General features: G+C 34.3%; 1 long non-coding RNA gene across 1 annotated transcript; it reads right to left on the bottom strand.

Annotated features, from left to right (window-relative positions):
* Window positions 1-57,733: 57,733 nt before the first annotated feature.
* On the bottom strand, window positions 57,734-132,845 carry LOC149564280 (uncharacterized). The gene is made up of 4 exons (XR_016363593.1): window positions 132,537-132,845; window positions 132,310-132,389; window positions 58,279-58,427; window positions 57,734-57,943 (listed from the first exon to the last, which is right to left on the bottom strand). It is a non-coding gene; the product is annotated as an uncharacterized LOC149564280 (long non-coding RNA).
* Between the last annotated feature and the right edge of the window lie 11,334 nt (window positions 132,846-144,179).

Below are 144,179 nucleotides of genomic sequence, written 5' to 3'. Positions count from 1 at the left end.
CAATGTGGCAATGAAAACACAGCAACAAGAGTGGAGTTCACTCAAAAACATGTATAGAGGATATACGGTGATAACATTCTAAGAGTAATGGGTTTGTTTATTTTGCACCTTGCCATCATCCTCCTCCGAATGTTGCCCTTGGCCCTTTCGCCGTAGAGATTGCCATAGAATAGTAGGGCACGCAAGTAATTAGCAGATGCGGGTCTCTGCCCCTCTCAATGCCTTGAGTTCAGGGAGATAGATGCAGGCTAGAATGAGAAGTCTGGATGTAGATGGCGATCAAGCTTTTGTGTTGAGTCAACTCATTGCTGAAATCTCCCACCTTTTCTTTCCGAAGAACCAAGATACAATGAACGTCAGTCCCAGTGTCAATTTCAAATGACCATTTTTGGTTTTTTTTTTCCCACTTCTCTAATATCCTTGCTACAGAATAGCAAAGTTTAGAGCGCCATTGGGCATTTACTCATAAATAGCCAGCCTTCGAAAACCCTCTGCATAGAATCCTCGAAGAGTAACCAAATTTTCAAATGAGCATTTTGTTTTTTTTTTTTCCTCTTATATCCCGTTAGCGTAGCAATTGTGATGTTTTCAGGTTATAGTTGAATTGGAGATAGTGTCGCAATTGCGACGGCATCGGGCTAAAATTGAAAAAAAAGCGAAAAACACATTACATTTGCTTGTCGTCCCAAATTGATGTCGCAAATTGACCCCTAATGTATTAGTGCCAGCTCTAAGGAGTTTGCGAGCTAGCGTTAAGCCATTTGGGTGAGATCTGCAAATTCCCTCATGAATGTCAATTAATGCACATTTAGACTCTTTGGGTTCTAAACACCTAAGGAGTGTTTTGTCGAGACCTCTCCTATATAAGTCATCAGCAATAATGACATACCATGAAGATTACAGATAAGGTAACATTTCTCATTCTAGTTCAAACCTTCTAGAATGGTTTGATTACGGAGATAAGAATAGATGTGATGGTAGTGGGATGAGTCATGTCTTACAATAGAATAGATCATCCTAGAATCAGGGGTGTTGTTGGTTGGGTAGTGTAATGCTTCCACAAAGAACTCATGTTGAAGATCATTTTCAGGCATCTATAGCAAGGAGGCCAAAGTTTCCATAGCATCAGCTGCTTTATTATCTGCTAGAGGAATTGTTTAGAGGTGATGTGTGTGAAATACTTCTTCAAGTCATCAACCATGCATTTGTAAGGAACTAATTTCTCATCCTTTATTTGATACACATCATTAACCTAGTTGATTACAAGTTGAGAGTCGCCAAAGATGTCTAATTGATCCACTCTCCATTCAGCTGCAATTTTCATGCCATTGATCAAAGCCTCATATTCAGCAATGTTATTTGTACAATGGAACAAAATCTTGTATGCTTTGGGCAATGAATATATCTGTGGTGTTATGAAGAGTAATCCAGCACTAGATCCCTATTGTGTGAAGGACCCATCAAAGAACATGACCCACATTTGATGTGTGAGTGTGAGAATTGACTCATCAGGGAAATTAATTTTCATTGGCAAGAGACTTTGCATAGGTGTATCTACTAGCTGACCTGCAATTTCTTGTCCCTTGATTGCTTTTCGTTCAACATATTGGATGTCAAATTCACTAAGTATCATAACCCACTTAGCCAATCTTCCCCGTGAGAGCTACCTTGCTGAGCAAGTACTTTAGTGGGTCTAGTTTAGCCATGAGCCACGTAGTGTAGGCAAGCATCTAGTGTCTCAACTTCTGGGAAGAAAAGATGACTGCCAAGCAAGCTTTCTCAATGATGATGTAGTTCCTCTCATACGAGGTTAGTGTGCAACTCAACTAGTAAATAGCTCTCTCTTTGTTATCAATGTCTTCTTGAGCTAATAGGATTCCCAGTGATGTTTTAGTTACTAAAATGTACAAAATGAAAAGATTCCCATAGATAGGAGGCATCAAGATTGGTGGATTTGCAAGATATTGTTTAATCTATTTTAACCTTTTCTCACAATCCTAACTCTAGTTAAATTTCACAACCTTATGTAAAGTCTTTGTGAATGGTTATGATCTATCTACCAACTATGAAATGAACCTGTGAATAGATTGGAGTCTTCCTTGTAGACCTCTCATCTGACTGATATTTCAAGGCAAAGGCATATCCATAACTGCTTGAACTTTCTTTGGATCCACCTCAATTCCTTTTGCAAACACAATATATCCCAGCAACTTTCCTAATGTGACACCAAATGTGCATTTCTTAGGATTGAGCCAAAGACTAAATTTTTCCATGCGATCTAGGGTGGGTCCCAAATCTTGCAGATGAGTATTGTGTTTTGCACTTTTGATCAAGGTATCATCCACGTAGTCCTCCATGGTCTTATGCATCATGTCATGGAAGATTGTAGTTACTGCTCTCTAATAGCTCACACCAACATTTTTCAAGCTAAATGGCATTACATTCCAGCAGAAGGTTCCCCATGCACATGTAAAAGTAGTATTCTCTTGATCTTCTGGCACAATTTTTATCTGATTGTAACCAGAAAACTCATCCATCAATGACTACATCTCATATCATGTTGCCATGTCCACTATCATATCAATTTTGGGAAGTGGAAAATCATCCTTTGGATATGCCAAGTTGAGATCACAAAAGTCAGTACAAACTCTGATCGATTTATCATGCTTAGAGACTGGAACAATATTAGATATCCATTTGGCATAATCAATTATGCGGATGAAACCAGCTTTTAGAAGCTTCTCTAGTTCTGCTTTGACGAGCAATGCAATGTGAGGATGCATTTTCTGAAGTTTCTATTTAACTAGTTTGATGCCTGCTGCGATGGACAAGTGATGCATGATAAGATTAGGATCTAGTCCTAGTATGTCATAATATGTCCAAGAAAAATTTATCTTCTTCTCTCAGAAAAAGGCAATGAACTCTTCCTTTTCTTTAGGAAACAGTAACTATGCCAAATGTATCATATTAGGATGTTCTTCTATACCCAGGTCAATTGGCTATGTCATCTCTATCAAAACTAATGATCTCTCCTGAAAATGACTTGGAAGTGCATCAAATATCTCATCCGTGGGTGTCTTAGAGAGGTTTTCATCCTTGGATATGTCTTTTTTTTTTACTTTTTTGGGTTCTGATACTATGACAATGTGGTTTTCACCATCAAACCTTTTGCATTTTTTCTTTTTAATTGTATGACTAAGATATTTGACATCATCTTTAGTCATGTTGATGCTTTATTCATCAGTGGAAGATATTATGGGTTCAATAGCATTTAGGTAGTAGGCAAGAGCATAGTCATTCTGAAATGTGGAGACTTCACTAGATGCATTAGGCTTCTAGTCTATAAGCTCAAGAATGTGTGAGTGAAAGAGTAGTGACTAGTTCGATTGCATTTATGGTGTAGTCATTAAGTGCTTGGACCATTAATTCAAGACCTATGGTGACTTTTTCCACAAGTATGTTCGAATGCCTCTGAGTATTAATGTCAACAATTGATGACTCTAGGAAACTAGTTGGATCAAACCCATCTGACCTAACCCTAGAAATTTCACCCACTTTGATTTGGTTTTCATAGACATGAACTTGGTCAATGTCTTTATCAGTAGTCACCTGTGAAAGAGAGTCAAACTCATATTCCTTAGAATCAGTGCTACATGGTGAGAGACTTTAGAACTCCCCAACAATGATAGGGACATAGTCACCTTCATAATCTGGGTTCTTACATAGGTACTCAATATGTAATGACTGACTAGACTCTCCCTTTTCTAAATGAGCTTTGGGTTGATCAATATTGTCCTTAGAAGAATCACTAGTATCATCCATAGTGCTAATACATGGCACAAAGTTATCTAGCTTAGCAAATAATTTAGCAAGATCATGAGGGATAGGATAAGGATAGGGATGCTCAGCATTAGATTGTTTCTCTTAAGTATTTCATTTAGCTCGTGACTCATTTCTAGATGAATTCTCAGGTTTTGGTATGAATTTGTTAGCTCCCAAATGAAAGGGATCCTTCTTAAAGCCTAAACTAGTTGTAACATTGTTTCTTTGAGCTATTGCCTTAATAGGATCAATTATGTTGTTGTTATTGAACCTAATAGGGCTAGTTCCCTTATAGCCAAAACACTTCATAACCCTGAGACTAGGCCCATATTTCTCAGGAATGATCTCTCGGGCTTGCTCTGCTAAGTCTACTGGAGTCTCTTCTCTGTAAAGCCATGCAGCAATGGCTCTATTTTAATTTTCATCCTCTAGGGGAACTGTAGCCTTCACAAAAGTGTCATTATACCTGGTTTGAGTTGTTATCACAAAAGGCTTCTTTGTCTCTGAGGTTCTCCCATAATGATGAGGAGACTTTGGAAGAGATGTTAATGATAGCACTAGTTCAATATGGTACTCTCCCATGCTAGTTTCTTTCAATTTGAATGATTGCTTGATTTGTTTCAGCTTTTTATCATGATAATCAGTGGATTCCCAGTTAGCAAGGACAAAAATTTTAGTAGCTTTGAGCATATTATAGGTACAGCTAGTAGTGGCAGGAATAGTGACTTCGGAGCCATGAAATGGGAATTTAATGCATCGGTGGTATGTGGAAGGCATGACGCACATCTCATGTATCCATGGCAATCCTAGCATAATGTTATAAGCCAAGGGAATGTCGAGCACTTGACAGGTGACATCCCTTTCTATAGGACCGACATGAATAGGTAAGACCACAAGACCTAGAGACTTTCGTTCAACATTATCATAGGTTTTGATAGTGATCTTGCATCGAGGATCAATAGAGCCCTCAAAATAATTCAATTGTCTAAGCAAAGAAATAGAGATAATGCTTAGGCCAGTGTCATTATCGATGAGTACCCAACGAACACGTGTATGATGTATCATAACCTCAATATGTAGAGGTTAATTTATATGTGACTTAGTGAGTTATCATCCTCCTCAGAGAAGGACATAAAATAAGGTGAGGTTAGGTGACCTACCATAGATTGAAATCACTTAAGATCAAAATCTTGAGGAACATTTGCCTCAATGAGGGCTTTATCCAAAATCTGCCTATGAGTAGGTGAGATTTTAAGTAGCTCAAAGATGGAGATTTGAGCATTAGTTCATTTCAATTGATTCAGAACACTATAACTAGTTGTTGTTGAATTTCTTGTGACTTTTGCACCTTTGCCGGATGGACCAGCAAGGGCTTTGTCTTTATGCTATTCAAGATCAAGAGTAGAAGATGCAAGGCCTTTAAGCACCAATTCGGTGTGAGAGTGGGTAACAGCATTAGCACAGATTTGTGAGGATGTGTTATCTATTGTGTTGGGAGTAGGGCCTCTCAAGATAAATGATGTCTTGGTTTTATCGTTATTTTATTTGCCCTTAATGGTCATGACATCACAGTACTCAGAATCCATAGGTTCAACCATATTGATCACATTGTAATCATTGAAGTACCCATAGCTGACCTTGTTGTTGGGTTTTGGTTTTGAACTCTCTCCTTTTTCATAGGCCAAGAAAGGCTCTTTGAAGTCCTTGTGATCCAAGTTCTTGTTATGTCCATCTACCACAACTTCACCATCATCAATCATGTCCTGGACTTTATGGTGCAAGTTTATGCAGTTACTAGTTTTGTGCCCCTTATTTTGGTGATACTCATAGAATGAGGTTTCATTCCACCATGGTGGGCATGGTTGCGGATCATAGGGATGAGGGTTGTCCAGTGGTGAAATAAGCTTGTGTTGTAACAATGTTTTGTAAACCACATCCAAAGGTTCACCCAGGGGTGTATACTCTCGCTTAGGGCATGTGGCCGATGAGTTTTTTAGTTTGTTCCTAGATGTCTTATTGTCAAGAGGAGGCTTCTCAACATTTTTTTCCGCATTGAGACCATCTATGAGATTAAATGCCGCCTTAGCAAGTTTGGGAGTGACATTGTCAACAATGCCATCATGTACAATTTCTCGGTTCTTGTTGACATATTTTGTTTTATCCTTGTTGGAGGTGGAACCTTGTTTTGTGTCCTTCTGAAGAATAAGTTCACCCTTTTTTACCATAAATTCCTTGATGTGGATAGCCTGTGTGATCATGTCTTTCAAAGGTACAGAGACCTTGAAGTTGGACTCTATACCCAAAATCAAGTAGGAGATTATCAGTGAAGATGTTAAGCTTTTCTATTTCTGGAATCTTGCATGAATATTTAGTGTATAGTTGTCTCCACCTCTGGAGGAATGTGAGGAAGGGCTCCCCAACTTTTTTCTTAAGGTTACATAGATCTCAAATATTGATAGGGTTTTGAATGTTATGAGAATACTGTTGGACAAATAAGTTGGCAATTTTGTCAAATGTCTTGATACTAGGAGGCAAGTGTGAGAACCACTCCAAAGCCTTACCACCTAGATTTTTGGTGAATAAACACATAAGATATGTCTAGTCATGCATAAACTCCATACATAAGGCACAAAATTCCCACAAGTGATCTTGGGGATTAGTGGTGCCAAAGTACTTGTTGTACTTAGGTAGTTCTACACCTCATGGGAAGGGAGGCATGTTTATGCTCTTGTCAAATGGAAATTGACAAAGAGCATCTAATGTGTATGTTTTTGCGAGTTTTTCTTTCTCATGCATCATCTAAGCCAGTTGGTCTTGCATGATTTTTAGTTTTTTTTGAAGTTTGGAGGTCTCGATTTCCTCTTCAGGCATGACGATGGTTTCCACATTGAAATGAGAAGGTAACTTAGCTCCCTCTTGGGCAAGTTTGAGAAAGTACTTTTCTTTATCTTCGTTGAGTAAGATTTCCATGACCTTTGAAAGTTTTTGTCTCTTCGACATTTTGGTATGTGTTCAGGAATTATTTCCACCTCTTCCTATTCATCATCCAGGTCATGGTCTTTCTCTTTGTCATTCCTAAGTGGTTCTTGATGTTTTTTGTGACTATCATGTTTAGGTTCACGATTAGCCATTGTAGGAATGTGTTCTGTTTCAGTATGTTATGACTCAAAAGGTCCTTTGAAAAGGAAGTCAACCATGTTGTTTGGGGGTATGGGACCTTTGTTAGTCTCAAGATCCTCTTGATGCAAAGGGTTCTTGGTTTGTTGCAAGTTTATGGAGAATCTTCGTTGGACTTGAGGTTCCCTGACGGGTGAGGGAGATCATGAAGATGCCTTAGTGGATGAACTAGATGCAAATCATGTATCAAAAGGAAGGTGACCTCTGCCATGATTATGACCCCAAGCATGACCTCACTTAAATCTAAGAGGATAAAACACATTGCCACTCCTTGTCGCAATAGTCATAGACAAGGACAAGAAGCAAGAACCTAGACAAGGACTGCACTAAAACTTAGTCTCAATAGGACAAGGTAAGAGTATTGTATACTAAGGCACAAATAATCTAATTTGAAGGCTAGAACAACCAAAGGTTATGACTATCATAACGTGGAGTATGACAAGCACTAAAGAAGAAGAATAAAGACAACTAAAAGGTGAGACTAGTCGCGACAGTCATAGACAAGGACAAGAAGCTTGTCATGACAGTCATAGACAAGGACAAGAAGCAAGAACTTGGACAAGGATTGCACTAAAACTTAGTCTCAGTAGGACAAGGTAAGAGTATTGTATACTAAGGCATGAATAATCTAATTTGAAGGCTAGAACAGCCAAAGCTTATGACTATGATAATGCAGAGTATGGCAAGCAATAAAGAACAAGAATCAAGACAACTAAAAGGTGAGACTAGTCAAAGTACGGAACACCGATCTTTAGCTAAGCTAAATGTCATTGTCTAAGGACTGTTCACAAATAGGGAAGGGACAACTCAATGTAGGAAACAGGCTGAAAATAGATCGTAGATTGGTCGAATAAGTTGATTTGACAGTTTTAAAACAAGGTCTCGCATGAAGATTCTCTGTGAGGCACGTGAGAAAGTACGTTGGGTGACACAACATTATAGAACAACAATTTAAATTCACAAGAGGATGTGCTCCAGTTTGCATGAAGAAGTGATAGGTTCAACAAAGACACTTGACAAGATCTCGCACTAGCACACACAAGTTCTTGCGTGAAAACCTAAACTAGCTCGCACGAAAAAGTGAGTTCTCACATGAAGAAATGCAAGACTGTGTGTGAAATTCAGGACCAGACTAATAATAGATTAGAATTCAAAGAGATTTTGAACAATTTTGGATAGTTTCAAATAGATTGCAGGTTTGTTTGACTGATAATAGATAGAATGCAGGTTTACTTTCAGACTTGTGAAATTGATGTTGGATTTTAAAGTGAAACAAAGTGTTTTCAGTAGAATACAGGAAACAAGCAGTAGCCAAATACAATCCAACTAAGGGCAAAGCAACTTAGAGGGACAAGGGAGTCTTGACCTTTGTTTGTTTTAGATAGGTTCAGATTGTTTATGACTCAATAACAAACACGCTTTATCCCTAGAAATAGAAAATGGTAGAGAAGGAAAAACCTTTATCTCACACCCTATGTGCATGTGTGTACCTCACATAGCTATGTAACACCCTAGAGGGTGCCCATGTTTTTGGTATATTCAAAGGACTCAATGGTATACACTAAATGAGTGCCCTTGTGGTAGGGGACAAGCACGTATACCACCTTCCAATGTCTAGTAGCATGCCTATGGTGAGTTCTACAAGAGAGATTCTTCCCCCTCCTTGCATAAAGATTATGCCTCATTTCAGAGGTGAACCGGGTAGCTTCTAAGTAAGAGGTTTTTACTTGGCTTCTATTCGAACTAATCCCTAGTGGCTCTACAAGCGAAGTTGAGACCAGCAACCCACACTAGTATCTAAGAGTGCACACACTTGCTTAGCAAGACTGGGGCCGACGTCAGCCAATGCAATAGATAGAGCTTCCTCTTGATAAGCAATATCAAGAATCAAGGGAAAGAAATTAATCCATCTTTGGAGTCTTTCACTCTACAAAGCATCTTGATTATAGTGAGTTGGAATCTCTGAGTAAAGGAGTGTGCTCACTTGGGTCATTCCTAAAGGTTGGATCACTCTAGTAGGCCCTCTAAAGGATTGACTCAGACTGGTGGTTTGAACACAAGGGTCAAAGTTTCTGATTTCCCTCAAAGGGAAAGAGCATACTCCTCTACCTTACATTCTCACCCAAACACATAAAATAGGTTAATTATCGACTTATCTTAATCAATCTAGACTTATTCTTCCTAAAGGTTTTGATTCCCTTGAAAGGAAACCATCATCTCATCATCAAAAAGAATTAACACAAGAGAACCGCTAAGCTGCTTGCCTTCTTTGGAATGCCATCTTTCAAAAGCATCTAGGTTTTTTATTCACCCTTGGTCATGACCTCCAAGTGGTGAAGAGCATAATCCCCAATTCTTTTGTCTTGCACCCTAGGAAGTTCACAAGCCTTAATTAGACTATGTTTTGAAAATAGGAAAGAAAACACATTGTTTTGTGGGTTTTAAGATGTGAGCTTTGACAAACATATCTTCAACAATCATCTGGCAAACAAACTGTTAGTTCATGTTTTGAATGGTTCATGTAAAGGAATCTTGGTCAAATTTCATGTAGACAACCATTAAGCTGCAGAAAACCAAAAAAATAGAACGATAATACTTCAGAGGAAAAACATTAGTGAAATGTAACAAATAGCATGCTAAAAATAAGAAAATGAACCTTGCTATTTCAGAATTTCACGTGAAATCTTTCATCGACCCGAGCGAGAAAATGAGGTGTCACGTGAAGACTTGCGTAATTAGGCAATTTTTCGTGCGAGAATTTTTTCAGACACGTGCAAAACCCTTCAAATCTTCATGTGAAAATGAAATTTCTCGCACAAAAATTCGAGAATCTATACGAAACAATATGGACAAAATAATAAAAAATGACAAAAAATGAAATAAATGAGGCCAGAAAACTATTTTTCTCAACCCCACAGTGGGTGCCAGAAATGTATATGCAGAATGTGGCCTCAGACTTCACACACACACTTCAACACGGTCCTTGTATGTAGATTCATCCTAGAATGAACATGAGATTGTTCACCCAAGAGGAGTCCTGCAAGATGACCTGTTGCCTTCTATCTAGAAGGGTTTTGCCTGTTTATGTTCTCAGATTTGAGATGTAGGCAACCAGACTATTCTAGAATGAAGAGTTTAAATGCAATTAAGTCTATATGAGTGTGCAAGTAATCTAAATGAGATATACAATTATCCTACGAACATATAAAATAAAATTAACTAGATGTATGCATATTAAATCTAAATGACATTTAATCTATGGAAAATGAAAGCTTATGAAAATGAGATTAAATGAGTACACAATTCAGCAGAGATTCGATAGAAATTCAATCCAACCTTTGTAATGAGGAATTAGGAGTCTCTTAAATAGAATTCCTAGAATGAATCAACAGTTGAGATTAACTCAGACCGACAGTCGGGATTGAAGCCAAGATTCAATTGAAATGGAAACTTCCTTGTGTAGGTGAAGTTAAGTGTTTCAAATCTGAGTGTGATGAGTAGTTAACTAAACTTTTCGTGAGTGTGAGAACAAGTTAACTAGATTGATTCCATTTTTTAGAAGTAGTTCACTCAGAATTTCTATTTAGAACTGAAGAGAAGATTTTAAAGATATTATTTAATTTAATAGGTGAGATATGACCTCAAAAATACCTTTTTCATTTAATTGAATAGTCTAATTCAATTAATTGAAGTGAGCATAATATTAAATTAAATATTTTAATTCCCTAGTACATTAGCCTTAGGATATAATTTAATTAAATTAAAGTATAAATACTTTAAATTAAATTAAATCTTAATCAATAGGTTTAATGTGACTAATATGAGTCGATACTTTAGGAATTAAATAGATAGTCTAATTAATGCAAATTCAGGTTTTTTGCATTTGACAATTAAGTCAAGTAGTGATAATCAGAACTAGAATTGCCTATTGACATAGGACTTAGTATTGATTAAAATAGACCAGAATTGGTGATCATGGCAATGAGCCAATTTTGGGGTATTACACCTAGCAATAGAACCATGAATTTTCTCCTGTCAAACAACCATCAGACATTTGTTTTCACAAATTTCAATATTGAGGGAAATCATCATAATGGTGATAGTTGACACTGTCATAACTTGGAAGAAGGGAGGGACAAGAGTTAATGTTCACAATGTCATAATTGTGACAGTTCTCTATTGTAATTACAAGGGTGTCAACTCCTAGTTGATCATCAAAATTGTTGTATATATCTGATAGTGGCACTATATAAGTGATGGTTATATGTCAAATCATTTTTTCATAGTTACGACATTGTTGCGACAGCTATGATGTGCAAGGAAAATTCGGTCATTGAAACTGTCATGACTTCATGAATTATTAATAATAAAAATATTTCTTTCAGATCATAGTTGCTACATGGGAAACCATGTGATTCCTTTAATGTTGTTTATGGTATATTTCCATTTTTTGGCCTACGTATGGAGCCTTTATATCTAACCATTCATTATAACTTGGGGAATGTGCTTCATGCCTGGCATGCAAGTGATGCATCTGCATATGTAATTTTATCACCTTGGAAAACTATATTTGATCTTGCTAGCTATGAACAACTAATTATTCATTTTATTGTACCTAATCTGATGATAGTTCTATAGGAATTTATAATCAACCTAGCTAATCAGCAACTAGACCAATTTAATTGGGTTATGGCTTCGGCATCTATTATTCCAATTTATCATATGATCGTACTGTTGGAGGCAACATTTTTTCCAAAATGGCAGCAAGTTTTGTATTATTGGCTTTATTCAAGTCCTAATTTAAATGAACATAGGGGTTTCTAGAGTGGAAAGTACTATTTTTTCCCAAACGTCTTGCTAATGGGAGGATAAGAAGTTAACTAAATGTAGTCCTTGAAATGGTGGACCAAGTTGTAGAGGGTATGACTGAGGGACAACCTCAGGCTAGAGATAATGTAACCTATCTAAGTGTGATGAAGCAATACCAATTTGAGGCACTTCAGTAGCAACAAGAAGTAACAACATATGTTCAATAGTAAGCCTCAGCTTCTATGGATACATAGTGGGATTCACCTGAATAATTCCATGGGCACACTTCAATTGTGTTTTAAGAAAGTAATTGAAACATATGCACAAGAACATGATATTGATTTTTTCCCTAAAGTAAGACACACACATGATGGTCTTCAGGTTTATGGCTTTGGAATTATCAATATCTATCTAGATTCTTTAAAACAACAAGTGCTTGCACAATTTGGAAATAGATGGATGATTGCATCATTGGAGCAACTAGTTGAGATGCATTGTAATAGAACTAGAGGAAATCGTTGATAAACCAAAAATATAATAAAGAGGAAACTTTAAAAAGTGAATGTTGAAATGTTGAAATCAAATCTATCCAGGATCAAACACCTTTTCTAGAGTTACAACACAATGTAAAGTTGATTTTAGATATGGTAGAGGGAGATATTCAAAAATTTGATTTGAATTTAAGGCATGAGAGAGAGTCTATGGAAATATACCAGAAAGAGGAGTGACTTCAAAAGGAGACTACATGGTAGAAACAACACCTAAAAAACATATAGGATGTTATGGGAGCACTAGATAGAATCCAAGAAAGTGTTCTAGTAGGTATTATGACATCGGAATCACTTACAAGTGTCTTTGAGAATTTATAGTCCAAATATCAGGAGGACTACAAGTTGTACAATTTTTCATGTACTGCATATGCATTTGCATTGCCATTTCTTATGAGAGTGCTTCAAGGTTGGAAACCACCTCAACATCCTTTGCATGGTTTAGAGGCAATTTCAATGTGGCAGAGGCTTATACAAAGGAATGAGCCTCATGATTATGGAATTTACATAAAAGAAAAACTTGATGCTTCATCTCCTTACACTCAACTCTTCACTGAAGTTATTCTTCCAGTAGTGAGAATATCTACTAAAAATTAATGAGAGCCAAGGGACCTTGGACCTATGCTACATTTCTTGAGACATGGGAGAAGTCACTACTAGATTCAGTACTTAATAACATTTTGGATCATATAGTGATGCCCAAATTAATAGTAGCAGTAGATACTTAGGATCCTCATAGGGAGACTGTGCCAATACATGCATGGTTACATCCTTGGCTTCCATTTTTATTCCAGTGTATGGAGCCTTTATATCCAACCATTCATTATAAGTTGGAGAATGCACTTCGTGCCTGGCATGCATCTGCATATGCAATTTTATCACCTTGTAACATTGTATTTGATCCTACTAGCTAGGATCAATTGATTGTTCATTTTTTTGTACCTAATCTAAATTCTCTGTTAACATCTAAAATCTTTAAGAAATGATCAAGTAACTAGAATTTGGGCTACTCTTAGGGGAAGCCCGTCTTCATTTCTCACAAGTAATTGATCATGATTCTTTAGTATTCTCGTACATCTAACATAGGTACATTCAAGAATGTCCTCATCACCTCCTGCATAACATGAATCCAATATTACAAAATGTCCCCTACGAATAAATAGTTCAAGAGAAATCAACACATAAAAAATGAGATAGAAAAGATGAATATACTTACCAATAGGTGTTCCCATCACATATGTGGCTATGCTACGTGTTGTTGATATCATAGTTGGCATTAGCTCTTCAGTCTTGTTCCTTGTAGTAAGTGGTGTAGTGAGCATAGGATTAATGCTAGGATTTGAAAAATAAGATTGTTAGAGCACAAAGAAACAAGATCATTAGAGTTTTAAAAAATATATTGTTCAATCAAAACACAAGTGTAGGATAGAACATGTGATGTACTTGAACCACCTGAAGTATCATCATCTAGGGCATGGCCCTTAAACCTATTCAACATCCTCTATAAAACTAACACATATGCATTGTATTTAATGACATAAATAAAAGAGTATACTAAAAAAACTATTATTGAATTTTTCTTATAATTAAAAGCTACATTTATACTTACTATACAAGTCTCAACTAGGTGCATCAATTCATACTCTATTGTATTTGAGGAGTCTAAGGTTGAATTGATGCCAATTGAACTAACACTCTTGATTATTCCTTTTCAACATCCCACCTTTGCATTTCATCCCTATTCATCACATTTCTCAACCAATGATTGACCCATCTCACCCCTATAAATATGCTCCATTTATATCTCCATCTATTGCATCAACACAACTCCCATTTCATATTGATTACTTATTTGGACTATCCTTCTTGCATTTATAATTTTTGATAGTGGAAAAGAACTAATTATCTTAGTTTTTGATGAGAACCAATAGATATTATTGTCTAGCTTAGGGACATAAAGAGAAGATACATGAGCAATGAAGGAAATATCATAATTTGTGTATCATTTATGCCTCCTCATTTTGATTTTTTTCAATGGAAGCCCATCAATGCTAATAGAAAATAACAACACACTTTCTAAGAGTTTACAATTGTTTAACAAAATTAATGTTTTATAAGAAAATTCACCGAAAGAACTGTTAGCTCATAAGCAAGAACATGTTGTTGAAATGGTATAGAAAGTGCTTGACATGAGAGGTCTGCAAGTGAGGGTGTTGACCAATCTTGAAAACTTGAATGTTGAAATAAAAGATATCAAGGATCAAAGACCTATGAAAGAGTTACAACACAATGTTAATTTGATTCTAGATATGGTAGAAGTAGATATTTAGAAGTTTGATCATAATTAAAGGCACAAGAGAGAGTTTGTGGCAACATACCAAAAGGAGAAGGAGCAAGTTTAGAAAGAGACTGCATGCAAGAAACAACAACTAGACAACATAGAGTATATTATGGAAGCACTACACAAAATCCAAGAAAGTGTTGTAGTAGGTACTATGACATTGGAATCACTTGCAAGTGTCTTTGAGAATTTATAGTCCAAATATTGGGAGGACTACAAGTTATGCAATTTGTCATGTATTGCATCTGAATTTTCTTTTCCATTTCTTATAAGAGTGTTTCAAGGTTGGCAACCACTTCAACATCCTTTACATGGTTTACAAGTAATTCCATTGTGGTAGAGGATTCTGCAAGGGAATGACCCTCGTGATTATGGCATTTACATAGAAGAAGAACTCACTTCTTCAACTCCTTAAACTCAACTCTTCACTAAATTTATTCTTCTAGCAATGAGAATAGTTGCTACAAATTCTTACAAGCCAAGGAACCCTCAACATATGTTATTTTTATAGATACATGAGAGAATTTACTACCAGCTTTAGTACTTCATAATATTTTGGATCATATAGTGATGCCTAAATTAACAACAATAGATACTTGGAATCCTTAGAGGGAGACTATGCCAATACATGCATGGTTACATCCTTGCTTCCATTCTTTGGACAACATATGAAGCCTTTATATCCAACCATTCGTTATAAGTTGGGAAATGTGCTTCATGTAGAGCATGCAAGTGATGCATCTTCATATGCAATTTTATCACCTTGGAAAACTATATTCAATCCTGCTAGCTAGGAATAGTTGATTGTTCTTTTTAGTGTACCTAATATGATGACAGTTCTATAGGAATTTGTAACCAACATAGCTAATCAGCCACTAGACCAATTTAACTAGATTAAAGCTTGTGTCTTTCTAAAAATATTTGCTATGAAATTTTTTTGTAAAACAAATTGCGAACTCTACCAATTTTCCTAGTCTGCATTATTTTTTGTGCAGGATCTTGAGGTAAGTCACTTCACATGGGTTGAGTGAGTTTTATTCTGTTATTATTTAGATTCTAGAATATGTATGCAACTGGATCAATTCTTCTATTGTGATAAGATGTAATAAGAACCTTAAAAAATATCTCTCTATATACATCTATACATAAATACATACATAGACACACACATATGTGTGTATGTATATATATACATACATATAAATATGTGTGTGTGTGTGTGTATTTACACACATATATAAATATATGTGTGTGTGGTGTGTGTACATACATACATACATACATATATAAACATGCATATATACATACATACATATCTCCATCTACTGCATCAACACAACTCCTATTTTATATTGATTACCTATTTGGACTATCTTTCTCCCATTGATAAGTTTTGATAGTGGAAGAGAACTAATTATCTTATTTGTTGATGAGAACCAATAGACATTATTATCTAGCTTAGGGACATAAAGAGAAGATATGGGTGCAATGAAGGAAATGTCATAATTTGTGTTTCATTTATGCCTCTTAATTTTGATTTTGTTCAAGGGAAGTATGTTAATGCTAATAGAAAACAACAATGCACTTTCTAAGAGTTTAAAATTGTTCAACAAAATTTAATGTTTTACAATAAAATGCACCTAAGGAATTGTTAGCTTAGAAGCAAGAACATGGTGTTCAAACAATACAAAAAGTGTTTGACATGAGAGGTCCACAAGTGAGGTTATTGACCAATCTTGAAAAATTGAATGCTAAAATGAAAGCTATTGAAGATCAAACTCCTATGCTAGAGTTACAACATAATGTGAAGTTGATTTTAGATATGTTAGAGATAGACATTCAAAATTTTGATCAAAAATTAAGGCACAAGAGAGAGTCTATGGCAATATTCTGTGGCAATATACTAGAAGGAGGAGTGGCTTTAGAAAGAGACACTAGTAAATTTGGACCTATTTTTTAATGCTTGGAAGTTGAAAGTTTGACACTTCCACATCAAAAAACACCATTGAAATAATTTCTTTAAAAGTTTGACGCACTCCACAACTATCAATTTATCGATAGAATACTCTGTCAAAAAACATCCCCATCAATGCAAAAAGTTTGAAATGTTAAAATATCGACGGAATCCATAGATGATTTGATGGGTTTGTCATTCCATCAATGGTAGGCCATGCCAAAATATCTACTCATAGTACAGAATATTTGATGGGTCTATCATACTATTGGCGATAGGTCGTGTTGAAATATCAACAACTCCTATAGATGATTTGATGGTCTTCTTTAACCCTCGATGGTAGGCTACGTCAAAATATCAACAAATGTCATATTTTTTTTATCAAAAATAAAACTGATGCAAGGAGGGGATGGAAATAACTAGGGCCAAAAGCACACCCAGCAATCCAAACCAACCTTGCAAAGTTAACACAACAAAAGCAAAAACACAAAGAGAATAACACCAAAGGGAGAGAGAGAGAGAGAGAGAATAATATTCTTTTATTAGGTCATCAAATGATTAGGATACATGCCCAACTGTAAGGCATTTTTGGTTAAAGCTAAATAAAAATATATTCAAGATCAAAGATCCAGCATCAAAACATGACTTCCAGAAATATATGTAACAAAATTTCTAACTTTTATGTTCTGTACTAAACTCCCCAAAATTTGCCCTAACTCTAAGCCTAAACTCTTTATTTATACTTGTCAAAATGACTTATAGATCATTCTATAACATTACATAACAGGAAGGCCAACCCAAAAATGGTCTAGATACATCCCAAGAAAAGATATTAACATAAATGTCATGATCAAAAATAATCCTGCAAGTCATCTTGCACCAAAAATGTAGAAATCATGTCCAAAATGTTGACACCTGGCATGCACAGGACAATTTGTCACATGAAGAGTCACTCGGCATACACTAGGTAACTTGGCACATGAAGAATAGCTTGGCACACATTGTGGAACTTGTTACACAGTGTAGGGTGAGATGTCATTACATGTGGACTTGAGTGTTAACATGAAGTGGAATAACCTAAACACGACTTAAATTGTAAAATTACTAGCACTCAGCAATTGTTGCAACTTGGAAATGATTGAAACTTGGCAACAAAGAGAAGAATGAAAATAAATGAGTAGGATAACACATCAACCCAGGATGCTCCTACATCAGACAACTAGGGTAGAAAGAAATGATTCTCCTAAATCATTGAGATGTCACAACCTAAGTTGAATCCAACACAGATTGAAAAATCCATGTAGCATCTTCAACTGGTCTATTTTTGCACTTCACCAAATATTCATAGTAGTCTTTTCCTCTTGTTCTTTTACCAACTCTCTGATCCAATATCTATTCAACCATTTCAATCTAAATTTTAGGATAAACATCAAGTACAACAACTTCATCATCTAACTCATGATACTTATACAGATCAACAATATTGAATATAGGAGATATATCCATGTCATCGGGTAACTCAACTTCATAAACATTTCCATTGTTAAACTTCTTCAAGATCTTACAAGGTCCAAACTTCTTCATCTTCATCTTATTATATGTTCCAATTAGAAATCTTCCTTTCTTCAAATGAACCATCGCCAACTTCAAAAATATGATATCTTCTAGATTTATTAGCATTCTCCTTGTACTTTTGATTACTTTTTTCCAACTTCAGCTTCACTTCCTTATGTAAAGACTCCATGAAATCAACAAATTCTTCTCTTGCAACACTTTTCTTCTCTTCACCAGCAACATCTCTTAAATTTGAAACTCCCCTAGGCTTCATTTTAGTAACAATCTTAGAAGGGGTCTTCCCTGTACTCCTATTCATAAAATTATTATATGCAAACTCGTTTTGTGCCAATACCATCTCCCAATTATGTGTCTCATCTCCAACTAAACATCTCAGCAAATTACCCAAGCTTCTATTCACAACCTCTATCTACCCATCAATCTACAGATGGAATGTTGAACTAAACTTCAACTCAGTACCCATCTTCCTCCACATAGTCTTTAAAAAACAACCAAAAAACTTATTATCTCTGTCAAAAATAATACTTCTTGATCATCTATGCAATCTAACAACCTCTTTGAACAAAAGTTTAGCAACATGCTAAGCCTCTGATGTCTTCTAACATGGTAGAAAATGAGCCATTTTATAAAATATATCCACAACAAAAAGCATAGAATCATACCCCTTTGTTGTTTTAGGCAATCTAAGAAAAAAATCCATACTGACGTCACTCCAAGGTTTCTCAGGAATAGTAATAGGTATATAAAAAAAAGTATTTTGACATGCTTCTTTTGCAACTTGAAAAACCTCTGCAACTCTTTACAAATTTCTAAACATCCTTATATAAATGTGGCCAATAAAACTTCTCCTTCAGCAAACTCAATGTCTTATCAATGCTAAAATGTCCAACCAATCCACCACTATGCTTTTCCTTAATCAGATTCAACCACATAGAACTTCTAGGAATACACAATTGAATACCTTTAAACAAGATACCTTCTTGAATGAAATACTCATCATACTTATTTATGTCATCTATCAGGTTTGGTGCTTTGCACTCTCTCCACACCTCAGAAAAATCAGGATCAAAATCATACAACTAATTCATTTGATCAAAACCAAGAACTTCAACCTTCATTTCATTCAATAAAGAATGTCTTGTATTCAATGCATCAGCAACTCTATTAGTAACTCCACTCTTATGCTTAATCACAAATATAAAATTTTGCAAATATTCCACCCACTTCATATGTCTTTGATTCAACTTATGTTGACTTCCCAAGTACTGTAAAGCTTTATGATCAGTATACAACACAAACTCCTTAGGAATCAAATAATGTCTCCACTTCTTCAAGGCTTGGACAATAGCATAACACTCTTGATCATACACAGAATACTTCCTTTTAGCATCATTCAACTTCTCACTAAAGAAAGCAATAGGCTTACCTTCTTGATTTAATACGGCTCCTATTGCACTACCACTTGCATGACACTCAACTTGAAATACCTTATTTAAATCAGGCAAGGCCAATATAGGCAACTCAAGAACCTTTTGTTTTAAAGTCTCAAAATTCTTATCAGCTCCATGTGTCCACTTGAATTCTTTTTTTATCTCCTCTCATTGTCTCAGTCATTGCATTACAAACACCACTAAAATTCTTTATAAATTTTTTGTAGAAGCTAGCCAAACTATGAAATGATCTTACCTCACCCACATTCTTAGGTATAGGCTATTCCAATATTGCTTTAACCTTCTTTGGATCTATCCTCAAACTATCAGCTGAAATAAAAAATCTCAAATACATAATCTCTTCTTGCATAAAAGAACACTTTTTTAGATTAATCATCAACTTTTCCTCTTTTAATCTCTATAATACTTGCCTAACATGGTAAAGATGTTCTTCTGTAGTCTTACTAAATATCAGAATGTCATCCAAATCAACAATCTCAAACTTAACCACAAATCCTTTTAGAACTTCATTCATTAACCTCAAGAAAGTACTAGGTACATTAGTCAAACCAAAAGGCATAACTAACCATTCATACAAACCATCTTTTGTCTTGAAAGCAATCTTCCATTCATCACCTTCTCTGATTCTGATCTGGTGATAGCCACTCTTCAAATCAAACTTGGTAAAATACTTTACTCCACTCAAACAGTCCATTATGTTATCCATCCTCAGCATAGGAAACCTATATTTCATTATGATCTTGTTAATAGCTCTAGAATCAATACACATTATCCATTCTCCATTCTTCTTCGGTGCTAATACAGTAGGTACAACACATAGAGTCAAACTTTCTCTAATTAATCCCTTTTACGGCAACTCATACACTTGTCTGTTAAGTTCTTTATTCTCTATAGGTGTCAATCTATATGGTTTTTTGTTTGACAAACTAGCTTTAGGAATCAAATCCATACAATGACTTATACTTCTTACTGGTGGTAAACCATTAGGAATATCCTTAGCAATGATATCCTTATACTCATGTAGAAATTCTGTAATTTCTACTGGTACTCAACTACTACTAGCTATTGTTACTCGGTCATTACCAACTTCTGTTGCTCTATCATTACTACCAACACTCAGTCCTCTAGGAACTATAGCAAAAAAAACTTGATTCTTCTTCACTTCTTTTTCAAATTATTTTCCATTAACGATGAAAATTTTTATTGCAGTACAACTAACCTCATCTGGACTTTCAATCAAAGGCAGCAATATTTGCTACTTCTCATTCACCCAAAGAGCATATTGATTCAATCTTTCATCATCTACAACATATCTATCATATTGCCAAAGTCTACCCAACAAAATATGACAACAATCCATAGGCATAATATCACACAACACTTCATCAAAGTAATGCACAATCTTGAACTTCATAATACATTTCTCACTTACCAATATCTTATGCTCATGTTTGATACAATATTTTAGCCTCTGCAACTGCAACTTTGTAACCAGCTCTTCAAATGCCGAATTTGAAGAAATTCCACTATTAATGATTACCTTGTAGCATTTTTCAGCCATCTTACATCTTGTCTTGAAAAGACTTCTTATGAGGAAAAGTTTCTCATCATTTCTCTTATTACATAGGGTTCTTCTCACCATCAGATTTTCTCCAGCCTTAGGTCCACTTGGTGAACTCTCAATGTCTCCTTGAATCATGACATTTCTATTACCTTTCCCACTTTCAGAGCATCTACATTCAAAGGATCTATGCCCTTCTTTACAACATCTAAAACAATTACCATGGAAACCACCTCTGGAATAAGAATTACATCTTCCTCAGTAAGAACCAATACCTCCTTAGTAAGCACTACCAACTTTCCACTCAGTCTTGTCTTTGTCATCTTTCTTCTTGATGGAGCCCAAGATTCTCAGCCTTGATTTGTGAAACAATATTAGAGAATTGATAAAAAAAAATTCATTGAAGCATGTGAGATTGGAAGTGTTTTGAAGGTCTAAATATATATGCTATAGCAATAGCAGGTGCTAACAAAAATAGTTGGGGATCATATTGTCCTAGAATGGAGCTTTCTCCGCTTTCAAGATATGATACATGTCTTAGAGATATGTCTTAGAGATATTTATAATTTTGTCTCGATAGAAGAAAATGAGATAATCAATATGGAGATGCCACCATCAGAAAAGAGCAGTTAAATTTATATAAGGGATATATGAGTTGGCAAACAATTGGACAAACTATTGGAACACATAAAATGGATTTGATCAATGAGAAGGATTGCAAATGGTATAATTACTGAAATTATAAATGGACCACTAGATTATGGTCTCTTTCTTGTGGAACCTATGATGGTATACTAGCATACCATGCTTATCTAGTCAATTGTGTTGAATACTCAAGTCTCTGTAGGGGATAATCACTAATTTAAAAAACCTGAAATGTGGAAATGATTTTTGAACATATTCATAATGGTGATTCTCTACAATATATATTGACAAAGGAATGGCAAGTATTTAAGATTAGAGATTTTATGAAGTGTTGCAAGATCACTGATATAATGAAACTACCTATCTAATAAATAAGTCATTTATTGAAATAGAGGAATAATAATAAGATAATGACTATACATATCCAACGATTTTGAAGAATATTTCAAACTTGAGCACAGTACGAACTCATATATGCATTTCCTTGTCATACACATTGGAAAATCATGACATAAAATCACAAATGTAATAAAATTCATAAATCCAGTTAAAGAATAGATAAGGTATTTTCTAGAATTATTGTTGGCAATCTTCCTTTTGATTGGCATATGGACAACATATTAAAAGCATATGTGAACCAATACTGGAGAAGACAAAGACATAGGGCACACATAAGCTCCTCCCAATAAATTGTTATGAGTATTTCACAATACATGGGCTTAGCCAACACAAAGGGCTCTCCAGAATTCCATTTAAAATAGGCACTATGCAACCATCAAGAATACCTAACAATATACATATAATGGTTGCTTCATACTCTTGGCATCATCATAGTCAACTAAGATATGTCGGCTATCCTCCTGTACCTCGCAGCAATAAAGGGATTATTTAGTTTTTATGTATGCAAGGCCGTTGGAGCATTGTTTCTCACCATTCAAGTCTAATGTTGTTTTGTGTTTGTTGCAGGAATTATCTAGTGTAGAGAGGACATCTTTTGAACCAAGCGGAGAACATCCTATTTGAGGATTATATGAGAACTCAAAGAAGAAAACTAGAACACGATGATTCTGTGATAGGAATCTACGCATAGAAAAAAGAATGGAAGGCCAGTTGTAGGAGATGAAGACAAATTTTTGGATGCCAATACACTGAGAATCATAAAGCCAAAGCATGATTAAACTTCCTACGATACTTGAAGATTTTGATTGCAGAAAGATCACCATGAAATGATGCATATTACTTATTTGTTTACTTCCAAAAAATCTATACTTGTAGTAAACCCCCATTATTAACAAGGATCGGTTATTCTTTATGAAGGGACATGATGCTTTGAAAAGGCACCCCCTATGTCCTATGCAAAATTATAAATAGGGAATGTTAGATACACAAGAGATGATATTCATTCTTATATATTAAAATTTTACCTATCCTATGCTCTATGATGTATTATAATTTTCAATTGGTGGAGAAATGAATTTTTGAACTAAGCCCATGGATTTGATTTATTGGGTGGATTTTGTGCGATCTAGATATATTCACAATAGATGGATCATCTGTAAGGAATGTCTTTATTATGATTTTATTTTTGACATTATTATTTATTTTAAACTTTGGAGTTCTAATTTATTATTAAGTTGTCTCCTTTATAAATGTTATTTGTTTATTTTCTATAAATGTTTTAATATTCGGATAAATGGACTGGGTCATTATTTCATTTTAAATTTGATAAACATAGATATTATGAAATATTTATTGTTTCCTTATTTATGTCTAGTTTGTCTCTGTAGGAGTTAAAGTGCATCCTAGACTAGTTTAAAATTGCATTTTATAATTGATCTATCACGTCTGAATTATTAAAATTATTTATAGTTCAAATATATTAGACTTTATAAAGTTGTACATTTCAACTTATCATATTGACTCTGATTGCCCATTTAATTAAGCACTGGTATTTTATTCTGATTCATAATCCATGTGTTGGCAACAGTTTCATTTCTTCCCTTTGAAGAATTAATATATTCATTTTTTGCAATCATCTATAATAATCATTTTTATTTTTTTTTAAACTTTCATACATTCATTCATTTTTCATGATTTTCTAGTTCTAAAGTTATTCTATAATTCTTGTCATTTTGAAAAGCTTTTGTTGCATTCACATTCTAATAAATCTGCTATAAGTGTCTTGGATCTAAGGTTTTTGTCCAGGATCAGGTTCACCCACCTCAGTTTTGCAGAGCCAGAAGTGAAGGGAACTCAGACTGCATTGTTTAGTTTCATTAAGTTGGTCTTAACCAATTAGGTATCCCAGCATCGAGTAGGAAAGGATCGTAGGATTCCAATCTACAATTTTTGGAACCAACAGATTGGTGACTCTACTAGGGATGCTACAAAATAAATTTTAAGAATTTCTGACTGTAGACTAGTAAGAGTTAGATTCTATTTAATTTGTTAAAACATTTTGATATGTTTGAAATTCTAAATTGATAAGTTTTTACAATGCATTTTGATTTCTTTAAAGATTGCAATCTCTCATAATTATTTTGTAAACCTTGAATTGCTTTATAAAGATTTGATCTTGTAGACACATTCTATATTTTTCTCTAAGCTTTTTTTGTAGATTCAATCTACGCATTATAATGAAGATAGTAGGCTTGATGACAATTTTGAAGTGGATAAAACTCATGATGTGCAAGTAGAAGATGAAATATGTATAGGTTGATCTTATGATCAGCAAGTAGAAGCATATGAGAGTGATTTTGAAAATTCTCCAACTATCATGTATGATTAGATTTTTTATAAAAGAGTAGTAATAGTTGCTTATTGTGAGCATTCTTCAGAGCCTTTTCATTATGAGTAACAACATCTAGTGTATGGAGATCAAGCAAGTTGTGCAGAAAAAATTAATTTGGATGTTTGTATGATTGATCAAAAGCATAACCATAGGGATCTTTTGTTCGGTAAAGAGCACATTGCACCTGATGATCTATCAAAGGCTGAAAAAGAGTCAAATGCCAAGGATTGCATTCATGAAGTAGAGATAATAAATATTGCTCATGATTGTGACACATTTGATATAGATATGGAGTATAAGCGACATACTGAGGTAAGTATTCCTAAATACTCTATGATAGTATTGGTTGAGAATATGCTTAATGAAATGTTTTTAAGTTCTCATCATATTTCTTTTGAAGATTTTTCTTCCATGTATATTGATCAAATGAGTGAAGCAAGAAATTATATGTTCGAATTAGATGATAATGAAATTTATTTCTTTTCTATTGATCTTGTTGATAATACTAACATAACTTTTAATCTGAAAAAAGCGATGAAGGATGATGATAGATTATGCAGTGGTCTAAATTTTGCTCGAACAGCTAATTAGGAAAAGCAAGGATACAATACCATGATCAAAAGCAATGGGTTATTATAGGATCAAAATCAGGTGTTTGATAGAGGGAAGAGTCAGTGTTCATTTTTGGGGGGGCTTGGGGGCACCCAATTTTATTGTACATCATGCTAAGCATGAATGCTCGATCTACTTCTCCAGAGGTAGCTAGAATCTCATTATACCCACAAGGGGCATATGTCCCCAATGAGAGCCACTGATGGAACCCAAGATTCTTAGCCTCAATTTGTGAAATAATATTAGAAAATTGATAAGATTTTTTCATTAAAGCATGTGAGATTGGAAGTATTTTGAAGGTTTAAATATATATGCTATAGCAACAGTAGGTGTTGACATGAATAGTTGGGGAACATATTGTCCTAGAATGGAGCTTTCTCCTCTTTCAATATATGATACATGTCTTAGAGATATGTCTTAGAGATATTTATAATGGTGTCTCGATGGAAGACAATGAGATAATCAATATGGAGATGCCACCATTAGCAAAGAGCTATTATATTTATATATGGGATATATGAGTTGGCAAACAATTGGACAAACTATTGGAACACACAAAATGGATTTGATCAATGAGAAGGATTGCAGATGGTATAATTACTAAAACTATAACTGGACCACCGGATTATGGTCTCTATCTTGTGGAACCTATGATGGTATACTAGCATACCATGCTAGTCCAGTCACTTGTGTTGAATACTCGAGTCTCTATAGGGGATAATCACTGATTTAACAAACCTGAAATCTGGAAATGATTTTTGAACATATTCATGATGGCGATTCTCTACAATATATATTGACAAAGGAATGGCAAGTATTTAAGATTAGAGATTTTATGAAGTGTTGCAAGATCACTGATATAATGAAACTACCTATCTAATAAATAAGTCATTTATTGAAATAGAGGAATAATAATAAGATAATGACTATACATATCCAGCGATTTTGAAGAATATTTCAAACTTGACCATAAGATACAAACTCATATATGCATTTCCTTGTCATACGCATTGGAAAACCATGACATAAAATCACAAAGTTACAGAGTTCATAAATGCAGTTGAAGAACAGATAAGGTCTTTTCCAGAATTATTGTTGGCAATATTCCTTTTGATTGGTGTATGGACAACATATTGAAAGCATGTGTGAGCCAATTCTCGATAAATTATTATGAGTATTTCACCATACATGGGCTTGGCCAACACAAAGGGCTCTCCAAAATTCTATTTAAGATAGGCGATATGCAACCATCAAGAATACCTAACAGTATACATGTAATGGTTTCTTCGAACTATTGGCATTGTCATAGTCAACCAAGATAAGTTGGCTATCCTCCAGTACCTCCCAGCAATAAAGGGATTATTTAGTTTCTATGTCTGCAGGGCCGTTGGAGCATTGTTTGTCACTATTTGAGTCTAATGATGTTGTGTATTTGTTGCAGGAATTATCTAGTGCAGAGAAGACCTCTTTTGAACCAAGCGGAGAACATCCTGTTTGAAGATTATATGAGAACTCAAGGACTGCCAATGTCTTTGTATGAAAATTGGAACATGATGATTCTGTGACAAGAATCTATGCATAGAAGAAAGAATAGAAGGCTAGTCACAAGAGATGAAGACAAATTTCTAGATGCCAATACACTTAGAATAGTAAAGCCAAAGCATGATTAAACTTCCTACTATTGTTGAAGATTTTGATTGCGAAAAGATCACCATGAAATGATGCGGCTTATTTATTTTTTTACTTCCAAAAAATATATAGTTACAGTAAACCCCCATTATTAACAAGGATCGGTTATTCTTTATGAAGGGACATGACGCTTTGAAAAGGCACCCCTACGTCCTATGCAAAATTATAAATAGGGAATGTTAGATACACAAGAGATGATATTCATTCTTATATTTTAAAATTTTACCTATCTTATGTTCTATGATGTATTATATTTTTCAATTGGCGAAGAAATGAATTTTTGGACTAAGCCCGAGGATTTGAGTTATTGGGTGGATTTTGTGCAATCCAAATATATTCGCAATAAATGGATCATCTATAAGGAATGTCTTTATTGTGATTTTATTTCTGGCATTATTATTTATTTTAAACTTTGGAGTTCTAATTTATTATTAAGTTGTGTCCTTTATAAATGTTATTTATTTATTTTCTATAAATATTATAATATTCGGATAAATGGACTGGGTCATTATTTCATTTTAAATTTGATAAACATAGATATTATGAAATATTTAATTGTTTCCTTATGTATGTCTAGTTTGTCTCTGTAGGAGTTAAAGTGCATCCTAGACTAGTTTAAAATTGCATTTTATAATTGATCTGTCACGTCTGAATTATTAAAATTGTTTATAGTTCAAATATATTAGACTTTATAAAGTTGTACGTTTCAACTTATGATATCGACTCTAATTGCTCATTTAATTAAGCACTGGTCTTTTTTTTTTAATTCATAATCCATATGCTGACAACTATTTCATTTCTTTCCTTTGAAGAACTAACATATTCATTTGTTGCAATCATCTGTAATAATTATTTTTATTTAAAAAAAAGACTTCCATATTTTCATTCAATATTCATGATTTGCCAATTCTAAAGTTTTTCTATAATTCTTGTCATTTTGAAAAGTTTTTGGTGCATTCGCATTCTAATAAATCTACTATAAGCATCTTCGATCTAAGGTTGTTGTCCAGGATTAGGTACACCCACTTCGATTTGCAGAGCCAAAAGCGTAGGGAACTCGGACCACTTTGTTTAGTTCCATTAAGTTGGCCTTAACTAGTTGGATATCCCAACATCGAGTAGGCAAGGCTAGGAGGATTCCAATCTGTAGTTTTGGGAACCAACACTTCTATTCATATTTGCCTTTATCCTACACAAAATTGTCAGATCTACCACCTTCACCATAAGATCTTCCTGTTCCTCTCTAGAATTTACCATCTCTACCTCTTTTTCTTTGTTCATGCTTCTTTTTTAGGATCTTCTCAGCTTTCAAGGCATATTAATATGCTTCTTCTACACTTTCCAATTTCACAAAACTTATTTCATCTTGAATTCTAGATCTCAATCCATTTATGTATCTTGCAATTTTCTCAACATTATCATCCACATGTCCAAATCTGATGTCCAATCTATAGAACTCCCCAGTATACTCTTTCATAGTCATGTCCCTTTGTCTTAGATTTTGCATCTTTCTCAACAAGCTAACTTGGTAATTAGCAGGAAGGAATTTATTCTCTACCTTGTTCACCATTTTTTGCCAAGTTCTAATCTTCTCCTTTCCTCTCCTTTTTCTATCAGTTTTCAAATTCTCCCACCATAGTGAAGCGTGACCTTTCAGCCTAGTAACTACAATCTTCATCTTTCTATTATCAAGAGTTTTTTAATACTCAAATAACTTCTCCATATCTAAGATCCAATCTAACATAGCATTGGTTTCCAACTTGTCATCATAAGAAACAACTTCTAAAATAGGCTTCAAATGTGCCCTAGACAATGCTCTCAGCAATCTTTACTCATCTTGATCTTCTTCTAGTTTCAGATTAGGGTTTGGTGCTACCACTTCATCATCACTCACATCCTTAAGATGTGCTCCTCTCCTCTAGGTTGTCTCCACAATATCTAACCTAGCTACAATTTGTCTCAATTGATCCAATATAAAATTATCGACATTTCCTCTACCATGAACCATCTTTACCAATTAGGTTCTTGCAAGATCGTAACCCTTTGCAAGTTATAGGTCAAATCCATAGATCTACAATGCTACAACCAAATCTGAATCGAGGTGCTACATGATCCAATCTCCATAAGGATGAACATCAAGATCTTATGTACCACCTTCTGCAAGAAGGGAATGGAAATAACTAGGGCCAAAGGCAAACCCAACAATCCAAACCAACTTTGCAAAGTTAACACAACGGAAGCAAACACACAAAGAGAACAACACCATAAAGAGAGAGGGAGAGAACAATATTCTTTTATTGATTCATCAAATGATCAACATACATACCTAGCTATAAGGCCTTTTGGGTTACGGACAAATACAAATACATTCAAGATCAAAGATCCAGCATCAAATCGTGACTTCCAGACATATATGCAACAAAGTTTTCAACTTTCACATTCTGCTCTAAACTCCCCAAAATCTGCCCTTACTCTAAGCCTAAACTCTTTATTTATGCTTGCCAAAATGGCTTACAAATCATTTTAGAACATTGTATAAGAGGAAGGCTGACCCAAAAACCATTTGGACACATCCCAAGAAAATATCTTAACATAAATGTCGTGATCAAAAACAATCCCGCAAGTCGACTTGCACCAAAAATGTAGAAATCACGTCCAAAATGATGACACTCAGCATAAACAAGACAACTCAATACATGAAGAGTCACTCAGCATATGAAGAATAGCTTGGCACACACTGTGGAGTTCGGCACACATTGCAGAGTGAGATGGGATAACAATTGAACCTGAGTGTTAACATGACTTGGGATAACCTGAACTCAACTTAAATTGCAAAATTACTGGCACTCAGAAATTGTTGCAACTTGACAATGACTGAAACTTGACAACTATTAGAATTAAAACAAATGAGTAGGATAACACGTCAACCCAGGATGCTCCTATATCAAAAACCTAATCTATCAATTTCCAACTTTCAATCCACTACTCCTTCCAAACAATAGTTTTACATAAAATACTACAAGAGCTTCAAATGATAATGTGTTCTGCAAGAAAGAACAGTCAATATCTAATGAAATACATCACACACACACATCATAGTCGAGAGACCCATAAATATTTGCACACCCTTATCAAATTCCAAATGCTAGAACCTCTACTTGATTGTTGGTGATATCGCAAAAGTAGAGAACCCTTAGAATCCCAAATAGCATAGTCGATACCTATAGTCCTTGGATTTCCACATGAAGTGCCATCATAACTCAATCTCCAAAATGTACTTCTCAAATTTATAGAAATGGTTGATTTCATGGATTCTTGATTATAGTTTTAACTTCATTATAAAAAGGAATCAAATAAGTACAAATCATTATAGATGTTTTACTATATTGTGCTTGAAATAATGTGGATTTAAAAGCTAAGGTTGACAATTAAACATGATTTATAAGAAAGAAATTCAAATTACGATATCCCAAATAAATGGAATACAATGGTATTCATATTAATTTTAATTCTAACAAGACATTTAAGCATCTCAAAAATAGAAAGTTAATAATTATTCTCACCTCATTACTTACAATATTGCAGTGGGACAATGAGTTAGATTGAGGTCATCTTCCAATAGTAAGCAAGGTGTTGAAAAAATTGGTTGATTAAAATAGTCTCTGGGTGAGTAGTGGCTTTGAGTGGTAATCAGCCGCCCAACAAAAAGAAGTGGTGAGTTAGTGAAAAAAGATGCAAATAATTTCCCCTAATAAAACAAAGTTACAAAGGTGTAAGTTGCATATAAATACAACTCGCCATCTCATTTCAAAGTCCTATCACTATTATGTTGACAATTGGCTAATAGTGATATGTAATTATTGTCATTTACGGAAAAACATGATGTACATCTTCATAGGAAACTTCATGAATAAAGATACTTAGTGTTTGGTAATTAGAAAATTGTCTAAGTATAGAATTTGATTTGTAGTAGTGTATTGTTTTGTTTATAACTTGTTGCTAACATCATATTATGAATAGAAAAGTTAGATGGAGAGTATACATGTTGATGATGACATGTATAACCTTGGAAGTCAGTACAGACTATATAGAACAAAGAAAATCATGTTTGAAGTGAAACAAGACAGTGGAATTGAAAGAAAGGATTATTTTGTTTACAAGATAATTACTTGTCCAATTAGGGATGACATGCTAGATGTTTACTCTAAGTTGAAAAAGTGGATTGTGGTCTTAACTGAACCAACAACAATTTGTGTAAAGGCATGGTATTTATGCAAAGGACATATTTCCATGAGAAATGGAATTGAAATTGTGATAGTGATTATGATAGGAAGTGCTATCTTGTGATTTTAATTATATGTGAACTTTTGTGAAAGAGATAAATGCAAATTTTTATATGAGCTATTTTGTGATTTGAGATCAAGCTAAAGATTAGAGATTAGTCAAAGAAGAATATACAGTACCTATACTCCATAAGTATGATTACTTTTTTGGGCAGTGAGCTCTTCTTGTAATTAGAAGTGCATGTTTGGGCAGTGGGCTCATCTTACATTTACTGTACTACAACTTATAACAGGGTTGGAATCTCCTCATAGTGATTCAAAGTCTCCTAACATGGACTCCTTATACTAAATTTTCTGATTGACTCCTAACAAGGTCCATCCTCTAACAAGGAACTTATATATTAGTATATTATCTAGTGGGTATCATCCCCACCGAGGTTTTCACTTGGTCAAGGTTTCCCTAGTTAACAAAATATGGTGTTATGAGTTATCTTTGTACAATGTTATTGTTACTATTATTGTTTAACATTACTTTATTTCTTCGTTATGCATGGTTTAAAGTAAGCAATAATATCCAGTTGGTGACTGAAGTTTGTAGATTACTGATTCACACCCCTCCCCCGCCATCTCAGTAGTCCCTATTTCTAACAATTGAAATCACAGTGCAATTACTTTGAAGAGGCTTAACAGCCTAAGTAAGATCCCTACGGATATGAAACAATTGATTAAGAACTTTGAAGAATCTCTTGAACAAATTGATCTCCCTAGTGAAGAAAGAGATAAGCTAAAGGATAGATATGAAGACTCCAAAGTATACATTGGTCAATTAAAAGAAAAGATTAAACATCTCAAATCCAAACCTGAATCTACTAAATCTGGAACTAGTGATGATGATTATTCAAAGTTGAAGATAGAATACAAGATCTTGAAGCATGAATTGAAAATTACAAATCTGAAGTTGACTATGAACAATGATCCTAGCAAAGTTGAATCTAATTTGAAGACTGAGAATGCAAATCTGGGAGAAAATCTGGCAAAGAAAACATCTGGGATTGAAACATTGAAAGAATATCATGAAGAACTTCATAAGTACAATACTATTGTAAAAGGTGAATTAACTTAGTGCAAGCAGCAACTTGAGAAGCTTTATTCTAGTAGAGAAAAGCTTGATAAGTCAATGTCAATATAGAGACCTACTTATGATAAGACTGGTCTTGGTTATCTAATTAACATGTCTATGAAGAAAACTAAGATTAGATCATATCTAAAAGAAAAAGATAAATCTAATGATAAGATTGAATCCAGTCGATCTTCTAATAAATCTAAAGAAATTGAGCAAAACAAGGAAGTTCAAATTTTGGATGCACCAAAGCAAGTGGAGTCTCCTAAAGAAACCAGGTATAAATTTAGAGGTAAGTGCTTTTTGTGTAATGAAATAGATCATATGAAAAGAGATTGTACAAATAAGTCATTTAATCATGTTAAGGACTTTTAGTGCCATAATTGTCATGGTATGAGTCATAATACAATTGATTGTAGGAAACCTAAGTATGATAATGATAGAAGGAATAGTAGAATGTCTAGAAATACTAACCCTACAAATAGAAGAAGATCTAATGAAAGAACATTGAGAGAAGGAAGATCTTATGAAGATAGCAAATAGATCATGTGTTATAAGTGTAACAACTTAGGACACATTCCTTGGAATTTTCATGCACCTGATGATTAGCAGAATCCTAAAAGTAGAGCACCAGTATGTCAGTTATGCAACAACTTAAGACATACAAAAAAGTATTGTGGAATGGACAAAAACTTTAGAGATAGAAGGAACAATGGATGAAACTTCGGGAAGAGAAGGAATGATGGAAGAAATGCCAGAAATGACAAAAGGAACCATGAAAGGAACTTTGGAACTAACATAGACAATGAGGAACACAGAAACATTGTTAGTGAACTTCTAGAAGAACTTAATGAGGCATTTGTAAAAGGAGTAGATATCTCAAAAGAAAAGCTAGATGATGATGAGACAGGAAGATCAAAGTCAATTGTTGCGTTTGATTCAAATATATTGAATTAAGCTTGTTCACAGCATCAGAATTTGAGAACTTCATCTAGAGATGGAACTAGAGGTAGCGTAGTTTGGAAAAGGTGTATCTAGTTAAGTTTATATGGTATTTAAGTTCGCCTATAATTTGGAGCTTATCTAAGAGAGTTATGAAGGAAGTCAGAGTTGTTGGTGTTACAGAAAAAGGATAAATCTATAACAAGAGATGAAAAATATGTTTTTGCAATGAATTTCATGATGCAAAGTTCAATAGAGTTTTTTCATGAGTGGGAACTAGCTATGGAAAACCTCAGGTGACATTTGAAGATCAGATAGATGATCTTGTGCAGTTATTTGTTTGCAGAATGTAGTTGACAACTTTTTCATGTTTGCAAAGTATGTAATTAATGCAAGTTCAAGTTGATGGAATAAATGGAGTACATAATTTATTTTCACTTCATTGCAAATTCATCAAAAGTGAAGAGCACTCATAAGAGACTTTTCAAAGTGATTTGGAAGCAAACCCAATTTCTAGAAAGAGGTATTTTATCATTTGTCCACAAATTTGTTCGATAAAAGTTCATAATTGATAAAATCATGGATATGTCAGTAGTGTACAATGTTGAGAATGAGGATAGACCTGAGTTGAAGGTTATTTTTGTAAAACCTACTAAAGGAAACCCTAACTCAATGTTGTCTATCACTCTGAACAATGTAGTATATCTTGAAGATGTAGGAAGTTATTTGAATTGTAAATTTGAGTCTATTGGTAGTGAATTCATCTACAAAGATATGGAATTAGTTTTCAATCACGATATGACTATGAAGCCTGGATTTGAACATTTAAGGGAACTAGACCTATTCAAATATCACTTCTACCATGAATTGGACATAGATGAGTGGACACAGATCATATTAAGTAGGATACATGATGGAAAATTATGGATGCGAGATAATGTATTTGATATTTCTACTGACCATAGTCATGAGGTAACTAGTCTTAGTAAACAAGGCAGTGTACCTATAGGTGACAAAATGGTCAAAAAGAAGGTTGAGAGTTATACTAAAGCAGTGTATAATGGAAAGGTTATGGTGATCAGTACCATCAAGAAAGATGATGTAAGATTTTTTAGTAGAATCATTGCCTATTATATTTGTGAATGCTCAAAGATTGATGAGCTTTTAGTGGGATTCATTTATGCATCTTATAAGATATGTGTAGAGAAGGAACAAGTGAATCTTAGTGAAATTTTGAGAATGCAACTCTTAGAAAACCTAGAAAAGATCAAGATGACAAAGAATGGTGTGTTTAGATTTCAGTCATTGATCAATCACATATTCTTTCATATACTTAAAAGATTTCCTTAGGACATAATAAGTAGTGATAGATGTACAATGGAGAAGATTACAGAAGTATGCAGAAGGCATCCTATAGATAAGATATTGGATACTGGCAACCTGATAATGAGAACATTTCACAATGAAATGAAACAGAGATTCAAAATTACACTTGCAATTGTTGACAAATTTAAGGAAGACATTTGTATTATGGTTGATATAGATTATACCTATATTCAAGTAGTAGAACCTTAGGAAACATTTCTTGATCCCTTGGGTTATGAATTAAATGATGATATAGTAGTTAGTTATATTGATTTAGTGTTTAATTTAGATCAAGACAAACTAGAATATAGATTTGGAACATATGATGAGATTACCTAGTCAACTCATGGGGCAACCTTAGAGAAGTTATCGCACAAGGAAATAGAATCTATTATGAAGAAAGCACTATCAGAGGCCGGAATGATAGAGAGTGAGTTTGAGGTTGTAAGACAAACTATGAAGCAAGGAATATTGAACATTCAACCTTTTTTAGTATCTATTGCAGAGACATCTTTAGAGTAGAGCATTTGGTATGAAGAAGTGTCAGAAGTTCAGCCTAGTGAACCAAAAAGAAAATCTGAAAGATTGGTGGAAACAATGACTAGTAAAACAAAGAGGGTAAAACAACATGGCACCAGACCAAGAAAAAGATAGAAGACATTGTTGACAATTGTTGAGTCCAATGATGAAGAGGAAGAGGAACAAGAGATCAAGCCAGCAATGAAAGTGACTCCATCAAAGCAATCAGTAGGAAAAGCTTGGCAACCTAGGAAGCCAAAGATAGAGAAGATCAATACATCTATTACTAATGAAGGTAACTTTGTTTAGATGAACAAATTTTATTATTTGTATAATATTTTTCAGAAGGATTAGATTGATATATCTACTATAACATATATCATAGCAAACAATCTGAAATTGAAGCATCTTGAGAGCATAATTAACCAGAAATTCTATGAAAGACTCATTCAGAAGAAAGCACCTACAAGGGAAGAAGATATATAACTTTGAAAGTCTATGCTTAGAACTATTTGCAAGACTGATGATGAAGAAGAGACTAAACGATTCATGAATAACTTCACACCATATTTAAGGAATAAATTGAGACCATTTCTATTTATGCTTGGAGAAAAAGATAAAATCAGGAGTGAGACTATGGCAGCAATCAGTCAGCTGTTGACAGAGTTAAAGGCAACAATTCCTTTAGTACCTAGAACATCAGAAGTGTTAGCGAGCAGTGACACTATGCAAATTGATCAAACCAATGTTACCATTAACATTGATGATACCAATCGATTTGAAGCTTTCGAACTTAATGAACCCAAGACCAAGGATATTGAGGACAAATTGAGACAGATTGAAGAAGAGAAGAGGCTACTTGAAGAAGAGAAAAGGAAAATAGAAGAAGCCAAGCAAAAAATACTTAAGAAAGAAAAAAAGAAAGGAAGAGGAGAATTGCAGAAGAAGAAATGAGAAAGAAAATAGAGGAAGATGAGAAGAAGAGATTGGAAGAGAAGAGAGGAAAGGAAAGAGAGGAAAGAGAAAAGAAAGAGGAAGAAGAGAGAAGAATAAAAGAAATAGCTAAGAAATAAAGGGAGGATGATACTAAATTGTATAGTTCATCTACTATGTTCTCTCTTGCCAATTTAGCTACTGATGATGATGATCAAACATATCTAATCTCATCCCTGACAAAGCTTATTGAGAAGAACAAGAAAGTGATAAGATTACATAAAACTTTAATGGAAGTTATTGACAGACTGCATAGTAATTTGGCAGTGTACACTGAATCATATCCTAAACAAAGGGCACAAGTAGTGCTGAAATTATTTGATGAAATAATTTACTAACTTATTAAATGTTGCAGAAGAAAAGGCACATATTTCCCATGATGCTAACTTTTTTAGCACCATTTGTCAAAACATGAAGAATGATTTGGTTAATCTTGATACTTGTATCAAGAAACATCAGAAATGCCAACAAGATGGGAAAAGTTTGTATATCAAGTGTACCTTATCACACAAGCTGACCAAGGAAATCAATAATCAAATAGAAGGAAAGATGAGTAAGTTAGAGTCTTTATCTAGCTAGATCCAGCATCCATCTTGCAAAGTAGATTATATTGAAGAACAAGTGGCTAGTATTCATAATAATATTAGGAAACTAGAACTTTGGAAGGAACAAATTTTGAAGAGGATATCAAATTTAAGATAATTTATTGCTCTGAAATTATCTTTTGTTGAGAAACAGTTGGAGGAATGTGTTAAGGCCAAGGATACATATTCTAACTTTTTATATTCAGATCTTAATGCAGTTGAGCTTGCATCATATGCTCTATGTGCAATACTCACCTCAGTTGAATCCACCAAGGAAACATGGACTAAAGGTATGAACAGTCTTAAGGAAAACTTTGATGATTGCATGAAGATCATATCAACATAAGGAAGGATAGCATTTTTTGACATTTTTTTGGATAGATTCCTGACATTTTGACCTTTGTCATTGATGCCAAAGGGGGAGTAGTTGCAAAAAATTATAAATTACATTGTAAGGGGGAGCTTATGTAATGTTCAACAAATTGTAATAGATGTAATGAAAGGTGTTATTTATTTTTGTTGTGTTAAGTTTTTGTCGCTTAGCAAGTTTTTCCTATTTTGTTGTCATCAATGCCAAAGGGGAAGATTTTTGACAATTGGCTAATAGTAATATGTAATTGTTGTCATTTATGGCAACACATGATGTGCATATTCACAGGAAACTAAAAATATAAAGATACTTAGTGTTTGGTAATCAGAGAATTGTCTAAGTATAGAATTTGGTTTCCAATGGTGATGACGTGTATAATCTCAAAAGTCAGTATGGATTGTATAGAATAGAGATAATCATGTATGAAGCAAAATAGAACAGTAAAATTGAAGGAAATGATTATTTTATTTACAAGATAATTACTTTTCCAATTAGGGCCGACATCCTAGATGATTACTCTAAGTTGGAAAAGTGGATTGTGGTCTTAGCCAACCCAGCAACAATTTGTGTAAAGTCATGGTATTTATGCAAAGGATATTTTGTGATGAGAAGTGGAATTGAAATTGTGATAGTGATTATGATTGCAAGTGTTATCTTGCAATTGTGATTATATGCGAAATTTTGTGAAAGCGGTACATGTGAAGTTTTATATGAGCTATTTTGTGATCTGAGATTGAGTTGAAGATTAGAAGTTAGTCAAGGAAAAAGAAATGATACCTATACTCCAGAAGTCTGATTACTTGTTTGGGCGGTGAGCTCTTCTCGTAATTAGAAGTGCATGTTTGGGAAATGGGCTCATCTTTCATTTACTATACTACAACTCCTAACAGGGTTGGAATCGCCTAACAAGGATTCAAAGTATCCTAACAGGGACTCCTTATACTGAATTTTCTCATTAACTCCTAACAAGGTCCATCCTTTAACAAGGAACTTATCTATCAATATATTATCTAGTGGGTATCATCCCCACTGAGGTTTTCCCTTAGCCAGGGTTTCCCTAGTTAACAAAATATGGTGTTATGAGTTATCTTTGTGCACTGTTACTATTAATATTCAGCATTACTTTATTGCTTTGTTATGCATGGTTTAAAGTAAGAAATAATATCTAGTTGGTGACTAAAGTTTTTAGATTAATGATTCACCCCACCCCACCCCCCTCTCAGTAATCCCTATTTCTAACATATTAGCTCCTACAAGAAAATCCAATTAAGCATATTCAAATCAATTGAGCACAAGAACAAAATTATTCGAATGGCAATTTTAAAAATAAACTATATCTTGAGCTTCGGACCTTTATTAGGAAAATTAATATTTTTTTCGTCAAGTCCTTTGATTACTTTATCAAGGTCCTATTTCAAAATAGATGGTACCCATTCAACAACGAACCATTCAAAAGAAAAGGCTTGGCAAAATATGGGAAATTTTTTGAACTTCATTACCTTTTCTAGAAGGACTTGAGTACCTGCATGTTTATCATCCCAGTTGAATATATTCACATTTTTCTCAGCACCCAGCATATGGCCATTTACTTGAATGTACTTCAAATAAGATTCATTTGCAGTGGCTCTCTACAACCATGTTGCTCCCCAAAGTAATTTGTCCTACATAAATTTAATGAATATATATCAGGCATATTCCAATTTTTTGTTATTAGTTAATTTAGAAGGTTTATGGAAGGATATACTTACATGATATCTAGAATAAGAGCAATAAAATGGGCAAACATCAGATTGTAATGAATCACTATATGTGCCTCTATCTTTGGTAGCAAACTCAAAAATATATAATACCATTCGGTTGGTGCCAATGACTACTTGGTATGACATGTGGAAGTTGATATTGCCTTTGTGGCAATGGGTGACAAGTATTAAGAATTGTGTGCTAACAATGTGAAATGATAGTGCATCAAGAATAAAGCTAATGAATGTGATCACATAAGAAAGACCAATCAAAAAAAAAAAATCCAAACAAGAAAAGGAAGATTTGTTAAGACATGCAAATGGGAGAGGATAGATCGTTAGCTAATGTAGTAGCAATATTATGGAAATCAACCAAATTAGGAGAAGCCTCATAATCATGTAGATCAATGTCATCAATAGCAATGTTAGCAAACACATATGCCAAAGTGTTACCCTCACGATAAACATGTGTTATTGTTGCATCTTGAAATTGTTGTAAATATGGCCATAATTGCTTAAGTATATACTTGATTCCAATCAAGATAATTTAAGATTATGATAGCATGGATGATGACTATCAAACCATCTTCAGTTAGAAGATGTGAAATACCTTGACAAATTGTTGCACAAAGGAAAAATAACAGTGACAAATTCCAAAACCTCTACTTGATTGTTACTATTATCCCAAAAGTAGATAACACTTAGAATCCCAATTAGCATAGCCTACACCTGTAGTCCTTGGATTTCCACATGAAGTGCCATCATACTTCAATCTAAAAAATCTACTCTTCAAATTTATAGCAATGGTTGATTTCATGGGTTCTTGATTATAGAATTAACTTCATTATAGAAAGGAATCAAATAAGTACAAATCATTATAGATGTTTTATTGTCTTGTATTTGAAATAATGTGGATTTAAAAAGTAAGGTTGACAATTAAATGAGATTCACAAGAAAGTAATTAAAATTATGATATCCCAAATAAATGCAATACAATGATATTCTTATCATTGTTAATTTTAATTCTAAGAAGACATTTAAAAATCCCAAAAATAGAACTAATAACTATTCTCACCTCATTACTTACAATAGTGTACTAGGACAATGAGTAACATTGAGGTCCTCTTCCAATAGTAAGCAAGGTGTTGAAAATTTTGGTTGATTAAAATAGTCTTTGGGTGAGTAGTGCCTTTGAGAAAGAAATCAAGCACCCAATGAATGGCATTCCTAGCATGTGGGAGATTTTCACCCATTCATCATCCAAACTCCGAAATACTCCATGATAGCATTGTGGTGGTGAATGCTATTGGCAGCCCAAATTTCACGTTGTCTCCTGCATCATAATATCCTCCTATCAAATCTACCTGTCAAAACAACAATGACAATCAACTATATAAAAACATCAAAACTACTTTATTTTTATTAGAATAGAGCATCTCGAGCTAAACAGACAAGGTACTGGACATAGTATTAGACAACTATCACTTAAAAGGCTTACCCACTTTATTATCATTGAACAAAAACTATCAAAACTTAGTATACTTAAGTTTTCAAAGAATATGAATGTACCTTTTCAATAGACCCATTAGAAAGGCCAAGATCTTCTTGCCATCTCATTCTCTGATTAGTTGGAACTTTCCCAGAACATTGGCCTTCGAAGAAAAGAAGAGATTTAGTGAGAGCATCTCTATAGTTATTAGACAAAGGAGAGTCTAGCCTGGCATTAACATAGCACATATTATTGTAATACTTGGCTTCTTCTATGATAGCAAAAACCAAGAACATTGTGACCACAATGCAACTCCCACTTTCCATTGCAATCCCCTTTTTTTTCTGACACAATGGATTGGTGGTGGAATCCCCAAGTCACAATGTGGCGATTTATAGAAAAATCAGTGAAGATAAAAGTTAACACAAAGAAAAAAGCATCTAGTTCACTTTCAACCCAGTCCACTATAGGATGCCACTTGTCTCCAAGTTGAAAGTCTTGTTTTCTCCCAACTTGATAGGTTTAGATTGAGCTTCAGTTGGTTTCGAGAATCTTTTTATATTCTCTACTTAACAAGGCCAACCACGTGAAGATGGAAGCCCATTTGCCCACCCCTTGCCCCTGCTCCCCTATAATCACTCAAAATTCCACATTAACAACTGACTAAATATTTCATTCATTCATTTTAGAAGCATATCATTGAATCATTATAATTATATAACATTCATTAACACAACATACAATTAATTAATATGTATAAACATTTATCAATAATTTGTGAACACATCAATCATTATATTCACATAAAATTCATTAACACAACATATAATTCATTAATACCTATAAAAATTCATCAATAATTCGTTAAAATGTCAATCATTATAATCACATAACAATATTCAATAACATTACATAAAATTCATTAATAAGCAACATCCATTAACATGACATACAATTAATCAATATTATAAACATTCATAGATAATTTATGAATGCATCAATCATTATATTCACATAACATCCAAAACATGACATATAATTCATTAATACCTATAAATATTCATCAATAATTCATGAACACATCAATCATTATAATCATATAATAATATTGAATAACATGACATTAAATTCATTAATAAGCAACATGCATAAAAATTCATCAACACATTCACCATCAAACAAAGTTTTTAATATTCATTTTTTCTTTTGTTTTTTCTTGTGTTGAAGATAAGGGCTAATAGGCACATCGTGACTATCTTTGGCATTCTCTTGTGGCTCTTGTCATTCTGATCTTGTGACATGAGGCTTCCTCTTCTTTTTTCGAGGACAAGGCTAGTGCACCCATGCAATAAGAAATAAATGGGTTTAATTTTAAACTTTTTTTTTGATGTTATAAGTATTTCATTAATCTAAAGAACATAATAGGGATTATTCTCTACCTGATAGTGTCACATCATCTACTTTCACATTTTGTTCAGCCCCAACCTCAACATGCTCAACATTGACATCATGCTCTACATACTCAAAAATTATCACATAAAGGTTACACCAATTGCAATTTAAGATGTTAAATTTTATTAATAATTACATGGTTAATTTTCAATAGAAATTGAATATGTACCTGTATCATTGTGATGCACATAAAGGTCTTTGTCATGTGTAGGGTTCGTGCCTTCATCATCATGAGTAAGATTTATGCTAGGAGTAATAGGCTGCAGTGAAATGTCATGCGCGCATTGTTATCATTGTTCAAAATTAACATTAAATAGATAATTTCTCTTGAAGTTCTCAATTACTGTTATTATTCATTAGGCCTTTTACCTATGTGTGAACCAGTGCATGAAGATCTTCTACATCTATTTGGCGACTAGAATTTGTGTGGTGGCAGAAAGCCATTGCTTTATAGCCTTGCTTGAAGCCAATTTGTTTGTTCTCTTTTGTGGGCACTAAATTAAATTCAATGCCCTGCATCTTTTGCATAATATCGTCAATATTGAATGTATTGCTTATTTGTAATTTTATATTAAAATTTTGATATGAAATTTCATTTTTTGCTACTTACAAGACATGATTGAATTTTCATATATCCACCAGAGCCAAGATGGTGTTGACCAACCTTTTCTTTCTAGCTTGTGTTGTCTTTAATGTGTCTTGGAGCCTATATATGTAAACTTTCAAATATGTTAGAAATATGTTAGATTCAATCAAATTCAAATGGATAAAATTTAATTTGAAAGATATGTATAAAGGATACCATATGCATTTACCCATAAGAAATTAGTTGTAAGTTTATTGATATTGCAAAACATCACAGCCCAAAACAACCATACAACTACTTGATGGACATACATAGTGTGGAAGTACATTTTAACATTTTTCTTGGATGTAATTTTTATAGATTTGTGTTGTTGTCCTATTTTATGAGTACTAAAGACTTCATATTTGTTGAACAACTCTAGTGATCAGCATTATGATTTGATGTTATTTGAGCCTTGTATTAACAAAAGGAACAGGCGGTTAATTTGCTAATACTCTAGATTTGTTTCAATGTTCACTAGTATAAGAGAATTGTTAAAAGACATACTTACAGATAAAATCTACATGGTAACACACATATAGAAGAAGAGATTGGTTTTATCTTTCAAATTGAATTTAATATTATAGAGATTATATTTGATGTTTAATTAATTGATCTATTTGTAGTATTGAGTATATTTCAGAGACCTGGTCAGTATTGAATTGATATCAAAATCTCAGATGATTTTCTTTGGACATAGTTTGTAACAAAAAAAAAATTAATGCGAATTAAGACATACTCTGATTCTTAAATAAACTATAATATAACTGATTTGATGCTCAGATTGTAATGTGATTGGTGCTCAAATAGAGATTGTTAAGTTTCTTTAGGTTGGTCCTTGGATAAGGTTGAGGAGTTAATGCTAAGTTTGTGTAAGTGGTGGCTTACACTGTGAAAGATTTGATATTGTTAAGAGGATAGGGTCTTGATTATTCATTACGGTTGGAACCCTTACAGTTGTATTGGTTTCAAATTTTTGAGGCTAGATTAGTATGGTAGATCCTACCAGCATTCCTCACTATGGTTGTATTCCAACTTTATTCCTTTCAAGTACAAACTAGGTTGTGGTTGTGAAAAGTATGAACCCATATTCCAATCAAGGGCAAGAAGTGTATGACCCAAAAATGATTATAAATGGTAAACTTACACATCATAATCCCCCAAAGTGTTTGGTATGGTGCCATAGAAACGGGGAAATTCTTTTGGTATGAGAGTTATTATAAGATATTTAATCAATACATTACTTAGATCAGTCCAAAGCATATAAGGAAATATGTAAGAAAATTGCAATCTATTTTGGGTTCATTCGTACAAAAACATATGTTTTTTAAAAACATGTATATTTGTCTATATATATTGAACAAAAAATAATTCCATACTTGATTTTTCTAATAGTTAAGGAACATAGCAAAATACACCACCAAATCTATGTTTCAGCTCAATAGGGCATTAACTACAGCATTTAGCACTACATACTACTTGATGCATGTGCTTGGTCACATGCATGGAGCATATTTCCATATCATGGGGACAGTTTGAGAACGAAAGGAATTCTCAAAAGATTTCGTTATCTAAATTTTTATTTTGTATTGGTTAGAGCATTTCTAACTAGGCTATATCAAAAGGTGAGATAAAAACTTGAAGTCCTTGGTTAAAACCTATAATATTTTTTTAAAGACATTCCTCTATAATCATCAATTTAGATGTCACCTATTGTCAATTTGGATTTCTTTTATAAGAAAGCTTTCATTTTCGTACACAAATGCATAAATGACATATAAACATAGTCATGCCCAAAATTTGAAGGCAAAAACACACACACAAATTATTTTTTTTTTGAATTAATAATTTAACATGCCCTAGGTTTGAAATGATTGATAATAGTTTTAGTACAGGTTCTTTACTTTACGTCCTAAGGTTATAAACATGAGGGCGATTACAACATTACGATTTTGAAACTTTTGTTATTAGATTGATATCGATCTTGAGTTATGCTATTTAAGAATTAAACATATCAAAAGATACCAACAATGCAAGCTACTCTTAACTTTTGGCTAAATGATAAAGGAAACAATCCAACATACTCTATTTGTTTATCATATGCTAACGTAATGGAACAAGATAATAGTTTCATAATGAGTTTTCTAAAACCTTAAATGTTTAAAAATTTATACTAAATATACTAAAACGGATAACCTAAAACCAACTCAAAATTACACAACATAGTTATCAACTAACTTAATAATTAAAAGATTTAAAATAATTTCAACGTTAACTTAAAACTCTATTAAATTAAACTAAGTACACTTTAACAGATTAAAGTTTCATTCTAAACTAACTATATAACTAAGTGGTTATAAATTAACTTCATATGTAATGCTAACTTAAGACTTGATTTAAACAAATTTCTCTTTACAACTTTAAACTAAAACAACCTAAAGACACAACCATCTAATAAATACTAAATTATCTATACTAAAACATATTCTAAAATGCTAACTACAAATATAAAATACATAAATAAAATAATATGTATAAAATGATATTAATAAAGAGACTAAAACCAAGGAATTAAATAAACTAACCTACACCTAAACACAATTAACTCTACCCTACTAACTCTAGTCTATCCTAATCCCAGCTATCCTACCCTAACCACAAATCATAACACTAGCTTATGTGACAGGTCGATTTGACCCCTCCCTACACCTCACCCTAGGCCCCACGCAACCCCAAGCCTGCACATCAGGAAGAAGGTACGCAGAGGGGATGAGGTCTGAAGTTTTTAAACAAACATTCTCTGGGACATTAATACTACTCCCAAGCTAGGCCAGCGTCCAAGCATTAATGTCATGTGTTGACATTGATCTCTCCTCCCAACGTTTCCACATAGCCCAAGGAAGGGGAACGTAATCCCAAGGGTGTGCACGTGATCATAGATGAGCAAGGGAAATTTTTTTTGAAATAAAAGTGACCACCACCATACCCTTTTCAACATAAATGCCACTGATCCAACTTGGCCGCTAGGATGGGAGAAGGATGGGGATGGGACAAGGTGGCAGGGTGATGTCACCCACCCATCCCATCCACTATGACATGAGGCAGACATTAAAGAGCTTGTTAAAGGCAAGCTTAAACTGACGTGCAAGGCCAAGGAGGCAATAAAAAACATAAAGTTTTATAGGTGAAGAGGAGATATTTAGATATTGGCTTTATTTAAGAAAAGTATATATATATATATTCAGAATTATGTACCAAAGAGATTTACATAATATTTATCTAGTTTCTTTATTCACTAAGGAAGGAATCTGAGCAAGAATATGCTCTGTGGCTTGGAAGCAATGAATTCTTTTTCCCCATCCATTTTCCAGAGAGTTTTTACTCCTGGGAGTGCATATTTTTTTTTTTTTGAAAGCAAAAATTTTGACAAGGCATGATCATGCTATTTTAAGCATTTCATTCATGTTGCTAAGGATTTGAATAAATCTATTATTAACATGTTTCCTTAATACAAGTATTCCAATGCAAAGGAGTACATTAGGTAAAGTCTCTCAATCTCTAGTTAAACATGTATGTTTAATATTAATTCTTCAAGGACATGGTATGAGTTCTATGTTCTGATTATTATTATTATTGATTTCAAGAATACAACCTCTCAGTCCAATTGATCATATTTGAAGAACTTAGAAGGTGAATGATACTATGCACATAATAAAAGAAAAGGTGGTGGATTATTCTCATTCAAATTTGATTGTAACCACCATGAAATTTATCAAGGAATGAACTATCTTTGATTTCGTAATATATGGTTTTGCTCTTGATTGATCTCATCATAATACTTATACATCAAAATTGAAACTCACTATATCAATTCAACTCTTCATTATCGTAATTAAAACTTGGACATTCATAAATCAAGACATTATTTATGATTCTATTTTCCCATTTATATATATATATATATATATGCAAATTGATTTATTCTCTTTTGATGAGCACTCATACAACTGAACGTTATGAACAAATATTAAGAGAACCAAATACACTCATCCATTACTTTATTGGCTAACCTGATTCAAGGGCTCAGCCGGAAAAGAATCAGGAAGAAAACCCGGCTTCGTTGCCATATACAATAAGGATTAAAATTACAACTTACAATAGGATCTCAATCCCAATTACAACAATTTTATCCAATTTTCTTCATGGTCATCATCAAGAATTTTGTAATGTTTTCTTAATCTCATTTCAAGAGCCATGGAAGAAACCAATAACTGATCGGGTGACAATCAAGCATAACCAAAAGAACATCAAGCATGCATAATCATACATGGTTTCCACAATAAGATTCACAGTGAATCAAGACTAGGGAGAGGTGGATTCTTCCAACTGGAGAAGTCAAGCACAACACCAATTCAGATGCCCAATCGGGGCCAATAACCAAGAACTTCCGTTCTTCCATTTTAACTTGCCATACTCATACCAGGTTTGTGCTGACGGGTAGAGGCCCATAACACCCTACCCTTTATCCCTCTTCTCATCCTGAGAAGAGACTCTACACAGGTTGGAGTCCAACTAAACAGACCTCTCCCAAAATTGGTCACTTCTGCCCTCTCCTAGGGTGAGTAATACCAAAACACCCATGCAAGGAAACTCAAAATTGCAAACATAAACAAGAAAGGAAAACAACCAAAATAACAAGGTTTACAAATCTTCCCAACATACCCACAATCATACAACAGTAAAACAACAACAAGGTAACAAGAACATGAAACAAAACATAAAAACTGAATAAGGGAGATGGGAGTTTCCTACCTTCTCAAAGAGGTAATGGCAATGAACAAATTTGAGTAGAGTATCCCTCCTTCCTTCAAGCTTCAAGAAATCTTCTCTAAATGTAGAGATTGGTTAACCAAACCACTAGACCAAGGAAGGCCTCTAATAAGCCTCCAACTCAACCACCCAAAAAGAGCAATAACTATCTCCACTTACTTAGCCACTCTAGAAACTCCTAACACAACCTACACTATGGTTAAACCCTAAAAGGAGGTGGGGTAAGACAACTCATGACAACTACTTGCAATTTTCGCACAAAGGCAAAAAGGGACTTTTTGAGTGCCCTCAAAAGTCAAAGCTAGGGGCTTAGGGGTTGGAAAAGACCCCTAACCCATACCCACACCCATAGGTTAGAAAAAAAACATGTTTTAAAGCCTTAGGGAAGAGGTTAGAGACAAAATAAAATTTAGAAATAAAATAGGTCCATCTAACAACTCTAACTAGCAAATCTAGCCCTAAATCGAATTAGGGATGACTAACCCTCATTAAGAATCTAATAGAAAATTGACACTAACTTGAAACCAAAGGTTAAACAATTAACCCTAACCAACATACCGAAGCACATAACATTTTACGAGTGTCAAGCGACACTGAAAGAACATAATTACGAACAATGGGGTTTCCAAATTTTAGCACATGAAGATCAGTTTTGTTCCTCTGTAGGGTTTCTCGGCTAAATATTTGCACACTCATTGCACACATCAGTAGTCCTGAAAATCACATGTATATAAACGTATATGTATCAAAAAAATTCATAAATTAAAACATGCATCAAATAAGAGTTTCTTCATCCTACATAATTCTTAACCATTGAAATATCTTGAATCAAATCTCAATCTTACTGATTTCGTCAACATACATATACATGATCATTAAATGACAATCATCAAATATATCTGGAAATAACATCACACAACATGAAATAATAAAATATGTTCTAAGCATCCAATAATGTCTCGACATCTCGAGTCGCGGCTAACAAAAATAGTAGTAATGTATCACTATGCTACGATGGGTCAGGGTGAGGCCTCACACATATTTTTTGGTCTTTTTAGTGGTCACAATAGGGTTGAGAAAAAATGTTCAGAGACTAAATTCAGCCTAGACATAGAGAGAAAATTCTTCAAAATTCGCTGCAAATTCTACCTGGGTTCTTCTAACAAAGTTTACAACAAATTTGTAGCTCTGCAAGAGAAATTGGAGAGAATTTGACAAGGACCAGACTTTATACATAATTGAACTAGACTTTGAGGGTTGTTGGGAAGAATCTAGTAACTAAGGATGAAAGTAATAAAGGATAAACTTAAAAGCATGTCAGAGTCCACTAGTCTACAAAATCAAGGCATTTCAGTTGGCAATTCAATTTACAGGTTTCCATCATTGCAATATTTGAGGACAATTACTTTCAAAGTGCCATTTTTGCAACTATGAACCAAAGGCAAAAAAAGCCTCAAATTATTCCACTATAGCAAATTTATTCACTATATATACTAGTCAATTAATTATAATAATATAGACTCTTTTACGATATAGAAAAGATATCAGAATGAATAATAAGCATTCCTATCAATAAATGAAAGCATTTCAACTTGATTAAATCAAAATAGGTTTAGTAAGCAACTTCAGGAGAAAAACAATTGGGCCTTTTGGGAAGGGCTCAGAAATCTAGTACAGAACTAATCCTTATATAAGGTATCAAGGGTCCCTATATTGAATGTTCCTAGTCCTCCTCCCTCATTGATGTACAAAAGCACGCATTGCCTTCTCGGCAAAAAGCATGTTAAAATCCAGCTCAATAATGTTTCCAGTCATTGACTCAAATCATGCCACCCTATTGAGCCATAGACAAACATTATGCAATAATTCATCACCTTCAATAAATCATACATAGAATGATCTAAAGTTCAAAATGGGACTCCCTTTGATAACATTGTCAACAAGTATATTAGAACTGATTAAAGTAATAAAGGATTAACTTGAAAACATGTCAATGTCCACTAGTGTACAAAATAATATATTCTCTAAATTGAAAGAAGTAGAGATAAGTTTGGATTTTAAAGTGAGAGTGAGGGAGGGAAAGATGAGGCTATTTTTTGGAAGAAATAATCTAAGATAAAATAGAGTAAATTGAACAAGTTGTCTAAAACTCATCTTGGTTTCTAACAATACTTTGGTATCCACGCATGAATACATCTTGAACTGGTAATAGGGTCTATCCTTAACATCATACATATGTGGCTTATTCATAATAACACTACTTCAAACAATAATTGAAAATGCTACAAATCAAAAGATCTTTGGAGCAATCTATATGCATGTTTGAATCCTTTTAAAGAAAAATTAAGTTATTTTACTTAAGACTTTCAATAATTTAAAGCCTCATAGTTGTTAGCAAAATTACTTCAATTTTTTATTGTCATTTTTGAGGGCTTATGGCTTCATTCATTTACTTTTTCCTTAGTCTTTCCTGAGGTTGATTTTATGTTGTCATTATCTGAGGTAGCATTTCTAGTTGTCTGAATCCTTTTCATAACAACAGAAGGAAGGACATGAATGTTTGAACGTAGACATTATTTACAGGTGAAAGGTAGAGTTTTAGTATTATGTGGGTAAATGAGTGATCTGTGGAATGTTCAATTATTTTTCATGAGAGCATCAGATATTAAGTTTAAACCTAATATATTTTCTATCAAACAATTTTAACCATTTGATGGTTAAGTAAAGCATGAAATTGGACAGTGACAAATGTTTGTTGCTTGTACATCCTTTCCTTTTCTTTTATGCTTCTAAAGTATATTTAGCGACCTATAATAAGTTATTCTTTAGGGCACCCTTGTATGTATAATGATGACCTATAATATGATGTCATTTTTATCTCTGGCTTGATTTTTGTTGGTGTATGAAATTTTGGCCACAATCTTGAGAGACATGCGTGACTAAAAAATCGTATACTGACAAATTATTGTACAATTTTGGGGATATGACAGAAATCATGGAAAGGAAAAACACCACAATATTTGTAGGGAAAGAAGATTTAGCAAGAATTAGGGAATTCAAAACAAATATGGGATTCAAATGAGCCATGGTTCTGGGAGTGAAAGCTCTCATGCAATTAGAAAAACTAAAAACGTAGCCTTATATGCTTTCCAAATGTGCTAAGAAACCAAATCATTGAGGGTTTAATACTGCTAACAAACCAAATGCATGAGGGTTTAATCCTCCTCATTGTCATGCCATAGATGAAAGAAAATTTTACCTCTAATGGCGATGAACAGATCTTCATCACACCACTGAACCCTCGTCCTGCACTTTTTCATGTGAATAAATGTAGTTTTCTTTTTCTTTTTTTTGTTTATATCCCTAACAATGTCAAAATTTCAATGAATAACTTAAGTGGCGTCAAAATTTTGATGTTATCGGGATCGTGTTTTTAAAAAAATGAATTTGACAAGCCAAATTAGCCTACCCTCAAAAATTTTGGTCGAAAATGCAACCCAAATATACTTGTGAGACTACACAGCAAAAAAAGCATCTAGGAAACATAGAGAATATTATGGGAGCACTGGATAGAATCTAGGAAAGTGTTGCAATAGGTACTATGACATTGGAATCACTTGTAAGCGTCTTTGAGAATTTACAGTCCAAATATCAAGAGGACTACAAGTTGTGCAATTTATCATGTATTGCATCTACATTTGATTTACCATTGCTTATAAGAGTGTTTCAAGGTTAGGAACCACTTCAACATCATTTGCATGGTTTAGAGGTAGTTTCATTTTGGTAGAGGCTTCTGCAAGGGAATGAGCCTTTTGATTATGGCATTTACACAGAAGTAGAACTGCCTTCTTCAACTCCTTAACTCAACTCTTCACTGAAGTTACTCTTCTAGTAGTGAGAATAGCTACTGCAAATCCCTAGGAGCCAAGGGACTTTGAACCTATGCTATGTTTTCTGAAAACATGGGAGAAGTTACTACTAGCTTTAGTACTTCATAACATTCTCGATTGTATAATGATGCCCAAATTAATAGCAAAGGTAGATACTTTGGATCCTTGTATGGGGGATTGTGCCAATACATGCATGGTTACATCCTTAGCTTCCATTGTTGGGCCAACGAATGGAGTTGCCTTTATATCCAACCATTTGTTATAAATTGGGGAATGCTCTTCATGCTTGGCATGTAAGTGATGCATTTGCATATGCAATTTTATCACCTTGGAAAACTATATTTGATCCTGCTAGCTAGGAACAGTTGATTGTTCACTTTATTGTACCTAATCTAATGACAGTTCTATAGAAATTTTTAATCAACCCAACTAATCAGCAACTAGACCAATTTAATTGAGTTATGGCTTGTTTCTTTCTAAAGATATCTGCTATGATATATTTTTTGTAAAATTTCTTGCGAACTCTGCCAATTTTTACTGGTCTGCATTATTCTTGTGCAGGATCTTGAGGTAAGTCACTTAGCATGGGTTGAGTGAGTTTAATTATTTTATTATTTAGATTTTGGAATATGTATACATCTAGATCAATTTTTTCATTGTGCTAAGATGTAATAAGCACCTTAAAAAAGATCTCTCTATATACATATATACATACATACATACATACATAGACATAGAAATGTGTATGTGTATGTATGTACACACACACACACATGTATATGTATGTATACACACACACACACACACACACACACACACGCATGTGTGTGTGTATATGCATGCATACATATATACATTCATACGTACACATAGTATACATGTTTATGTATATGTATGTATGTATGTATATATAATATATATGTATGTATGCTTGCATGCATGTATATATATTAAATTTAATTAAATTAAGTTCTAAATAATATTTCTAAAATCCCCTAACTATTGAAGATGAGATATTTGGATTTACTTACAAGTTATTGAATCATGTGGTTGTACCTTTAGGGCTCATTTGGTTGCAAGAATTGCCGAATATGACATTCATCTATGTTGGAATAAGCTTTCTTCTAGTATATGTGCATTCTTAAAATAAGTTCTGGAATATCATTTGGACCTGCTTGGTTGACTTGGAAGAGGAGTTGAAATATGCATATTATATGTTCGGTTGCAACAACTGAAATAGAAATTGGAATAAGTTTTATTTTAAATTTTTAATAATTAAATTATTATTTTTAGTTTGCTAATATTTTAAATAAAGAAAGATTTTTTATTTATAAAAACTGGTTTTTAATTAATTTTTTAAATAGACAAATTATTTTAATTAGCCTCTTTTTTTAAAAAAAAATTGACCTTATAAGTGAAAGATATACCACAACCTTTGAAATTCATTGAAATTCAAAGGACATATTATATTGTATATTATAAATTAAATTTTAAATTTAATCAAATTATTCAATGAGTATAAAATCAAAACTATAATCACTTTATTTTTAAATATATTAAAGAAAATAAAAAATACAAATAAGTTGAGACCTTTAAATGATTTATTAACATGGATTTAATTATAGGACTAAACACAAGGTTTATTTGTAAAGATAATTTTTTGAAAGTTTAGAAATGATATAAAATCTGATATTGGTCTTTTTTGTCATTTAAAAAAAAATACATAGTAAATGTTAAATAATGTTGAACTAGTTTATATCTTATGATGAATAGAGAAAATATTCCAAAAATGCATTTCAGTGACAAAATACAATCAAACAGCAAAGTCACAGGCCCAACAACCCATCAAATTGGGTTTATTAAAAATTGGAATAAGAATAGCTTATTCTTATTCCATCCTTCTTTAGGAATTCTACTATGCTCATTTTGGGGTCAAATTAGGATAGCAAAATCTAATTCTATTTTTATATTTTACAAACAAACGTCAAATTGGCAAAGGTGAGTATTTAGATTTCCCTATTCCTGCCCAATTCCTAAAACCAAACGGGCCCTTATTGTGATGATATTGAGATGCTATTGGTTTTGGATTAATGAAGTTAGTTTTATTAATAAAATGATTTCAAATCCACCATAAGATGTGTTAGTATAAGTAACAAATAGAAGTGCCACTTGTGTTTCAAATATGTAGTTAAGTGTTTTTTTCTGAACTATTGGATCTAATCAAAGAAATGACTAAATGTTTTGGAGGTTATATTTACAATAAATTTGAAATTATTTAACATGAAGTATAGATTTGGGGAAAATGACTGAATTCTAGTAGCAAGAACAAACCACCTACATTTTGACCTCATCTTTTGGTATTAAAATGGGTATTCTCTTTGGATCAAAATTGTTAGTTGGGTGATTTTTTTTACAACTTTTAGCAATTTAGAATCTTAAATATGGAAGGTAAATTGTTATTGTTCTTGTTATATCATGATCTTTACAAAATCAGGCTAACTTCTAATGTATTGTAAATCTATTGAAGAAGGATCTTATGCCAAATGAGTTTGGCAGAGCACCAATACTCTGGGGGGGCGGGGGGGCAATAGAGGAAGTGTTACTTATGTTTTTAGCATCCTGTTAGACATCACAAACTTCCATTATGTTATTAAAAAGCATGGTAGCTGAAAATGATTTACCCACATGATTTCTTATTGGCACAATGAATGAGCCCAGGCCAAACATTTTGATGACTATGAAAGTTGTCAATTTGAATTCCCAAAAGGAAATGATATGCATTATCTTAAGCATCGTCAAGAAAAAATTCTTTGACTTAGGACCCCAAGTGAAAGAAGAGATACATGTTTAGAAGGAAAAGAAAAGAAAATTTACATAGGTACCTCTTCTCCCCTTAGAGAAAATCGTAGAGCAAGGGCACAACACAGTAACAAAATCATAGAGCAAGGGCATGAAGATCACAAGGTAACGACAACAAAATGCATATATCACAAGGGCATGGAAATGAAATGCGGCAATCATAAGGGCATGACAATGAAATCCTCGATCTCCATTTATCTCCACCAACGTTCAGATCTCTCCACCCTCATTCAGAGCTCTTCACCCTCTTTCACGCAAAACTCTCCAAAATCAGTCAAAACAAATGGAGAATGATTAATGTCATGTTGTCTTTTTTGTTTATAATCATACCGACTTCACAATTATGACACCAACCTCGATATAATGATGGTGGTGTCGAGCACACTTGCAAAAAAAACATAGAAATCACAAACAAATCACACCACCATCGCAATTTGACCCTAAATGTTGTAGCGAGTGACGATGTAGAACAAAAAAAAAATTCACAAAATGTAATTAAACAATTCAAAATCCCTATCTACCAACACAAATATTCAACAAAATATAAGAACCAAAAAATGCACAAGTGACAGCATGGATCTTGAACTCCTAACTACCTACTGTTATTCAAAACAAAGAAATTGCTCACAAAATGCTTCAAGATATTGATTGCAAAAACACACAATCTGTACAATGGACTTCCAACGCTACTCATAGGTCTTCTCTAGCCTTATATAGGGTGGTTGGGTGTTTATACACTCTTTAGGACTCCTCTCCAACACTTTGTAACTATTTTTCCAAAAGTTGCAAAGTTGCACAATGCAACTTTTACATCTTTTTGCAACTTTTTGCTGATTTGGTCACATGATCTTCCTATTCTATCAAACCTAACAACAAACCTTAACTATGGTAAAAACCTCACCCTAACTCTTCCTATACCCTATTGACCTCATGATGACATCATCATCATGCCTTGTGCCAATCATAGGGCTTTACAACATACTAGCCCCTAATTGCACCTAGTAAAAGGCCCTAAGAACCTAGGAAAAAAGATCTCCTACTATGGTCAACATGACCTTATCTACCACATCCAAAATGCCCTAAGGATCACACTTACACAACAAGAAAATGAAACCTTAGTTTTCCTAAGCAATCCTTAGGTGCTCCTGCACCAAAAGGTATCTCTTGTAACCCATTGGAAAATGAGTAAAGTTGCCCTTGAGTGGTAACAAATACTTCACTATGCAGGAAAGCAATGTAGTCTAATGCAACCATCCTTGAAGAATTTGGTTCTTCTATAGAAGTTAGTGTTTCCTTGGTCTACAATAGTGGAAATATGTATAAAAATGGCACCGTATATTTTTATGCTTTATAAATTTTCACAGATGATGCTAACTAGATTGATATATCCTTATAATGCAACATTATTTTTTAATAACTTCTCTAATTCAAATTCAAGCTAGATGTCCATGTTGATGGTAGCTATATGTTTGTTTCCATGTTATAGCTTTGTGTTTTTTACCAATAATTTAGTTGTCAATTATTATCATTATGCATCTTGATGTTATGGAGATATCTATCTCTTGATTATAATAAATTAAGAAACTTTTTCATTTACTACCATCTCTCCTTGTAGAAACAACAAAGTACAAGTCACTTGTATTTTATGCCAGTATGTCGGTGAGTACTAGTATTTCAAATTAATGCCTAAGCTATCAAAATATAGGGCATTTGTGGAAAAGAATAACCTTTGAGTTTCATGAACATCATACAAAAACTGTAGTTGAGATTCAACATTATAAAAATAGTGATTGGGTTGGAGAAAAATATGAGTGGAGGGTTGGAGAAAAATATGAGTGGAGGGGTAGAGGGTTTCTTCCATTAAAGCTTAAATGTTTAATGAATGTAGGTAAATGATGTTTTCTAGTTCATCAACAAGCTAGATTTTAAACACATTTTTTTAAGAAAACTATTGATTTGTGTATGAAGATCTCTTTTAAGGATTTTTCTAGGGAATCTCTTTCTATACATCCCATGTTATGATTAGGTAAAAACAAGTTTTGAAAGGACCCAAAACCGTGTACATCAAATCTAAAGACATAACAATATAAGGCCCAAATACAACAGTGTGAGTCACCAAACAAAGATTGGGAACAACCAACAAATTCCCACCACAACGAACATAAATCCTCAACAAGGGAGCTTAAAATTTAGATTTATATTTAGAACCTCCCTTGTAGGACCACAGATTCTTATCTAGAGGAGGGATGGAGTACTTAGGTTTCTTTCCTTTTATCGTTGTCCATCCATCCTCTAGCCTAGCCACATTGTTCTGCCAATCCCTTGAAGAAACAAAGGAATCCACATGGCAAACCGAAGAAGAAGTATCATCCACCAAAACACTCTCCTTAGGAGAGGCGAATTTGAGTGAACCCAAATCCAAAACATTTTGTACTACAGGTCCAGAGACAATAGCAAGTCCACATACAACAAACTCAAAAGGGTCATCATTCAAGACAACAAGACCAATAGTCTAGGAAGCAAGAGCCTCCACCGAAATAGGCTCATCCAAAACATTAGGATTAGTATGCCCTAAACAATCAGAAGCAAGAGACCTCTTAGCAGCTTGCTCCCGAATAGAAGAAGATTTAGTAACATAGTAATGCTTATCAAAAACACCCACCCAACAAGAAGGCGTTATGATCTCCATACATCCTATGTTGTTCTAGTATTTGTAATTATTAATGTTCTTTTTTGTATAAATTAATATCAAACATGTAGATTACACATCTCTCTTGAAAGAAACAAGTTCCCCAAGGCTTCAACTAGCCAGTTGAGGCTATCTATTATAATTTTGCCAAGGAGAGCTATATGTGGACATATGATTTAATTGATGCACAATTTTTTGTATGAAAAAATATAACTTATCAATAAAAACAAAATTTGTACAATATTTATTTTTCACATATGTAATTGTAAACATTATCATGCATTAGTCATATGGACAATCTAGTGGATGCATAATAAAGCGATTTTTAGAAATGTGATTTCTCTGGTAGTCTTCGGATATAAGACTGTGTTTGGTTTCTACCACTAGTTATCGATTGTTTATACTATATTAGTAAGTACTACAAAATTGATGTAAAGAAAGAAATTTCATCTCAACTTTCACTTCAAACGATGATAGATCCAAAGGGAAAGTAATCGATAGTGTCCATTCATAAACAAACTTCTATTCTTCTATTTGATTTACTTTCTTGTAGATACATTCTATTGTATTAGGGTCTACTTCATTTTAGTTTTGGTTTTCTATTCTAAATTTACACTTTGAAATCTTTCTTGAGTGTCATTTTATATTTTAAATTAGAAAACATATTGATCTGAAAATGGAACAAAATTGGATTCCATTATATTAGGGAATACAGACTCCCCCACTCTTCCTATCCAAGTTTTTTGTAGAAAAGAAGAAGAATCTATATGGGGCATCATTGGTTAGAACCAAACAATGATAGTACAATACATGACCATTAGTGAATATAAAATGAACACAACAAAATTACATAACATGTTTATCAAACTACAACAGGTTCTCTATAGAAAGGCCTCATTTTCAATACAAGACCATTAGTGAATATAAAATAAACACAAAAAAATTATAGTAACATATATTATGTAATATGTCTATCAAAGTACAACAGGTTCTCTATAGAAGGGCCTAATTTTCAATTACATAATAGAGAGTACCAAAGTATATAATTAGATTTTGTAACATGATGTTTACAAATGGTGGATGCAATTTATGAAGCTCTCGAAAACATTCTAACTATTTAAATGAAATATTTGGAAAGCATAGCCATGTATTGAACATAAATCATTATCCTCCATACTCAAATCCATATCTCCTCATTCTAATGCATGATGTGAGTGGTCTGCAAGGAAATGGTTTGCATTAGAATTTGGTTGATCAAATTCAGGTGTATATTATTTTAATTAATATTGACTATATACATACTTCCCTTATTTCAAAATTGGTTTTGGATGAATGAATAAAGAAATGTATTTTGTGGGAGCATTTATTATGATATGAATTATGAATGAATCTAGGGAATGATGCAATGAGAACAAAGCATTTTTTAGACACAGGTATGAATCCCCAAAAACATATCCTCGATGAAAGAATCTTATGTCCCCTTAATTTCACCATATAATCCCTCAAAACAATATTGAATTAGAAGAAGAAAAAGATAGGAGAAAACATTAATACCAATTTAATCTATGAGAGCTCCTCATCCCCTTTCATACGCACAATTGTCAACTTCTCTTCCACTAACCTCCCACTCTTCCTGTCTTTCTGCTTCTTCCTTGCCTCTTTATCTTCCTGATGCAGGAGCATCCAGTGGTGTAAGGGCAATCCTGTATCACCCAAAAATATGCTTAGATATAGTTTCTATTTAATGTGTTTTCATTTCTAGATACCCATTTGGGTCAAATAAAGGTTCCAACTCTCACAGTTCCACTATTAGTTTTCTAGGTTAGAGTTTTTGAGCACCTCAAGATATGTATCAAAGCAGAAAATGGGTTGTTTTGTAATTGACCCAAAATTATAATAATTAGAGGGTGTAAGTTGGAGGGATGACTATACTTTTAATTTAAAGCACTCCAGAAAAAGAATCAGGTCAAAAGACTTTATGGTTAGAAAGTTATTGCAATTTTAAATTTTTGGGAGACCTCCTAAGAGTGCTTCAAAGTCAGATTTGAGGCACTAAACGGCCTTGTATGGGCTCAAAAAATGAGGGACAAGCAAAGCTGGTCCATAGGGCTATAGAGTGCTTTGAGAGCTTTCCAGAAATGTAAATGGTTTATCAATCGGGGTCCCAGTTCAAAAGTTATGTCTCTCAAAAGTTGGGCTACCATTTCTAGATTCTTTTAATTTTACACCAAATTCTAACGTGACTATTGAAACCTTATGTTTTGGCGATGGATGCCAACTGGCATATTCTAGAATGTATTCCTAACTCTAAACCATTTGGGGTCTATTTAAGAACATTTATGGCACTGTAAAGTAGTTCCCAGGGGAGTTTGAGACAAGGTTTTGTGAGGAGGATTTCTTTCTCGAGAATCATACTATTGTAAGCCCATAGGGCATGCTTTTGGGTTTGTTTCCTTTGTACTAAAAGTAGTAGTAGATTTTCACTGATAATAATATTTCCTTTTTCATATTGTGTTCATTCTGGTCTTGGGTTGTGTCTCCATCAAGTGGTATCAAAGTGGGTTTTCCTAAGTGTGTAGACAGAGCACTGACTGTGAGGCGATTTACATCAAGACTGTGTGATTGTGGGTTTGACACAAAAAGATGCCTCCATGAAGGGAACATGGTGGAAGGGCTGGAGTTGTTACTTCTAAGGTTAGAGCCCTCTAGAGAAAAGTTCAAGCATTCGAGGAGGAGATCTGCAGAGGACTGAATGTTGCCGCAGGCAACGAAAGTGAGGAAGAAAATGAAGAAGAAAATATTGTATAGGAAGGGGAAGTTGATGGGGAATTCCTAAATTAGGCAGAGGAGAGGCTTTTTAGGGTCATTTCTAAGCTTGGAAAAAGACCTAAAATTGGTGTGGGTATGTTTTCCAGAAATCCAAACTCAGATGAGTTGATTGACTGGATCAATGAACTAGATGAGTATTTTGAGTACGAGAATATCAGGGACCCAGATAGGGTTAAGTTTGTGAAGGCCAAAATCAAAGGCCATGCCAAAATCTGGTGGCAAGAGATTCAGCTAGAAATAAATATAAGAGGAAAGGAGAAAATCACAAGATGGGATCGCATGGTGGACAAACTAAAGAAGCAGTTCATTCCTGTTGATCACAAGCTTGATTTGTTCAAGAAAATGCAAGGATCAAAGCAAGTAGGAAAATCTGTCCAAGAATATACAGAGGAATTTTATCAACTTCTTATTAGGGCAGGGCATGCAGAAGCAAATAAGGAGAAGGCTGCCTGTTACCTCAGTGGGTTACGACCTAGCATTCAAGAGGAGTTAACTCTGGTTAGAATGGCCAGCAATGAAGAGGCATACCAGTTTTCCCTGCAAGTTGAAGAGAAGCTAAACAAAAGGTTTGAAGGAAGGAAAAGACGCCATGGTCAATGAGGAAGGGGCAGTGGTAGGTCATTTGGAGGCCAAAATGAGAACCAGAAGAAAAATGAAGATGTGGGTACTAATAGGAACCAGAGGAATGAGGGTTTCAACCACTCCCATGATCAAAGCTTTGGAGATCAGAGAGTAAGAGGTAGAGGACGTGGACAAGGTTTAGGAAGAGGAGGTTTTCGTGGTACCTATTTTTATTGCAATGAAGAAGGTCTCATGCCTTTGAACGCCCTCAACGACAAAGGATAGAAAGGAGAGTTGATGGTCAAGCAAGGGTTGCTCATGTGGATGAGGATGCACAATCATCACATTCAGAGGATGCAGAAAGAGGAGAGGTTATAGTAAATGAAAGGGTCTTACTAAGTGGTGAGACTGAACCTGGACAAAGGAGGAGTTTGTTTCGTACTAGGTGCAAGTGCAAGGATAAATGTTGTGATGTGATTGTTGATGGTGGCAGCACTGAAAACTTGGTGTCAAAGGAGATGGTCTCTAAGCTAAAGCTCAAGAGGGAGAAACAACCCCAGTCATATCAGATTGCTTGGGTGAAGGATGATCATAAGGTCCTGGTTAGTGAACAATCTTTGGTGAACTTCAAGATTGGGAATTACCACAATGAAGTTCTCTATGACATTATTCCAATGAATGTCTATCATTTATTATTGGGAAGACTGTGGCAATTTGATAGGCATGTTGCACATGATGGTCATGCAAATACATGGTCTCTAACAAAGGATGGAGTTCACCACAAATTGAAGCCCATGATAAAGGAAGGTGAAAAGGTATGTAGTAGTGCTAGGATATGTCTTGTTGGTGTTAGAAAATTTTTGGATGGCATGAAACATCAGCGTATGTGTTATGCTATGATTCCTAGAAAAGATAAGGAAGGTAGTAGTGAAATTCCACTTGAAGTTTCAAACCTATTAAGTGAGTATGGAAATGTCATCTCTGATAATGTTCCAGAAGGGTTGCCACTAATAAGGCAAATCAGTCATCAGATAGATTTAATCCCTAGAGCTAGTTTTCCTAACAAGGTTGCTCATAAGATGACTCCTACTGAAATTGAGGAGCTAAACAGTCAAGTTCAGGAACTATTGAGGAAGAGTTTGATTTGAGAGAGCCTGAGTCCACGTGTAGTACCTGCAGTACTAGCACCAAAGAAGGATGGAGAGTGGAGAATGTGCATAGACTCTCAAGCTATAAATAGAATAACCATCAAGTATCAGTTCCCTTTGCCAAGAATGGATGATCTTATGGACTGCTTGAGTGGAGCTTAGTATTTCACAAAGATAGATCTCAAGAGTGGACATCACCATATATGGATACGAGAAGGAGATGAGTGGAAAACTGCATTCAAGACTAAGGAGGGTCTATATGAGTGGTTAGTCATGCCCTTTGGACTGACCAAAATGCCAAGCACCTTCATGCAGCTTATGAATGAAGTACTAAAAAAATTCTTGAAAAAATTTGTTATTGTCTATTTGGATGATATTTTAATTTTTAGAAACACTTTGGATGAACATTTATTGCACATTCATAGTGTCTTTGAAAGGTCGAGGGAAGAAAAATTGTTGATTAATTTGAAGAAGTGTAGCTTTGTAAAAAAAGAGTTAATCTACTTGGAGTTTGTTGTATCATTTGAAGGTCTCAAAATGGATCTAGAGAAGGTAAAAGCCATCTTGGAATGGCCTACTCCAAGGTTTGCTATTGAGGTGAGATCATTTCATGGTCTGGTTAGTTTTTACAAGAAGTTCATTAAGAATTTCAGTGGCATATGTGCACCCCTAATTGAAACAATAAGGGGGGATAGAAAAGAGTTCAAATGGTGTCATGTCCCCTTTTCAAATAATTAAAAAATAATAATCTTTGCTAAGACAGGCAGGCTCAAGAAAGTGAAGTTTCGGAAAAAGGGAGTTAATCTTTGGAAACCGTTGGACTAATAAATGATAATTATTATTAAAATATGTTTCATTAACCTCTCTTGGACGTGAGTTACAGTTATGCCCTTTTTAAAGAGGTTTGGAGGCATTTTGGGGGGGATTCCAGACTTGATTTTCGCTCATTCTTTGTTATTCTTCAGAGGCTGTCAAACCTGTGGAGAAGGAGACCCAAGAACGGGAGTTTGCAGGTTTCCAGGGAGACCCAAGAACGGGAGTTTGCAAGTTTTCAGGAAATCTAAGGACGGGAGTTTGAAGCCATTCCATGTGCATGCTCATACAGAGTTTGCCTTTGTGTTGAACAGTGTAGATTTGTGGGTTTTTGGGTGTGTTTTTTGCATGAGTTTGGTGTTTTCAGTTGAGCATTTCATATCAGTTTTGGTTGCTGCTGTATTTCATACTTTAAGCTATTAAAATAGAGCTGAATATATGTATTGGGACGTGATTAAACTTCTGAGATAGTTTATTAGTGTTTTTGTGGTGTTTCCGGGCATTTTGTGTTAATTTCAGGAGCCCGATGAGCATAGTTTGTGTCCTACATCTGTGAGCTATTTTGTAAAGGCTATATAGATCTGGAAACATCATTTTGTAGGCTGTTATACTGCTGAACTTTCTGTAAAAATTTCCACTTTCAGATTTATTAATAACAGGTGAAGCTGTGAAGCTTTTTGGCACTATTTTCGGCATACCCGATTTGGGGTTTCTTGAGAAATTTGGTGGATCTTTGTGATATTAGTTGTTTGATCTTAAAGATCTAATTAAAGGTTGGAAATATCATATAAAATCAAAGAAAGGGACATTTCAGTGGTATCAGAGCCATGATCTTGCCAACCTGAGGGTTTGTAGAAGTTTGCAGGTCAGTTTTGACAACTACCCAGATCTTGCATTTCAGTTTTGAGAACTACCCAAATCTTGCATGTCATAATTTATGATTGCATGTTGCTTCTAATCAGCTGCATGTCAAAATTTATGGTTGCATGCTACTTCTAATCATTTTCATGTTAGTTCTTGGTGAATTTGGTGGTTGTAGAAGTTTGCATTTCAGTTTTGACAAGTACCCAAATCTTGCATTTCAGTTTTGACAACTACCCAGATCTTGCATGTCATTATTTGGTGGTTGCATGTTGCTTCTAATCAGTTGCATGTCCAAATCTATGGTTTCATGCTACTTCTAATCATTTGCATGTTAGTTCTTGGTAAATTTGGTGGTTGTAGAAGTTTGCATGTTAGTTTTGACAACTACCCAGATTTTGCATGTCAGTTTTGACAACTACCCAGATCTTGCATGTCATAATTTGGTGGTTGCATGTTGCTTCTAATCAGTTGCATGTCCAAATCTATGGTTGCATGCTACTTATAATCATTTGTGTGTTAGTTCTTGGTGTTTAAAGAAGTTATATCCTATTGGGGTCACACTCTACTTTATCCAGAATGGACAGGTATAGTACAGAGTCTCAGAGGGAACGATCTTGGACAATTGATAGCCGGAGTCAAAATAGTAGAAAGGATGGTTATTTAGACATTCGAGATAAACTTATGAAAATAAGCAATGACATGTCTAAACAGTTGGTTGAGCACCACCGTATAATGAATGACATGTTATCTGACCCAGGTAAGTTGGATAAGTTGACTGGATTTCTATTTGGCAGATTTTCTCACAGGACAGATGATACAATTCCCAAGAACTTGCATGAGGAGTTTGAGAAACTAGCTGATAGCCAGGTAGAGGTCTCAGATTCTACTTTGCCACAGGAGGTGGTGGGAAAGGATATTACACAGATTGATAGTAACAGTCAACTTGATACTCAAATTGAGACAATTGTTTACAGGTTGTCAAAGGGTGATGCTACAGGTATTCAGGATGGTATAGTTACAACAGGCAGTGACTACAGTGTAGTGGGTTCAGATGATGATTATGAGGATGTTGTTGTGCAGGATGGTGAGATACCTGGTAGAGATGAGCAGACATTGAGCATTCATGACTTTGCTGAGAAAGAGTACCAGGCGCAGTTAGATGCTTCATCACATGAGGTTGAGGCAGGTAGTACTTCACATGATTTATCCCGCCAGCTGAAGGTGAGTGAAGATAGTATTGTGACTTCATTACCTCATCATGACAGGTATGTGGAGTTAGTATTGGTCATATTACTCAGGTGAGGAGTTTGCTTGAGTTACCAGTTGATTCTAGTTTATGGATATGGACTCGAGATTGTTATATTGGTGTTTGGGATTCAGTTGACTGGAGATCTTTAACACTTTTTGGTAGCAGTGTTTGTTTGGGTGCTATCATGGATTTGATTAGCAGATTACACGGTGTTGTCTTTTCTTGTGCCAGTATCTTGTCTGATGTTGGTATTATTTTTTATACACCGGTGTTGGGCTTTGTTCATATATCCAGTTGACCATACTTGCTGGAATGTGTTGATGATCTTTCATATTTGGCAGTGTGTACAGATGAGTCCTAGGATCGTATTGGCATTGATGACATCCAGGAGGATGTAGTGGGCAATTTTGAAGACTTAGTTTCTTTGGGTACAGAGGAGTTGGACAGCAGTGCTACAGTTTTTGATACTCTGTATGTTGATATGAGCTTTAGAGTTGATTCACAGGACATGGATGGTAATACTCTAGAGACTAGTAACTTTGAGGATACTCCTTTAGACAGTGCATCAAAGGAGGTTTGTAAGAGACAGTCAAGCCAATGCCATCATGTGTCTAATCAGTTGAGAGTTAGTGACCGAGACATTGCTATCACTTGCCAACATTTTGATGTTGCTCGTCAGTTATTAGCAGTTTATGGATGGGGTTCTCCTACTAGTGATGAGCAGGAAGGAAGTTATCTTTCCTTGACAGAGATCCACTCTTTATGGGAGGCTATTCGGATTTTGAGACAGAATTATATGCAGTTGGTGTAGACACCTAAAAACCTTTAGAAAATAAAGTATTTTTATTTTCTGAAAAAGTCCTGATGACATCATCATTTATTAATTAATTAATTATTTAATTAATTAATTAATTTTTATGCCATTAAATCCCTTTATCTTAATTAAAAATATTTAATTAAGGAATCCCTCCCAAAAATGTTTAAATCTTATTTAAACATTATTTCCTTATTTATTAATTATTTAATTAATAAATTGACCAAAAATCCTAAAATAAATAAAAAATTTATTTTTTGCCCAAAAATTGGCCAATTTCCTTATGACCAATAACCTCTTCCAAAATCTTCTAATCCCTCTTTAATTTCGATTAAAGGCTAATCTCATCATTTCCTACCCCTAACCCCAACTCAAAATATTTAATTAAAATTAAATATTAATCCTCATGTTTATTAAAAAAGTTTTAATAAATATCTCCTCAACCCAAACCCTTGAAATAAATAAAACTTTATTTATTTCCTAAAAATCTAATTTATCCTCACCCTAAGAAGTTCTAGACTCTTCTAGAAAGTCTTCATCCTCATCCTAGGAAATTCTAGACTATTCTAGAAAGTCTTTATCCTCATCCAAAATCTAGACTCTTCTAGAAGATGTCTTTAAACCTAATCCTAATCCCCTCCTAACCTTGTCACATTCCCTAAACATGGGTTAAAACTTACTAACCCAAGCCAAAGTAAACAAATATCTCTTCCTTCACCCACCCTCATTAAATGCCATCCACTTGCCTATCCTTAAGCTAATCCTAAACCATCCTAATCCATCCTCTAATCATTTGCACAAGCCTAAGCAAGCTTAAAACATTTCTAATCAAGTCCAAGTCGAATTTGCTCTCATCACCCTCAAAATATCTCAACCATAAAACTTTATGAAGTCCACTAGGTCATAAATGACTCTTACAAGCCCTTTTATTGCTCTTACAAGTCATTATGAGGGTCTTTATGAAGATTTTATCTCTTGAGCCTCCTTTGTTGACTCATCCTTGCCCTTTCCTCCATCCTCTCACCATGTGACATGTGTCACTCCTTGATTGGCTATAAGGAAGCACAATCCATGTGCTCTCCTCTCATGCAATCTGAGCCTTCCATAAGCTTTTTCCCATCCTTGCATCTTAGCCCTCAATCCCTCAAGCCTCTTGCCTATAAATTGGATCCTTCCCCTTTGCAAAATAACACAATCCATGAAGTAAAGTTATAATGCTATTTTGAGAGCCAAATCCATACTAAAGCCATCTATCCACACCAAAAATCCACAATCATCCATTGAAGCCCTTTTTGAAGCATAAAGCTTGAGCATACATCCTATCTATTTAGACAAAGCTACTCAACAAGAGAGCTTCTTATTGAGAGAGCTCATTAATGGCTCATATTCTCAATTAAGACCTCATCTTAGTCTATCTTGAAGTTTATGAATTTTGTTTAGTTTGTAGAAGCTTTATTTAAATTTGGTTTCTATTAGCATACTAACATTTTCTCATATACAGTTGGTAGCTGACAGAGATTATCTTATGGAGTGGGGTAGTACAGCATATGATGCATTGTTGGCCAAGGAAGATGAGGTGAGTGAGCTTACTGAGCAGCTTGAGGTGACTTCTGAGATTCTTGAGAGTACACAGTTGGCTTTCAAGGAGTCACAGTTTGATTTGGCTAAGGTGACCATGGAGTTAGAGCGACTACAGTCTTTATCTAATTCTATACAGTCACAAGCTATGGTGTTTGGTGATTCGAGGATGTCCATGGCAGAGATTGTCAGAGACAGTGGAGATGGGGATGCATCCATCCTTGATACTAACATTGGCATATCAGGTTCATTCCTACTAGAGTCAAGTTTAGTTGAGTTGGGTATTGTAGCAGATTATTGTATGCCTAACAAGGTGGTGGCCTCTAGTACTGAAGGCACAGAGACTAGAGATGTATCAAAGGTCATGTGTGATGTTGGTGAGTCGACAATTGGCATGGTTCCTGCTAGTAATACTACTCCCTTGGTGATATCTTTGGAGGTAGTAGTCAGTTCTAACATGGTTGATGATCAATTGCAGTTAGTTTCATCTGGATTACAGTCTGAGCCACTGACTGAGATTGGCGCATTCTATTGACATTACACTGTGAGGTACGCTCATCAATTTACCTTTGATGACCATGTTGATGAGATTATGATACAGAGATGTACTTTGGTTCCTAGTGCTTATCATCAGTTATGGAATAGTTTGATGCCTCGAGATGAGAGTTGTGATGGGCACGACATGGTGACAGGTTCTGTAGTTGATAGCTTGATAATACATGACTTAGAGCAGGAGTTTTGGAGTGATGCTTCAGCAAGTGTTGTTATTGATTCTACTCCTTTGGCTATGACATCTCCTGACTTAGCTAGTGATCAGTCACAGTGGGTTGTATCACTTGTTCATGGTGAGCTGTTGACTGAGGTTGGTTTTTTTAATCAACATTATACTGCAGGGTATGTACATCAGTTAACAATTGATCCTTATGCTGAGGAGTTGATGGCAGGAAAATTTGGTTTGGGTTCCATTTCTTGTTGTTTATCTTATGATGGCTTTTCACCATCAGGGGTGCATGGGAGTTATGGTTATGAGATAGTGGCCAATAATCTACAGAGTTGTGTTGACTGCAGGAGTTGTACAGTGTGTGGATTCTCCATACTTGGTATAGTTTCATTTGAGAGCATTCACCATTGTTGCAGAGTTGGATTGTACATTCCATATAGGCCAGTGGAATGCATTGATGGTATTTACTATGTTGGTAGTCCACTTTACTTGGGTTTTGATATTCTAAGAGTTTGTGTCTCATGGGTTTTTGACTGTGGTAATGGTGATTTTGGAGTTTGGTTGAGCTATAATTGCCAGTTTGATTATGGATTCCTCTTGGTCATATTGCAGAGGATCTTGCAGGAGTGTGTTAATTGGTAGTAGTATAGTTCATGACTACATTTGGGATCCAGGAGGATTGATTGGTTTATTGTTCAGCCATTGCTTGAGGACAAGCAATGTTTGGGAGGGGAGGACTTATCATGTCCCCTTTTCAAATAATTAAAAAATAATAATCTTTGCTAAGACAGGCAGGCCCAAGAAAGTGAAGTTTCGAAAAAAGGGAGTTAATCTTTGGAAACCGTTGGACTAATAAATGATAATTATTATTAAAATATGTTTCATTAACCTCTCTTGGACGTGAGTTAATGTTATGCCTTTTTTAAAGAGGGTTGGAGGCATTTTGGGGGGGATTCCAGACTTGATTTTCGCTCATTCTTTGTTATTCTTCAGAGGCTGTCAAACCTGTGGAGAAGGAGACCCAAGAACGGGAGTCTGCAGGTTTTCAGGGACACCCAAGAACGGAAGTTTGCAAGTTTCCAGGAAGGCTAAGGATGGGAGTTTGAAGCCATTCCATGTGCATGCTCATACAGAGTTTGCCTTTGTGCTGAACAGTGTAGATTTGTGGGTTTTTGGGTGTGTTTTTTGCATGAGTTTGGTGTTTTCAGTTGAGCATTTCATATCAGTTTTGGTTGCTGCTGTATTTCAGACTTTAAGCTGTTAAAATAGAGCTAAATATATGTATTGGGACGTGAGTAAACTTCTGAGATAGTTTATTAGTGTTTTTGTGGTGTTTCCGGGCATTTTGTGTTAATTTCGGGAGCCCGATGAGCATAGTTTTTGTCCTACATTTGTGAGCTATTTTGTAAAGGCTATATAGATCTGGAAACATCATTTTGTAGGCTATTATGCTGCTGAACTTTCTGTAAAAATTTCCACTTTCAGATTTATTAATAACAGGTGAAGTTGTGAAGGCTTTTGGCACTATTTTTGGCATACCCGATTTGGGGTTTATTGAGAAATTTGGTGGATCTTTGTGATATTAGTTGTTTGATCTTAAAGATCTTATTAAAGGTTGGAAATATCATATAAAATCAGAGAAAGGGACATTTCAAATGGACTACAGCAGTTGCAAGGAGTTTTGAATTGTTGAAGAAGAAGGTGATAGAACAACCTGTGTTGGCACTTCCTGATTTTAGTAAAGTGTTCCAGGTAGATTGTGATGCTAGTGGCAGTGCTATTGGGGTTGTATTGAGCCAAGAAGGTAAGCCTATTGCATATTTTAGTGAAAATTTGAATGATGCAAAGAAGAATTATTCTATTTATGATCAGGAGTTCTATGCAACTTCAAGCCTTAAAAAAATGGAGGCATTACTTATTACCAAAGGAATTTATCTCGTATACTGATCACCAGACATTGCAATACCTAAATAGCCAAAGTAAATTGAACCAGCGATATTTGAAGTGGGTAGAGTTCATGCAAAGCTATAAATTTGTGTTGAAACATAGAAGTGGAAGGTATAATTGGGTTGTAGATGCATTAAGTAGGAGACAGTTGTTGCTGGCAGTAATGTAGGTTGAAGTGGTTGGGTTTGATGAACTCAAGAATCTATACCCTGAGGATCCTGGTTTTGTTGAAGCATGGAAGGCTTGTAAAGAACTTGTTACTATAGACAGAACCAGTTAGCTAGATTATTTGATTTAGAATGGTATGTTGTTCAAGGGTAGTCAATTGTGCATTCCAAGGAGTTCCATGAGGGAAAAATTGATCAAAGAGAAACACAGTGGGCGGATGGCAGGACACTTTGGTCGAGATAAGACCATTGCCATTCTTAGATAACATTATTTTTGGCCTCAAATGTTACAGGATGTGAAGAAGTTTGTGTAGACTTGTCAAGTATGCCAAGCAGCCAAAGGATTTAGTCATAATACTGGACTCTATTAGCCATTGTCTGTTTCATCAAAGCCATGGAAGGACATAAGTATGGATTTTGTTCTTGGATTGTCGAGGACACAAAGGGGTAATGACTCAGTATTTGTGGTGGTTGATAAGTTCTCCAAGATGGCACATTTCACTCCATGCCACAAGACTCATGATGTTGTACATACTACGGATTTAATTTTCAGGGAGGTGGTGAGACTACATGGTCTCCCAAAGAGTATTTTTTCCGATAGAGATACTAAATTTGTGGGGTATTTCTGGAGGACTTTGTAAAAGAAGTTGAGGACAGAATTGAAGTTCAGTTGTACACATCATCCGCAGACTGATGAACAGACACAAGTCATAAATAGAAGTCTGGGCAATTTGCCAAGGTGTTTAGTGGGAGATAAGCCCAAGGGATGGGATTTGATTCTACCACAAGTAGAATTTGCTTACAATAATTCTTTAAATAGGAGTACTGGTAGATCACCATTCCAAATTGTGTATGAAAGTAGCCCATGGATTGCACCAGAATTGAGGAAGATGGAGCAAGGGGAGAGGACAAGTGTCAAAGCAAAAGAATTTGCTGAACATATCAAGAGCCTACATGAGGAGGTCCACACACACATTACCAAGATAAATCAATAGTATAAAGCTAGGGCAGATCAAAGGAGGAGACATAAGGAGTTCCAAGTAGGGGATCTAGTCAAGGTACACTTAAGAAAGGAACGATTTTCAGTGTGTACTTACAACAAACTGGAGATGAAGAAATTTGGCCCCTACAAAATTTTGAAAAAATATGACTCGAGAAATGCATATGAGGTGGAGTTGCTAGATGGGATTCACATTTCTCTTATCTTGAACATTGCAGACTTAATAGAATATCATGATGATGGTGCAGATGAGGGGTTGATGTTGGAGCCATGTCCAATTTCTTCTTCTAAGAAGGAGGAGATAGAAGAGATTTTGAATAGTCTTGCGGGCAGGAGTACCAGAAATAGGCAGTATGAAGAGTACCTGGTGAAGTGGAAAGGAAGACCAATAGAAGACTCAACTTGGATATTAGTTGCAGAGGTTTCCCATTTTAATTTTTTTCTACCAGCCATAAAGTGACAAGTCACTTTTAAATCTACCCTAGGTGTCTGATGCAAGAGCATCCAGTGGTGTAAGGGCAATCCTATATCACCCAAAAATATACTTAGAGATAGTCTATGTTTAATGTGTTTTCATTTTTGGATACCCATTTGAGTCAAATAAAGGTTCCAACTCTCACAGTTCTACTATTAGTTTTTTGGGTTAGATTTTTTGAGCACCTTGAGATACGTGTCAAAGTAGAAAATGGGTTATTTTGTAATTGAGTCAAAATTATGATGAGTTAGAGGGTGTAAGTTGGAGGGATGAGTATATTTGCAATTTAAAGTGCTCCAGAAAAAGAATTAGGTTAAAAGGCTTTACGATTAGAAAGTTATTGCAGTTTTAAATTTCCTAGAGACCTCCTAAGAGCGCTTCAAAGTCAGATTTGAGACTCTAAACGGCCTTGTAAGGGCCCAAAAAATGGGGAACAAGAGAAGCTGGTCCACAAGGCTATAGAGTGCTTTGAGAACTTTCTAGAAATGTAAACAATTCATCAATCAGAGTCCCAATTCAAAAGTTATGCCTCTCGAAAGTTGGCCTACTATTTTTGGATTCTTCTAATTTTACACCGACTTCTAACGTGACTTCTGAAACCTTCTATTTTGGTGATGGATGCCAACTGGCATATTCTAGAATGTATTCCTAACTCTAAACCATTTGGGGTCTATTTAAGAAAGTTTCTAACACTGTAAAGGTAGTCCTCAGGGGAGTTTGAGAGAAGATACTGTGAGGACGATTTCTTTCTCCAGAATAATACTATTTTAAGCCCATCGGGCATGCTTTTGGGTATGTTTCCTTTGTACTAAAAGTAGTAGCAGATTTTCACTAATAATAATATTTCCCTTTTCCTATTGTGTTCATTCTGGTCTTGGGTTGTGTCTCTATCACTTCGTCTTCATCTTCATCTTCGTCTTCGTCTACCACCTCCTCTGCCTCTTTGTTTTCCTCTTTGTTTTCCTCTCTCTTCTTTATCTTCTACCATGACTTCTTTGTTATCTTCTCCACCCTCTCATTTTCCCTCTCCTTTCTTTTCAATGCATTCCTTCTCCTCTCTCATCTTCATTTCTACACTACCTCTTCCTTTGTATCTTTTTCTTCCTCTTCTGATGAATCTTTCTCTCTTCTTAATTTTAATCCTAGTCATAAAAAAATCAAGAGTGGCAGTTCTCGAAAGCTAACGAAGAATCACAATAAGAAAATTAGGATGAAGGTTTCAAAAGAAAATGTTATCATTCAAAATCAGTTAGAAAATGACAATACGCACTATGGATTTAGAACACATGCAAGTTTTGGCACTCAAAATGTGAAAGGTGGGAGCTAAAATAGGGATTATTTTGGACATTTTCAGGCATGTTTTGAGCACATTTATAGCTCAATGAGGAACAATTCCCATGAACAATTCATGACAAGGTTTTAGTTAATGCAAAAACACCGAGAAATGTTGAAGAAGGAACTTATGTGTCCAAAGGATGTAAATCTTTGGCATTGCCCAAAATCCACAACCCTTTATAATTTTTGCTTCTCACTTGTCCTTGTGTGCACTTTGGCATAGGTCAGAAATATATTCCATGAGAACCATAATCCCTAAGCTCCTAAAAAATGCACTTGCCCAGAAAGATTGGAGTGCACATTCTACACCATTGTGGATTTACAGAGCAATTTTTTTATTCCTTCATTTAAAGAGCAGAATTTTTAATCTCCACTGTCAAATGTCTCTTGTGGATCTTCTTGATTCATTCTTCTGTATAAGCCATATTCCTCTCAAGTTTGACCACCTTCTTCCAAGATTTACATCGGTAAAAAAAAGTGGTTTTTCTAATAATCTTGATTGAGTGAGGCATGCATAAATAATAAAGTTATGCATGCTTCACTCAATCAAGATTATTAAATAAACTATTTTATCACCAATATAAATCTTGGAAGAAGAAAGGTCAAATTCGAGAGGACTATGGTTTATTAAGAAGAATGCATCGAGAAGATGCATAAGAGACTTTGGAGAGAGGAGATTAAAAATTCTACTCTATAAATGAAGGAGAGGAAAATTTATGTTTTGTAAATCCACAATGGTGTACAATGTGTGCTCCAATCTTTTTGGTCAATTGCATTTTTTAAGAGCTTAGGAATTATGGTTCTTGTGGAACATATTTTTGACCTCTGCAAAAGTGCACCCAAGGACCACCAAGAAGCCGGATTTATCAAGGGTCATGGATTTTGGGCATTTCCAAAGATTTATATCCTTTGCACACATAAGTTCTTTCTTTAGTATTTCTCAACATTTCTACACTAACTACAACCTTGTCATAAATTGTTCATGGTCAGTGTTCCTCATTGAGTTAGAAATGTGCTCACAACATGCTTGGACATGTCTGCAATAATCTATATTTTAGATTGTGTCTTTCACATTTTGAGTGCCAAAAATTGTTAGTGTAGTTTTTTATTTTTCTTATTTTGCTAGGTTTTTCCTACATTTTTAATAAGCTCGCTTACGTTAATAAAGCATGTCTTATCAGGTGAATGGTTGTGAGGTGTCACCTTCCTACATGTGAGCATCAATTAGTTGTCTTGGGAAGATACTTTGCTATCTTTAGTCTTATAGATGGTTGCTCCTCATTGGTTGGTGTTGCCACCTCCTCCCTCTTCCTAGCCTATATAAGCATGCTACCTGGCTTGTATTTGCATCTCTTGCTTTTGCATCTTCTTAATGCTATTTTGCTTCTAGCATTTGCATTTCTCTCTTGGAGACTAACTCTGTGTTGCTATTTTGATTTTGTATCATTTGCATTCATAGTTTAGATATTTATTCTTTGCACTAGTTTTCTAGGTTATTAATCTTTTCAGATTCTAACATGGTATCAAAGCTTTTCTACGTGCAAGAGTAGATTTTAGTTTCCTTATTTGAGAGATTTAGGGGGGGGCTAATAAATCTTATTGTAAATTTTTGAAAAACCCAATATGCTCTTCTCTCCCATCTTCGGATGATCTTGATAATCAAAAAAGTTTGACAAAAACATTTTTAATCTCTAAGTGATTGCAGCATTTCTAGTTGTTCCAATGTGTCTAGCAAGCTTGAGAAAGTTAGATTTGGCTTTCATTTCACAGAGATTAGAGATCGTCATACAAGTTGCAAATTGGGGTTTCAATCTCAAATCTAACAACCAACTTGTATATTTGGTGTTTTCAATCAATATTGCAGGTTCCAGCATGCCATTTATCGACTTAGGTAGCTAATTCAATCTTTTCATGACATCTTTTGGTTGCTAGGGTCATTTTTTGGTTGTTGGGGCCGTTTTTTGTTGTTAAAGGTGTCGGATTTACACTACAGCTACATCTTTTGTACATCAGCAAAAGAAACGCTTTCTGGGTTTTGTTTGCAGCCCCGAAAAACCATTTGGGTATCTTTTATATTTTGCATGCAATCTATATATTTTACAGGATCGAGTGCAGAAAGCTACAGTCGTACCCCTCTCCGTTGGCAGTCGCAAATTTGAACATAGTTTTCAAATGTCTCGCTCTTGCTCATACGGACTTCAATTTTGACAATTCTTGTTATGACCTTGGCTATTTTTTTGTGCTCTATCCACTAGTGGAGTTTTTATTTTATTTTCATGCATAAATTTTTCAGAAATTGCAGATTCTTGGCCATAACTGTGCACAGTTCAAATTTTGGAAACTTCGGAGGATCATAACTTTCTCATAAGACCTCGTATCGAGGCGATTCTTTTTTTGAAAGTGCATGATTTTCGAGTAGATCACAGTGGTGCTATTTGTTTCCTTGATTATTGTGCCTAAGTTTCACTTTCAGCATATGCTCCTCATGAGGGTTTGTAATGCATTGAAATCAAGACCACTAAGTATTTCTTTCTAGTGGTAGTTGTAAACGCACTAAAATAAAGTGTCAAATCATATTTCTTTTGGGGGTTCTTTGATTGAGTAAAAGGCAGGGGGGCATTGTCGTGGCTGAGTTCTCTTCTTTTTAGCATTTCTTCTCTGAATTTCTTCATCATGGATCAAACAAATATTCCCATCCTAACTCCATAAAATTACTTTGAGTGGAAATCACGCATGACAATTCACTTAAGGAAAGCTGGATTAAATAGGATAACTATGGGACTTGAACCTAATAAAGATGAAGATAAGCCTAAGTGGTTTAACAAATGTGATGAGGCATATGGAACATTGTGTTTGCCTATTTCTCCTGACTTGCTATTTCACATTGAGTCTTTGGATACACCAAATGAATATGGACAAAGCTAGAAACACTATTTGGCACACAAGATTCAATGAGGGGTCATATGTTGGAAAATGAATTAATTAATTTAAGTCCAGGCAATTTCAACACAATCTAAGATTTTTTCACCAAATTGAAATCACTAAGGTTGCAGTTTAAACAATGCGGAATTGAAAAGAAAGATGAACAACTGATTCTTAGTATTCTCTCTAAGCTAAGTTCAGAATATTTTGTGTTTGTCTCTACCTTCTATGCTACTAAGGGTGCACTTGGTACTCAATTCACCATGCCATCTCTAGATGATTTTGATGTCAATCTCACTCGAGAATAGGACAAGCTAATCCAGATGGGCACTCTTAAGTCCTCTAAGTCACATGCCTTAGCTGCCAACCAAGGCACAAAAGAACAAAAAGGACAAAGTAGTAACAACAATAATAAGGATGAGAAACAAAATAATAGTGAGGAAAAAAAGGATCAAATACCAATTGCTTCAAAAGCAACTATTGATACCTCATCCTCTAAGGGCGATAAGCCTAAGAAAGAAAAGGTTAAATGTGCCTATTGTAAAAGACCTGGTCATGATGAACATAAATGTTTGAAGAAACAAATTGATCACTTGACATACATTCTTGAGAAGAATAATATTAGTGTTCCTGAGTCTATCAAACAAAGTTCTAATGAAGAGTCTAACAAGGCAAAAGAAAACAACAAAGGGAAAGGAAAGGGCAAGGCTCTTGTTGCAGTTGCTTCATCACCATCCACTTGGGTTCTTGATTCGAGTGCTTCACACCACATGGCTTCATCCAAGGAAAAAATTGCATCCTTGGAGCCATGTACTATGCTTTCTATTTTGATGGGTGATGACATTCTATTGAGGTGTGTGGGAGAGGGTCTATTGATGTGGGGGATGGCACATTCCATGATGTTCTTCGTGTACCCTCATTATCAACTAATCTCCTATCAATATAGTAGATCACTCACACAGGTTCAGGCAAGTGGGTTGAGTTCGCTCCTGATTTAGTGGAGATACGTGAGTTGCATAGTGATTCTGTATTTGCAGTTAGGAGAGCAGATCATCGGTCACGACTCTATCAATTTTCTCACTTTGTTCCTGATCCTCCTTCATCTGTTTTGCTCACTCACTCTAATGATGTGAGTAAATTATGGCATGAGCGGTTTGGCCATCTTAACTTCCGCTATTTGCATCAACTCAACCAGCAGAGCATGGTCACAAGGTTGCCTTCGGTTCAATTCTCAGGAGGTGTTTGCCAAGGTTGCATTCTTGGTAAGCATCCTAAGGAAAAGTTTGACAACAGTAAGGCATGGAGAGCTTCACAGATACTAGAGTTAGTTCACAGTGATTTGGCTAGTCCATTTCAACATCCTTCTTTCAGCAGGGCCCGATATGTCCTCACATTCATTGATGACCTTTCTCGATATACATGGGTGTACTTTCTCAAACAGAAGTCAGAGGTATTTGATCATTTTCAAGACTTCAAAAATTTTGTAGAAAGCAATCTAGGAAAGCCATCAAGGTTTTGCGCACAGACAATGGTGGTGAGTATGTCAACCATCGGTTTGAAAGATTTTGCACGTCAGAGGGGATTGATTTACAGCATTCAATTCTATACAATCCTCAACAAAATGTTGTTGCAGAACGGAAGAATAGATCCTTGAAGGAAATGGAAAACTGTATGATTCACTCTAGATCTCTTGCACCACAGTATTGGGCAGAAGCCATTAACTGTGCTTGTTATATCCAAAACCATGTTCCTCACTGAGCCTTGAAGGGAGTTACTCCTTTTGAAGCTTGGAGCGGTCAAAAACCATCAGTTAAGCACTTCTGAGTTTTTGGCTCCCCTGCATGGGCCCACATTCTTATAGAGAAACGTAAGGCCTTGGATCCACAAAGCAGACCTTGCATATTTGTAGGTTATCCTGATGGTGTGAAGGGTTATCAGTTGTTCCACCCTACTACACATGAGTTATTCATTGAGAGGAGTGTTCAGTTTGAGGAGGGATCTTCAAGCTCGCTTTCTATCACTTCTCCAACTCCTTCTACCTTGACATTAGAGTCACTTGGAATACATGATAGATCTTTTGATGAGTCAGATTCACCTGAATAGTCTTCTACCTCTACTTCTAATGTAGAAAGTAATTCAAAGAACTCACCTCCTTCCTCTCCTAGTCATCATTCAAAGGTTAATGATTCCCTCTAGATTCTCCATCTTCCTATCCACTTTGGGCTAGATAGACCTTGCAGTCTGCAAATGATTGGGTTGGGGATCCATCAGACACCATGCAAACTCGTTCATAATTCCAGGATGCTCCACATGTCTTCATTACTACTGCCTTAGATCCACAGTCCTTTCATGAGGCTTCTGGTATTCCTGAGTGGGATACAACTATGTAGGAAGAGTATAGTTCCTTGATGAGGAACCACACTTGGGATCTTGTCCCTCTTCCTAAAGGAAGAAAACTTGTTCGATGTAAGTGAATCTATCGGACAAAATTTGTAGTAGATGGGTCAATTGACAAACACAAGGCTCGCTTGGTCGCCAAAGGATTCTCCCAGGTTCCTGGGATTGACTACTCTGAGACTTTTCCGCCAGTTGCCCGAATGAATTCCATTTGAATTGTTCTTGCCATTGCTACAGCTAATCATTGGAAAGTACATCAAATGGATGTGAAAAGTGTTTTTCTTCATGGTGACCTTCATGAGGAGATTTACATGGAGCAGCCACAGGGCTTCCTTCAGGATTCTTCACTTGTGTGCCATCTTCAAAAGTCTCTCTATGGCCTCAAACAGGCTCCTCGAGCCTAGTATGCCAAGATGGACTCCTTCCTTCTATCAGTTGGGTTCACTCGGTGCCATTCTGATCCTAAAGTCTACATTTTGCAACAAGGTGATTCACTTCTATTTTTGGTTTTGTATGTTGATGACTTGCTGATCATAAGAAGTTCTTCACTCACCATTAAGGTTGTCAAAGTGGCCCTTCAGGACAATTTTTTGATGACTGACTTGGGCTTGTTGCATTACTTTCTCAGGATTGAGATCCTTCAGTCTCCTTCTAGGATCACCATCACACAGTCCAAGTATGCTCTAGATTTACTCTCAAGGTTTCAAATGGCTGACTGTAAGCCTGCTCTGACTCCCTTCCTTTCTAGAGTCAAACTTGAGGCTCAATGTTCTTCTCCACTTGTTGATGGCACTTTGTACCGCCAACTTGTTGGGAGTCTCATTTATCTGACTCATACGAGACCTGACATCTCCTATGTTGTAGGCATGGTCTCTCGATTCATGTAGGAGCCCCATGAGCTGCACTGGAAAGCAGCCAAGCGGATCCTTCACTACATTCAGGGTTCTCATAGTTGTGGGATTCACTACGCAGCAGGTATTGAGCTTGATTTGGTGGGCTACACAAATTCAAATTGGGTAGGTGATTCTGAGGATCGCAAGTCTACTTCAAGGTATAGCTTCTCACTTGGGTCAGGTCTTGTTTGTTGGTCGAGCAAAAAGCAATCTTCTATTGCTCTATCTTCTACTGAGGCTGAGTATCGGGGGGTTGTAAATGCCACCACTAAGGCCATTTGGCTTCAACATCTTCTCACTGAGTTTGGTATCTAGATTAGATGGCCATCAGTCATATTTTGTGACAACCAGATTGCCATTCAGATCTCACAGAATCTGGTTCATCATCAGCGGACCAAACACATAGAGGTCCACATGCACTACATTCGGGAGCTCATCCATGGTCATGTCATTGACCTTCGCTATTGTTCGACTTTTGAGCAAGTTGCTGATATCTTCACCAAACCCTTCACTAAGAGCAAGTTCCTTCATTTGCGAGCTTTGTTGGGGGTGCGAGATGCTTCATCTTTTTGGCGGGCCTCCTCCTCTCACTCGGAGTCCTAACTTTTTTTTTGGGAGTCTCTTTTCTCTCTCTTTTGGGAACTCTTATGTACATGGGTACCTCATCGGGCTTGACTTGTCGAGACCCATTTCTACATCCACCTAAGCTTTGCTTATGGGGGGGTGTTAATGTAATTTTTTATTTTTTCTATTTTGCTAAGTTTTTCCTACACTTTTAATAATCTCGCTTAGCTTAATAAAGCATGCCTTATTAGGTGAATGGTTGTGAGGTGTCACTTTCCTACATGTGAGCATCCATTAGCTATCTTGGGAAGATACTTTTCTATCTTTAGTCCGATAGATGGTTGCTCCTCATTGGTTGGTGTTGCCACCTCCTCCCTCTTCCTAGCCTATATAGGCATGCTACCTGGCTTGTTTTTGCATCTCTTGTTTTTGCATCCTCTTAATGCTATTTTGCTTCTAGCATTTACATTTCTCTCTTGGAGACTAACTCTATGTTGCTATTTTAATTTTGTATCATTTGCATTCATAGTTTAGATATTTATTCTTTGCACTAGTTTTCTGGGTTATTAATCTTTTCATATTCTAACAAAAATTGCCTGTGTTTTAAATCCATAGTGTGTACTGTTATTTTCTAATAGATTTTGAATGATAACATTCTCTTTTGAAACCTTCGTCCTCATTTTCTCCTTGTGTGATTCTTTGTAGTTTTTTGTGAACTAATGTTCTTGATTTTTGTATGGATAGAATTAAAATCAAGAACAAAAAAAGATTCAATAGAAGTGGAAGAAAAAGATATAGAAGAAGAGGTAGCATAGAAATTAAAATGAGCAAGAGGGGAAATGCACTAAAAAGAAAGGAGAGGGAAAGGGAGAGGGTGGGGAAGAGAATGAAGAATTCATGGAAGAAGAAAAAGAATAGAAAGAGGAGCAGAAAGTGGAAAACAAAGAGGTAGAGGAGATGGCAGACAAAAGGGAAGACAAAGTATGTTGGTGAGTACTAGTATTTCCAATTGATCGCTAAACTTTCAAAATACAAGGCATTTGTGAAAAAGAACAACCTTTGAGTTTCATGAACATCATACAAAAACATCTATAAAAGTGGCAACATGTATTTTTATGCTTTATTAATTTTCTCAGATGCTAACTAGATTGATGTATCCTTATGATGCAACATTATTTTTTAATAATTTATCTAATTAAAAGTCAAGCTAGATGTCAATGTTGATGGTAGCTTTATGTTTTTTGCGATGTCATAGCTTTGTGTTTATTACCAATAACTTAGTTATTAGTTGTTATCATTATGCATCTTGATGTTATGGAGATGTCTATTTATTGATTATAATAAATAAACTTTTTCATTTACGGTCATCCCTCCTTATAGAAACAAATTTTTCACTTTCAGTTTATGCTAGTATGTTGGTGAGTATTAGTATATCCAATTGATTGCTAAGCTTTCAAAATGCAAGGCATTTGTCGAAAAGAATAACCTTTGATTTTCATGAACATTGTACAAAAACATCTATAGAAGTGGCACCGTGTATTTATATGCTTTATAAATTTTCTCAAATGCTAACTAAATTGATGTATCCTTATGATGCAACATTATATTTTAATAACTTCTCTAATTCAAAGTCAAGCTAGATGTCCATGCTGATGGTAGCTTTATGTTTGTTTCCATGTTATAGCTTTATGTTTTTATACCAATAACTTAGTTGTCAGTTGTTATCATTGTGCATCTTGATGTTATGGAGATATCTATTTATAGATTATAATAAATAAAGAAAAAAAATCATTTACCGTCATCCCTCCTTGTAGAAACAACTTCAAATGATTCTACAAAGTATAAGTCACTTTCGATTTATGCTAGTATGTCGGTGAGTACTAGTATTTCCAATTGATCGTGAAGCTTTCAAAATACAAGGCATTTGTGGAAAAGAATAACCTGAGTTTCATGAACATCATATAAAAATTGTAACTGACATTCAACATTATAAAAATAGTGATTGGCTTGGAGAAATTGATGAGGGGAGGGGTAAAGGGTTTCTTCCACCAAAGCTTATAACCTAGATCATCAACAACCTAGATTTTAATCACTTTGTTTCGAGAAAACTATTGATTTTTGTATGAAGATCTCTTTTAAGGATTTTTCCAGGGAATCTCTTTCTATACACCCTATGTTGTTCTAATGTTTGTAGTTATTAATGTTCTTTTTTGTATTCATTGATATTAAGCATGTAGATTACACATCTCTCTTTAAAGAAATAAGTTCCCCAAGGCTTCAACTAGCTAATTGAGGCTGTTTATTATACTTTTGCTAGGGAGAGCTATATGTTGACATACAGATTTGATTGATGCACAATTTTTTGTATAAAAATTTATAACTTATAAATTAAAACAAAATTCGTACAATATTTAATTTTCACACTTGTAATTGGAAATGTTACCGTGCAATAGTCATATAGACAATCTGGTGGGAACATAATAAAAGGATATTTAGAAATGTGAGTTCTCTAGTAATCTTCATATATAAGATTGTGTTTGGTTTCCACCACTAGTTGCCAATTGTTTATAGTATATTAGTAAGTACTACAAAATTGTTGTAAAGAAAGAAATTTTGACACAACTTTCACTTCAAACGATGATATATACAAAGGGAAAGTAATCAGTAGTGTCCATTCAAAAAGGAACTTCCATTATTATGTGACATTGATCATTTCTATTTTATTTACTTTCAATTTTATTCACTTTTGTTCGGCGTGACTCTTGCTCTCTTCTTCTTCTTCTATTTAAGGTTTTGTGCTTGCTCTTTTATCGGCATCATTTGGTGTTCTGTTTGGTGTTATCTTCTTGGCTGTAAGCTCCTAGTCTCGTAGACCTGTGTTGTGGTCTCTTATTGGACATTACTATTATCTTATCTTATTAACGCCGATAGGCATTCTACAATGGCAAAATGGGGGAGTGGGATGGTGTGAGTGTGTTAATATTAACTTTTACTCTTCTAGGTTAAATTTGACAACCATCTACATGTCAAAAATTTAAATCTTATTATAAATAGAATATACTTTTAAAAATAATTTAATAAATACTACATAAATATCCGTTTAAATTATAATATTTGGAGATATAAATCATCCATTTTTTAAGAAATTAAAATAAAAAGCTTAGTTAATAAAAAAACTAAATAAATGGAAATAAAAGAAATACAAATATTTTTAGATCTAGTAAATTAAATTATAGTTATTTTGTAGTGATATCTATCGGCATTTTTTTAGATAGATTTATTTAAGATATCTATACTAGTCTTATCTGTAGATAGACGGTATTGTATTAGGGTCTACTTCATTTTAGTTTTGGATTTTCATTCTAAATTTACACTTTGAAATCTGGCTTGAGTATCATTTTTCATTTTAAATTAGAAAACATACGGATCTAAAAATGGAACGGAATTGGATTCCATTAAATATTGGATTTGTGGGATCTTTGGAGAGGAATATAAGTGTTTATTACCTCATGCAAAATTAGGTTGATACAAGTTTTGAACCAGACCATTATTTATAATTCTGGCCACTACTTGAAAAGAGGAACTCAAACCTTCTAAAAATCAGATGTTTTGCGATGTTCTTCCGAAAAAGTCCATGAGCAAACCTTATTTTAGTGCATCAAATCAAATGGTTTTAGTGCATTTTATAAAAAAATCAAAATAGAAGGCCAGAATCGTATATTAGTGTGCTAATTGGATGCTAATTTATGCATGTTAGTATTTTCTATGTCGCCAAAATCTATGATCCATGATTATGGAGGAGGAATTTAAAAGATGAATGAGAAATAGAAAATATGATCCTTACCGAAACCATCAATAGGCCCAGTTTTGTAGGGCTTTAAGGATGTATGATAACATTGATTTTTTCGAGCCTTTGCACAAGGAGTTCCATGAGTCAGATGTTTTTGCTGATTGGAAATAATTTAACTTTTCGTGAAATTACCTGCATTATCAATAGCCTTTATCAAACTAGATTTAAAGCCCTATTTAGTGTCTCCGATGTCTCTCCATAAATGTTTAAAGCAAGAGGAATGGAAAATTAGGTTTCCGGGAAAGGCAAAGAAGATTTTCTAAAGAATTTTTAATAATGGTGAAAACAACAAAGAATGTGGAAGAGATTGAAGGATTTGACGATTATTTGCCAGTGATGGTGGATAAATTAGTGTAGGAGTTTATGGCGGAGCTTTTCCATGGCTTCTATCTGCTGGGAAAGGCATTACAAATTTGCAGAGTTTGCGATGAGTGAAGATCAATTAAGAGCGATGATTGAAGCGGTCGATCTGAATGGCAATGGAGTTTTCTATCAAAATGAGTTTTGTGTTCTCATTAATGGTGAGAAAAAGCTATTGTCAATGAATTATAGACAAAAGTAAATAGAAGGCATGAGGAAGGTTTTGCCTAGATCTGCTCATTGGACATAATTTTGCCAGCTTAAGTTGTTCTTTTTAAATTTTATTTAAGTTTAATATTTTGTTTTCCTTTCAAAACTAAATTGGTAAGGTGGGGTGACATTTTCACTCTTAATTTTTTCCACTTTAAAGAAGTAATGGGAATGATTTCATAAAATTTTATATGGATTTTGATGAATTGATGTCTATGCATATATTAGTTTCAATAGAAAGTATATATTAAGTTAAAGAATGGATAAAATATAATATTAAAAATATTCTATGAAATATAAGGTGAAATAATTATGGGTTGAATTTTTAAATAGTAAAAGTATATTCTAGGAGGTGAAGGTGAATTATAGGTATGGAGTTTATCATAATCGTTGGTTGCGCTTATTTAAATAATTTTCAAGATATTCTTCACTAACATATTCACATAGGGGATAAAGATGAATGTAAATAAATAAATATAAATTTATTTAATTAAAGGAACGATAAGGCTAAAATTAAATAAATAATAAATATCTATTTAATTAGGTAAGATAAGGGTCATTGTGCTCAATTGGACAATTTTAGGTTTCTACATTTTATCCCTCTTTGATATAGCATTAGTGATGTTATATCACAAAAAAAAAAAAAAAAAAAAAATAGTGGATAGAAGAATAAGAATAGCAGCATGATGCCCCAATCATGGAAGAGCGACGAGTGTGGAGAGGTATTCCCCCTCGAGAGGACATGCAGGATAGGAGAACATGAATGTTCTCTCAAAATAGACACGAGTATGGAAGGAAGGGGGGAAATGATAAGATTGATAAAGTATTACTGCAATGGTGTGAACAACCTAAGTTTGATATTGTATTCAACACTATATACCAAGGTATGAGGAACCAAGATGACAATGTGTCAAGTATGTGATAAAAAGGCTCTAGTACAACCATATGCTTTGTGACACCATGATATGGAAGACTGTGATGCCCTACGACAATAGGATGCAAAGACAAAGATAAATGCAAAAAAATGCTAATGCATACAACGATCAATAAATCATGCACAACAAAACAAAAGCGAACCAAAATTTTGCCCCTAGTCAAGTTGAAAACAAATTAATGTATTTATTGATGATGATTGATTTAGGATGACAAAGTTATTGATAAAAAATGCACATCCAAGTATTGGGAAGGAAACATCCCATGGTGATGATTAAATGTTGTCAATAATTATCAACTAATTTGGGTCAAAATGATAGATTGATTAAGGATTGATGTTTGAGATTGCAAGATTGGATTGATTGGATTAGTATTAATTGCACTTGATTTAGGGTTTTTTTTTTGGAGATTTTTTCTTTTAATAGAACAAGTTTGGAAGAAATGGAATTGAATGAGATTTGATTAGAATAAAAATGATTTAGATAGAATAAAAATTTATTAAGAGTAGAGGATAAATGATTTCTTATGAAAGGTTTGGAAGAAGTAGAAATTTGATTGAATCAGAGGATAAATGAATTTGATTGAATTGATTGGAAGACTTGGATTGAATTTAATATGAAAGGATGCAAATATAATGGATTGGGACAAATGAAAAAGGAGAACCAAGACCCGATAAATGGATGGAAAGTGATGAGATTCGATGGATGGAAGCAATGGTGAAAGGATATCGGAGACCAAATGATGGAGAATAGGAAGATGGAGGGCAAGGACCATGTTGCAAAGGAGTTGGAATTCCCCATACTAGGAGTAGGAAATTAGAAGGAAATATGGTGGGAAAGGATGCATGAAAATGGAAATATGGTGTGGGGATACATGGCGGAAATGAAGGCTTGTATATTCTCCAAAGCATGCATTGATATTATTATATTTTTTTTTGTTTATTTGTTATTTTTATGCCTCTAGTTTTGGTCACAAGCAAAGGTATGAAAGTGGAAGGGAATGAATATGATAGAGACAATGATATAGAGGATATGGATTAAATGTGGAATGCAAAATAGAGGAAATACATTGGATAATCAGAGCATAGGAAAGGGGGATGGAATTATGTAGGAATTATGGATGGAGGATGGACAAAATGAACATGACAAGGACTATGGGGTGCAAGATATATATAGAACGTCAAGATCAAATATGTGAAAGTGGATAAAAATTAGTTTTCTCTATTGATAAAATCTTAGTTGATAGAATTTAGTTTAGACACTCTACAATCTCATAGTAGAGATCCTAAGTCTGGCAAACTATAAATTCCTTGGAAAAAAAACATTGAAACTCTTTCCTCCAATCTGAATTGTTCAAATTGTGCAAATTGTTTCAATTTTTACTATTGAAGTAAACTGTGTAATATGTTTTTTGTTTCATGGTATAACTATAATAATTTATATAACTATAGTCACCTATGTCATTTGTACAAAAAAAAATTTGCTTTTACATATTATAGCTCTCATACTGCTCAATTTCAATTATTTTATAAACAAATCTATATATAATTGTTTATTTTTAAAAGTTAAAACAGTTGAAGGAGATGAAGCTACATAGTGCAAGCGTAAGATAATGATAAACATGAGGCCGCATCATTGAGAGTATTGTAAAGATCAAATATAATTAGAGGTATGAGGTATATAATTATAATGAGATGACAATTGCTAATGCCCAATATGATAGTTGCAAACTACTTAACTGTTAACATTTTTTATTTATTTTAATGGGATGATTGTACAGATAAATAAGTGTATTACTTTATTTTTATGAATGACTAGTTTTTGAAAGAGAAAGAGAAAGAAAAGCTTTCGCTTGGGAGCCCGTATGTTATTTCATATGAGAAGTAACACATAGATACTTGCCAATTAATGGAAATTTAGCCTTCAAATATAAGATGTAATAAACAATGTGACTCACAATGGTGAATGGAGAAAATGCACCAAAACATAGAAAAGGATTCAGAAACTAAAGGTTTTTTTAACCATATACAAAAGATACAACATGAAGAAAATACTCGATAAAAATAAAGACAACGAAAAATGCACGGATTTTCAAGGAGATAAATCCTCATAAACATCAAGCACAATAAAAGCTTTAGGATGGAAACCTTCCATTGAGAAATGAGCAATTTTGAGTTTTTCTATTTATTTTTTTCCATTTCAAAGCATATGGAGATTATAGTCATTGATTCTTATTAAGGTCATTTTATTAAATATTTTGCAGTTGCAAAGTAAAAAAAAATTGTTAAACTTTGCTAGGAACCACCTGCATTTCACTTTGTATTATTCAATTCTTAACAAGAATATGAAGAGAAACCAAATGAATAGATGCTTTCATTTCCTAACATTTCTCTATAAATCCAGCTGAAATTATAAAGTGTGCATACTTTCCTAGGGTCACTATTGTTGATTTTCATTATGATTTTCCTTTATGAATATTAAAATCTTAAAACTTTGTGCTCAGAAATATCTAGTTATGCTTGATTGTTACAACCTTTTGTTTTAGTTCTTTTTAATTCAAGTGAAATGCTACTTTTACTGTATTCTATTGTTGTTACCCATCAATTGTTCATTTCAATTTCGAACATGCCCACTTGTTAAAATTTCAAAATAAAAATGGTTGGTTCTTTTACTTTTGACATATTTCTATTCTTATTAACTTCAAATCTATGTAACTACAACCAAAGTAAATCTATTTACAATTTTGACCTCTTATTATTATTTTTGAAGTTGAAATTTCTAACAATGATGCTTGTTATTTTACCTACAAATCGAAGGATTGGGTGGGTTATATATGAGTTAATGTACTTGGACTGGACTTAAAATATAATTTATTTTGAGCTATTTGGAATGCTTAGCTCATGTCATCTGTTTGCCCCTGTCTCAACTACTATTGAGTGCTTGTATACAAATATACAACAAGATTGGCATAAATTGTACAGATGGGTATGTGTAGTAAATTTGACCATAATTAGAATTATTATTCTTATCTAGAAGGTTAGAGAAGGTGGGGTTACATGATAATTGATAATTTGTTTTGGTTACATTTTTAGATCATGGCAATGGTGCATATTTTTTAGTAGTTAGCTCACTAAACAATTTTAATTGAAAGCATTTAATATTTATTTTTCTTGTCCATTTGGAATATTTGAGCATTTATGTTTATTGTTCACAGTGTTTCTGTTGGAATAAATCAACAAGTACTGAGTCATAGTTTGAGTTCTAATAGGAGTTTGTAACGAACTAGTGATCTGTTCACAGTTCTAGCTTGTTGTCAACAATTCTAGTTTATTGTAAAGAAGACTTAGTTTGTTGTCAATTAGTTACAGTTAGATCTAGAGTTTGTTTCCAATTTTATAGGAGAGTAGTTGGTTGTAGTTTATGTATAAATATGCATTGCTTATGTTGTTTCAATAGACAAAATCAGTGAACTCTTCATTTGCTCTATTTTATGCTTTATATTCTTGTTGTTCTATTTTCTAATTTGGTATCAAAGCATAGGGATGTTGTAATGCCCTGTTGTGTTGTCTCTTGTTTATTGCAACCTTTCTTGATAGTGTTCTAAAAGCAGTTCTGTTGTGGTTCCACAAGGCATGCCCCATTTCTGACTGAAATGGGGACCCCCTACTTTCTTTTTGGTTTTCTTTGAGGCCCTAGTCTAGGTTCTCGGTCATTTTGAGGTCTTACCTAGTCCCCCTTTTTGCATCCGACGTCCTGACCGAGAAATCCAATTTTCAAAGGATATGGTTTTTGAAAAAGTGCAAAAAAAAAAAAAAGGAGCGCACCAGCACACCTAAATCTGGTGCGTAAGTGCACTATACAAAAAGGAGAGCATATCACCCTTTGGTGATGTGTTGATGTGCAACTGCACATTGGTGTAGCACCAAAGGTGAGTGGGGCTATCTAAGCCCCCACCCCCTCCTCCTCATATCTTACCTTGTTTTCTTTCACCATCACCAAACACCCGTGTCGCAGCTCCTGCGCTCACGAGCACCATTCTATCTCTTTTCCCACACCTCCTCACCTATCCAGGTGCGACTCATTTTGCTATCAACCTACGCTTTACAAAAAAAAAAAACACAAAACTCATGAGGGGTATGTAGTAGTGCTCCTAAATTGGTGCACTACTCCGCACCCACCCCCCAAATACAACTTAAAGAAAAATAAAAGGGTGTGCATTAGCGCACCTCCTCGGGTGCACTAGTGCGCACCCCCTACATATGCGAAAAAGTTTTAAAAAAACTAAAAAGAAAGAAAACATCATTTGCACACCTAACATGGTGTGCAGGTGTGCACCAAACCTTTAAAAAAGCAAAATCAAGAAATATGGTGTGCACTAGCGAACCTAATTTGGTGTGCTAGTGCGCACCATATTTTTTCTTTTTTTTAAAAGGTGGTTTTGACTTAAAAGAACTGATTGTAGGGGTTAAATAGTTATTTTTTTACTATCTAATTTTTCTAGACTTTCTTCATATTAGTTGTAGGATTTAATTAAGTCATTTTTCTATAATTTTGAACCAATGGACGTTCTTTTGTTTTGTGTAGATATAATCACATCTTCATCAGGCAAGAAAATGGCACCAAAACCCGTTGTGTTCAAATTCCAAGGAATGCCATCGAAATCAAGATTCCAAGATGACTACACAGAGATAAAGGACACAAATTTGGGACACACTGATTTGGGGGAGTTCCTAAGGATTTGCAACAAGCCCACTGCGAGGTCTCCTATGGTTTCTGCATTGATCTGATCAGGCTTGGTAAACGCAACTTCACACCCAATGTCAGTACAATCCTCAGAGCTCATCATGACACTTGCATAGCATTTTGTCCCCAAGGAAAGGATGGTGAAGAGTGTGACAAGAGAAATTGTCCTTGATCTCTAACCCAATAAAATTGAAAGGCTATTCCATCTTCCAAGGGCAGATCAATTCATCAGAGTAACCAATGAGATAGCAGAAAGGTGGTACAGAGAACACCTGAATGAGGCTACTGAGATCATCCAATCCTCTTATCTTATTGAGGAGACTCCTCTAGGAAAGGTAACTGATAAGGTGGATATGACAATAGGATACATGGAAGAAGATATTGGATACTGAATCATTCTTTTGAGTAGAGTAATGGGTCTGCCAGCAACTGGGCACCTAAATGTCTTCATGATAAATTTTATTAAGACTATCAAGATGGCAAAGATGCCACTTGACTGGGCCAATACATTGAGTGAGAATCTATTTGAACAGTTGGAAGCAGTGAAGGATAAAAGGAAGTTCTGCATGACATCCTACCTAGTGTATTTATTAGCCGCAAGGGCAACAAACTACCCAAGGCTATACAAGAGAGGTAGCATGTAGGATCCCAATGCTTGGCCATATATTGTTTATCCACAATTGGTGAAGAAGAAGCTCTCATGAAAAAGAAGGGAATACAAGATTGTCAATGATGCCTTCATTTTCACCATAATCAGATTCATAGAAAGGGATTATGCGAAGAGCTTATCAGATGATGTAGTTGCATGGGTAACAGCGCTTGGTGCCCATTACATCCAATTCATAACATTCATGTATCTGAGGGTAGTTGGTGCCACTATCAATCCAAAGAAGCTCCCAAGATATCCTATTGATAGACTTGTTCTTTTGGAGATTGCACGGCAAATTGAATCCACATATGACAGAGTTAGAAAATAGCGTAGACCATTTTGGACATGGTCTCTGATCATAGGACCCTATCAAGTCAGGCGGAAGCAGGATATTCCTTCTTTTGAATGGGAATGGGATCAATATCCCCTAGAAGAGTACAATTCCTTGAGGTTGTGCTTTGATAATATCAGGAGAGTCCAATGTTTGGTAGGCACAAAATTTCAGCATGAAGAAGCCATTGAAGACCATTGGATGAATGCAACAAATGACTATGAGGTCCGTATCAGGGATTATTGTAGGATGACTTTGTATTTGGTAGAAAAGGCTCTGAATATAAATATTCCATTAGAGATATTGGAGCAAGACTCTAGGGAGCTACTCGACCCTTTGTTCAATGAAGATAAAATTGGGCAATAGCCCATTATGAATGCAGAAGTTGACAGGGAAGAGAATGATGATATCAATCATCAAGCAAGGCACATCATCAAAATGATGCAAGATTGGACTAGGAAACCATTTAAACTTGATCCAATACCTAAGACAGTGGTCTTCCATGCACAATCCTGCCCAGCCAAAGGTAGAGGGAAGAAGGTCACTATCCCTATCTTTGTAAATCAGTTGCCCATTAGGCTGGAAACGATATACCAACTAGACAAACCAGTTGGATACTATCACCCCAAAGAAAAAAAGGGAAAGGGCAAAAGAAAGAAGAGTTCGAAAGAGTTGAATCAGAAGAGGGTGGAGTCCTAGCACCTCCATGACAACAAGAAGAAAATGTACAATCGCTGGAAGATACTAGAGCTTCCCAAGTCCAAGTAGACCCTCAAGTGCCACCAGCTGTTCCCAACTAGACAGAGGGTGAAATCCAAGAAGTCCCTCTCCTTCGCAGATAGAGCAAGCATCCCCTTCGGCCTCTAAGAAGTAAAGAAAGATTAAGACCCCCATTAAGAAAAGGTAGAGGGTCATCAGAAGGATGGTTCCTTTCCCATCTGTCCCAGAGCCCATTGTTGAAGACAAAGAAGAAGAAGAGGAAGATGAGGAGGAAGATGTGTCATCGCAAAGAAGAACCCAACTAGCAAGAGCTACAGAATAGGAAAGGAGAAGAAGTTCCACTATGACACTACCATTAGTCCTAGAAGAACCTTTTGAAATAACTACTTCAGAGGATAAAGTACAAAAATGGTTAATGAGCAGGATGTAGGGGGTGATGATGTATTCAAAATTTTAGATTTTGACTTTATGCCTGTAGGAATGGAGTTGATTGGGGATAAGATCTAGGATACCCCGACAGATGAGCCTCAACAGGAGAACTGGACACGAATGCCACCAAAATCACAGGGTCTTGATCTTGCTCCTCCATCCCCATTACAAATCACAGTTATAGACAAAGGCTCTACTACTCCCTTACCTTTGAGTACTGAAGAAGAATAGGTTCAAAAGCAGCTTTCACAAGAGGAAGAACCACAAAAAATGGCAACTGATGAAGTTTCTAACGAGGGACGAATGGTTGAATATCCTCAGCAAGCCTCCCAAGGCATTGAGGTACAAACTACAGGCTCCATAAAAACAGAGACCACTAAGGGGAAGTCTTCGCGAAGGGAAAGAACTCCTGAGAGGAGTGATAAGGGTAAGGAGGTAGATGAGCACACTCCTTCATCCTCAAGAGGCAAGCCTTTAGTAGAACGAGTTCCAAGGTGGTTGCAAAAAGAAATAATAAGAAATAAGAAGCCACAATTCAACGCTGATGAAGAGGATATGATCAAGTTGGCTGACGTTCTCAGTAAACTTGAGTCCCCATCAGAGGAAGCAAGAGCCTTGGCACTCATCAATAGTACTCAGAATCAAGATTTATTTACTCAAGTGGTTATCCCTCCTCTTGATGTAGATTTAGAATGCTTAGGCCCAAAAGATTATCAGATTAGAGAGGTTATGCTCAGGAAGCCCACATTGGATACCGCCAGATTGATGGTCACTATGGGAATAAAGGAGGTCTTCAAAAGCTTAGAGGAAGAAGGGGCTAAACTCCAAACACTTCATAGGAAAAATGAAATCCCAAGAGGATATTTAGCCGAAGTTGTTGGTCCCTTGGATCCTAAACACCCCGAGGAGACTCTAAATATTTACACTCAGAGATGGGGGACGTGTACAATTGGATCCATTTTTTAAAGCCTGTCAGCAATGGTGAGAAAGTTTTGAAGAAAAGGGCATCCTAATCATCTGAGGAAATCTTAAGCTACTACATCCTATGTAGGAAAATGTGGACAAAATGGTAGCAATTTTGAAACAAGATTTCAATATCATGGATGAAGTACGTGCCTGGAGTAAAGATTTATAGGTATTACAAGCCATAAAAGGGTAGAGGTATAGGGTTTTGGTAGATGTATATACAGCTGAAGAGTTAGATTTAATTGATGATTGGATTGAGAAGATAGCAGATAGTAATAAAGTAATGGAAACATTGTACACGGAGATCCATCGGCTCAAGGACCAAACCCGAGAGCAAATTTTAGAGGCAGAGAAGCATTATAGCGATGCATGTTTCGATATTTTTGAGGATGATGAATGGGAGAAATTAATGGCCTTAGAGGTAGTAGTAGAGAAGTTCTAGAAGATTTTTGAAGAAACTTCTAATGAGGATGACATTAGGCAAGCATTCAGAATAGCGCAAGCCTTGCTAGAGTTGGATACAAAACTCAGGGATTTTGTTGATACCCGTATTGAAGAAGACAACTACAAACAAAAGGTCAAAGACAAGTATGATGCTTTAGATCTACCGAATGTGGCTAAAATTACTAAGATTATTGAAAAATTCAAGGGCAAACATCCAAACATAGCTTTGGTATCAAGGGTGACAAAACCTAGAAGCTAGAATTTTAGTTTTGATACTCAGTAAAACTTTGAAATTTTGGACCTTTTGATGTGTGCAGGTGAGTTGGTACGCTTTTCCAGAGGTGCACCAATAGTTAATTGCTATCCAAAGATAGAGCTTTCCATGCATTAGAAATGTATTCTGACAATAGTTTAACTCTGACAGACACCCAATGAAGGATCAGCTTCTATTTTTGACACTTCTACTTCAACTTAAGGCTTTCTTATTCTTTCTCCTCTCATAAATTCTTTGTTCTTTGACATGTAAAGCCTCATGCATCCAATTAATGAATATAAAATGGATGGAGTCCTACTAAGCACTAGTTAGATTGTTAGTTTTTATATAATTAGTTTGTTTTATTAATTTAAAAGCATATTATTGTATGAAGATATCTCTTACTCTCAACACAAATTGAGGAGATGATTTCTTATAAATACTCCATTGTAATATGTAATTGAGGCTGCCATTATTTTGCAATAATATTATTCTTTTGGTGCTCGCATTTGGAGTGTAGTGATTCTTTCCTGAATGTGTCATATTTTTGTGAATGTATGTTCATGGAATGTGATTAAGCCAAAAGTTTATTGCGTTATTCTTGGTTGTGCAATCTTTTAATTCTGGTGTTTGCTACAGTTTTACAAATTCTGGTGACATATCTAGCTCAAGAAGAAATCACCAAATTGTTCCTACATAAATTTTCGTCTTGCATGAGCACACTTTCTGTGGCTATGCAATTTGATGAAGAGTGAAACATCACACGATTATTAAGTTTCCCATCAATGATTGCATAGGTGGAATCAAGGAAGCGTTGCTCCTTCTTTCAATGGTTACCCACTGATTTCTTTGAAAGCTTAATTCGCAAACGTGTTATTTTTCGTAGCTTATGTCCCTTAAGATTTTATTTTCACGTTATTTGCTCTAAAGTTCTGGTTATTTTCTTTATTAACCCCTTTATTAGAATAGGAATTCATACTAGTTGCATTGTTAGATTGCATCCATAAAAAACAAAAAAAATAAAAAAATATAGTTCTTTTTTTGTGTTCATTTTGAAACAGCGAACAGATTCCACATCTTATTTGAAATCAAAATGAACCAACAAAGGCCTCCTCCTAAACAAAAACATTTATCTTCAACTGAGCAAATTCCATTAGGTCACAAGATCACGTGGAACCTTGGAGTTGATTCACAAGATCAACTTTTCAAGAGATGAGTTTGAAAGAATTCCTTCCGTTTAGCACCGTGCATAATGACAGCTCAACAGAAGTGGCACTAGAAGGATGGCCTCTTAATTTTCAGAATAGAAGGAAATTTGCCAAAGTTTCAAAATTCTACACTTTTTGCAAAATCCTACACTTTTTACAAGTTTAGAAAATTTTCCAAGTTTTTGAGAAATTCAAGTGAGCAACTACGCAAGTGCACCGCTGCGCAAAATTTTGTGGTGTGCCTAATGTGTGAGTAAGTATGCTTCTACAGAGGTATTTTTTTTCCAGAATTGGTGCAAACTGGAGGATATTGATCCAAAATCTCCATTTCAGCAAGCTTTGAGATCTTTGCCAATTACACACAAGTTCCGTGAGCTTACCCATTTTTGCAAACCTTGCAATTGCAAAGGAATATCTCAAATCCGACCACTTTCATTCAATATTTCATCATCTTCTTCAACTTCCCCTCTATTTCAACCACCGAGTGGGCCACCACATATTCCAATAGTTCCACCTCCATTTCAACCACCTTTAGGTCCACCAAATCCTCCAATGACCTTTTTGCAAACATTGTGGACTCACCAATCAACTTGAGAGGTGCACTCCATGACCTTCCCAGGAATCTCGAAAAGTTTTGCCCAAGGTTAATTTATGGAGAATCACAAACTGCTGAGGATCATATCAAAGTATTCAAATAAATTTGCAACCAAAAGCAAATTGCCAATGAGGATGTAGTTCTTCATTTATTCCCCTACTCTTTGGGGGAAGTTGTCTTCAATTGGTACGTTAATTTGCCACCAAGATGTATTGGAGATTAGGATACTTTCGAAAAAATGTTCCTAGAACAATTCAAAACTTTCATCAACCCAACTATGATACATCAACAATTTATATCAATTAAAAGGGACCCAGCCGAGACAGCTTCGCGCTTCAACCACCGCTTTCACATAGCATATCACAAGTTGGATATGCCATACACTATACTAGTTGAAGCTGTTATTCAGATTTATCTAAATGCTATGGATCCTCTTACGGCTATCTTTTTGAGAAGACTTCCTCTAGCAAATATCGATACATTGGAAAAGGTCTTTGTAGAAGCAATCACATTCACTAAATAAGCCAATCCTAATGGAGGAGGAATGATGCTTCCCACATAAGCTATCATGACAATACCGACATACCCTATCGGAGCACCCACGGTGCCTAGCCAATTCATACCTATGAATCTAGTTCCATTACAGTAGGCTCCCACTCCACAAAACCCCGCTCTAACATATCCAGGGTATGAGCCACCGCAAACTGCTTTCTTTGAGCAGAAGGCAGCAATTCCTGTAGAAATGGACAATAGCTTTATATTAGAATTTGGTCAAATGAAAAAGACTATCTCACAAATGAACAATGAGTTGACACGTCTAAGATTGTCACAAGGGCAGAACAAAAATTTTCAAAAACACAATGTTGGTCCCTACAACAACAATTATGGCCAAAATTATAACAAAAAATTTAGTGGAAACAATAACAACAACAATGCAGGAAATAATAATGGAGGGAACAGCTTCAACCCCCCTGACCATAATAATGGCTTCCATAGGAAAAATCGACAATGGAACACTCATCCGAATAATCGGAGCATTCCTACAAACAACAACAACAACATTTAGTATGCAAATATTAATCAATATGACAATGGTCAAAATGCATCTAACAATGATGGTTTGTACTATAATGGTAATCAAGAGATGAATTAGAGCTCACAAGTAAATGACAACGCTCCTCATGTACAATTCAATGCTATGTTATTGGAATCCTATGATTCTACACAAAATGGACAGGTGGAACAATCAGCCAGTGAGGAGTTCTCATTCCCATTTAGCCAAGAACCGGACCTTCAGCACAAAGAGATGTTTGCCTTTCGCAACAATAATTGAAATACATACAATCTCAGAAGTAGAAAGGAACCCCTAACAGATGGAATCCCCTCGGCACTACAACCAACTCCTCTGGATGTGAGAGTGAGTAACAATCCAATCCCAGTTAGACCACCATATGGAGGACAACAAAATCAGGACCAAGGGAACATTCCTACAATATTGAAAAATCCTACTTGGTCTACTGAAAAGTATAATGCTATAGAAGATTTGAAGCGAACAAAGGCCAAGATGTCCATGTTTGACATGTTGCAAAATTGTCCACAACAATGAGAAGCATTGATGAAGACTCTGGATCATACAAAGAGTCCCCATAATATGAATATTGTCCCTTAAGAGACAATATCTCAACAGGTTAATGTTGTAGAGGCAATGCCCACTATGTTCAAAGACAAGCTGGAAGTGCCCCCTTTTTGCTTAGCATCAGAATATTCGAAAAGAATCTGCATAATTGCCTTGTTGATCTAAAGCTTCCTGCAACGTCATGCCACTGTCAATAGCGCAAAGGTTAGGAGTCAACCCTCAACCCTCCAATCGAATAGTGATACAATTGGATAGAACAAAGTTGAAAGTCATTGGTGTGTTGAAAGATGGTCAAATACAGTTAACAATCAACCCTCAAATTCAAGACATCGTTGATATACACATGGTTGATATTCCAAAAACATATGGATTACTTCTAAGTAGAGAAAGGACGAAGTGCCTAAGGGGATGGTTTTCTATGGATTTCACTTAGTTATGGTTACCATGGAAGGGATTAAATAATCATATCAAAATAGATGTAGAACCCAAACTAAAAATGATGATTACAGAGTATAATGCCCCGAATGAGATAGAATTTTTACAATCGGATCTACGTTCATACAAGGTGATGGTATTTGACACAATTCCAACCAAAGTATCTGATGATCAAGATAAAGAACTCAAGATACCAGTCCCAAAGACCGAAATCGTGACACAATTCATAGATAATATGGTGGCTAATTTACAGTGCTTAGGAGAAGAAGTCGATCCTAGTATCTTACTCCTTGGATTTTGCCGATTGCATAAAGTTAGTCACTTTGAATTCAAATGCTCATCGTGTCAAGATGCAGTTGCGAAGGTGCTAACACACATGATGAGAAACAAGGATAATAAGATCCCAGAAGATGAACTCACAGAAAGTCAAAGTTTCATAAACTCATCTAAAATTGTGGAAAATATTGAAGAGGAAATTAGAGATCTAAACATGTCATAGTGACACCTCTTCAGATGGTGGAGGTTTGTCTTCTCCTCCCTCAAGAATGATCAAAGTTCAGAGAAGAAGACGGTACATAAAAGGTCAAGGTTGGACTTCAGTAGTCGTTCATCCTGAACCTAAGGTTAAGTAAATCAAAGAACTGATAAGGGAAATTCAGGTTAAACAACAAAAACATACTCTTCCTCTATCAGGAATTCACAAAGGGGAATTGTCGAGTCCACCTCATGAGAAGTTGCAATGAGTTCCAAAGAAACAATTATTCCAAGCCCAAGTGAAAGAAAAACTAAGGACAAACAAGCATAAAGTCAAAAAACCCAAGGAAGATCCAATTTGGACGCTTCGCTTCAATGGCTCCAGATGCAAATTGGGAGCCGGCATAGGTATTAAATTGCTTAACCCAAAAGGTAAGTCTTCTTACGCAGCATATCGATTATAGCTCAAATGTACTAATAATGTTGCATAATACGAAGCGTTGATCTGAGGACTCCTTTTTGCACTAGAGAAAGGAATCATAGCTCTCATAATTGAAGGGGATTCTCAACTAGTTATACAAAAAGTAAAATCAATATACTCTTGTGATGATAAGAGATTACTTGCTTACAGGAAAAGAGTGTGGGATCTATTGGATGATTTTAAAGCCCTAAACATAAGGTCCATTCCAAGGAGGAAAAACATGATAGCAAATGCTCTTGCTATTTCAGCAAGTGCATTACAACCAGTCAAAAGAACGAAATTGAAAAGATTCTCAGTGGAGTTGGTTGTTGCTTCATCTATTCCAAACAATATTACAAACTTTCAAGTCTTTCAGGACAATCAACACATACTTGAGTTTATCATGTGCAGCGGCCATTTTAAAGGGCACGAAATTGATGACACTCCAAATAACAAACCTAAGGATGATGAACTTGAAGATGAAGATGGGATCCTAAATTTGAAAACTAACACTATTCCCAAGGGGATGGTGGAGTTAGAGTGCATCTTTGATCGTGATGAAACTGCACTTAGTAAAAGAATGACTCAAGAAAAGGGGATCGAGGAATGCAACTCATATAACTTAGGTATGAGGAATGCAACTCATATAACTTAGGTATGGATGAAGATCCTAGGATGGTATAGACAGGAAAAGTGTGCAATGTACAGGAAAGGCAAGAGATGCTCAAATTACTCATTGAGTATAATGATGTTATTGCTTGGAGCTACGAAACACTAAAAACTTACAATCCAGAGATTATCCCACATGACATTCCATTGAAACCAGATGTCAAAAATTTCCGGCAGAGACAACGACCTGTTAATCCTATCATTGAACCACTACTAATGAAAGAAGTTAAGAAACTACTGGATGCCAAGATCATTTTTCCCATTCACCATTCTACATGGGTGGCCAATTTGGTTCCTGTACGAAAGAAGACTAGGGAGATTCGATTGTGTGTTGATTTTTGTAACTTAAACCTGGCATCTCAAAAGGAAAATTATCCTTTACCCTCACTAAATGAAGTATTGCAAATTGTAAATGGTGCAAAAATGATGTCATTCTTGGACGGATATTCAAGATACAATCAAGTGATGGTTCATGAAGAAGATTGACTAAAGATAGCTTTTACAACTAAATGGGGAACCTTTTCCTACAGAAGAATGTCTTTTGGACTGATTAATGTAGGAGCTACATTTCAATGTGCCATGGATGAAGCTTTTAAAGAATTGATTAATAAATGTATAGTTATCTACATGGATGACTTGACTATCTTTTCAAAGGATCAAAGTACTCACATTGTTGATCTAAGACAGGTATTCAATAGATGTCGTAAATATGGCATATCTCTCAATCCCAAGAAATGTTCATTTGGCATTACTAAAGGAAAGCTCCTGGGGCATGTCATTTCTTAAGTCGGAATCTCCATTGACCCTTATAGAGTGGAGGCTATTCTGAAACTATCACCTCCACACAGTCGAAAAGAACTCAAGTATTTCTTTGGGAAGATAAATTTTGTGCAAAAATTCATAAGCGAGTTTGCAAAGATAGTTCATCCCCTTAATGACTTACTCAAAAAGGGGTTAAAATAGAATGGGTTCCAGAGATTGAGAAATCATTTGAAAATATCAAAGTGGCCATTTCTATGGCCTTGGTAATGGTAAGTCTGGATTATGAACTACCCTTCAAGATATATTCCTTTGCTTCAGAACATTCTTATGTTGGGATCTTGACACAGAAAAAGGAAAAAGAGGATGAAAGACCAATTGCTTTTATGAGTTGCCCTCTGAAGAATGTCGAGTTGAATTAGTCCAACCTCGATAAACAATCTTTTGCATTGATCAAGGCTTTAAAGAAGTTTTGTCATTACATACTAAGATGTAAGGTGTATGCAATTGTACCAAATCCAGTAGTAAAGACATTATTGATGCAGAATGAACTCAATGAAAGAAAAGGGAAATGGATGGCGATACTTCAAGAATTTGATTTAGAAATCCAACCTATGAGATCAGTCAGAGGTCAAGGATTATCAAAGATGATAGCTGATAACTGGCTTGGAGACCAAAGAGAATTCAAGTTTGACAATTAAATGGATAAGAATGACCAAAAAAAAATGATAGTAGCTCAAGTTGATAGTGATCAAGGTGTGGTGACAGATGTCTGGTACCAACATATTGTTCACTACCTTTTACAAAATCAATCCCCCAATTGGATGAATAGTTCTCAACGTAAGGGACTTAAAATGAACTGCAAGTCCTATATGCTACAGGATAGAAAGTTGTACAAGAGGAACTATGAAGGGATCTATCTAAAATGCTTAAGACATGAGGAAGCAAAGGAAGTCCTAGAACAATTTCACAATAAGTATGGTATAGAACATGGTTCAACAGAGGAAACCGCTCATATGATTTTAAGATCGGGTCATATTTGGCCCACAATATTCAAAGATACTTTTGAGTGTGTATGTTCTTGCCATATCTGCCAAACTAGCACCAATAGAGAAAGACACCCAACAATGTCATTAGAACCAGTCTATGAGATGCATCCCTTCGCAAAGTGGGGGTTGGATTTCATTGGTCCAATCAATCCACCATCTGCAACTGGGCATAGATTTATTCTCACGGCTACATATTATTGTACGCGGTGGACAGAAGTAGAAATATTTAGAAATTGCACTGCTAAGGTGCTAACGGACTTCTTGGAAGAACACATTATCACCAGATTCAGAATGTCATTCGCCCTTGTGTGCGATAAAAGATCTACTTTCACATCAGTATTCTTGACTCAATGGGCATTTGAAAATCAGGTTATCATCAAGTTCTCTTCAAATTATTACCCACAAGGAAATGATCACAGTAATAAGATGATTGTTGAAGGAGAATCCTAAGAAATGGCATACACAACTCAAATATGCGCCATGGACAGATCAAGTGAGGGTCAAAAATGTGTTGGGGACATCTCCATATTTGCTCATCTACAAACAAGAGCCAGTGTTCCCGCTTAACCTCAGGATTTTTGTTTTGAAATTCATGAGTGGGTACACTAAAGAGGAGGACAAAATACAAATCAGTTTATGAATCTTTTAGAGATGGAGGAGAAATGGAAAGTTGCATTGGAGCACATGGCTAAACATCAAGCTACCATCAAGAGGTGGTTCAACAAGAGAGCCACAGAAAAATCATTCAGAATTTTCAACCTTGTTCTACTTTGGGATAAAGCGAAAGAAAAATTGGGCAACCACACCAAGTGTCAATGCTTGTGAATTGGCCCTTATCAGATTGCGGGAATCCTCAGAGAAAATACTTTTAGGCTCAACTCCTTACAGGGAGAATTAGTTCCATTGCCAGTCAATGGGAAATTTTTGAAACATTATTTTGAAGACTAGAAGACCCAAAAAAAAAAGGTTAGATTTTATTTCCACAAGTGTGTTTATTTTCTACAAGAGTGTTTGTTTTCAAAGTCGTGTAAGTCCAAGGGGGAAAGGTGCACTCAAGATTTTATCTTGACAGACCTTGCTAACTACTCTTCTGGTTCCAATTTTAGGAAGAGGTATTTCTTTGTCAAAACATTTGGATGATTGTGTGTCTCATACCAACTGAGGAATGGATGTCACTTGCAATAATACGACTTTCGGTCTTGAAATCAAGATTCTAGACCAACAAGTTCTCAACACTTTGCAAATTTAAAAATTGATTGTCTCAGGTGTTGTTGAATTAAGGTTGAAGACAGCAAGGGACGATCCAAACCCCGATTGGTTCAAATAGAAAGGGTCTTCTTGAAGGATTGCTAAGATCATTGTTTGGTGTGAGATTTTCTAAAAAGTTCTAAAAGAGGAATGCAAGGGATGTTCACAAAGGATTGATTCCAAGAAATGACACTAATGTCCTGGCTACACAATCTAAGCATAGTCAAGATACAGAAGAAAAAAAAAATGATCTTAAGATTGAAGGATTCTAAAAGATCTAAAAGGGGTAATCTGATAAATAAATACAAATGAAAACATTACTTCATCCAAGAATCAAATGGCAACATTATGAACCACATGGAGCAATCACCGAAGGGATTACCAAGAAATTTGAAAGTAAAGTGGCATCCCATTAAGAGCCCTCAAATTCATTCTCTCATCTAGTTAAGCAAAAGATCAACAAATGACATCTATGGAGATTCTCGATGGATGTGCCAAGAAGAGTGGAAGATTGTTTCCAAGTTGTCTGAAGATTTTGATTGATCACATCATGAGATGTTTAAGGAAATGAATACATTGAAAACACACTGAGTTTGAAGGTTTTGGATCCCGAAGTTTTGACTATGAATTCATTTGAAATACACTTGGAATGTTTGGGATTCGATTGGTGTTTGACACATGTTGAAAGAATGTTTGCTAATGAAGAAATGCCTTTGTCATTTCTTCCTTTTGTTAGGGGCTATTTGTTACGGTTCCACAACACACGCCCCATTTTTGAAAAAAATGGGGACCCCGTACTTTCTTTTTGGTTTTCTTTGAGGCCCTAGTGTAAGGTCTCAGTCATTTTGAGGTCTTACCTAATCCCCCTTTTCGTATCCCATGTCCTAACCAGAAAATCCAATTTTCAAAGGACATGGTTTTTGAAAAAGTGAAAAAAAAAATTAAGGAGTGCACCTAAATCTAGTCCGCTAGTGCACTATACAAAAAGGAGAACATATCACCCTTTGGTGATGCGTTGATGCATAGCTGCACACCGGCGCAACATCAAAGGTGGGTGGGGCTATATAAGCCCCCACCCCCTCCTTCTCCTATCTTACCTTGTTTTCTTTTTCCTTCACCAAACTCCCATGCCGCAGCTCCTACACTTGAGAGCCATGTTCTAGCTCTTTTCTCGCACCTCCACACCTATCTAGGTGCAACTCATTTTGCTATCAACCTACCCTTTACAAAAAAACAAACACAAAACTCATGAGGGGTGCACAATAGCATACCTAAGTTGGTGTGCTACTCCGCAATCCCCCCGCCCCCCCCCCCCCCCCCCCCCCCAAACACAACTTAAAGTAAAATGAGAGGGTGTGCATTAGCACACCTCCTCGGGTGTGCTAATGCACACCCCCCACATATGCGAAAACGTTAAAAAAAACTAAAAAGAAAGAAAACATCCAAGTTTGGTGCACATCTGCGCACCTAACATGGTGCGCAAGTGCCCAACAAACCTAAAACAAAGAAAAAATCAAGAAATATGGTGCACACTAACGCACCTAGTTTGGTGCACTAGTGCGCACCGTATTTTTTCTTTTTTGGAAAAGCGGGTTTTGATTCAAAGGAAGTGATTGTAGGGATTAAGCAGTTTATTTTTAGCATCTAATTTTTTTGGACTTTCTCCATATTAGTTGTAGGATTCAATTAAGTCATTTTTCTTTAATTTCGAACTAATGGACATTCTTCTATTTTGTGCATATATAATGGCACCAAAACCCATTGTGTTCAAATTCCAAGGCGTGCCATCAAAATCAGGGTTCTAAGATGACTACGCAGAGATAAAGGACACAAGTTTGGGACACTAATTTGGGGGAGTTCCTAAAGATTTGCAACAAGCCCACTGAGAGGTCTCCTATGGTTTCTACATTGATCTGATCGGGCTTGGTAAACGCGGCTTCACACATGATGTCAATACAATCCTTAGAGCTCATCATGACACTTGCACAGCATTTTGTCCTCGAGGAAGGGGTGGTGAAGAGTGTGATGGGAGAAATTGTCCTTGATCTCTAACCCAATAACATTGAAAGGGTATTCTATCTTCCAAGGGCAAATCAATTCATCAGAGTAACCTATGAGGCAGCAGAAAGGTGGTATAGAGAACACCTAAATGAGGCTACTGAGATCATCCAGTCCTCTTACCTTATTGAGAAGACTACTCTAGAGAAGGTAACCGATAAGATGGATATGACAAGACAATGCGTGAAAGAAGCTATTGGGTACTCAATCATTCTTTTGAGTAGAGTAATGCATCTACCAACAGCTGGACACCTGAATGTCTTCATTAAGACTATCAAGATAGCAAAGATGCCACTTGACTGGGCCACTACGTTCAGTGAGAATCTATGTGAACAGTTGGAAGCAGTGAAGGATAAAAGGAAGTTCTACATGACATCCTACCTAGTGTATTTATTAGCCGCAAGGGCAACAGACTACCCAAGGCTATACAAGAGAAGCAACATGCAAGATCCTAATGCTTGGCCATATATTGTTTATCCACAATTGGTGAAGAAGAAGCTCTTAGGATAGAGCAAGGAATACAGAACTTTCAATGATGCCTTCACTTTCGCCATAATCAGATTCATAGAACGGGATTATGTGAAGAGGTTATCAAATGATGCAGTTGCATGGGTAACGACGCTTGGTGCCTATTACATCCAATTCGGAACATTCACGTATCTAAGGGTAGCTGGCACCACTGTCAATCCAAGGAAGCTCCCAAGATATCCAATTAATAGACTTGTTCTTTTGGAGATTGCATAGCGAATTGAATCTGCATATGATAGAGTTAGAAAATAGCGTAGACCATTTTGGACATGGCCTCTCATCATAGGACCCTATCAAGTTAGGAGGAAGCAGGATATTCCTTCTTTTGAATGGGAATGGGATCAATATCTCCTAGAAGAGTACAATTCCTTAAGGTCGTGCTTTGATAATATTGGGAGAGTCCAATGTCTAGCAGGTAAGGAATTTCAACATGAAGAAGCCATTAAAGACCATTGGATGAATGCGACAAATGACTACGATGTTTGTATCAGGGATTATTGTAGGATGATTTTGTATTTTCCAGAAAAGGTTTTGAATATAAAGATTACATAGATATTGTAGCAAGACTTTAGGGAGTTGCTTGACACTTTGTTCAACGAAGATAAAATTGGGGAACAACCCATTATGAATGCAGAAGTTGATAGGGAAGAGAATGATGATATTAATCAATGAGTGAGGCATGTCATCAAAATGACGCAAGATTGGATCAGGAAACCATTTAAACTTAATCCAATACCTGAGACAGTGCTCTTCCATGCACAGGCCCACCCAACCAAAGGTAGAGGGAAGAAGGTCACTATCCCTACCTTTGCAGCTCAGTTGCCCATTAGGCCAGAAACGGTATACCAACTAGACAGACCAGTTGGATACTATCACCCCCAAGAAAAAAGGGAAAGGGCAAAAGAAAGAGGAGTTCTCCTCAAAGAGCTGAATCGCAAGAGGGTGAAGTCCCAACACCTCCATGGCAACAAGAAGAAAATGTGCAATGGTCAGAAGATACTGGAGCTTCCCAAGTCCAAGTAAACCCTCAAGTGCCACTAGCTGCGCCCAACCAGACAGAGGGTGAAACCCAAGAAGTCTTTCCTCCTTCGGAAATAGAACAAGCATCCCCTTCGGCTTCTAAGAAGCAAAGAAAGATTAAGATCCCCATTAAGAAAAGGCAAAGGGTCATTAGAAGGATGGTTCCTTTCCCATCTGTCCCAGAGTCCATTCTTGAAGAGGAATAAGAAGAAGAGGAAGATGAGGAGGAAGATGTGCCATTACAAAGAAGAACCCGGCTACCAAGAGCCACAGAAAAGGAAAGGAGAATAAGTTCCACTGTGACACCACCATTAGTCCCAAAAGAACCTTTCGAACTAACTACTTCAGAGGATGAAGTAGAAAAATGGGTTGATAAGTAGGATGTATGGGGTGATGATGTATTCAAAATGTCAGATTTTGACTTCATGCCCATAGGAACAGAGTTGATTGGGGATAAGATCTAGGATACCCCAACAAATGAGCCTCAACAGGAGGACTAGACGCAAATGTCACCAGAATCATAGGGTTTCGATCTTGCTCCTCCATCCCCATTACAAATCACAATTGTAGACAAAGGCTTTGCTACTCCCTTACGTCCGAGTACTGAAGAAGATCAGGTTCAAAAGGAGCCTTCACAAGAGGAAGAACCACAACAAATGGCAACTGATGAAGTGTCTAAAGAGGGACGAATGGTTGAATATCCTCGACAAGCCTCCCAAGACATTGAGGTACAAACTACAGGCTCCACAAAAATAGAGATCATTGAGGGGGAGCCTTCACAAAGAGAAAGAACTCCTAAGAGGAGTGACAAGGGTAAGGAGGTAGTTGAGCACACTCCATCCTCAAGTGGCAGGCCTTCAGTGGAACGAGTTCCAAGGTGGTTGAAAAAAGAAATAATAAGAAATAAGAAGCCTCAATTCAACGTCGATGAAGAGGATATGATCGAGCTGGCTGAGGTTTTGAGAAAACCTGAATCCCCATCAAAGGAAGCAAGAGCCTTGGCATTCATCAACACTACTCAAAATCAAGATTTATTTACTCAAGTGGCTATCCCTCCTCCTGATGCAAATGTAGAAAGCTTAGGCCCACAAGATTATCGGATCAAAGAGGTTATGCTCAAGAATCCCACATAGCTCTCGTATCAAGGGCGACAAAATCTAGAAGCCAAAATTTCAGTTTTGACACTCAATAAAATTTTGAGATTGTGGACCTTTTGAGGTGCACAAGTGAGCTGGTGCACTTTTCCAAAGGTGCACCGACAATTAACTACTAGTTCCAAAAATAGAGCTTTCCTAGCATTAGAAACGGATTTTGACAACAATTTAACTCCAACAGACACCCAATGAAGGATCAACTTCTATTTTTGACACTTCTACTTTAATTGAAGGCTTTCTTATTCTTTCTCCTCCCATAAATTCTTTGTTCTTTGACATGGAAAGGCTCATGCATCTAATTAATGAATATAAAATGGATGGAGTCCTCCTAAGCACCAGTTAGATTGTTAGTTTATATATAATTAGTTTGTTTTACTAATTTAAAAGCATATTATTGCATGAAGATATCTCTTACTCTCAACACAAATTGAGGAGACAATTTCTTATAAATACTCCATTGTAATATGTAATTGAGGCTGCCATTATTTTGCAATAAAATTATCCTTTGGAGTGTAGTGATTCCTGCCTGAATCTGTCATATTTTTGTGAATGTATGTTCATGGATTGTGATTGAGCCAAAAGTTTATTGCGTTATTTCTAGTTGTGTGATCTTTTAATTTTGGTGTTTGCTATGGTTTTAGGAATTAAGCCGATGTATCTAGCTTGAGAAGAATTCACCAAATTGTTCTTACATAACTTTTCATCTCGCATGAGCGCACTTTTCGTGGCCTTGCAATTTGATGAAGAGTGAAACATCACACGGTTATCAAGTTTCCCATCGACAATTACATTAGTGGAATTAAGGAAGCGTTGTTCCTTTCATTGGTTACCCATCGATTTCTTTGAAATCTTAACTCACAAACATATTTTTCTGTAGCTTATGTCCTTTAGGATTTTATTTTCAAGTTATTTGCTTTGAAGTTCTCGTTATTTGCTCTATTAACCCCTTTGTTAAAGTAAAAATTCATACTAGTCGCATTGTTAAATTGCATTCATTAAAAACAGAGAAATACAAAAATATAGTTCTTTTTGTGTGTTCATTTTGAAATAGCGAACATATTCCATGTCTTATCTGAAATCAAAACGAACCATAAAAGGTCTCCTCATGAACAAAAACATTTATCTTCAACTGAGCAAATTCCAACAGGTCACAAGATTGCTCGAAACCTTGGAGTTGATTCACAATATCGAATTTTCAAGCAAGGAGTTCGAAAGAATTCTTGTCATCTAGCATCGTGCATAATGACATCTCAACAAGTTCGTAAGGAAAGAGGTCTAATCTGGCCTTCTAGAAGTGGATAGCAGTCATGAAATGTCATGTTTGAGTTTATTTGCTCAAAATTTACAACTGGTAATGTTCAATAATCTAATTTGAGTTAAAGGACTGGAAAATTTTTATGATTTGTTGCTCTTTGGTTACTTCAAAAATGACAAGTTTATCTGATTCTTATCTGGCTGAGTCAAATAAGTTAGATGGTTCTAATTATGTTAATTGGAAGTTTAAGATGCATAATCTAATGGAGGGATATAGTGTATGGACCATTGTAAATGGTTTTAAGGCTAAGCCTACTACACCTCCAAATGTTGTTCAAGATTGGGAGAAAAGAGAAAGAAAAGCCAAGAATCTTTTATGAATGTCTACAAAAGACTCTATCATCCCTCATATAAGGGATATCACTACTTCTACTAGTACTTGGAATACCTTAAAGGGTTTGAATGAGATTACACATTCAAACAGAATTTTGTTTTCAAAGAGCAAGTTACTTTCAATTAAAATTGAAGCAAATGAAAATGTTAGGAGTTATTTATCCAAGATCAAGGATTTAGGGGATAAATTAGATGACATTGGTGAATCAATTTCAAATAGTGATTTAGTTACTATTACTTTGAATGGAATGGTGAATGATTATCAAGTATTTATTGCTAGTTTGGTTGCAAGAGAAAATGCTCCTTCTTTTGAGAATTTGGCAGGTATCCTTCTTCAAGAAGAAGAAAGGAATAATCATGTGGACAACAAATTTCAGAGTGTAGATTCAGCTTTGATGGAAAACGACATAAGCCATTTAAAGGAAAACAATGGTCAAAGAACAAAGAAGGTAACAAACTTCACAATCATGGGTATAGCGATGAAAATAGGTATCATGAAGGGGTCTCTAAACCAAATATGAATAAAAATGCAAATTATAATTACTGTGGAAAGTTTAGACAGTATGCTTATAAATGTAGAAAAAAGAAGTATAATGAGTCCAAAAATAACAAATCTAAAGGTAATTTTTTGAATGGTCATCAAGATACAATAAGTGACAATTTTGATTTTGCTCTTTCAACTGAATCAAGTGATTCTAATGATTGGTTTATAGATTCGGGAACATCAATTCACATGTCATGTCATAAAAGTTGGTTAAAAAAATTCCAAGAGAAGGATGATGTTAGAAATATCTATTTAGGAGATAATAGGTCACATGATGTAAAAAGATATGATGATATAACTGTACAATTACCTAATGGCCATTTAAAGAAACTTTCTAATGTTATGTATGTTCCAGGAATTTAAAAAAATTGATTTCAATTTCAGCAATTACTGCTCAAGGTCTAAAAGTTGAGTACTTGAAGGCAAGTTGCCAAGTTAAAGATACAAAAAATTAAAATAATGTGATTGATGAAGGAATCGGGATGGGAGGTTTGTATAAACTTAATATCAATATGGAAAATCATAATGCAATGCCTTCTACATGTGTGCCTATTGAACAACTATCATCTAAATTTAAAAGATTTGATTTCTCTACAAAGAAAAGAGATGGTGCAAAGTCTTCCAATATTTAAGGATGAATAAATCAGTTGTGATGGATGTGCATTAGGCAAACAACATAGAAATGAATTTCCAATAAGAACCAATGTAAAAGAAAGAACTATTCTTGAATTAGTGCATTCAAATGTGTGTGGTCCTATGCAAACTCAATCGCTTGGGGGAGCATCTTACTTTCTTATATTTATTGATAATTGCACTAGATACACTTGGGTGTATTTCTTAAGGAATAAGGGTGAAGTTTTTTAATATTTCAAAGAATTCAAAACTATGGTAGAAAAACAAACAGCTCACAATGTTAAGATTCTTAAATCAGATCAAGGGGGAAATATATGTCTAAAAATTTTATAAAATTTTGTAAAGATAATGGCATTCTTAAGCAATATGTAGTGACCCATAGTCCTAAACAAAATGGTGTAGCTAAAAGGAAATTACATATAATGCCTTTTTTTAATTACATACCAAATTCTATTTTTGCTATTTTACAAAACCTTTATGTTGAGCAAGATAAATTTTCTCTTAAATCGCCATTTAAAAAAGTTGATTTAACATCCATTTGATGAAGAACCTAATCAAATTTAGTAGCAAGTGCAATCATTAGTCTAGCAGTATTCATTTTAACGACCGGTGGAAAAGTATCTTCATAATCAATTCATTCCTTTTGTGAGTACCCTTTTGCAACTAATCTAACTTTGAATTTATCAATAGTGTCATCAGCATTAAACTTCTTTTGAACAACTATATACAACCAATAGTAATTTTATTTGCTAGTAATACAATTTGTTCCCAAGTTTCATTATTCATAATTGAAACATATTCTTCATGCATTACATTCATCCATTCCTTATGATTTTTAGCTTCTTCAAAAATTTGAGGTTCTTCTACACTCATTATTTGAGTCATTAAGCCATAATCATTATACCTAATTGGTGCCTTGACTTTCCATGTAGATCTTCTTATTGCTTCATTATTGGATGGAGTGATCTCACCTTGACTTGTCTCATGCCCACTTTGATCATGAGTTTGTTGATCTACAATATCTAAACTTTCATTGTCTTCTTCAAGTAGTTTCAATGAAATGGTTTTGTCCACCTTTTCTTCATCTTGAACATCATCTACAAATTCATGAATATAACATCTCTACTAGCAAACACCTTATGAGTAGTAGGATTGTACATCTTGTAGGCCTTGTGATCAATACAATAACCAACAAATATACATTTGAATGACTTTGCATCAAGTTTTCTTCTATTCTCTTTTGGAATATGACAATATGCCTTATGTCAAAAAATTCTCAAATTACTAACAACTAGCTTAATTTCGAGAAAAGCTTCATAAGGAGTTTTATTTGCAAGATACTTGGTAGCTCCTCTATTTAGCAAATGCATAGCTATATTAACTAATTCATCCCATACATTATTAGGGAAATTCTTTTCTTTTAGAATACTCCTAACACATTCAACAATTGTTTTATTTTTCCTTTTAGCTACACCATTTTGTTTAGGACTATGGGTCACTACATATTGCTTAAGAATGCCATTATCTTTACAAAATTTTATAAAATTTTCAAACACATATTCCCCCCCTGATCTGATCTAAGAATCTTAACATTGTGAGTTGTTTGTTTTTCTACCATAGTTTTGAATTCTTTGAAATATTAAAAAACTTCACTCTTATTCCTTAAGAAATACACCCAAGTGTATCTAGTGCAATCATCAACAAACATAAGAAAGTAAGATGCTCCCCCAAGCAATTAAGTTTGCATAGGACCACACACATTTGAATGCACTAATTCAAGAATAGTTCTTTCTTTTACATTGGTTCTTATTGGAAATTCATTTCTATGTTGTTTGCCTAATGCACATCCATTAAAACTTATTTGTTCATCCTTAAATACTGGAAGACTTTGCACCATCTCTTTTCTTTGTAGAGAAATCAAATTTTTAAATTTAGATGATAGAAATTCAATAGGCACACATGTAGAAGCCATTGCATGATGATTTTCCATATTGATATTAAGTTTATACAAACCTCCCATCTTGATTCCTTCATCAATCACATTATTTTAATTTTTCATATCCTTAACTTGGCAACATGCCTTCAAGAACTCAACTTTTAGACCTTGAGCAGTAATTGCTAAAATTGAAATCAAATTCTTTTTAATTCCTAGGACATACATAACATTAGAAAGTTGCTTACCATGGCCATTAGGTAATTGTACACTTATATCATCATGTCCTTTTACATCATGTGACCTATTATCTCCTAAATAGATATTTCTACCATCATCCTTCTCTTGGAGATTTATTAACCACCTTTTATGACATGACATGTAAATTGATGTTCCCCCAATCTATAAACCAATCATTACAATCACTTGATTCAGCCGAAAATTTGCACCTCAGGTAATGTGCATTTCATTTCCTCATCGTCATCCTCATACATGCCATCAAACCTCAATTACATTGCCAATAGTCGTCTGTACTTGGTTATGCCCTCTCGTCAGAATTTCTGCATTGGAAAAGGGATCGTATATTTTTATTGATTCCAGAGTTCTAGAAAAGGGGTCGTCTATTTTTATTGATTTAAAAGTTTTGCTTGAATTTTATATAGATTTTTCAAAGCAGAATTATTAATATTAGTTAAATTTTAAAAATATATATTTAAATAAATAATAGAATAAATAATAAAATGTTTTTAATTAAAAAAATTAGTTTAAAAAATCTATATTTTATTTATATATAATTTATAAAATAATTATATTTACGAATATATTGAAATAAAATGATGATGTATTATAATATAAAGCAAATAGTTTCAATAGTAAATTCTTATATTAAATTATTATTATATAATATAAAAAATATATAATATAGTTTTAAACAAATAAAATTTGAATTTATATATTTAATAAGTAAAATTTAGAATATTATGATTTGTATCTTGTTATTTCTCTTCTTAATTAAAAAATTAACTATTTTTCTATTAAAAAATGGTCATTGTAATATATCATATAAATATTATTTATGTTTTAACTATTTCAATTATGTGCAAATCTATATTTGAGATTTTGGTATTAAAATATAAGTTATCATTTTTTCTATTTAAGATGATTTTTAGATAATTGCCATGTAAATAATTATTAATTAGAAAAAATAATTATCATATATAATAAATATTATACTTAATTTTAACTTTAACATATTTAAAATTAAAAATGTATTATCATAATTGCTATCAATGATAACTATTTTTCTATTTTATATATTTTATATTATGAGAAGAGAGAAAGAAAGGGAAAAAAATTATTCTTAAAAGTTTTTAAGTATATAATTGTACTTAAGTGAAATAATAATACATAATTAAAAAAATTAAAAATCATAAAATATTTATAAGTCTTAATATAAATAGAAAAATAATATGATATGTCTAAAAAATTTCTAGTAGATATGTAAATTCAAATTTTATCTTTTAAAAAATATATTATAATTTTAAAATATTATAAAAATTAATCATACACTATTTAAAATTTATTTAAAACTTAATTAAATATTGTATTTTAAATATCATTCTAAATAGCCAAATAAATAATAATAACCTTTAATTTATGCTTATAAATTAATATTTTTTAATTAACATTTAAAATGAAATATTAAAATTATTTAAAACTAAACCTTATTTGAACATAAAAAAATAAAACTAAGTGACTACATTAAAATTTATTGCATTATGTGAAAAAAAAAAAACACTAAGTGTCCATAAGAAAAAATCGCATGAATAAAAAATTTAATATTTAAAAATTTCCTAACATTGTACTAGGTTTTGACTCGTGTGTCTTCCATCTTCCGTGTGAAATAATTGCTTTCAGGTGATGGTAAGTTCGATGACATTTAAAGTTGATTTGACATGAAGGCATGGACATGGATATGGGCATAAAATTTGTTGGGTGCAAATTTTTGGCTATTTAGCGAGTGCCCTAGAATTGTGGGTCAGAACTAGAAGGGTAACCCTCCATGATGTAGGGAGGCATTTTGAGGTGCACGAAGAAGAAGGAAATGGGCAAATGGGAAGGAATGAAATTGTCATGGAAGAAAGAAATCGGGACCAACTAATCCCCTTTAGGCTAGCACCACAACTAGTAGTGAATACTCCTCATGTACCTTACTAGAATCTGATAGTGTAGCTTCTCATGAATGGGGCTACTCCTGGTGGTAATGTATTGAATGTGATTATGCAGCTTCTAAATGTTGCCCCTCATGGTAACGCATTGAACGTGATTGTGCAGCTTGGCACAAATGCTGGTATTTTCACTCTTGGTGCTCCACCTCCACCTCTGCTCCACCTCCTCCTCCCCCCTCCTGCCGCCACTAAAGGTAAAAAGGTTTACGAATATTATGCCTTATTTTACATATTGGTTCAGATGTCGTTACTTGCAGCATCATTTGAACATTTTCTAGGGTGAATTTACATAGGTTCAATTTTTGTGGCACTTCAAGTCATTGGCATGGTATCTTGTCTTGCCAAACTTGTAGTGTTCCCTATCCTAATCCCTTATTTTTTGGCTATGGCATCAGTCAGCATGCACTACTTGCTGATATCCTCATTTTGGCTTGACAATTGAGCAATTGACAAAAGGCGACTTTTATTTCTCCATTTTAACGTTTGGAAAAAGTATGATATCGCTTCTATATGAGGCAATTTATTTCGCAGGCAAATGCAAATTGTTTCTTTTCCATTTTGTTTCTTTTGAATTTTTTTCCCCTCTACTTGCATTTTTCTCTTTTTAAAGTTTGATTGATGGCGATTTTTGAAAGAAACACGAAGAGTAACAATGTGGAGATTTATGCATCTGAGTTGCAAAGAAGAAAATATTCTATGTTGACTATGCATCTAAGTTGGAGAGAAGAAAATATTGTATGTTGACTATGCATCTGAGTTAGAGAGAAGAAAATATTGTATGTTGACTATGCATTTGAGTCGCAGAGAAGAAAATATTGTATGTTGATTATGCATCTAAGTTGCAGAGAAGAAAATATTGTATGTTGACCACTTTTCTCTCTATCTTGTTTATCGTGTTTATGCTCTTTATGTTCCCAATGAGAGGATTCAAAGACTTCATTTGTTTGTCATGTATTATTGTCATGTTCACATTGTCCATATTTCCTTTCAGCTTCTTTGTGTTATGCTTATGTATATATTGATCTATTATTGTATGGCCTTGATCTTTCATGTGAGTGCAGCCACAATATATCATAAAGTTTATCATGAATTGTTGTTACATTTTTATTTAGACCCAAGATATTTCTTTATAATTCTACCATATGATGGATCCCATGCATTGAAATCCTCGGTATTTCTTACTTTTCATGATTCTAGTACTCTGATGGATTCCATAGATTTCACTCCTCTTTAATCAAGGACCCTGAGCATTAGTTAACCGTAAAACACATGAGCACAAATTTTTGTAAACATAGTTTTATCAAATGTCATTCATATTTGAGGAGAAATTGTGTTGGACTCTAGTTTTCATCCAAGACTAGTTGGAGCTTTTCTTACAGAATCCTATTGTGGACAATCTTGGACCATTCTTTCCTCATCTATCATGTATTCGTTAGACTTTCTAATAACTTGTGCTACTATAAACATTTGTGTTCTTCTTTTGTATTCGTCTTTCCAGGAAAGATCATGGAATCTCATCAAAATGTCATTAAAAAAACTAACAAGAAACCATTTTAAATTAAATTAAAAAACTAATAGTAAACCATTTTAAATTAATGGAGGCTTAGTGTTTTAAATTAATTTTTAATCCATAATTTTATTTTTTATTGTTATTGGTTATCTTGAATTTTGCTAGAAGTTTATGTCATTTTTGCAATTCAAAAATACTAATAAAATCTGCCAAAGTTTCTAGAAAGCTCCAGCAAACTCTGGAAATAGTGGAGTGAGTGATCAAATTATGTTGGGCATTTGATTGCTATCGTGTCTTTCATAGATCTTGCGGACATCTTCTTAACTCTCTATTTTTTTATGTTGTTATTCCCTGAAAGATCACATCAGATTTAGAGCTGCATACTTCTTTACTTGGGCTCTTGATGTTAAGGATTGGAATACAATCCCCCCTTTAGATGACACATAAGCTCCTACTCCAAACTCTCACCAAGCTTTTCTATAGCTTCTGTAATTTAAGCTAAACACAACATGCCCTTGCAATATAACTAGAAGAAGCTTATATATGTGTGTGCGTGTGCATGCGCGTGCGTGTGCGTGTGCGTGTGTGTGTGTGACATGATTATAATAGACTAAATAATATTTTAAAAAATTAAACTGATAATTAAAATTGTAGAAAATAATTTATATATTTCATAGAATATGAATTAAATTCATATATAAATATTAATAAGTATAAATATTATAAAATTAATAAATCAAATTTTTATTATATATTATATTAATCTTTTATCTATAATGAAATCATGTATTTTTAATTAGATGAAAATTTAATATTATTACATAAATTTAATCTACTTATGATAGAGTTTATGACGAAATTTAGAGTTGCATATACAATAATCTTAGAATTATTTTTTTTAAATAAACTATAAATAATAATATTATCTAGCTTTTATATATATATATATATATATATATATATATATATATATATATATATATATATATATATATATATATATATATATATATATATATATATATATATATATATATATATATATATATATATATATATATATATATATATATATATATATATATATATATATATATATATATATATATATATATATATATATATATATATATATATATATATATATATATATATACACACACTAACACACACACCCCAAACCTTAAAGTATAATTATAAACAACTAACATGGTAAATTATAGGTCATCTATTTTCTAATGTGGCATGGCTAAAGAGGTATGACTCATTAATCTCAATCTCCTGCTCCATTCTCCACTAAAAGCATATTGGAAAGGACATTTTGTGTTTAGCTTAGAACTTACAAAGCTATACAAAAGTTTGGTGAGAGCTTGGAGTAGGAGCTTATGGTGTCATCTAAAGGGGGGATTGTATTCCAATCCTTAACAGCAAGAGCCCAAGTAAAGAAGAATATGGAGCTCTAAATCTGATGTGATCTTTCAGGGAATAACAACATAAAGAAATAGACAGTTAAGAAGATGTATGCAAGATCTTCAAAAGACTCGATAGCAGTCAAATGCCCAGCATAATTTGATCACTCACTCTAGTATTTCCAAAGTTTGTTGGAGCTTTTTAGAAAATTTGGTAGATTTCAATGGTATTTTTGAATTGCAAAAATGACATAAACTTCTAGCAAAATTCAGGTTAACCAATAACAATAAAAAAGAAAATTATGGACTAAAAATTAATTTAAAACACTAAGCCTCCATTAATTTAAAATGGTTTACTATTAGTTTTTTTAATTTAATTTAAAATAGTTTACTGTTAGTTTTTTTAATGACATTTTGATGAGACTCCATGATCTTTCCTGGAAAGACGGATACAAAAGAAGAACACAAATGTTCACCATAGCACAAGTTATCATAAAGTCTAGCAAATACATGATAGATGAGGAAAGAATGGTCCAAGATCGTCCACAATAGGACTTTGTAAGAAAAGCTCCAACTAGTCTTGGACAAAAACTAAAGTCCAACACAATTTCTCCCCAAACATGAATGACATTTGATAAAACTATGTTTACAAAAATTTGTGCCCATGTGTTTTAGGGTTAACTAATGCTCAAGGTCCTAGATTAAAGAGAAGTGAAATCTATGGAATCCATCAGAGTACTAGAATCATGAAAAGTAAGAAATACTGAGGATTTGAACACATGGGATCCATCATATGGTAGAATAAAGAAATATCTTGGGTCTAAAATAAAATGTAGCAACAATTCATGATAAACTTTATGATATATTGTGATTGCATTCACATGAAAGATCAAGGCCATACTATAATAGATCAATATATAGATCAAGGCCATACTATAATAGATCAATATACACATAAGCATAACATAAAGAAGCTAAAAGGAAATATGGACAATGTGAATAGGACAATAACACATGACAAACAAATGAAGTCTTTCAATCCTCTCATTGTGAACGTAAAGAGCATAAACAAGATAAACAAGATAGAGAGAAAAGTGGTCAACATACAATATTTTCTTCTCTACAACTCAAATGCATAGTCAACATACAATATTTTCTTCTCTACAACTCAGATGCATAAATCTCCACATTGTTACTCTTCATGTTTCATTCAAAAATGGCCACCAATAAAAGTTAAAAAAAGAGAAAAATGCAAGCATAGGGGGAAAATTTTCAAAAGAAACAATTTGCATTTGCTTGTGAAATAAATTACCTCATATAGAAGTGATATCATTCTTTTTCCAAATGGTAAAATGGAGAAATAAAAGTTGCCTTTTGTCAATCGCTCAATTGTCGAGCCAAAATGAGGATATCAACAAGTAGTGCAATCACGTTGATTGATGCCATAGCCAGAAAATAAGGGATCGGGATAGGGAACACTACAAGTTTGGCAAGACATGATACCATGCCAATGACTTGAAGCGCCACAAAAAATGAACCTGTGTAAATTTGCCCTCGAAAATGTCCAAATGAGGCTATGAGTAACGGCATCTGGACCAATATGTAAAATAAGGCATAATATTCGTAAACCTTTTTACCTTTAGCGGTGACAAGAGGGGGGAGAGGAGGAGGTGGAGGTGGAGGTGGAGGTGGAGCACTAGGAGTCACAATACAAGCATTTGTGCCAAGTTGCACAATCACGTTCAGTGCATTACCATGAGGGGCAACATTTAGAAGCTACATAATAACATTCAGTACGTGACCACCAGGAGCAGTGCCATTGAAAAGTTGAATTATCAGATTCTCGTAAGGTACATGAGAAGGATTCACTACTAGTTGTGCTGCTAGCCTAAAGGGGATTAGTTGGTCCCAATTTCCTTCTTCCATGAAAATTTCATTCCTTCCCATTTTCCCATTTCCTTCTTCTTCGTGCACCCCAAAATGCCTCCCTACATCATGGAGGGTTACCCTTCCAGTTCTAGTTCTGGCCCACAATTCTAGGGCACTCGCTAAATACCTGAAAATTTGCACCCAACAAATTATGCCCATATCCATGTCCAAGCCTTCATGTCAAATCAACTTTAAATATCATCAAACTTACCATCACTTGAAAGCAACTATTTCACACATAAGACAGAAGACACATGAGTCAAAACCTAATATAGTGTTAGGAAAATTTTAAATATTAAATTTTGTATTCATGTGGTTTTTTCTTATGGACACTTAGTGTTTTTTTTTTCACATAATGAAATAAATTTTAACGAAGTCACTTATTTTTATTTTTTTATGTTCAAATAAGGTTTAGTTTTAAACAATTTTAATATTTCATTTTAAATGTTAATTAAAAAATATTAATTTATAAGCATAAATTAAAGGTTATTATTATTTATTTGGCTATTTAGAATGATATGTAAAATATAATATTTAATTAATTTTTAAATAAATTTTAAATAGTGTATTATTAATTTTTATAATATTTTAAAATTATAACTCTGCTCTATGAATATGGCAAAAAAAGCGAAGTTTCAATCGAAATTTAACCTCCCCAATTCCAAACTCATTGCATACCAGCAGAAGACGAATTCACTGCCTCCTCTGACAACCAATAACAAATTTGAAGCCCTTTCACAATGAAATTATAATCAAGGTGATATCTATGATGCAGGCAAAAACAAATTTGAAACATTCGTTAGGCAACATTTCAGACGAAACAAGGAAATCCAAGACAAACAAATTGACAAAAAAGATGGATGATGCACTGTGCATAAAAGGAGAAAACAATCCCAAATCTGGTATGATCAAGATGGAATGGAAGAAAAAATTCAAAAACAAAAAGCTTTTTACAGTAAAACCACATATGCGCTAGAACTCGAGCTTAACCCTAGCACCAAATTGAGCGAAAATTCCCATCAAAAGGAGCCACCTGAAAGGCCACGATTGATTTCAGAGGCTAATTCTATCCCTCTAGGGCGGGCTCAGGAAAATATATCTAAACCCAAAAGTACGTTGGCTCCTCCAAAGCAAAATTATGACCGCAACCTGCAGATTAAAACCCCATACAAGGGGAAAACAGTCTACATCCCGCCGCATCAAAAGATCGATCAAATAACTTCTAAGCAAAAAAATGACAAGAAATCCAAAGCGAAGTTTCTCTAGCAAGAACATAAACTGTGAAGAAATAATCATCAGCAATTCACATAGCGAAGGAAAATGGAAGGACTACGAAGATAAGGGCATCTACATGTATTGGAATCGTCTGTCAAGGAAAAGATCTAGGCTAGTATGCATTATCTCTAAGATTTGGGGCGACAAGGTAAGTAACTTTAACTCTCTTGCAGAAAAATTTTGGTTTATTCTATGCCGAAATGCAAAGGATAAAGAGGAAATTCTGAAATCAAATTATTTTTTCTTCAAAGGTCATCATATTAAAGTCCTAGCCTGGCAACCAAACTTTAATAAAAACTATATTAAAAATACATAAACTATCAAATGGATGGAGAGCATAGAAATTCCATTACAATTAATGGAGGAGACCACCATTAAAAAAATTGGTAACTCGTTAGGAACAGTAATAGGTTTTGAAGATAATTTAAGCAAAACAAATAAAATCAAGGTTTTGGTTAAAACAAATCAAAACCATCCAGTCAGCAGGAAGATCATTACAAACAGATCTATCTATAATTTAACTTTCAAGGAATATTCACCAGAAATTAATAAAATTATAGATCCAAACTTATCAAAATCATATATTAAAAATAACATCAAAGATTATATAACCTTAAAAAGTAGTACAGGAAAAAAATTAGTAAGGGAGGAAGAGGCAATCACAGAATCAAAAATCTTCAGAGTGAAGAAAAAGCAACAAACATTCCTGAAAAAAGCATAATAGAAAGCAAGGAAGAACCAATGAATAATGGAAAGGATATGGACAAAACGATGGGAACAGACTGGAATGATAACATTAGCTATCAGCACTCAATAAATAAATTCAAGAAGTGTATGGAACGCTAGTTGGAAAAAGAGGCCATTGAAGAAATGGATTTGAACATTATTAAATTAAATAAGCTTCTACATGAAACCCTCCTGATTCAAAATGATCTAATAGATAAGAGTCTACTAGCGGAAGAAATACACAAGGAACATAAAAGGAAGAGGATTAAAGTCACAGAAATATGGGAGACATCAGGAAATTGCAAAATTTAGATTGAGAACTAGAGGTGGGAGAAAGAAAATGATCACATCGAACTGACAGAAATGAGGCAAAAGGAACAAAGGTCAGAAAAAAGAGATGAGCAAAACATAGAAATCTCGCAAGAAGTAGCTACTCAAAAGGAAAACCCAGAGCAAGAGGTTACCATCCCACCAACAAACTCCGCTCAGTGGAGCAACATAACTATCAGGAAAAAAGGGAAAAAGAAAAGCTACAAGTTCTGGCAAACTCCTAGTAATGGTAAGGATATGTTTGCATTAGAGTCAGAGAATTCTGGGTCAGCTCTAATAGAGCCACTCCACTCCTCAAACATAGAACAAAACTAGTGGAATGTAACAATGAGTAGTCCTAACAAAAAAGATAGTAGCAAAGAGGCTGAAGATTCAAGGCCTATCCAGTCCATAAATATCACGGATCAGCAAATTAGCAAATTTTTTATCAAAGAAATCATTTCAGAAGAAAACCAAGAAGGTGAGGGCTCAGTTATTGCGGAAAAGGTAATAAAAGAGCAAAATCTTGAAAGAATAGGTATAGTAGTGAATCAAGAGGGAATGAAGACACCAATATGTGGAAAATCAAAGCAGAAACATGGCAAGAAATCACTAAAAGAATCAGACAGGCAACAAGATAGGTCAAGGATCAAATCAAGATTCTCGATATACTACACAGTGGGAAGGGGAAGTTTCTTCCCAAGGAGCAATGAAAATAACAATCTGGAACACTAGGGGCCTTAACGCCCCTAGCAAAAAAACTTATTAAAGCGTAATCTCACCTTATTTGATTTTGATATTTTATTACTACAAGAAACTAAACTAGATAAAGAAGAGGGAATAAAGTTGAGTTAGAAATTGGGAAAATAGAAATCCGAATTTTAGCATTCATAAGGAGCATCAGAAGGACTTGGAATAATATGGAATCCTAGACAAATCAATATTGAAGTACTCTCCTCCCAAACAAATTGGATGGGAGTAAGAGTTGTTAGTATAAAATCAAACCTACAAATAGTTATAATAAATGTTTATGGGCCTTCACCAATAGTAGATAAGCTAGCAGTCTGGGGTGAAATTAGCAAATTTATTAATTCAATGCCCCAAGAAACAGTCATTATAGGAGGAGATTTTAATGCGGTTTTAAGCAAGGAAGAAAAACAAGAAGGCAATAATCAAGTATGTAAAGCCATGGAAGATTTTAAAAAGTGGATTCAAAAAGACTCTCCTCTGGATATCAAAACAAAGAATGGCATTTACACTTGGAATAATCGAAGGAAAAGATTATGTTATATAGCAGAATGACTAGACAGATTTCTTCTAAAAGGAGAACTTAGTATGGACAAATTGGTTAATGTGGAAATATTACCAATGACCGGATCAGATCACTTCCCAATGAAACTGGAAATCAAAGAGCAAATCAAACCTAGCAGGAATCCCTTCAAATGTGAGAAAATGTGGTTTATGGATAAACCATTTATGGACCAGATTAGAGAATGTTGTCAGGAGGAACAGTTCGAGGGTTCAAAAATGTTTTGCCTTAAATTGAAAAGTATAAAAGAAAATATCTTAAAATGGAACAACATACATTTTAAAACTATTTTTAAAGAAAAACTAGAAATTGACGAAAAATGAGTAAATTAAATAGAGAAATCATCATGAAAGAAATGAATAATGAAACTTTCCAACTAGAAAAAGAATACCTTCTAAAACATGAAGAAATACTAGCTAAAGAAGAAATATTCTAGAGACAAAAATCCAGAGAAAAATGGCTCCTAAAAGGGGATCGCAATACCAAATGTTTTCATAACAGCACTATTTATAATAGAAATTATATTAACATTTCAAAAATCAAGAATTCAGAGGGGGAGCAAATTGAAAACCCAGTAGAAATAGTTGATATTTTCATCAAGTACTTTAGCGACACACTTAATAATTTTGATTCATCAAATAGAATAGCCCAATAAGAGATGCTAAAACACATCCCAAAGCTGATCTCAGAGGAGGACAAAAAATTTCTTAATGAACCCATTACCCTTCAAGAGGTCAAAACAACACTCTTTAATATCAACCCAAATAAATCACCAGGTCCGGATGGCTTTCAAGCCTTATTCTTCCAACAATGCTAGGACATTCTAGGAGAAGAGTTGTGGAAAGCCTTAGAAGCCACACATAATGGAGGTTCAACATTAACTGAAATCAATCACACCTTTCTTACTCTTATCCCCAAAAAGAATGAAAGTGTAGTGCCTGGAGACTTTAGGCCTATTGCTTTGTGTAATACTATTTACAAGGTGTTTTCAAATTGTTTAGCTAATCGTCTCAAAAGATACCTCCCAAAATTTATTTCAGAAGAACAAACTGACTTCGTCCCTGGTAGATCTATATTAGATGGCATCTCTATTATACGGGAAACTATTCATTCGGCAATTAAAAATAATGAAGCCTATATGTTACTTAAACTAGATATTCAAAAAGCATACGACAAGGCAGATTGGAGATTCCTCTGCAAAACCTTAGAGGCCTTTGGCTTCTCTAAAGAATGGATCAATATTATTTTTCAATGCATCTCAAATCCCAAAATTTTGATCCTCATCAATGACACCTCAGAAGGTTTCTTTAATATCACTAGGGGTATTAGACAAGGAGACCCGATCTCTCCATTTATGTTCATCATAATGGTGGAGGCATTTGGAAGAGCAATTAAAGCAGCACAAGTAGAATGCAAGATTAAAGGGGTGAAAGTCACGAATGGAGTAGAAAACACCACCCACCAACAATTTACTAATGACACTATACTTGTTGGAATCAACACCTTACAAGAGGCAGATCAAATGAAACATATCCTAGATACATACACACAATCGTCAGGGCAAATGATTAATGCCGAGAAATCAGAAATCTTCTTTTTAAATACTGTCGAAGAAGTTGAAGATCAAATCTATAATAGACTAGGATTCAAAAAAAGCAAGTTACTATTCAAATACCTAGGGATATATCTCAACAAGAGTAATCATACCAATCCGAGCTGGGAACATATTCTCAAGAAAATCAATAGCCAAACATAATCTTGGAAAGGAAGATGGTTATTAAAGGTGGGGAGAACGACAAAGATCAAAGTTGTCCTATCAACTATCCCAACTTACCAACTTTCTTATTCACATCTACCCAAAATATTAACTCTAAATTGGAAAACAAATTGAGCAACTTCTTCTGGAATGGGTTGGAGGTTAAGAAAAAAGCAGCCTTAATTAGTTGGAGTAAAATTTGCAAATTGAAAGAATTTGGGGGATTAGGAATCAAAAATCTAGAATGGCAGAACGAAGCTCTAGGTGCAAAGCAAGTATGCAGACTATATCAAGAAAGGGATAGGAAATTGGCAAAAATCTTATTCAATAAATATCTTAGCCCCTTGGACAAAACTTCATTATTCAGAATTAAAAACCCTCCCAAAGGTTCTGCAATTTGGAATTTCCTTATTAATAGTCAAAATCTGATCTCCAAGTACCTTACATGGGAGACGGGGAAAGGAGATGAAGCTTTGTTTTGGGAAGACTCTTGGAATGGATATCCCCCTCTGATTAGCTCAGACTTATCTTCTGAAGTAATATCTCTCCTCAAAACTATACGGGGGACAAAGATGACAGATTATATAGAGGAAACTGACTCAAACACGAGTAAGATATGGAAATGGAAATCGTTATCTAAATGTGGAATTAACCAGTCGAATAAGGAGAGATTGGAAAACATTCTAAAGAATTGAACTATTACAATTAAAGACAAGGAGGACAAGTTAATTTGGGTAGTATCAAAAGATGGGATGTATAAAGTTAAAGAAGGATATCGAATGATTAAAAATTCGCAAAAATGGGAAGCTAACACCCTTCCCATGAATTTATGTTGGGATCTAGTAGGTCTTCCTAAAGCAAGAATGTTCCTCTTGGTAGCCATGCAAATGAGAATATTAATAGCAAATATAATTAGAAATGTGGGATTTGAAGGATCGTCAAGATGTATTTTATGCAAAGAACAAGAAGAAAATGCAGAACACCTCTTATATGCATGTAAATTTTCTCAGGACTATTGGAGGTGGCTCCAAAGCAAATTAAATTGGACCTTGCTATTAGCAGGAAAATGGATAGATCACTTATTAAGCTGGCCTAAAGATGCCTCTAAGAGAATTTATGGTAAACTATGGAATATCTACCTAGCAATTGCAATATAGGAAATTTGGAAAGAACAAAATCGCCGAATATTCCTAAATCAAAGTCTATTTGAGCAAGCTTTTTATGCAAAAATAGAAGTGCCTATTTCAGAAGTAATGAACAGTGATCTCAGGAAGAGACCAAGGGAAGAAGGATCCTTCTCTGAATGGGATGCAGAAATCAAAAAATGATGGCCACTGTTAATCAAACCTCCCCTCTATTACAAAAAGAAAAACGATCTAGCTAGACAAACCTGTAAATGGGAACCCCCACCGCCAGGATGGAAGAAGTTGAATTTCGATGGGGTATCAAGAGGGAATCTAGGTAAAGTCAGAATTGGATGTATCATAAGAGATGAATCAGGTAATTGGATAGTAAAGAGATCCAAATCTGTAGATATGGCATCGAATAATATTACAGAACTCGAAGCAGTAGAAGAAGAAATAAAACTTTGTATTAAACTAAAAATTAAAAAAAATATGATTGAAGGGGACTCCCAAATTATAATTAACACTCTCAAAAAGGGAGTAACCCCAAACTGGGTTTTAAATTCTAAATTAGAAACTATCATCAAAACACTTACAAAATTCGAAGAAGTAAGATTCTCGCATATTTACAGAGAAGGCAACAAGGAGGCCAATAAACTAGCCAATTTGGGAACTAATGGTTTTAATACCTTAACTTTTAATCATATCTTTAATCATTCATTTCTATTGGAATAATCATAGTCACTTTATTTTCATGCGTGTGAATTGATTTCATACAAATTGGGCAAAGTACCCAATTTTGAAGTGAATCTAATTATTGAGTGATATAATCTTTTGTATGATGCTTTTGAGAGGTACCTTAATACTCATTTGAACGTCATCGCCATTATTTCGCAGCTAGATCCTTCTCCCTCTCATATTTATGAGTGAAATTTGGGGCTCATTTTCATTTTAACTTAGCTAGTGATTGTTACCAACTAAGCTTTAGGTAGTGGTCTAGTTTAGGTTTTCATGGATTCCAATATCTACCTTTTCTGTGCTTTCAAAAATTGAACAATGGCTTTATGCAGGCCGATAAAACAAGAAAGATGGAATCGGCTCCTTCGGCCAATTGATGATATGAGTCGAGTTGCAATAAGTTGGGCACTAGGAGAGGGGATTTTTAGCCATGAATACTCTTGGAGGACCAACAGTGACATCGTAGGGCTCTGGGTAGGTTGCGTAGCTAGGGCTAGAGTGGAAGAATGGGATATCATAAGGCTAACCCATAATATTTTTGATCCCTATTGGTTGGTTGGGCTGGAAATTGTGGTTGCCAATATAGATGCAAGGTTATGAATCCCTCTCCTTGAGGCTTACATGGAGTATGAATGAATAGTCCAGAAATTGACAGAAGTCTGAGGCGCCCATGCTTGGTAATCAGGGATAACGTTCAATTCTTCAAAGAATGGCTAAGAATGGAGTCTAGCATCAACTTCCTTTTAAGGTGAAGGGGAATCATTGAAGACTCGGGCAGAGACTAGCTCACCAACTATATGAGGGCTTATGATGCTTACATTCATCCAAATGCAGATCTTTCCAACCTGGAGGACGTGGAATTATGTTTACCTAACTATGAGAAAACTAGTAGAGGAAGATCAACATATGAGTTTCCCCTAGACTCAAAGGCCACTCTACATGAAGCCGCTGAAATTATTTTGGTTTTTAAGAGAACCTAACTAATATCTGTAATTTGGGTCATTTTGTATGATATTTCGACCCATTATTTTGGTTCTTAGCGCTCTGATATAGGCACAGGTACTCATCTGCAAATAGCTTTTCCACCTTATATTTTTGGTCAAATAGTAGCATGCAAGACACATATTAAATTGTGTCCCTTGATAAACAGTGTTATTTTATGTTACTGTATATATCGATCCCAACATAAATGATAATCATTTTATAGCTATAATTAAGCCTCAATATCCGGTTTTGGTTATAGTCTTTGGATTTCGTTATCATTTTGTCTTTATTTGTTAAGCTAGAGGAATTATAATTATGGCTCCCCCCTATTTTTTCCTAGTATCTTGTGATATGTGCATTGTTTTTTGAGCATTCACTTAAAACAGTGATTATTGAACACGTATTCAGTATGGCTCGCTCAACGCTCTAGTTCATTTTACCACTCTTGCAATTAGACTTTAGTTCTTTCTCCCATTAACATCAGCTTCATCTCGGTTTGCTCCCCCCGGATTCCTTTTAAGTTTTTTTATTCATCGTTCTGATTCTCACATTATTGACATCTATCAACTAAAACTTTACTATCTATCTTAAGCATTTTAAGAAGAATTGACTCTTAAACCTTATCATTAAATATTATAAATATATCACATTCCTTTAAATAACAATGTATCTGCCCCCATGGGTTAGGTGAGTTGGTCTGAAGTTTGTAGGTAATCCCCATGGTCTCGGGTTCAACTCTCCTGCCCATCATTACCCTGCCACGGACACTTGGGGGAAGTGTTGGTTATCACGTGGTCGAAGGAATTAGTCTCGCTCCAAGCTCACCCCGTAAAGGGAACCCGTTGGGCTTGGATCGTGAGGATATCCTTTGAAACCAAAAAAAAAAAAAAAACAATGTATCAAAAATTTTCATATAACAATATTAATAATAATAATTAAATACATCAATACGTTAATTGTCTAATTCACTAAAATCTCTTTATTATCAGATATTATATGGAATGGGCTCCCCCCGGTCACGTGTTAAGGTTTTGATGGATTTTCATTATCTACTAACCCTTAACATTTTGTTGGTTGTTTGTGGTGACATGTATCCAAAGACTTGGTAACCATTCTTTTATATATTTTCGAGCTTCTCTTGGAAGATTTAGATATTGTCTTTTGACTTCATTATGATGTAATAAACTGGGTATACCCCTTTTATTGATGTATAATATAGGACTTCGATCCTGGGCAAGATTGGAGGTTTTCTTTCCCCGTTCTTTCCTACTAGTGCCTGTCCGAACAGTGGACTACTTGTACTTTTAATTTTAATTAAATAAAAATTAATCATGGCTATGGCCATTTACTGATCAAAAAAAAAATTATAATATATTTTTAAAAGATAAAATTTAAATTTACATACCTATTAGGTAAAACCTAGAAATTTTTTATACATATCATATTATTTTTCTATTTATACTAAGAATTATAAATATTTTATGATTTTAATTTTTTTTTAATTATGTATTATTATTTCAATTAAACACAATTATATACTTAAAAACTTTTAACAATGTTTTTTTTTTCCTTTCTTTCTCTCTTCTCATAATATAAAATATATAAGATAGAAAAATCGTTATCATTGATAACAATTATGATAATATATTTTAAATTTTGAATATGTTAAAGTGAAAATTAAGTATAATATTTATTATATATGATAATTACTTGTTCTAATTAATAATTATTTACATAGCAATTATCTAAAAATCATCTTATTAAATATATAAATTCAAATTTTATTTGTTTAAAACTATATTATATAATAATAAATTAATATAAGAATTTACAATTGAAACGATTTGCTTTATATTATAATACATCATCATTTTATTCCAATATATTTGTAAATATAATTATTTTATAAATTATATATAAATAAAATATAGATTTTTTCAACTAATTTTTTTGATTAAAAACATTTTATTATTTATTCTATTATTTATTTAAATATATATTTTTAAAATTTAACTAATATTAATAATTCTACTTTGAAATATTTGTATAAAATTCAAGCAAAACTTTTAAATCAATAAAAATAGACGACCCCTTTTCTAGAACTCTGGAATCAATAAAAATATACGATCCCTTTTCCAACACGAAAATTCTAACAAGAGGGCATAACCAAGTACAGACGACTATTGGCAATGTAATCGAGGTTTGATGGCATGTATGAGGATGACGATGAGGAAATGAAATGCGCATTATTGACCGTTATTGTGAATCCTTCCATCTGTGATTAACTCAATACCAATATTGTCATCAACATCATCCTATTTAAACTATAGGTTGTAGAAATAGATGGGTCTATATAGCAGAATTATTATTTATCATCATCTCTTTAGTAGGTGTGTAAAACAAAATCTATTTTTAGCATTTGTGTTATCTATTATTTTAGGTCTCCTTTCATGGGTTTTCCACAAATAAATTACACTCTATTTATGATTGTGTACTCATTTATGTTATCTTTTAAGGGCTACCTATAGAATCAGCTGGTCTTTTTCTTTTGGGTTCCTCAATGGCTATGGTAGTAGAGGTAAGGGCTTTATCACGATCCTCAAGCATTACAGCTTCTAAGGCTTCCAATATAACTTGGTCCATGCATAATTTGTATATGGAAAGACCTTCAAAGAGAAAATGATGTTGGACATGTCAATATGCAAGGGACTGAGGATTGGAGGTCTTGAAAAGCATATATTATGTCCCTCCAAGGGCATTATCTGTGAGGCACAAAAGACTATTGCGACAAGAATGTTTCCAATGGGTTTAGTTTCCATTTCTATTCTTGATTTACCTCTCCTCATTGGTATGACCATATTGTAATGGTTACAAGATTTGTAAGTTATATGTGATTGCATCTAGTTATCTATCTTCGTAATTGTGTTGTTGTTGGTTTGTTCCTTTTTATTTCATGGGGTTTGCGCTAAAATTCACATTTTATAGGGACAACTAGACATTCATATATTAGATTGAATCAATATCCACCAACATCATATATCATATGTTTGAGCTAAGGTCCAAGTGGTTGGAAAGAAATCTTTTGTCATGTTTTTAAAAGTTATCACCAACAATAATTGACTACTTATAGGTTGGGTTGATTTCTTTTGTGAGTGTGTGTTATCTAATCCAAATGCCATTTCCCACAAAGGCCCACTAGCCTTGGTACCTAAAATAATATCTCACAATTCTCTCAATAGATCCTTATACGTCAATGCAAGAGTCGTGTTTTGCTAGTGATCATATCTTTTTACAATATGTGACAACCAATTAGCAATAATTTCCTGTCCTTGGGAAGATTGAATAACATTATTATGAAAGATGGAAAACTTGATCAGTTGAGTAAGTATTATGACAAGAATGATGCAAAAGACAATTGAAAATTTTAGTGATTGTTGAAATTCAATATCTTATAAATTTACATGGAAGTATACCTGAGGAGCTATATAGAAATTGGAAGCTAAAAGGCATAGAGTAGTAGAGGAAGACATGAAATTGAGAGGTTACAGTGAACAAATAATGTGAAATTGAGAATGAATAATAGTTGAAGACAATTGTAAAGAAGATGGAGCCCACTTTCAAGAAGAAAAATGAAATTCAAGTAGAAACATATAAAGCAGTACAAAAAGTGTTAAGTGAGCTTGATGCCTTGAAATCTGAAGCAGAAGGGCCTACAATAATTTGTAAGCATTGTTACACAACCTGATGTGTACGTTGCTAGAGTGTGAGTCATTATTGATATTGAAAGGCCAAACAACATATGATGTTGGAAATTTTGTGAGTGATAATATTCATGATGATAGAAGTGATGAGGAGAATAAGACAGATCATATTGATGTGCAAAATTGAGGAACTGCAATAGTAGCAGATGAGCAAGATCAAGATGGTCATCAGGGCCAGATCTTCATTTTGTGCAGTGAGGAAACACCTAAAGGGACATTATTAACTTTACCACAAGTAAGTCTACTCACATTTTTACCTAGATTTGACACAATAGATCAAAATGTACCTAAATAGAGAAAGATGAAAGTCAATGGAAAGAAAATACAAAGCTAAAGGAATGAGCAAAAAAGGTGGTGGAAGAGAAACAAAAGAAGGAAGCATACCAGAGGACAATGACAGAGCGAAGACCTGAGGTTACAAATCAAGAGAATCAAATGCCAATACTTCAAAGGCCTCCTGAGGTAGTGGATACAAACAAGCACTTCTACATCACCTTTTGAATATTTGTTAGCATGTATGACAAAGAATATTAGAGGTTTGATCAAAGAAGACTTGGACTACAAAGTTGTGTTCAGTTATCAGCCTATGCACTTTCTAAAGAAGCTGAAAAGATAGGGAAGGTAAGAGAAAATACACAAAAGGTACTAGATTTGGCTATAGAGAAACTTCAAAGTACTTTATCATTTCCCGTTTAGTTTACAGAGCAGGATAAAGAGGAGAAGGTAGAGATATTTATCGAAGAATCTGATGCCAATTCACCACTTCGGAAGAAACAAAAAGGTAAAAGTTTAGACTGAGCATGATGTAAAGTTATCTAATCAAGTTTATTGAGGGACCATTTGATACCAAAGATGGACTTGCTTCAGAGGCAATTAGATACACTTTGGATCCCAAAACATCTTGTGAGAGGTTTTCTTATACATATCTGAATGCAGCTGATATAGGAGCTCATGGATTATGAACAATAAAGTCTAGTCTCAGAATTGGGCAAGAGTTGTTTCAGAAACCATTGACCATCCTCCAGACAGCTGGGGACAACCAAGCTATTGGAAGGCTATTTCTGTCAGACCTTTATTTCATAATGTTTTTAAAATACATTTGCATATTTTAAAACTTTCAAAGATAAAATAACATCAGTAGCATCAACCTAAAAACATATTTTCTTAAATTTCAGACTGCTGAAACTTATTGCAGATTAGAGACTGCTGAAACTTATGATCACACAGGGCATATGTATGTTTGAACTTTGCACAGATAGTTTTCAGACTTTGATGTTTAAGTTTGTACGCAGAGTTCCAATTGTAAATTGATAAGTACTAAAAACACTTTCATTACATTAATGTAATTGAATAACACTTCAACATATAGATGTATGCAAGATTTAAAATAAACAGAAGATGAACTTATGTATTCTGAGATGTGTATTAAAATACAGAGGAGGATATGGACAATAGCCTTGACCTTAATCCCTTCAACTTCTTTGATATAAGTGTATGCAAGATTTAAAATAAGCAGAAGATAAACTTATGTATTCTGAGATGTCTGTTAAAATACAGAGGATAAGGACTATAGCCTTGACCTTAATCCCTTCAACTTCTTTGATGAGTCCTTAGTAGCAATTACTCCACACTAAAGGTCATTTCATCCCACATATATATATATCCCCTGTTGTGGCGAAAAAAAATCTATCTATAAACCCATTTCCGAAAAATCTTCCTACAAACCCATTTCCAAAAAATCTTCCAATAAACCCATTTCCGCTCCCCCCATCCTGGAAAACACGGGGTAACAGCAGGTAATATAATGATTGGATCGGGAGAGTCATTGATGCTATGCTCTTGAATCGATTTTTAATTTTTTTTGGCAACATGTAAGTACCGTTAACTAAGGGAAGAAACGGTCACTGGTAAAACAAGAATTGTTTTGGAATTTTTTAATATTGACATGTATCTTTCAACTTTGTTTCAGTTCTCTTACTGTTTCTTTTTTAGTCTACGTTCGCAGAAATAATATGTTTTGGACTGTTTTAATCTGATTATTAAACATCATAAAATATCATTCTCATACATCCTAAAATTTGATGTATTTTATGCACTAGGTTATCCATTCCCATAAAGCAGACTGCTCTGTTTTTTTAACATTAACTTAACGGGTCTTATGTTTCCCGTAGCGAAGTCAACAAAAGGTTTTAAAAAAATTGAGAACACTATTAATTTAGTCTCTCTAACAATATAAGTATCCTACATAATAATAATAGTAGTTCATATATCCAAAAAAAAAAACTGCTTTCTCGAAATTCATTCTGAACATACCTCTTGCAAATATCAATGCTCTCTTTCCAATTCTGTCTATTCTATGCAACGTCAGCACCCAAATAAACTTATCAACCATTCTGATGAAACAATTACATAAGTCAAATGTTGTTATAACAAAAACGAGAAAAATACACTTTGAAGATACAAAGCTTAACACTGAAACAATGAAAAAGTAAGAACACAAAGCACTTTGTGGTATATAAGAAGTTTAAGAAGTTTCCAACCTGGTTGCTACATTTTGGGACATTTTCTTCGTCTTGGAATGTTGACAAATCTAGAACATAAAAACATAAACACAGCTGTGACCCTTCGGATTGTACCCGGAACTAACCCTCGTTTTAGGATTTCGAGGAACGGATTTTAGGGTTTTGAACAAAGAAATTTGATGCAGGTAGACGGTCTGACAATGGAAGGCGATCCCCTAAAACACACAAAATGTGTGGATGCTAACCTCTCATGCACGCTGAATGTGTGAATGTCGATTGAAAAGGAGAGGAGTTAGCCATCGCTTTCACACTACAACCAGAAAAGTACTCACCTGAACAACCTTGTGCCTTGTCCTTTCCGTCTCTTCCTCATCGCCAACTACTTTTAGCACTCGGAAATGTCGAGCCCAATTATGATTTTCATTTATGTTTTGAAATATTAGATTAAAATCAGCAATGACACCTTTATCATGCAATCAGCATTTAAATGCTATGTCGAACATTGATGTTTATGTTTCGTTAGTTCAGATTTTCTATAATTTCCACTTTATGTGAAAAAATTTACTTCTAAAAAGTTAATTTATATACCAGTTCAATAAATACTAATAATAATAATATACATAACAATATCACAAAAATTGATACTTATTGAATGTGTAAGTGTAATAGGTAATAATTTGATTTTATCATTGGACATATCCAATCTAGGTTACAAGTCAAGAAAACATATAATGATGACGACTCTTTCAATATATTGTTAGTCCATAGACTTATCGTTCATTCTTACTGATATTGTGTGGACAGTTCATCCATGCATGAAATATATAGTTAAATGGCATGAATTGCAATCTCATGGTTATCATTGCAATGTGTTTAGATCTAATGTTTTTTTTAATGGGATTTTAAAGATTCAATACAAAACAGTATTAGTGTTTTCTAGATGTATTTCATTGGGACAAATATTTGGTAGTTATTGAATATTTATTTTTAGTCTTATCTTGTATTCTTGGAGGAGAATTATATTATGTTTGAGTGTTGTTGCATCGTAGCTATTATCTTTCTTTGGGTCTCAAGCATTTACCTTTGACATGAGACTACATTTGTAAAGTAAGTGTTAGTGAACAAATTGGTCTTTGTATTGATATACTATTTACCAATTTTATTCCCTCCTTTTTGAAGACACAATGTTCATAACAATTGGGTAGGTTCAATGATTAACCTCCCTCTAAATTGCATAAGGTATAGCTCCCTTGTTGGATTTTCAATGAATCCCTAAACTAAAACATATATGTGTGCTTTTGACACAAAAGCATAAAGGAAATGCAACTCATTATTAGATAAGAGGCTAATGATCTAATAGTTTTAGAATTAATGAATGAAACAGAGTAAAAGCACAAAATTGTGTCACCATTTGGGATATCCAAGAAGGTTTTGGTCGTAACCCTTTTGATTGAAAGGGTTTCGGCCATACAGACGTGGCGCTTTCCTGCGCCTACATGGCTGAAAGGGTTTTGGCCGTAACCCCCATGATATTATAAAAAAGCAAAAATCACTTGTGGAGGGTCATTTGCACTGTTATGAATTCCGGGAGTGGGTGGTTTTTTTTTTTTTTTGAAGTTGTTTTTTAGTTATTACATGTTAGCATTAGTTAAATTAATTGTCTTTTAAGTGTTTTCGTAATTAAATTAATTATATTTTAAGTGTTTTATTAATCAAATTAATTATATTTAAAGTGTTTAGTAGTTGATTATTTAGACTAGTTTTAAAAATTTATATTGTTAGACCAATATGTTAGATAAAGAACTATATAGTATTTTTTAATTAAATATCTATTTAATCATAAATGTAGATTTAACATCAAACATAGAAAATTCAAATTGAGACCTAGATAACTAAAGTAATTACATTCGAGAAAACATTAGCATAGTACAAACCTATATAGATAACTAATATGTAACTTAAAACATTAGGTAGAACTAAACTATAATAAGTTCTAGTTGTTCAAACTTGAAAACTTAAAATGTAACCAATTTCAAACTTAGAAAACTTGGAAACTATAATAACATGCATATACATGAAACTTCAAAAACTTGTTAAGACCTCAAGATAGCTAAAAATTAGTTACATTTTAGAAAACATTAGCATAGTAAACCTATGTACTAAATAACATGTGCATATTTTTTGTTCACATACATGAGCTAGATACATCAAGTTTCAATATATATTTAACATGTGTGTTAAATTAAAATGATTTATATTTTTTAGTTGCATTCAACTTTGTACCTATATATATACATGTTTTAAATTAAATTTAACTTTCAGTTTTATATGTACTTACATATATCTTAACTCTGCATTTATTGACAAAGATCTTCTTTGCATATCATTATGGCATCTGGTACTGGTGGTGCACCTACGTCCTCAGAGGAGGCTAGTATTCAAGGAGGGGATCGTAGTGTTGAGTCAAGCACAACACATAGACTAATATCATCCTCTGAGGAGAGATAGCGTTTATTTAGAGATACAGTTGCTAGGTTATCTCATGCTATAGAGTATCTCGATTCTACACTTTTGGCATCTACCACTCTCCCTAATAGGGAGAAGATTATTTCTATGAGAGATGGTTGTGCCATGTGATTGAGACGATAGAGACGTACAACCCATTAATGATATCAGTTATGAGACTTTTTACTCTTCCCTTTCTCATAGTGTCACTAGCACTATGAAGTATATACAAATTGGTGGAGAGGTCTCCACCGCTATAGTAAAGAGTATGTTTCCCTTTTATATAGATAGGCCTAGGGTTAGAGGTTAGTCAGCTATGAAGTGTACAGATCAGCTTGTTGCACCATTTATGTATCCTCATTGGTTAGCTACGCATCACAAGTGGCCACAAAAGGATGAGTTTCCTCTTTATTTTTGCAAACAATTGTTTGCAAAATTTCATTTAAATCATGATGTAGATTATACAAATTTTCCAAGTCATGCTAGACAGGGCCTCAGTAGATTGTCAGAGAGATTTAGACCTATGGACACCCCTGTACCTGTTAATAAACGGGCAATGTTGGGTCCAAATATTTTGGTCATGCTAAGAGCTCCATAGATGGCTGTTGCAGGTACCTCTGTTCCAAATGATACAGTCATGACTTAGATATATTCTAGCATTGCCACAGTTGCTACATAGTTATAGGAGATGTCTTCAGATCGATGTGGTAGATATATATTACAATCTCGTGGTACCATTTCGATAGCTACATCCTCTAGCACAGGATTTGATAATGTGTATGAGATAGTAGATATACCATCTCCATTAGAGGTTTCTGCTATATTAGATGTGGATGCATTGTGTCGTATGGCATCCTATTTAACATCTGATCTTCTTGGTTCATATCAAGCATTATCAACAGTCACGGGGATTCCTCTTCATGACATTGGTGGACACATCAGCCATATTCTCTCATGCACATCAAGATCATAGCCTTCACAGAGATAGAAGGATATCCCTACACCTTCTACAGCACCTACTCCTATAGAGGGCCCTATAGCACCCATCCCCACATATACTCAGGATCCTATAGCACTTGCTCCTACACAGGGCCCTACAGCACCTACCCCCCCACCTCCTATAGCACCCACCCCCATACTCAGGCCCCCATAGTACAACAGGGTCTATTTACCACTATGATTTTAGATGAGATGGTCGACCTAGACTAGGCTACTCTATCACTACATGATTCATATATCAGTCAAATCGGCAAAGCATTACATGATGCTATGGTAAATATAAATTTATATGTTTAAATTTATTTGTTACTATAATCTACACAAGTATAATTTTAGCGTACTTGAGCTTTTATACATGTACTTAGAGACATACATATATTCAAGTGATTCAATTTAACTTGTGTATATACATGTGTGTTCTATAGGGTCTTAGTGATAGTATGTTGCATTTTGGAGATCTTCAGACCCCAATAGATCCTGCACGACATGAGTCACAGGTATGTTACATTTTTTATTATATATTTTATATTGATATATATATATATATAATACATGCACGTATATATAATTTTATAATTTAACAAATTTCTTTCATTTGATACAGGGTTCAAACCCAAATCATAGAGCCTTTTGGGGTCATGGATCAGGAGGGGGATGTGGTTGATCTTATTTTACATGTCTATTTCATTGATGCTGGGACATTTTATATATATGTACATGTCTTTTCAAATACTTTGATATGGAGACATGTTATTTTAGATACTTTTATATGGATACATGTTATTTCAGATACATTTGATACATGGTCTTTTAGAGACATTTGATGTGATATTTTGAAGACATTTTATATGGTATTTTGGATATATTTTACATCAGTACATTATTTCATATATGTGTTATTTTGTAGATGTACATATTATGTTCATGTCTTATGTTCATGTTGAATGTATGTATGTTTTCAATATTCATATTTTTATTTCATAGATCATGTGTTACTTTGTACATGTGTTACAATATTTAATCAATAAATTTAATACATATTGAAGAACATAAAGAGTACTAGTAAAGAATACATGTGTTACAACATCTAATCACTAAATTTAATACATATAAGAACACAAGGAATACATACGAACATAAAGAATGTAATACCTACTATAGAATCAATTTTAAGAATGCATTTAATCAGTTTAAGAGTTGTCCTAATAAGATGTCTTATAAGGGGAGGTCCTAAGGGGAAGTCTTAAGGGGAGGTCATAAGGGGAACTCCTAGAAAGGGATGTCTTAAGGGGTTGTCTTAAAGGGAAGTCTTAATGGGAGGTCCTGAGGGGAAGTTCTAATGGGATGTATGTACATATATATACATGAAACAATACACAAAATATAAATAACAATACATGTTCATCACTAGATTTAATACATATAAGAACACAAAGAATACATACGAACATAAAGAATGTAAGATGTGCTATAGAATCTATTTTAAGAGTGCATTTAATCAATAAAGGGGTTGTCCTAATAGGATGTCTTAAGGGGAGGTCCTAACGGGAAGTCTTAAGGGGAGGTCGTAAGGGGAACTCCTAGAATGGGATGTCTTAAGGGGTTTCCTTAAGGGGAAGTCTTAATGGGAGGTCCTAAGTGGAAGTCCTAATGGGATGTATGTACATATGTATACATCAAACCATACACAAAATATAAATAACAATACATGTTCATCACTAAATTTAATGCATATAAGAACACAAAGAATACATACGAACATAAAGAATGTAAGATGTGTTATAGAATCAATTTTAAGAGTGCATTTAATCAATAAAGGGGTTGTCCTAATAGGATTTCTTAAGGGGAGGTCCTAAGGGGAAGTCTTAAGAGGAGGTCATAAGGGGAACTCCTAGAATGGGATGTCTTAAGGGGTTGTCTTAAGGGAAAGTCTTAAGGGGAGGTCCTAAGGGGAAGTCCTAATGGGATGTATGTACATATATATACATGAAACCATACACAAAATATAAATAACAATGCATGTTCATCACTAAATTTAATACATATAAGAATACAAAAAATACATATACAAACATAAAGAATGTAATATGTGCTTTAGAATCAATTTTAAGAGTGCATTTAATCAGTAAAGGGGTTGTCTTGCATTTAATCAGTAAAGGGGTTGTCTTAAGGGGAGGTCCTAATGGGAAGTATTAAGGGGAGGTCGTAAGGGGAACTCCTAGAATGGGATGTCTTAAGGGGTTGTCTTAAGGGGAAGTCTTAATGGGAGGTCTTGAGGGGAAGTCCTAATGGGATGTGTGTACATATATATTCATGAAACCATACACAAAATATAAATAACAATACATGTTCATCACTAAATTTAATACATATAAGAACACAAAGAATACATGTCCAATAATAAAGAATGTAATATGTGTTATAGAATCATTTTTAAGAGTGCATTTGATCAGTAAAGGGGTTGTCCTTATTTAGGATGTCTTAAGAGGTTGTCTTAAGGGGAGGTCCTAAGGGGAAGTCTTAAGGGAAGGTCGTAAGGGAAACTTCTAGAATGGGAAGTCTTAAAGGGTTGTCTTAAGGGGAAGTCTTAATGGGAGGTCCTAAGGGGAAGTCCTAATGGGATGTATGTACATATAGATACATCAAATCATACACAAAATATAAATAACAATACATGTTCATCACTAAATTTAATACATATACAAAGATTGTACATACGGATTTAAAGAATGCAATACGTGGATTTTAGAATCTAATAAGAGTGTATTTAATCAGTAAAGGGGTTGTTCTAATAGGATGTTCTAAGGGGTTTTCTTAAGGGGAGGTCCTAGGGGAAGACTTAAGGGGAGGTCGTAAGGGGAACTCCTAGAATAGGATGTCTTAAGGGGTTGTCTTAAGGGGAAGTCTTAGGGGAGGGGTCCTAAGGGGAAGTCCTAATGGGATGTATGTACATATATATACATCAAACCATACACAAAATATAAATAACAATACATGTTCATAATTTGTACCATATATCCAAGATCCATGATCAAATGTATATAAATTTATAAAATATATATCCAAAATGATGTGTATGTAGTAAATATGAAAGTATGAGAGTTATATATAGAAAATAAGTACAAATAGCTCTGAAATAGAGCTCCACAAACATTATATTATTAGGATCCTCTCTATTTTTAATTATCTCTAGAATTTTTTCATGTTCTTCAATAGGCAATTTCCACTTTTGATTTCCACAACGTCCTCTTCTTGGTGTGTGTTGAATTGCAACTTTATCGCTACAACATGGTTATTATATTGTAAAACCTTTTATCCAAGAATGTATTCAATAAATTCAATACCACTATTGGTTATCCTGTTTTGTTGATAATATGTTCCTTCAACAACAACTAATCCAATTGGATATGACTGTCCATCAACATCTATAGTTCCTTCTAGCACCTTGTGTTTTGCTTTTGTGCATTTTAGAAGATAATAGTCTACATTTTCTACATTATCTGCTAAGGCTTGGATAGCAAAAATATCTCCTGCAATGTACATAAAAATATATGTGTTTATAAAGTGAAAAATGTAATACATATATATAAGTTTATTTTAATGAACATACATGTGTGTCATATATATGTACATATGCCACAAACCTGCCATAACTAAATCAAAAACATGCTCATAATCAGCTGAATATATAGGATCATGAATGTCAATGTCAATGTCAGCATCTTCAAAAGGAGGCTTTCTGACTATGTCCTTCAAATCCCAATTTGAAACTTATCCACTCGCAATATTTTCACATACACTCATTGGATTATCCTTCATGCAGTCATCACAAAAACATGATTTCTCTCGTACTTTAATCACTAAGGGTTTGTGGTGCCCTATAGTCACGACTTGATGTAAACTTTGAATACTATAAATTAGATCGATCTATATCTGTTACAAATACAGATAATTTAATTAAAAACTTGAATTATAAGAATATGTACACGCGTGTATTATATCAAATAAATATATATATAATACTTCCTTTCACTTACCAAAAATAACATTTATTGTATTCAATATCTCGAGTGGCAAAATTATCTTTGCACCATTCAACAATTTCTTTTGTACTCTTTATCCTATTACCTTTGTAACATGCATGTACATATATAATTTAAAATACATTAAATCTGTGTGTGTGTGTGTGTGTGTAGATCTCTAGAGAGAATCTATACATGTATATATGTTATAAGTAGATCAAGAACACACTAAATGTATTTACATATGTACCTGCAAGTTCATGATGTCAAAGTGTGCACTTTACACATGCTCTTGCCCCATCGTGCTCCCCTTTTCCATGTCCACTTTCATAGAAGTTCCACAAAAACCTAACATTGCTTCTAGCATGTTGCATGGCTAACCAATTAAATGCTTTTACAGATTTAAATTGTCCTATGAGTTCATGAAATGAGATTTAAAAATAATTATATAAATCAAATTGAAATATGTATACAAATCGATATAAGTTTTAAATTTAAAGTTAAATAAAAATGTACACATACATACACTAACCTGCACAACCATCGGACCAAATCCATTGCTCTAAAACATTTATTCCACGATTTCTAAGATCTTTAGAGAACATTGTAAAACAATGAGTGACATAGCTCCTATCATGAACTCTATCATCACTAATATAGAAATGAACCTCCTTGATGATAATGCATTCATTTTCTTACAAACTTTCTATCTCATCCACCTCAAATTGTGCATGTCTATAATTCACTTACACAAATATTGCAACTTATTTAGAATGAAAATATTGCCCTTGAAGCTCTATTTGAGGTGAAAATGTATAGTTCTCAAAAAAATCTACAACTGAAAGAATACAACCAAGTGGAAAATAATTTTTTGAATCACGAAATTGTTTATCTTGCCATCGTGCACCATGACAATGTTGGATATGTGGATATATCAATGGATGGAACTTGTTCATAAACTCATCATATTACAATTCACTCTCCTTCAATACATTTTTTTTGGATTCAACTCTTGTCTTATTTTGATATGTCTAATATTCATATCTCATCCATGAAACTAGTGTAGATTCATCAATTTTCTCATCTTGTAGTGAAAATTTAGATAAATCTCCAGAATCTAGACATTGATTTATGATGCATTGTACTTTGAACTCATCTGAATCTTCTAATTTATCACATAATATAGACTTCACAAACTGTGACGTACTGCTAGGGATGACCAAATTTGGATAAAAAATTGCCATATCTTTTCTATATGATTACAAGTGTAGACCAAATTCAACATGGTTTTGACAACAACAAGTTTGACATATCTTATTTATGCGTACAAAGGAAAGACAAGGACTTTAAAACATTCTCTAACATATTTTCACATTTGAAAAATTCTTGCTTGAATGTTTGAAATAATTCACTTTGTGTTATATCTATAAAATGTTTTAGATGTTCAATTTTAACCCCTGTCTCTTGATCTTTAATTTGTATAGTATCATGTCTATTGGAAGAAACATGAGATGATGTGGTCCAAAATTCAATAACCTATCTTTTTACATCTTCAAAAAATTTGTCTTTTCGAGGAACTCTGCAAATATTCACCCAATTATTCTTAATGTTTTCATCTAGCATATTTCTCCTCCTAATGTATCTTTGAATAGTATTTCTAGATATATGTAGTAAATTAGAAATTGCACGTACTTGTTTTCTGTGTGTCAACTTTCTACTAGATATAGTAGTCATCAACGCTCTGCATCCAATCCTTAAATCTCCTCCTCGAGTTGTGCTGTCAATTTTGTTATAAGTAGTTTGCAAATTTTCAACTATTGTTTTATTAACATTATGCGCATAGTTTTTCCTGTTATCAACACCCAACAACTCCAAAATAGACCTTATATTTTTTCTCCTAAATAACTTGACAAATAATTGTGCATTTCCAAATATACTTTTGTTTCTGAAATTTTCATCCCACATGTTTTGACAATGCTTTTTAATAGTGTTCTCTTTTACCATTTCTATAGATGAAATTTGGCTAAAAAGTAGGTCCTTATCCAAATCCATCAAATTTCCTACACCTAATAATATGTTTCTATCATTAGAACTACCAATTTGTTCATCTTCATGAATCTTGTCCTCTTAATGAATCTCATCCTCTTCATGAATCGCATCTTCTTCATTAACTTCAGTAAGTTAGTTTTGATTATGTTTTGTATGACCTTTCATTTTGTCATCTCTTATTCTATCATATTTCCTTGATCTAGCCTTTTTATTACCCATCCAATACTTTGACCTACAGGAAAATATTTTAATTTAGATTCCACTAGAAATATATTTCAATACTTCAATATAGAGTACATAAAAATAACTAGGTGAAAAAAATACCTTATTGACGATCCTTTATAATTGTTGTTAAACTCCAGGAAACAATTGATAAACAAGGCTTCAAAAATATTTATTTTTGAAAATGCTCCTTTAAATTTTGCAATTCATTGTGCATTTATTATAAATTGAAATTAAAATCAAATTATTTTATATATGAAACCACCGATGTAATTGCTGGAAATTTTTTGGGCCGACAGGGGTTACGGTCAAACCCCTTACAGGCAAAAGGGTTATGGATGAACCCCTTATGGCCAAAAGGGTTATAGCCGAAAGGGTTTCAACCATAATTTCCTATGTGTCATCCTAAGTGGTAGCCACACAAGCAAAAGATGCAATTTATAAAAATCTTTCACTTTGAATACTTATTTCTCCATACAAAGTTTTTCCAGAAACTAAAAATACCCTTTTGTAAATCTTGGAGTCAAGATTATGGTCATATAATTTTTTTACTATTTTGATTATTTGAAATATGTTATATTTATAAAATATTACAAGTAGGTCTTTTAAGATTCAACAAGATGTTTGTTCAAAAAAAGAAAAAAATTGTAAATCATGTTCCAAAAAAAAAAAATTTATATGTACCTCTAGAGGAGAGAGTCATCTTCAAAAATATGTAATTTGTTTTTTAAAATATGTAGATTTGATAGAAAAAGTTTGGCAAGAAACAAAAACTTTCAATTTTTGATAAGTTCAACTTTGAACACTTATAACTTGAAACATATAAGACCAAAATCAAATATATTTTTTGTCCACTAGGTGTACATGTCAACTATAACATAGTTCAAAATCAGACCAAAATATTATCATTTGCATATTTTTTTTGGTGGGAACGAAACTCTATATTTTCAGCATTTTTAAAAAAAAAAAGACTTTAATTTTTTTTTTAAATGATAAAATTTTGACTCAATTAAAAGATAAACAATTACAGGCATAAACTTCATCCAATTTTACACATTTCATTAGTTTACATCATCTTCAAATTCTAAACACAAATGTCCCTTTTCTATCATTAAAGTTGAACAATTTAAGTTATGATATCATTTTCCTTTATAAAAGGGTGACATAGGTTTGTGCTTTTACCCAACATAAAGATAACAAATCCCTTCACGTGTATTTATATTTAAAACTTTTTAGAAGAGTATCGATGACACAAGAACCAATTGAACCATCATTTTCGAAGATTAGAATAGACTATGAAACTTAAGGAGCAAACATTCACAAAGTGGTGTTTCTCAATCAAATCATAGATAACAAAGGTCTAGATTATTTTCATAAAACTAACTCACCTTACTCTAATTCAAAACCGAAAAACAAAATAAACTCTAAAGTTTCAGATTTTGTTTGATTCATATATCACCATAAAAAAGATAACATCTAGTAACCACTAACAAAGAGCAAAAAGTAAAATGTCATTCATTTTTCTCTATTTTCTAAACTCTAAAAATGTTTATCAGATCATAATTTATAGTTGTAAATGTCACCAGGGTCTCCCTAAAAAACCCAAGCTCCTTGATGGTAAACCAAAATAAGTATAACGATGGAAGAGTTTTAAAAAGATACGTGTCCTCCAAGTTCAAATTAACATAAAGAAAAGAAAAGGAAGATTCATTATATGGGCAAACTATGACCTCCATCCTTAGTATGTTCCTCATCACCAATTGTACCATGATAAACACCTATGAACCCTTGCACAACATTAGAGCTTCGGTTTCTCAAGCTTAACAATTGCATTTTCCATGTGTCTTTATCCCATTTCATTTTG

Source organism: Cupressus sempervirens, chromosome 4 (assembly GCF_028749045.1).
Source record: "Cupressus sempervirens isolate cs-2001-9-10 chromosome 4, ASM2874904v1, whole genome shotgun sequence".
Taxonomy (NCBI): Eukaryota; Viridiplantae; Streptophyta; class Pinopsida; order Cupressales; family Cupressaceae; genus Cupressus; species Cupressus sempervirens.
This window is presented reverse-complemented; position numbering and strand designations above follow the sequence as displayed.